Source organism: Vanellus vanellus, assembly GCF_965231255.1.
Source record: "Vanellus vanellus genome assembly, chromosome: 12".
Taxonomy (NCBI): Eukaryota; Metazoa; Chordata; class Aves; order Charadriiformes; family Charadriidae; genus Vanellus; species Vanellus vanellus.
The window spans coordinates 13,878,024-14,021,065 of NC_138917.1; the positions used below are offsets into that span (position 1 = coordinate 13,878,024).

The window sequence follows — 143,042 nt, forward strand, 5'->3', positions numbered from 1 at the left end:
GTTTAGGTGACAGACAGGCGTAGCACAGTGCCCTCGAAGTTCAGCAGTCAGCCACAGGCCACGAGCTACCGCACCGGAGCCTCTGCTAAGATTTAAGGGGGAAGGAAAATATTGCTGCTTATGGGCCTAAAACCAGAAATACAAGGGTAAAATTGAAGTGATTAACCACTTTTCTGCAAAATGTGTAAAATATCATTGTGAGAATAAAATCTGCAGTTGGCTGGAATATAAATAACAAAAGTCTCGCAAATACACCAAGGCCTTCAGTGTTGCAGCTAGACCAAAGAGGAGCAGTACATTGGAAAAAATTCTTTCAAATCCAGTTCAGAGAAGCTGATTTCTGATGTTCTTCAACTCAGAGCTTAGAATATTTTTTTTTTCTCCTGTAGGAACTTACACAAAAATGACAAAGAAGGAAAAATATATAAAAAGCCAAGAAATAATGACTTTTTAATCTTTGATGATATCTACTCAGAGGGTAACTATCTGTGAGGATTGCAAAATTTAACCTATCATTTTCATAGTGACAACAGAATTTATAGATTAAAGATTTATAGATCTTAAACATTTGGAACGAAACCATCTGGCTGCGCGATAGCCAGCCCCAGACTCAGTGCTTCAATAGCTAGAGCTCTTCTCACTGAACTAAAGCCAAACCTCAAGTCATCAACAGCATCTGGCTATGATAAAGCCTTGCTCCAACACCAGCGATTCAGAGCTGCACTGCTAAATGAGCGGGGTGCGCCCGAGACGTTGAACTGCACGAAGGAGCGGTGGAGAGGCCGTAAGTGTCCCGAGAAGGCTGGGTAAGGTATCGAGAATGTGCCTCGCTGGGTTGAGAAGAGGACAACTAAAGCTGGGTCAACACAGTTTTTCAAGTCTGCTGTCACAGGGGTCAAACGCTGTCTGGGTGCTTACAGATGCTTGCAGCTGGGGAGGAGGCAGCTCCCGGGAGCAGCCGGTGGGATGGTGCCCTGCCAGGGAAGGGTACCAATGCAGCACTAGGCTCCAGGGAAACCACCTCCGCTCTGCGTCCCCATCCTGGGGTTGGAGACCCCAAACACCCCCTTGCCCAAGCCTCAGCAGGGAAATGGGGTCTCCAGGGCCAGAGTGGCCAGAGGCTCGCTGCCCGGCCACCCACCAGCCCATCACACCACCCCGTTTGAAGCCACTTCTGTTCCTCAACAGTAAGGTAGAAATAAAAAGCTTGAGACAAATCTCTGACATTTTATAACTGCATTTGCACTAACAAATGTAGACGACACATTTATTGACATTGTAACAACTCCTCCAGGACAACAACATTTTTAAAAAAATGGGAGAGCAAAGATAAATCTCCCATAGATATTGCAATGAATCTTACACTGACATCCTAACAGCTCTGATTCAATCCTTGAATAGGGAAGAGCTCATTAAAAATATCTTCCCCGGTCGCTGCATGGGGCCGATGGCTCCTTCAGCCCAGCCCCAGCGACTCCCGCGTGCAGCTGGTGATGCCAGACAGGAACAATTTATGGTTTCATGAATTTGATGAAGTGACATATACACTCAGATTAGTATGTTCTTAAGAATTGTAAAGGTTTCGGGCTCAGATTTTGTGAACTACAAGTTTAATTGGCCCACGATTACTATGGCTGTGTATGCAAATTAGATCAGAGCAATTTCACATGCAAATGGCCATAAATTGGGCACGCCGAGCCTGCTGCGGACTCTCTGCCGCTCTGCCCGCAGGGCACACGAGCCAGACCCCGAACTCCCTACACCTGCATCGCGCGGGTGCTGCCCTCGGGATCCCATCTACGCAGCCACTGCTTCATGTCACAATCGATATTGCACGGCCGAGAAGACGGGAGGCGAGAGGAGACCTTGCAACCCGGAGGGTGAGCCAGCGCCTCTCTGCCAAGGAGGCTGCATCTCCCGCCATGTGAAATCCCAACCCAGGCCTCTGCCCAGGGGTCCCCTCTGCCGATAAGTCACCGGCAACTGGGAGTAAACTTTATCCTGAAGTTTTTCTTACAGACTTGGCTGCGCTTAAGAATTTTCACAAGTTTTCCAGACTTTAGTGCCTTTCCCCCCAGGACAGTCCCTCCCTCCTGGGTATCTCTTCAAGACAAGAAGTTCCTACAGTTGACGGGTACCCCGAGCCACAGACGTGAAACTTGAGGCTGAGCCCTCAAGTTTAAGGCCATCCAGCAGATTTGAACTTGGACTACTGCATTTCCACCCAGGGCCTGGAGCAGATGAGAGAGGAGCTTAAGGTCTGGCACACGCGTTCCTGTCCCAGCAAGCTCTAGTTACGTCATTAACACAAGTTTTGCTCTTGTCTATGGGACAAAACTGCACAAGGAAGAATGCCATCAATCAGTGTTGCAAATCCAGCAGTAATTCAGGCAAAAAAAAAAAAAAAAAAACACCCAACCCTTTGCTGTGGGTTCAAATTGTAGCTTTGGTGGCAAGAGGAGAGCAGCTGGGGCACGAGTGCACTGCGGGGCGGCACCTTGCCTTTCCGCAGGGCCGAGCGCCAGCCCAGGGCCACCCAGCCTCAGGGCCACCGGGGAGATGCTGCAGCAGCAGCAGCGCTTGGGGACACTGCGGAAGAGCCACCGGCTGCAGACACAGCAGCTTCTGCGCCGTTTCCCTAAATATCTCGTTTGCACACTGTATTTGTTGTTGTTCTTTTTAATGAAGAAAGACTTCAGATCTTCAGCTGTGGACTTGGAGCTCTTAAAAAAAAATTGAAAGGATAAAAGCCTAATATTAATGAAGAAAAACAGAGCTATGCAAGCCTGAGACAACTAATAACCTATGCAGAGCTATAAACTGATAAAGATTTGCTGGTCTCTAGTAAGAAGCCGAGCACCAAGAGTTTTCATATAATATGCTCTTAAGGAAGACTCCAGCATTCACTCTATCTGAACAAGATGCTCTAGGCTTAGTTTCCTGAAGACTTTTGTGCCATTTATGGACCATTTCTGCATGTAAAGCAGGAAATTAGTGCACTAAAAATGACTTATGCACCAAATTAGTCTGTTTTCATACCCCCAAAATCCCAAAGCAGCTGTATTTAACTCTGACCCAAGTATTCACCTCAGGGGTGAATTACCTAGAGAAGCTGGAGTCAGATGGAAAAGCATTTGCAGCTGTAGGAAGCTTACTTTACATATTCACCAATAACTTCATTTTGCAGAAACAAGTGCAGATTTGGTGCACATCACACCATGACCCAGCGTGGCGGGAGCCATTCCCATAGCACCAGATCCCCACAGTGCTGCCCCCGACTGATCATTTCTGGTATTCTCATGCCTTTCTGATTTAGGTGAGCCCTAAAAATATATTCCAACTTTAAAAACGAATCCAAGGTACCAAACCTCAATAAGTCGCATACATAGCGGTGCCACTCTTCCCGTGCCCTGCTGCTGCCGGGCTGCGAATCTCACCCAGGGATGGGCACATAGGACTTGGGACCCCACATCAGTCTCCTTCCGCATCATCCTGTGTGCAACAGTAGGAGCTGAAAGGCACTTGGGAAGGAAAGCTAAGCCTGGGCCATGTTGTACAACAGCCTCCCAAACTGCGAGACCTTTTCCCGCCTGTTTTCTGGGCATTTTCCAGAAAGGTAGAGATGCTCCCAGTTTCAGCAGGAGGCATCACTTAAAACCTCCCTGTAACTATTGCTCAGCCTCTGGGCACATGTTAGCCTTGGGGTCACAAGCAAGAGCTGGAGCAGGAATTTACTTCTTTTACTCCCTTTAACTCAATGCAATCGCCACCACTGTTTACATCTGCAAGCTAGGCTCAGCAAAAACATCCTGCACACATGAACTCTGCAGGTACATAATAAATAAATAATAACAATAACAGTTTGTGTTAATATAGCACCTCTAATCCAATTATCTGAGAGCTCTTTGCAAATACTAATTAATTTAGTCTTGCAACACCCCTGTGACATAGGTTATTATTATGCCCATTTTACATATGATAAACGGGAGTCACCAGAAAGCTGCTTCCCTCGAGCACGCGGTTAGCAGCACAGCCAGAGCAAGCCCCGGCCGGGCAGAGCCCGCGCTCCAACACCACACATCATGTCACTCCAAAAAAGAGAGAGGGGTTTGGGGTAAGACCATCATGCTCTTAACAGCGGAAGGGTGGGAAACTTCCCAGCCGTGATGACATAGCACCAGAGCCAGCCCTCACACGCAGTGAGCACCAGGCTCCCACTTGCTGCTTTCCTGCCCCAGAAGACCCCCGCGAGACTGCAGATCCACACAGGAGAAAGATGAGATCACACCTTACCTCGCCAGCCACCGGCACAGCATGAGGCAATAATCGCTTGCCTTGGGTCCGTGCCAAGGCAGGGGTTGCAAAACAAAGAGCAGTAGGGCAAGAGCTCAAGCCCCAAAAGGGCTTGTGAGAGCACAGGACTCTTTTATGGGTGGCTTTGGTTCCCTCCAGCTGCCATGAATTTAAGCATCCCCAGAAGAATCTGCAATTTATGACAAGTGGAGCCATTTGTGTTTCGTTAGGAAATGGCCCATCCCAAAAAGGCAGGTGGCTGGAGAGCACGGGTGTCTCCAAGGGCTCCCCACCAGTCTTGCCCACAGCAGCCGGTGGGGCTCAGGCTCAGCACCAGCTGCACAGGCGCTCGCGCAAGTCATCTGCCCCAACGCCTCTTACTTGTCTCAGCAATTTCAATACTCACTTTATTCACCCGTCCTTTAAAAGAGATTCTAACATCAAGAAAGCAAATAATTTTTTAACTTGTGTTTTATGAAAAATTAATCGTGAAAAAGAGAGAGAGTTGCTGCTCGCTTTCTGCTGAAAGCAGGTTGGGTTACTTTACGTATCGGGAAAGTCAAGGCAAAATACCTCTGAAAATGACCCTTTTCTGCTCTCTCCTGACAGGGAAACACATTTGAAGGGCTTTGCTTTTGTTATGACTATTTTACACTGACACTGGTTTTCAACTGCTGTTGGCTGGAAGAGCTGCCGCAGCTCCCCAGGCCGACCATCCAAGTCAGGGACACTTTGGGGCACTTTGGGCCAGAGCGTGGTTGGAGCCATCCCTCCCCTTGTTTCAACTTACCCCAGCGCCAACGAAATGGTGCGAAAAAGGAAATATTTCACGTTCCTGCTGTGCCTTTTCAGGAACATGGGGGTTTTCACCCCAGAAGAGCGTTGCTGTCAAACCCGTCCCCGCTGCGCGCTGAGCCCTGGGCTGCCGCGTAGCGACGGGAGGAACCGCCCTTTCGTCTGCAATGAAATCCATCCTCCCCATTTCAAACATCCAAGTAATAAAATTCACGCAGCTAAATGAAAGATGTTGTTAATTATTTTGCGGACTCGTTGCCAATTCGTTCTCTCCCGTGTTGTGCTGAGGTCAGTTAAGCGCCGCAGCTAGTCCCCTGCTTCCCCAGCAGCACCGCGCGTGCAGCGCGGGGGGAAATGGGCAAAAAGGTGTATTGCTTTAAGTCAAACAAGATAAGGCGTGTTTGCCAGTTGATTACTAAACCCAGGAAAGATCAAACGGCTCCAGTGGAGGAGAACTGGGTACAGCAGCTCGTAGCAAGTGCTGTGGCTAATTCCAGACCAAAGGGGAAGCAGGATAAGAGGAAATTTATGAGTAAGCTCTTGAAGTAATGAAACGAAAGTAATGCTGATTGGCCTCATTTACAGCAGTTCAAAAGCTGATCGTCATCGCTGAAGTAGGGAAGGATCAACTGACAATCATTTCCGCGGCAAGGAGCGGAGCTGACCTGCAGGACACAGCATGGGGGTGTCCAGGCACAGGGGGCCACAGCTGCCAGCCCCCACGTCCCCTCCCAGCACTGCCCGGCCATCCCGCTGGCCTTGCCAGGGCACCAGCCCGGCTTGCTTGGGAATGGGGCACACAGTGCCAAGTGATGACCAGAACAGCTCACCAGCTTGCGGTTTTTTTCACAGAATCACTGAATGATAGGGGTTGGAAGGGATCTCTGGAGATCATCCAGTCCAACCCCCCCCACCAGAGCAGGGTCACCTACAGCAGGTTGCACAGGATGGCGTCCAGGCGGGTTTTGAACGTCTCCAGTGGGGAAGACTCCACAACCTCTCTGGGCAGCCTGTGCCAGTGCTCTGCCACCCTCAAAGTAAATAAGTCCCTCCTCGTGTTTAGATGGAACTTCCTATGTTCAAGTTTGTTCCCCTTTACCTCTTGTCTTGTCACTGGGAACCACTGCAAAAAGACTGTTCCCATCTACCTGGCACCCTCCCTTTAAGTATTTATTAGTATTGATAAGATCCCCCCTCAGTCTTCTTTTTTCTAGACTAAAAAGACCCAAGTCCCTCAGCCTTTCCTCACAAGAAAGATGCTCCAATCCCCTCATCATCTTCATAGCCCTTTGCTGGACCCTCTCCAGCAGTTCCCTGTCCTTCTTGAACTGGGGAGCCCAGAACTGGACACAGTACTCCAGATGTGGCCTCACCAGGGCAGAGCAGAGGGGGAGGATGACCTCCCTCGACCTACTGGCCACACTCTTCTTGTTGCAGTCTTTGATTGCCTCTGTAAAATGAGGGGACAAAGCCAGAGAGCAGGTGAGTGCCCAGACATACCTGCCAGGAGACGAGCACCGTGCATGGAAACACTGTCAGGGTGTGAAGAGGACCCTGTGGCCAGCCGGGCCTCACAGGAGCAGGACGTTGGCTGAGATCCCACCAAGCACTCGCCCTGTCTGTAGAGCTCATGGGGCCGCCCGGGGCTGCAGCAGCCTGGGTGAGCACAGGCCCTGAGGCACAAGGTCCTCCCTGCTCGCCCAGCATGGCCGGGGCTGTGCTCAACCACAGCAGCCAGTAACCAACAAATCAAAATAAAAGCTGGTGGATCTTCAATTACTCCAAAGCCTATTTTTATGATTAAGGATGTTTCTCTCCGATGGTTCATAGCATGCTCACCCAGAAATGGGGCAGGGAGAAAGAGCGGCACATTTGTTACTAATATACCTTCAGTTCGAGACTGAGTTTGACCCATGTCTGGGTCAGGGTTGTATGGGAATACATTATCTGTGAACATGGAGCCATCTGGAAAACATGTGATTCTGCTGAATTTGGACAAAACCATCTGCCCATAGGTTGCACCGATGTGCTGATGGAACATGCAGTTTATGGAAATGTTTGTCTCTTCCTGGCTGATGTACTGTGTTATGACTAATTTTTGTAGGCCACATTGCATTAAGTCAGGATGTGCAGTGAAAACAACATGCCTGATAAAATCTTATGTGAGACAATGAAATGTAATATATACATTTTGGAACTGTGGAGAGAAAAATGGCCTTTTCCACCTACACGTTGATTCAAGGCCTTGTGTAAGCATAAAATCACTGTCCATAAACCCATATGGCCAAAACCATGGTGTTTCCAGTAGCATTTCACATACCTGGGGGAGGGGGGGGGAAACAAACCCCAAACGAGTGAACTGTTTATAAGCTTTGTATTTTGATACTAAACAGAGAGAGCTCGTTCAGTTTAGTCTCTGTAGTGCAGAGAATCCTAATCCACAGCTGTACCATCTGCTTTACAGGACACATTGGTTGTGCCTCTCTGCGTCGCTCCCACTCCGTGAGGATCATAGAATCATAGAAGGGTTTAGGTTGGAAGGGACCTTGAAGATCATCTAGTTCCAACCTCCCCGCCATGGACAGGGAAACCTCCCACTAGACCAGGTGGCTCAAAGCTCCATCCAACCTGGCTTTGAACACTTCCAGGGATGGGGCACCCACAACTTCCCTGGGCAACCTGTGCCAGTGTCTCACCACCCTCACAGTAAAGAATTACTTCCTAATACCTAATCTAAATCTCCCCTCTTTCAGTTTAAAACCATTATCCCTCATCCTATCACTACACTCCCTGATAAAGAGTCCCTCCCCATCTTTCCTGTACGCCCCCATACTGGAAGGCTGCTATAAGGTCTCCCTGGAGCCTTCTCTCTCCAGGCTGAACAACCCCAGCTCTCTCATCCTCTCCTCATAGGAGAGGTGCTCCAGCCCTCGGATCATCCTCGTGGCCCACCTCTGGACGTGCTCCAACAGGTCCATGTCCTTATGTTGGGTGCCCCAGAGCTGGATGGAGTACTCCAGGTGGGGTCTCACCAGAGTGGAGTAGAGGGGCAGAATCCCCTCCCTCGACCTGCTGGCCACTCTTGATGCAGCCCAGGATACATTTGGCTTTCTGGGCTGTGAGGGCACATTGCCGGCTCATGTCGCGCTTCTCATAAACCAACACCCCCAGGTCCTTCTCCTCAGGGCTGCTCTCAATCCGTTCTCTGCCCAGCCTGTATTTGTGCTTGGGATTGCCCCAGCCCACATGCAGGACCTTGCACTTGGCCTTGGTGAACTTCATGAGGTTTGTACAGGCCCACCTCAAGCCTGTCCAGGTCCCTCTGGATGGCATCCCTCCCCTCCAGCATGTCAACCACACAGCTTGATGTTGTAGGCAAACTTGCTGAGGGTGCACTCGATCCCATTGTCACCAACAAAGATGTTAAACAGCACTGACCCCTGAGGAATGCCAGTCATCACTGGTCTCCACTTGGACATGTAACAGCTGACTGCAACTCTTTGAGTGCGACCATTCCTCATCCACTGAGTGGCCCATCTGTCAAATCCATGTCTCTCCAGTTTAGAGACCAGGATGTTGTGGGGGACAGTGTCAAATGCTTTGCACAAGTCCAGCTAGATGATGTCAGTTGCTCTTCCCTCATCCATCAACACTGTAACCCTGTTGTAGAAGGCCACCAAATTTGTCAGGCACAATTTGCCTTTAGTGAAGCCATGTTGGCTGTCACCAGTCACCTCCTTATTTTCCGTGAGCCTGAGCGTAGTTTCCAGGAAGATCTGCTCCATGATCTTGCCAAACTCTCCATGATCAAAACCTAAACTTTATTCACATGGAAAACAAAATCCCGTAAGAGAACAAGAATTTCCCGGTGTCTCTGTGGAGGCACGGTGGGACCGGGTGGCTTGCTCAGAGGCAGGTGAGGCTCTTCGGGGTGAGGCTGCTCGGCGAGGAATTTCCCGCAAGGGAAACTTGTTATTTTTTGTGGGGGGTGGCGTGGGTGCAGGCGTGGGTCTGCGGGCGCGGAGGGGGAGGATGCGGATACGGCGGGAGGATGCAGATGCGGCGGGAGGATGCAGATGCGGCGGGGAGGGTGCAGGCGCGGCGGGAGGATGCTGGGGCGACGGGAGGATGCTGGGGCGGTCGCCCCGCGGCGGGGCTCGGCGGGGCTCGGCGCGGCGCGGCCCACGAGGTGGCAGCAGACCCTTTGCAATGCGGCGGGCGGGCTCTGCCGGGACAGCCCGGCCCCGCGCTGCGCCGCCGCCGCCCGCAGCCGCGCCGGGCGGGAGAGCGGGGGGCGGGGGGGGGGGGGGGCGCGGCGGGGTTAACGGCCTGCCCGGGGGTTTCACACTGCGGCAGGGCAGGCCTGCCACGGCAACGGCGCCTGGCAGGGCTCGGGCGGCAGAGGGGAGTGTTTCCAGGCAGCCACTCGGGTCCCCTCCGAGGTGTGTGATGCTCGGCCGTGAAAAGCGCTGCCCCGTGAGAAGCCCACCTCTGCCATCCACCCGTCCGGCAGCGCTCGCTCTTTTCTGCCGCACGCAGCACAGCTTGCTGGCGTGCTGCTGGTACGGTAAGAAACTTCACCACGTTGAGGTCTTTTAAACTCAACAACAGGAGAAAATTGTATCTCGAGTATCTTTACTGCCTGGGAACTGGTCCCAGGAGGGAGGCGGGCGGGGGTAGGAGCCACCTGCGAGGCCCTCAGCCCAAGTGCTGAGTGGGGCGGTGATGCACTGCCGAGGCGGTGACACTGCTGGAGCACGGAAGGTCCCTCATCCATCTCCCGTGCCACAGACAGAAAGAGGTCCTTCACCTGCTGGGGGAAAGTTAAGGCATTTCCCACGAGGTGTGTGCGGTGACTAACGAGTCCTGTGTTACCCGTCCTTCTCTGGGAGCCGTGGCCTTGGATGTCACAGACATGGCCAGAGCGGGCAGGAGGACCCCGCAGCAGGGGGGCACAAGTGGGGCTGGTTTTAGCTAGAGCTACAAGGCACGATCAGCCATGCAAACCCAGCCAGGGCACCATCAACATTCCGCGGCTGGTAGTGGTGTCTGGGGACCTGCGGGGTGATGGCAGATGGCTGAAGGAGTTTTTCTTTATAAACTGAAAATGCAAACGTGGAATCGCTGTCCGCACTGATTTTTCCCCCAAATAGCTCACGCACTAATAGAGACTGCTACACATCTCCGCAATTAAGCAGTCAAGACATGCTGAATAATAAATGAGCACAGAAAGGCCTCGGCTGCAGCTGGGACCGAGTCCCTGGGTAACCGCGGCGAGTGCAGCGGGTGCATGCCATGCCGGCAGAGCGCTCCCAGCCCCTGGCTTTGCCAGGGAAGCTCGTGTCTGCAGAGCCTAGCTCTCTTGCTTTGGCCAGCACCTTCTCCCTCTCCTGTCCCACCCATCCCCTGGGAGCCTACAGCGCTGGCGGGGAGGACCAAGCCCAAAAACCCAAGCATCCCACCGTCCCCATCCTTCACGTCTCTGCTCTCGGCTGCCAGTTCCCTGCCACCTTCGCATCTTCAATACATAGACCGCTGCCCGCTTTGAATGAGTTACAGGGGTTATACTTACACATATGAGAATAAAGTAAAAGTTAATTAAAAGATATTACCTACATCAAGTAAGACCATCGAGTGTCTGTTACATTAAATGAGGTGGGTGAGTCCTCCATCCTGCTCAGTTTTAGCATTTATTTTTGGGCAAAGCGTGGGCACGGTGGTGTTTTACTCCCACCTTGGGTGGCAATATACCTTTGTTTAAAAGACTGTAAGGAGCAGAGAAGTGAAAGGAATGAATATAGTTTGAGGTTACTGCTTGGGTGGGCAGGACAACATGAAAATGCAAAACATCCCAGCAGCCTATAGATGTAGGCAAACTCCTGGCTGTTCAGGCAACTGATTGTTCAGTAAATGCAAACGGACAAAGCGAAGCATCACTGAACTTGAGAGATAAAGGTCCTAACAATAGAGGCTTTTTACAGTGTGAGTCCAATTTTTTTTTTACTGTTTATATAAGTAAAACCCAATTTGAGCAACTGGAGCATCAGCTCTTTACAGTGAAAGACAATTTGGCCGGAGCAGCCAATAAGATCGTATAACATCCTCTAAAGAAAGCCCAAAATATGTATCCTCGTTTCATTAATAAATGGCTTGAATCCAAGGATAAAAACGATGTGACTTTAATGGTTTCTCCAATGGGTAGCCACATTCCTTGTTAGCGAGAGATCCCATGTGGGAACATTAAAATAAGACGTCCCCACACAGGCTGGGAGTGATGAAACACGACCTAGCAGCTTCAGCACGCATCAGAGGATGGAGCTGGGTAATAAAATATTCAAATAAGCAATTCAGCCCTAAACGTTTCTGTACCTGCTGGGTGTCCAGATTTTGAAACTGGGATTTAAAGATCTTTATATTTCTAAGTGCCAAGTTTCCATAAGTAAATATGAAATCGAATGTCAAAAGCTGCTATTTATGACCCAGTTTGCGGCTGGAAGTCTAACTGGATAATTTAAACCTGTATTTTGGCTTAGTCCAGGAAAACCATCAAAATCTAGCATCTCTTCGTGAATAAATCTTTGTGAAGTTGGCATGCCACAGGTAGGAGAGGGACCACGTGATACAGTAGGTTCTCATTTTTTGCTTCAGTAGACTCATTTTTTATTGAATAGCAGAGTAAATATTTAAGCAAAACTAGTGTAAACTGCTGGCAGGTATGCCATGCTAAGTAGCAGTCATTTACTTTTAAATAATTAAAAGTCAATATACAAGCATAGCATTCTTGTTGCAGTGCGGCATACGGTACCACTGCTCTGCCTACGTGTCACTTCAGAGCCTGATTTACTGGCAAAACGTTTAGCTCAGCTCATTTTAGGAAAAAGAAAAAAAAAAAGAAGTTTTTTTAAAACCACCCCTCTCTATTGTGTAGGAGTGCAGGTATTTTGGCTACACAGACCCCGGCTATTTCTGGGTAGGGCTGAATCTGCATTACTTGTGGGCCTGATAAGGAAAGCCCTGATTTCCTTTGCATTATGCATAGTGGAAGTGTCAGGATGGCTCTGATGGCGTTTAATTAAATATTTGGCAGTGTTTAATTAATTAAATATTTAAACATTAAATACTAAATAGGATGTGATATCTGCTTAGTGGACATTATGTCTCAATAGCCATTAGTCATTAAATAGGACTCAAATTGGCCCTAGAAGACTCCCCTTAGCTAAGCAAGGTCTTAAGTACATGCACTTTTGGATCTTCATTAATAAGTAATAGAGGCCAATTCAGACTATGTAGCAACACAGAGATCCCTATTAACGGAAATGTTAATGTCTCTGTTTGAGACCAAGCTCTCCAGTCCAGACAGCAGATGAGATGCTCAGAGCGGAGGGGTGGGATGCGGCCCCTCGGGTGTTGTAGGGGGCAGCGGCCGGAGCGGGAAGACAGCGAGCGGGGAGACCCCCGCCACGGCCCTGGGATGCCTCCGCCACCTTCGCAGGGAGGGACAAGGGCACGGCGCTCAGATGCCTGTGGTCTACCAATGTCTGTATGGGACTATTTTGGGTTAACTTCAGGGGATTTTAAATTAATTACATGGTTTAGCGTTCGCACACACTTACGCTCGCTGCAAGAGCCCCGCTCGCCCGGGGAGCCGCGTACAGCCGCCTCGGCCTAAATGAGAATCAGGCTCCGCACACCCACCCTCTGCCAGATTCCCACAGGCGTTCGCCGCGGTCTGATCCAGCCAAACGTTACCACGTGCCAGCGCTCTGAGCCCGGGCTCTGCCCAGAGCACCCGCAGAACGGCTCACACGCGGGAAGCTAAGCACGTGCATAAGCACTTGCGTGAAGCGAGGTCTATAAAAAAGAGGGGGACTGATGCTTTAAAGATTTTTTCCGTAAGATATTTTTAGCGGGAAAACAACGTTTTACAGGCCCTTGTGGTTTTGAATTTGCTATTTCATTATTCTCTATTCCCTAGATGACTACTAGTGGCAAACACTTCATACTTTTCATCTCTGTGATATTTTTTGTAAGATTTATCATTTTTACCATTAAAACCGAATACAGCACTCAAGTGTGCGTTGGCCGTTCCTTTCAGCGCCGAGTGGCTCAGCAGCGGTTTCGCAGCCCGCACAGCGGTGCCCAAGGGACTCCGGCTCCCCGGGGAGGGCAGGCGATGCCGGACCCACCTTGCCAGTGACCCGGGGCTCTTCAGGGGGTGGTAAACTGGTTGGAATTCAAAGCAACTCTGAGATCATTTTAAATGATGCTAAAGTCAAATTAATACCCAGCAAGGGGATCCCTAATCAGCTCAAGATTCCTTTTCTTTGGGGATCTGCTGTAACATGCCACGTGCCTTCAGTGGGACTTCTGGAGGGGCAGCGGTGGCCAGGCAGCAGGACCGCGGCGTGGGGCTCAGCCTGCTCCTGCCCCGTGCTTCTCCCCGGCTTCAGCATTCATAGATCTTCCGTGCCTCCCAGGCTACATACACGCCGATAATCAGATTGCGCTTCTGCCTAGTAGTTTTTACTTGAAATATCATTGAGTTAGCTCTTGAGGGATTTGTGTCTGGTGACATATATATTGGTATTGGAGTCAGAGGTCACCTATTGCAAAGATCATCTTGATAGGATGATTATGAAAAAAGCCATGCTGGTTAGAAGACCCTCTAACTAGATTTGGTCTTCTTCCTTCAGCCTCACATTAGCGACTCCTGGTTTCTCTCTCGGTTTTAGTGATCCAATCTTTCTTCTTCTGAATTTCTCCCTTGGGAGCTTTCTACACAGACATTTTAATATATCACACTATTCTCTGCAGAAATCATTTGCTCAATAAAGAGACTGGATTTTTTTTTTTTTTAATTCTAACATTAGCAGTGTTCAATAGCCGCCACCATGCCCGCACCTATGCCTGGCCCAGGCTGGGAAGGGCTGGTGCTGGATCAAAGCCATCTTAGGATTGGGTCAGTCCTTTCGCCTTCTCGTTTCCAGCGTGTGCAGCTCCCAGCGCAGCTGTGACCGGCTCTGGAGGGGACGGCGCAGCTGCCGGCAGCAGCGCTCCGCAGAAGACATTCCTCCATCATTTTGCTCCTTGCAAACTCCAGCTGTACCTTGTGTGTGTTTTAAGAAATTGTCAGTGATGGGATAGGCACTATAAAGCAAGCGGCCTATCAAATATTAAGCAGCACAGCGAGTCGCTGAATTACCAGCTAACTGCCAAACCGGGGTTTATTTTTCAGTTTTAATGCTTCTTGTTGCGCAATGTCAACTTGTCAGAAGACACCGTCTGCAGAACACAAAACAAATATCGGTGCCACGCATCCTAATAATTCAGACAACCTGCTCAGCATCCTCTGCCCACACCGCCTTCCCCGGCGAAGCCAGGTGAGCCCGCCCGAGCCGCAGGCGGGCTGCTCTGCTCCCCGCGCTCCCGGTTATTCCTCCTGCTAGCTTTGCATGCTTGTTGCGTGCTGTTAAAAGGCTTTTCATTTCCTGACAATTTATAAATATGTATTGGGCCTGAAGGATGAGGGTAAAGCAACTGCTGTTTCTTTTTTTAAAGAAAATTAAACATGACAAACTTAGTTATTCATGCAAACCATCCGCCTGTTATCTCTGATTATGCAGGATCCAAATGGTGAAGCTGAGTGAATGAGTGCATTCATCAAAGTAAACTGTCAGAGGCAGGAACACCGGTTTTAACCTACCCCTACCTACTCTCTTTTATACTTACGTTTCATCATCTTCAACAGGCAGTGCAGTTGCTTGGTACCAAGAGCACCTATTTCACTATTCTCTCTATTTTAAGGGGATTAATTAGCCTCCAGAGAAGAAACCCTGCGTGTAGCGCTCTCATGCTTTAAAACATCGCTTCATCAGGATATTTTAAGCTCGCGGGCCAGAACATATGGTATTTCAGGAACAGAAGCTGGAGGCGCAGTGCACGTGTATCCCTTCGCATGCCCAGCGCGGAAGGAGGCGGAGTGTTTCGTTAAGCCTCGGCACGCGTGCATATGTACGTATGCGTGGGAGAAATAAGCAGAAATAAACTACACACACCGAAAAGTCACAGATTTATTTTCACCCACCCACCAACCAGCCCCGCAGCAACAGGGAAAACCTGGGATACGTAAACTTGAGGAAACAAGGAAGATTGTATCATACTGTCTGAAATTTGGGGCGAGCGCCACAGTTTGCTTGTCTTTTAATCCAGAGAAGCTGCCTCAGACATCAGTTCTTATATCCAGGAACAGCTCTGATGCATCTTCTGAGGAAGCTGCCTTTTACCTGGCCCGGGGAGGAGGGTCCCCTGCTTGGGGCCAGGTCCCTCCCACCCCCCGAGGCAGCGGTGGCCACCGGACCAGGGCAGCCTGTGGCACAGCCCCAGCCCCGGGCTGTTCTCCCCGCAGCCACCACAGGAGCCAAGGAGAACCACTGCGCTGCCCCTCCAGGCATGGCCTTGCGTCTCCTCTCCTTCAAATGGGGTGTCACACCAAAACACTCTTCCTCTTACCCACGTTAACCTGTCTGTCCAGCAGCTTGCTGGCTGCTTTTGCAGACGGAGACGCAGGTGAAGATAAAATAATTTTGAGCACACCTCCCTAAAGTAGCTGACAGGGTAAAGACAGCATTCAGGCAATGCGTTGTGACACTGTCTACCGCAACTACGTGCCCTGCCATCCCTGCCTGAGTTGCCACAGCTGGCAGCAGAAACCAGGCTCCGGCTCCGACACCCGCTCAGATGGAGAGGCCACGCTACCCCGGGTGGGTAACTCACAGTAATGTTCTTTAATACCTTTTTATTCATCTCAGAGTGCACATATGCACTGGGAAGGGCCAATTGCTGTTTAATGTGGCACGCATGGATCATCTGTGAAAAATTTGCGAGTTAATTAATTGGTTACACTTCTTCTTTTCTTCTCCCCCCCCCAAAAAATATTAACAGTGTGTTGAACGGTACTTCCTGCCGGGCTGATGCTCAGGAGACCGTGGAGGGCCCCCTGCCCACGCCCCGCACCCCTCACCACCAATCCCACTATGTTGGAGCAAGCCAAGGACAAGAATTTTAAGCTTTTGGCAGCACTGACCACAGCCACCAGCCCTGTGGTGCTGTGCCATGCCAGGGGGGCCACACTGGCCGGGGATTTTCAGGGTGGGCTGGAGGGCAAGGAGGACTTCTTGCAACTTGCAGTCCCTCCTGTGGCACAATGTGATGCTTTAGCACCAGGAAAAAGCCACAGCACTCTCTCCACCATGATTTACACTTTGGCTGAGTCAGTGTGACAGCAGGACTACTTAACGCTACCCTCCACCCCCACTGTTACAGAGTTACGACTTTAAACGCCGAATATGAATCAAGAATTTCTTTTCCATTCAAATCCTCCTTCTGCCCTTCTTATCTGACTCATTTCCAAGCTGCCCACTGACCTTCATGCTAATTGATCATTACTAATAGATAAGGGTAATGCAGCTTTTGAACTGTACTTACCGCGTGCTCTATACTTCTTGATTGGCACAGACTGCATTTTTTTTTGCCTGGACTAAGATCATCTGAAATTAAATCAGAAGCCAGTGGACAGTACTTTGAGAATACCACTGCACACTGGAGTGAGCTGCCATGCTGCTACATGCACTACCCAAAACGAATGGAAAAGCCCAATCGCATCAGCGGTGGGGATTTGCAGGAGGATGGGTGAGGATGCTCTTCTCTAACACCCCCACAGAGCACGGTTGGTGTCACCGAGCCCTCTTACACCACCACCGCATCTCCTGGGAAGGTGCCTGGAGTCACGGCTTGGCATGTAAGCGCCTACCGGTTGCGCTTCCCAGAAGGCTGGGGTGCTTCACAGGTGCACCCTCAGGACACCACACAGCACCCCGCGCATCCAGCGAGTGGAGCGATGTCTGCCTTTGGATACGGGGAACTGCAAAGAATTTAAGTGACTCATCAGGAGTTATCGGGAGAGCCCAAGGCGCAGCTCGGAACACGGTTGCTGCCCATAGCCTCCTCTGCAGCTATCAGATAATGCCAACCCTCTGTGATGCACTAATGCTGAAGAGCACATTTCATACACAAATGGATTATTACTGAAATCTTATAGATAAAGCCATTCATCTTCTGAGAACCTTGGGAGACTGAGTAGTTAATACATATCGCAGCAGAAAGATATATAAAGCACGCGATACAAAGGCACAGTGAGAAGCACGTGTAGAAGTGTTGGAAGGGAGAGAAGAACCGGAGCAGGAAAGCAAATCTGCCCGAGATACACAGTTCAGCAGATGCACGTGCAAGTTGACCAAATAAACCAGATCTTCAAGCACTTTCAGGTGAGGTCTTCAAAAGTATCAACGTGAGCTAAAAACTTCAAACTCCGATTGTTCAGTCACCGATTTTCTTAGAAACGCTGTCAATGATAGGGCAATGATCAGCCCTTATTATCAGTTTTGCGCATGTGCGGGAGCAGCCACAGGTGGAAAGTAGGTGCTGGTGACTCAGAACACCCAGCCCGCCCAGAACACCTCGCCCAGGTGTTTGCACATCTGCCCCTTTATCCAACCCCAGCGATAAAGACAAGGGCAGAAACCCTGATGCCCCATTTTCACCAGCCCTCGTACCCTGGTGACGAGCACTCTAAGAACCCATTTCAGGCAGAATAGAAAATTAATGAGGGAATAAAAGAGGTTGAGTCACACATCTTACATCTCAAATATGCCTTGCACAAATCGGCCGTGATGAATTGTTGTATGAAGTCTGGGTAAGGCTCCTCGCTGGTCAGAATACAGATAAAGCATGTGTGGGCTTCTCACATGTTAAACAGAGCTCGTTAAGGGAAAGATGCTGTTTTATCCTTTTAATTCTGACCACACTCGTCATCTTATTTAGCCCCTGTTTTTCCCCAGACTGGCAGGTGATATGATTGCATTGGCCTCAGTACAATCACAGCTCACACTCTGCTCCACAATCCGGCAGCAGTGACCAGAGCTTTTGTGCCGGTGCAGCTGGGAGAGCCGAGTGCCTGCGCACGGAGATCCCACCCCACCGAAACTGCACGGCCGGCATAAAAACAAAACCAGGCAACTTTCAGTCCATGAATATACATCTCATTCAAAGCAAAAAGGAGGCTCTCCAGCAGCAATGCCAAACACGCAGATTAATGACAATGCTTTGCCTGTGAAAGTGGCCTTGCTGAGTCCAAACACGTCCTCCTGCGATGCCAGATTTTGTAAGTTAGCAAAAATGTTGAGCTGTCTGTTTGCTTTAAACAATTATATCAGCTCGGCAAGTAAAATATGTTCCCTCGCCTGACCTCCCCATGCTGCTAGGTAGGGCAGCGTTTGCCTGTCTCTTGCTTTAACACAGATGTCGGGGGACAGCTGGAGAGTTTCCTTGGGAAAAGCAGGGCACAACCAGCGAGGGGAGAGGTGGAGGGACCAGGAGCACCGAGGGGCTCTTGCGGCAATGTGCTTTACCACCCGCTGCATCACTGCGGAGCCCCAATACTCCAACTTAGGTGCAAGCCCTGGTCAGGTGTGGTTTATGTCTTAGGTGCCGAGTAAAAAACGAGCTGTTTTGGGAAAGCAGCGCTTTAGATAGAAGATGGCTGGTGCCACGCTTTATTAAAAATATAGCCCTAAAGCAGACAAGACGAAGGAGGCTATTATTGCTGCTCCCACCTCCCTTCCCAAAAGGGGAGTTGCTGCAGAAAGAGAGAGTAAATGATTTATCTCGGGTCACAGTAGAAGTTTGTGGCAGAACTGGGAATTGCAGCGGCTCCCCTGGGCGCCCGCCCAGTACATTAAGCACAAATTCAACCTTCTTCTGCACGGCACCGGGTCAGGGGCCGGGGCCGGCAGCCTCCGTATGGGAACAGCCTGTCAACTCCGGGCACTGGGCTGCCGGGCAGAAAAACACTCGCTGTCGATAGCGAGGGCAGAGCAGCAATATTTATATCGGAGCTAATGGAGGCAAACGCCGATCGCTTTCTTGTGATTTACACCGAACACGCCATGGCCGAGCTCAGCCGGAGGAGCCAGTGTCACGCCAGCCCGCCAGGATTTTTTCTTATGCCAGCAAGCGCTCATTTGAATCTTTCCCCCATTCAGTAAAGTGAAGCACACAAATGTAGTTTACCCTCGGGCTGACGCTCGCTGTGAGACCACTCAGCTCCCAGCCTGGAAGGCGCACGGGAGCACTGCCAGGACAAACCTGGGCTAGAGGGCAGCAGCCTTGGGCGAACTGCAGTGGAAATAAAACTAGAGGGCAATCTAGTGCCAGAGTTAGCACGTACGCATATCCCAAATATTTCATTGCCATTATCTCCAGAGCCCATCTAGGCAGCCTCCTGGCATGTGGAAGATCAGGTTTGGGAAACCCAGAAATGTACTGGGGGTTGTGCTGAAACGGTCGATTACAGCCCAAGCTGATTTTGAACAAATAAGGGGAAAAAAAAGAAGAAAAAGAAGGGGGGTGTGGGGTGTCTTCAGTTTTGCCACTGCGATGGAGGGACTGTGAGACGGCCCGCCTGGGAAAGCCCAGGCCACGCAGCCCCCGGGCCCAGCGGTGCCTCACGCCGCGAACATGCAGCCCGCTCTGCGGGGCTCCCTTCACCCCAGCTCTCTGTCCCGTGGCAGAACCTCCCGCACCTTTCGGCTCCTAGCCCATAAAGGCAGCTTCTCAGGATGCAACTGCAGATAAAGCCAATAGCCACCTTGGCCTAAACACAGCAAAAAAACACGTGCATGAGAATACACAGTGGGTATAGAAGGTATTTCACACGTTATAATCACGTGAAGAGAGAACATTACTGTGTAACAAATCCAAAAGCTATTACACTTCTGTCTCCGATGTTTCCACTTTCAAGGTAGCAGCAGGCGAGAGGACAACACGGCTTGCTCTTTCCAATATTCAGATACAGTTTAGCGTCAAAAAATCTTTCAGAATGATCACAGTCCAGGAGAACACATCTAATTCCCTCTAAAATAATTTGGAGCTTCACTGGGTAGAAAATTGCTGTTTCTGCTCCAATGCCAGAGAATTCCATTTTTAATTATAGAAATTTCTGTTATGCACAATTATAATATTCTTTCATATTCTCTCTCACTCTTAGTTCAAACATACTATTAGCTTTTTAAACTACTGCTATGCATGGAGCAGACACAGGTCACTCCTGCTGCAGAGGAATGCCGACGTTCATGCCTCCTGAATCAGCTCAGACCCAGTAAGAGAGAATGAAGCACCTGTCTTGTATGTTGCAGGGCAAATGGAATAACTGTTTGGATGCAACCTTCACTCAGACGAAATTAGAACAGAAAAATGTTAAATACCTTCTCCAGAGCATGGATATAAAGATGGATATGTGGACTAATAATGCCTTGTGGAGCCACGGTGAGCTAAGGACCAAATTCAGTGAGTGGGCTGAGAAATGCCACATGAAAATCCACAGCAGAAGTCAGTGAAAAACAGTAATGCTTCACTACTGTCTGTGTGTTTGCAGGATCGGGAAATAAAGGGATAAAGTCTCACGTCCCAAACCAATAAACACAAAATTATCTTTACACAATAATTAATCATCCTGTAGAATTAATCAGCTGAAGCAAAAAATCAACCTGTTTCTGAGGAGATAGCTATTCAAGGGCAACAGTTGGAGATTCACAGTTCAAATCTGTACCAGTCAGACGAAATGAGAAGACTCCAAACACACAGGAGCTGGTCCAGACCCACATCCTGAGGATTAGTGTTTGTAAAGATACAAAGATGATAAATCAGTTGCTTTAATCCGCGGCTGCATTGAACAGATTGTCTCCGTAAGTTTAGTACCTGCTTTTTCAGTTCCGACTGGAATTTAGTACCTTTGCTGATCAGAATCGATAACTTTAATTGGTAGTTTAGAGTTAGGTGCCAGGCGCGTTGACACTAATGAAAATTAGTTGCTTAATTCACCGGCCACGCAGGGGAGCGTGCCAGGGAAGGTGGTGGGAAAGCAGAGGACGGCTGCTGCTCTCTGCACCCCGTTCCCTGGGGCAGGGAGGGATGGGATGGGATGGGAGCCGACACAGATGGGCAGCAGCAGGAGGGCATGCAAGCAGCTGGCTGTGCATGTCCAGAAGCACGGGTGATGGCCACATCCCTGCAGGAGCGGCCAGCGGGGCACGGGGAATTTACTCCCATACAGGCGCAGGGCAAGCGGTGTCCCTGCTTGCTGCCCGGGACGGTGAGAGCACGCAGCACAGCCGGGCCGCTCTGACAGCGCCGGGACGGTCAATGCACCCAGCCGCTCTCTTGTTCCTCGAGGGGGAAGCTTTTCCTCCATACCGACCAAACACAAACCACGGCTCCACGGGCAGGGGAGGAGGCAGGGCTGCGCAGGCCGGCAGCAGGGGAGCCTGGCAGTGAGGTCCCTGCTGCCAGGACACCCACCTCCTCACACCACAGACCACCTTTGGTGTCCGCTCTAACGGCGGCCTCTGCTCACTGCATTGAAGAGGCTGCACGCATCAAAACCCCCAGTGTCTTCCAATTAGGCTCTTTTGATATGGATCAAAATTAAAACACAGTCCCCGTGCAGGCGCCGTTGAAGCCCTCATGAGCCAGCAACTAAAGGGTCCAGGCTGGCCCTCTTTCCTTTGAAGCGTGCCTGCTGGCTCGAGGTTTCTATAGTGCTCACTTGCAATTACAGCTCTTTTCAACTTCTCTTTCTCTCTTTTTTTTTTAATTTAAAGAGATTGAGAGGAATTAAAAAAACATCATCAATCAGATTTATCAAATAAAACTGTAGAGGTAGGGCCAGCTGCAGCTACACGTGTCAAACTCAGCTGCAGATATGAAAGGAAAGGCTGCAATTCATAGTTCGGGTGCTCAGCTTTTTGAGGGTTTAGCAGCGAAGATAATCCCATTGCTATATTCCTAAACCTACAGAGACGCCTGACTCTGAGCGAGGTGAGGGCACCCCAGGATCGGTCCCTGTGTACGCAGGTCAGGACTCTGCGCCCTGTGAAAGGGGTATCTGCGCTGCAGTTGCCGCCTGGGCACACTCCTTCGCATCCTGCTTCAATGTCCCCAGTCTCAGGACTCGTGAAGGGCTCAAGAGTGCTTCTCCGTGTACAACACGTGTGGCTGAGCAGCGTGGATACAGCATTTATCTAAGAGAGTATGCGCAGGTTACTCTGGTCATCAGAGTTCAAACGAAAGACAATAATAATGGCAAAACTTCTCATTGATTTACATGGGTCGGTATTTTATCAGCCTTATCAAGTTTTACCTCACCAACGTCCACTGTCTTTGAACGCTGTTAGCTGAGTGACAATGCATCCAAAACAGTTCAAAAGGCAGTAACGCTTCCAGCTGCTCACACAAGGATCTGCAGGCGTGGATGAGAGGTGCCTGGAGGGGGCAGGACCTGAAAATGATGATGAGGAATAGATGTCATGGGAACGAATAAACTCAGAGGTGGAGCAGTCTTCCCTCTTCTGCCTATAATTACTGCTGTTACAACGTAACCCCTCAAGTGCTGCAGTTCTGGGACACAAGCGATGCCCATGATTCTCCTGCAGACCCTGCTGGCTGTTGCTTTTGGCAAAGTCCCTGATCACAACCCTCCTTCTGCTATGGCAAAGCATCAGGGGAGCACTCAGAAACCACAGGTATCCACTCCTCTCCCTCTGCTTTGCCACACTGCTGTCCGAGTGGCTGACTCCAGGCAAAAAGCATCCCAGCAAGCACTGACACTTGCAAATAGCAGTCCTCTTCCTGTTAAAAACCCCAGGAAATTCAGGGACGAAGACATATATTTGAGCATAATGAGAGACACTCAGGAGAGGAAAAGTGTGGAGGTGCTTCATGATTTTTCTCATAATTATTTTAACCAAAAAGTTGTAAAAACTAGGAGGAGAAGGGATAAGCAGCTTTCCCGCCCCACCTGACCACACACACAAGCCTTGCACATGGGCTCTGCCCTGGCCTCACCTGCGTCCGAGCTTCCAGAGATGCTCTCCAACAGAAAACGTCCCAGCCTGCCTTTAGACAGGTGTTATAGCGCTGAGCAGCATCTTGTGTGGAAAGATAAGACCCTGACATTCATTCTCCCTCCAGACCACCGCAGCAGGTTGGCCTTGCAGCACGGCTGTGCTGTGGGGCAGCTCCCGGCACCCCAAACCACTGCCCCGCTCCACCAGGCTGGCGGTGCTCGCCCCATAAGGCTTTGGCTTCTGCAGGGCATGGGACAGCTGCCGCCTGGGAGCATCCCTGCCTGCACCCCACCAGACATCCTCCCTCCTGTACTTCTGGGCAGTTGAATGCCAAGCCGCTAATGCTGAAAAATACCAGTTGGCTGTGCTGAAACCAAAGCCTGTTGGTTTTTCCACCATCCAGCAGAAAGCGGCAGCGATGGTACAAGCCGTCTTTGACCACTCCTGGCCAAATCCCTTCTACCAGGGGCACAGGATCCTGTACCGGCTCACCTGGGTTCTCAGCAAAGCTGCTCTCTACAAATGCAGATGCTCCAGCCTTGACCAACTCCTTTAGCAGAGGTTTCCAAACTGCATCTCACATGGCAAAGGTTTTCAGGCACCGCTCGCTTACAAAATCGAGCTGGTTTCTTAGGCTACTGCCAGACTCTCGTGTCTTCCAACAGACTCCATCTGCTGGTTTTTCAGCTGAGCAACCTCTGCAAGGATAAAATATTGAGTTAAACACTATATACTTCATCTTTCGTTTCTCTCAGCAAAACTGTGCAATTTTCGAGATATTTTGTAAATTCAGAGTTATGATGATTATTTTTCATACTATGGCTACCACAGTGACCATAGAGAATTTATTGAGGTAATAATGTATTTAAATAGCCAGTTTTCAAAAAATGGAATCGTTGCAATGGATTAACATTTAAACCATTAATATTCAAACATATTAAGTCACTTAAAGGGTTTTTTTTGTGCGTACACACATTTTGGGGTATATTCTCCTCATAATATGTGAAGAGAAGATATGCTTTACTGTTGACATTTAGCACATTTTCTTTATTGCTTTTCATTTCATTATGAGTAAAAGTGTTATTTGTCCACCCAGCTTTCCCTAGGACGAATGCCATTATTTCTGTTTGCAGAGGCCACCAAAAATTAAAGGAAATATTTTAGATGTCAACATTAAATGTCAAAACCCGATTTTAAGTAATTACTAATACCTTGGCACGTATGCATTTTATTCAGAAAATCCCTGTTAAAAATATTCTTCTGGGGATATTCAAATTTATTATGTAGAACAACACAGCGTTAACGCGCAAGCTTCTATTTACTGCTTTGGTTCATAGCAACAAAGATACCAATGGGAAATCATTAAACAAATATGCGATTTTTGCAGCATAATGGGTCTATGTTTGGTATCATCTAAAAAAAAAAAAACTCACCGAGCTCAAACCGACAGAAAAAAATGCAATAATCAGGCAAAGTACAACAATGCTATAAATGTTAACAGATTTCAGAAAGTGATTTTATGTTAATTCAAATGTTAATGCTGTCCGAGGCTGCTGAAAGGAGCGCGGGGCTGCGGGAGGAGATAGACGTTGCCGGCAGGGGAAAGCACGGGGAACACAAAGGGCCGCCTATCGGTGTGGGTGGGGGAGTTTTATTAATTATATTTCCTTTAGAGCCCTAACAATAACATGTCAGTAATCTACACATTCTGTACTTAATTGACGTTAATGATTTGGCCGGTTCCCGGTCGTTGCCGGCGAGCCTCCCCACGCCGTGAGAATCCCGGCCATCTTGCGTTCCTCCAGCCCCGCCGCGCAGCGCCAATTAAGTCAATGAGCGCGGGGGCTGCTGAGCTGCTCCCACTATCTTCGCAGCCCCTCTCCCAGCCAGGTCCCACCCGGGCATCTTCCAACCCGCTCTCCGCATCCCTGAAGGAGTGCACGACCCCCAGTGCAGCCCCGCACAAAGGGATGCATTCATGCTCCCCCCACGCCCCGGAGAGATGAACGCCCAGCACACACGGCTGTCCCGGCCGCGCTGGGCAGAAGGAGGTGGAGGAGGTCCGGCCGGTTCCCCTCGGACACTGGCAGCTGGGGGAGAGCCAGGGATTTCTCTTGTGCTTGTGAGCAACAGGTGCCGGAACACACACCGCCATCCCAAACCCGGTGTCCGACCGGCCTGCAGCTGCCCTCAAGGTGATGTCGCAGCCAAGTCAGATACACAATTGTAAGAGGTGAATTGATGCTTCTCAAAACCACCCCCCGCCTAGGCTGCTTTTGTACCTCTACCCTTGGTGCCAGCCAGCAGCATGTCCCAGACTCCCACCATTTACCTTCTCCAGAGTTGAACCCTTCCATTGCGTCGGTGCCAGGAATCGGGGCTTCTGTTCAGGCTGTCTGCTGGGCAGCAAAGTCCGCTCGCAGCAGCAGGAGGATCCAAACCCACTGCCAGCGTGCCCCAGCCCTGTTGCCACCGGCAGGCAGTCCTCAGAAACCGCAGGAGACAGCCGTCACCTTACCATAGTGCAAGAGCATGTGTGAGTTACAGCAATGACAAAACCAGGTTGCTCTGGGTAGACACGTGATGGCTTCTCGGTACGTTCAACCAAGGCATTTCTTGCATCATCCCAGTGCATACGTACAGAAGACAAGCAGATTCCTCCATGAGCACCAGACTAACAGACCTGCTCTGGTGCGTGGCACTTCTTCCCTCCTTGGAACTACTCTTAGCCTCCACGCAGCCACCTTCAATGCCACGTGTACATGACAGCTGCCAGCGCTACACCCTGATTCATTCTTCCCCTCTTCCTTCTTGCTTCCCACCATTTGTCCCGCCAGCACAGAGTCGCTGCTGCTGCTCATCCAGGGATCTGGCCAAGCACAGAGCACGGTGGCCGAGCCTGTGCCTCTCCTTCACACGGAGGACCAGCAGCCTGTCAGACTCCTTTTTCCTCTTACCCGTATTAGAAGTAGTCAGGTCTTCTTGAAGTTGTCCAATGGAAGAAGCCAACAGACAGGGACGGGGGTTTAAAAATAAGAAAACACATGCAAAACCACCCCATGAGTCCACTTTTGATAGGAAATCGGGCTAAAAAATAAAAAAAATAGCACACTGTCACTGCAAGAAAATACCATCCTCTATTTGGAGGTTTCAGGACCAGGCATCCTGCAGGAGCACCTCTCCCACCACCAGCAGAACGGGGTGGCCCAGGCAGCGACACATTCAACAAATTGTTCTGTTGCCACTTCTCAGGGGAAAACATTTGTTTAAAAACAGATGAATTTGGAGTGATCTATAGGGCACTTTGTTATGTTAATGACTGTTACCAACTGTCTCTTCTTTATATTAAAGTGTTGACTCATTGTCAGTCGGGGCGAGACAAGACAGCTTGCTTGTGCCTTGCAGTCCTTTTGCACTCACCCAAACTACTCATGTGAAGACACTTTAATATGAGGAGACACTGTCTGTGGCCGTTATTAATCTCCTGACTGAAGCCCAGAATACTAATAAAACCATGCAGGATCAGCTAACCTTTACTGGGCACATTCTTCATTCTGCAAGATTTTGGCCAAAATTAAAACATTTTTCTTTGATCTTGAGAGCCTGTGGCTGACAACCAGACTTCCCAAACCAAGATGGAAAAAGGTTTTCACTCGCCCTCTACTGTGCCCAAATATCATCATCATTCTGGCATAGGTAGGAGGGGATGCCTCCTGTGAACCCAGAAACATCAGCTTTATGGACATCAGAAAGCAACGTTTTGCAGATGTGGCTGAGATGAGAGAGCAACTTGTTTATTTTCAGACCCACCTTAAACCAAAGCGTAACAACCAAACCTCACGGTGAGCTGTACGGTCCAAATATTACATTGACATCTGGTAAGAACTTGGAAGATGAACCTTGGGGTGGGGGGAAAAAAAAATAATAAAGTTTTCTTTTCATTCTTGTCATGGTCAATAATTCTGTATCATACAGAAAAACTGGGCTGAGGTGCTGAGCCGCAAAGGCTGGCATCTAGGTAGAGTACCCGCCGCACCCCGCCCCCCAAAAAAACCCAACGAAACACCTTACACAGAATTACAAAATAAAGCACCACATTACTCTTTTCTGTCTGATGTTGTTACTCTGGGATTCAATCCAAGAATGCTCAAACGATTTATCCTGGTTACACGCAGGGCACGCAATAGGTAAACTCATGTAACTGGAGTCTGAACACGATAACCTGGCAAATCACAGCTGTCCCCGCTTCTTTTGCCTTGGGGGCGGAGGGGGGAACTTTCCTACACAGCTTTATTAGACCTTTCCTGTCATTGCAGCAAATGCCTAATTTCCAGCCAAGCCACTTATTTTCAGTTCTACGTGAGGACTCTTCCACCCATATTTAAGAAAGAAAGTGAGGAGCCCCGATCCCGAGCGTAGCGGAGTGCTGCCTGCTCACCCCAACCCAGCGGCAGCCTCACCCTCACCCTCTCAGCTTGAGGGGATTTTGCATCCTCACGCCACCAACATGTATAGCGGTTTCTTTCTGAAAGCTCACGTCTGCACGAGTTACTTTGGATCCCTGACCCTACTGAAAATAAAAGAATCTGCCTCCGATGGAAGAAAACACGACATACCCAGATATGCTTTTAGTAGCAGAGAAAAAATCATGTCTGTGGTGTGGCCTTTAGCTCCATAATTTTCCAGAAAATGTTTAAGCTTGTTGCTTTTCTCTGTCAGGAATATTGTTTAGGTCATGATTAGAACCAGTATCAATTTCAGTTTCAAGGAACTTTGTTGTATACAGTTCGCAAAAAAAAAACCAAAAAAAAAAAAACAACAAAAAAAAAAAAAACAAAACCAAGAAGTTTGATCATTCGATTTTGCCCTTACAGCTTAAAAATCGTGTAACATATGTAGCTGAATACTTTTTTTTTTTTCTAACCAAAGTGAAGACCAACTGAAATATTGCCAGAAAGACACTAAAGGCATTTACATTGAGAAGCGTTTCCCCCCCAAAGCCACTGGCTGTAAACACCCTACCTCCTCCTCTTTCCAATGCTGATGGAAATTTAAGAAAGCAACTGAACCCTTTTGTCTCTAGCCAAGCCCAAGTCAGAAATGTAACACTTCAGACTCATAATACGTCACAGGGAAGCGTGCTGGTAGAGGAAATCCTTCCCCCTGGAACAAAGAGAAGGCCTGGCTGGGCGGCCGCAGGCTCTCCTGCGGCCCAGGAGCAGAGGCTGGCGCGCGGGCCCGGCCTACGGGCACCTTCGCCTCGCACCCAGGAGCGGGGGATTTTCACACCCCTTACCTGCGGGTGGCAGTCTCTTCGGTTCAAACAAGCATATACCTAACTGAAATGCCTGGGAAGAGGAAGAAGAGGTCTGGCTGGCCAGGGTCCGCTGGCAGGAGGAAGGTTAGGGTGAGGCTCTGCGCATCAATTTTCCTTTCATCCCAGGAGATCACATGTCCTCAGCCAAACAGAAACAGGCCTTTCATATTTTTCCTCCTTGAACATTATTGTAGCCCTGCTGAAATATCAAAAATCAGTACATTACAAAATACATTTGCTTTCTTACTATACTAGTTACATGAGACCGCGGTCAGCTTGGTAAAACAAAACCAGTTTGCAAACAGATATGCGGCTCCAATAGACAGTCCGCTCCTCAAAATTGCCAGCAGCTGTAGGACCAAACCAGAAAGGTTTTCCTTCCTTCCTTGATAGCCATTTGATCTAATTTGCCCTCAAAAATGCCAGTCTGCAGAGTTTTGAAAACGCTGCTTTTATTCAGTTTACAAAGAATGCCTTATTTCTTTTCATAATCTCAAATTCACCATAAACAGAAATAAAAAGCTTCATATACAAACACCCTTTTGAGACTGGCGTGAACTGATTATTTCAAGATACCAAATGACAACAGGTTATGTAGTATTGCAATATTCTGCAGTCTTAAATGTTTGATTCAGTTGTGTCAATAGTGGACAATTTAAAACTTAAGAGAAACAGGTTTTGTACTTTAAAGGTAAGACATAACGTGACTTGTTTGCAGGTGGCACGGCTGAGAGAGCCCATCACCAGAACACCTCCTGTTCCTCAACCCAGGCCAAGCGACTGCTTTGCTGGGGCCTTAACTTCAAAGCACAGAAGTGTCACACATCGGCTAGAAATCGAGTGCTGTAAGAGCAAGAATGGGCATTAAAGTCTTCTTGCATTTATATGTAGTCATCACCTCCTGCCATTCCACAAGACACACATGAAAAATAAATTAAGTAAAGATCCAGACCTCTCGGTGACTCCCCCCGGCGTGCCCCTGCAGCACTGGGGACGCTGGCCGGGGCAAGGACAGGAGGAGCAGGAGAGGGAGGAAGAGCGGTGCTGCCTCCTGCCACGGGCACCGCAGGGCAGGGCTGCACCCCGCTTCGCGTGCCAAGTCTGGGCGGGAGGTCTCTGGGAGATCACAAGAGCCCAGGTCAAGGCAATCTCTAACCTTGCCAGCAAGGAGGAGCTGTGCTTAACCCCCAACAAATTCGAGGCAAGGCAAAGCCTGGGTTAACCCGTACTCTTTCACAGTACGTGCTAGGAGGTAACAAAGCCCTCGTGCTGGAATTCCCGAGAACCAAGAGGAGATGCTGATCAGAGACCTACGAACTGACAGCCACCGGCAGACCATCTAACTGCTTCATGGGAGACAAGCTATGCAGGACTATTTCTATGAACTGCTGTTGGATTATTACAGCAATTTCAATAATTTAGCATCAGGCAGACTCACAGCACAGACCTCATCCTTTCTGCTCACCGGCGCTCCTCCTCCCTGACCCCGGCACGCACCCACAGCCTCAGCTCATCCACTGGGGGCTATCACCTTCAACACAGTCACAGCTACCACCAACTTCCAATTCTCTCGTAGCAGTAATAGAAAATTAGCATGGGATTCATTTCTCTCGCTCAAAGATTCCGCGGTGCCCCCAGCTTTCAGACCAAGGTGAGGTTGTGATGCATAGTTATGACAAACCTTTCAAGAGGAGGAAGATAATCACACGCCACCTGGGTTACTGCAGAATTCAATTTACTTTGCAGCATGCTTTATGCTGGGTCTAAAGCTATTAAAGGGAGAGACAGTTCCCAGTTGAGGAGTGGGCAGCACCGCGGGGCTGAATTGCTTTCGGGGCATTCCCCAGCGCCTGCGAGCCCCAGAAGAGCAGCCCCAGGCAGTGCCCTGGGCTGTCCTCCCCAGCAGCCCTCTCCCCACCTCTCAGGCGTGTAAAGACAGGGTCAGCTTGCAGGGATGTAGTTTTTGATACTAGTTCATCTCTGTTGCACAAACTCCAGCTCACTTGTAAACATGCTAAACCTTCCTCTCCGCTCGTCAGGCAGAACTGCCCATCTGCTTCTCCCCGCCTGCCCCGAATCTGTCTCCAGACTGATCCAGGACAGGAGAGATTTTAGGAGAATAGGAGCCTCAGGCAAAGAAATAGGGAGGAAACTCCCACACAGTTTTTTAAATCACGACAACCGTCTTCCTTAAAATCAGCTGCACCATTGCTCCATAAAATGGTTTTCAACCTGTGACAACCAGTGCATAAATTTTTTCAAGCCACCCTAGAAAGACAGCACACTCAGACAGACATAAGTATCCACATGTGCTGCAAGACAACCAGAAACAAAGATGCTTAGAGCATGAGATAAAGACGAGAAAGTAAAGAAATAGCTTTTAAGGTAAGTCACTCCTGCTGGGAAGTCCCACGTCTGTGGCTGGTGATGGCATTCTCACCTGGGAAGCTGCAAAGCTGTGATCTCCCTGCCCTGAACAGGCGGCTGCTCCCCGTCACAATAAAGCAGGCTGACCTTTCCAGGGCTGGGGGGAAAGTTATAAAATTAGCAGGATTACCATCTACAGCAGAGATCCAATCTAGAAAGAGGCCTGTTATCTGAACAGTTTCATTCACAGATAAATATATATCTCAGATAGCAGTTTCCCACACCACAGCCAAGAGCATATGGAACACCTGCATTTGCTCTTGAATAGATATTAACCAGAAAGTTATATTTAGCCTAAACTGAAAATTGGAGTTCATCATATCTGTAATGTTATTACAGAATATGTTCTTGAACAGTTAAAAGTCAAAGAAAAGGTAATCCCCATTTATAAGGGGCCAGTTACAGTTTAAATATGACTTTTAAAATTATTTTTAAGTTTTTTTGTTTTTTTTTTTGTTTGTTTGTTTTTTTTTTTTTTTTTTTTTTAGAAACAGATGAAATACTAACACATATTAAACACTCTAAAGTGACAGCAAAAAGACTATCACTGAAGCTTAATTTCTACATCGCCAACAAAACCTGGAGACTACTTTCCAGAAGTTATTGTTCCCTCCCCACCCCAGTTTTGTGTTTAAATTTAAAGACAAAGTCGAAAAATGTGTCTTGACAATTCCTCCAGTGTTACAAACTTTTTCTATAATAGGTAAATATAACATTCCATTATGTAGGACATGTAGTTCTCTGAGAATTTAAAACCTCTCTGAACTGGCACCAGCAAACTTGTTCAGCCAACATTTACACTTGTTTTAGCACAGAACTTATAACCATTCATTGCAAGGGGAAAAAAACAAAGCCAGCAACACCAAATAATTTGCTTACCATTAGTTACCATAGGCATTTTTATTACATTAAAGCTTTAACATTTATCAGAATATTGGGTCAGGGAAAAGCAAAAGGGAGAATAACTTAAAAAAAATAATAAAAAGCAGCCTTACTGGGAACTAATGTTTAGAAAAATTAACCAACAGCAGAGTAGGAGCTTCCTGAAGTAAGTGTTGTAGCATTTAAGTTGTCTACAGGACATGACAAATCCTGGTAGTCTTACAAAAGTTTTCAGTGTTGTTGAACAGTCCTTCAAATTGAACATCACGAGAAAAACAAGCAACCATTTCTTACATTTATTTCTCCATTTCCCTCTTCTCCAGAACCATGACTTTACAGAAAACATCTTACTATGACTTACTATGACTTCTCAGATTCTCAAACCTTGCAAAGGGCAAGGACAACTCTTCCTGTAAAAAGGCACACACCATTCCAGAATTCAGTTTTGCACAGAAGATGATCAGTTGTCAAAGACTATGCCAAAATCCCAAAGTTTAAATGATTATGTTTCAAAAAAAGGTAGGTGTTTCCTACTGATTACTTCTTGCTATCAAGCATAACAACCCAGACAATCTTATTCAAGAATTACCCAATAGACCGATCATTAGAAAGAGTGTTGTGGAGAGATTCCCCACATCCTTGTCATGTTTATTATCCCCTCCCTAGCCACCGGCATCTGGCCAAGGGACATCCAAGTAGCCCAACATGACAATTTTATCTTAGCATCCAAAAAGGAAGTTTTAATTGATAAAGCAGTAGTGGTAAATAAATAAAGCCACAGTTACTATATTATTCATCCCCAACTCCCACGCTACTAGTGGTCACAGTCTTAAAAACCTTTACTGACCATAATTAAAAGAAAAATAGGAATATACATAGAACCAGCTGTCTTAGACAGCATTTTTATTAAAAATGGATACACAGAGATATAGCAGCATTTACAATAAAGAGTTTTAAACAGGCATCAAATTGTAAGCCAACCATTTGAAAAAGAGGCTTTGAAATGTTGTCTTCCACGGCACTTTTTGCCCATTTCTCCACAGGGGACAGCGTGACTGCAGATTATCCAAAGGACAAACAGGCACAGAACTAATCTAAACTTCAAGCCCTTTTTCTGAACAGTTGGTCACATCAAGCATCACCCTCCGTAGCAGCATTTGGAGCACTCTTCGGTGTTCTTTTAAGTGGCTGGTGTACTTGATCAATTTCTTTAAAATATTTTAAGGTTCAATAAAAATATTTCAAATAGAAAATTTTTTCTGTCATGAAAAAAGTAAGGTTTCCTTTTCAGACTCCATAAAAGCTTATGAACTTCACTGGCAGCATTTCCATAACGGAGCAGGAGTTAGAACCAGCAGAACAGGCACTTCAGCAAAATTGTCTGTCAACAGTTTCTAAAGTCATATTGGCTTCACTCCAGAAGACTGTTTCTTACTACTTTGTGGTGGTGTAAGGACACCAGTGGGGAAAGGTGAAGTCCTATTTTGCTCAGCCAATATGGCTTGTTTTGCTTGAGCTTTGTCCTGAAAGCACAGAAAAGGAGGGAAAAAAAATAATCTTTACTTTGGTATATCTATGCAGTAGATCAATATTATTCAGTGTTTTATAACTTGATAGTTTGCTAATCTGGAAATGCATATCTGTATCCAACCCCTCCTAATAGTAACTGATAAATCATGCAATAGTTAGCAAATACAAACCCCAAGAGATCAGTATTAACTTTTGGAATCTGATGATCAGCACTGTGGTACTTGTATCTTCAAGAAAGCAAAATTCAGAAGCAACTGAACAGGAAGAGCTTTAACTTCTACTACAACTAAATAACCTCAATAGGGGGAAAAAAAAAAAAAAAAAAAAACAAACAACACACACAAACACAAACTCCAATAGCTTAGATTAACTACAATTTGTTGGACAACATTTTGATCCTCTTCAAGTTTCTCATGCTAAAAACCACTCTTGCTCAACTTCTTGTCAACCACTGTGATATAACAGTCCCATAAGATCACTCCTAAGTGATCAGTCTTTATTTTCTCTTTTTCATCAGACAAGGTTGTATAACCTGTATTTCCTATAGAGAAAGGTCTAACATACAATATTTGAAGCATCCCAAAGGACAGAAATATGCTTCCAGTTTCTTGAGCGATTATTTGCCATTTGAGATGAGAGGCTTAAGTTACAATCACTTTTTTAAACTAAATACTGAACAGGTCTCTGTCCCAAGACTTTTGCAACTGGAGTACAACCTTATGCCTTTTATCACCTGCATACACTCAGTCTAAATCTGATAATGCATCAGTTAAGTTTACTGTTTGTTCTAACCAAAGAAGAAACAAGATGTAGGAGATTTTAAAGACAGCTTGTGTCTTCAGTATCCATATACATACCAGCAAATCCAAGCTGTTTATGTGTGTCTGTATATTGTGCAAGTCTTCAGGAGCTATACCTCTAAAGTGTTTGAGTTTGGAGCTTCCTACTTCCCTTATTGCCATCGCAAATGGAACCATCCATTTTACACATTCCTCTATCTCGCACCATTTGTAACCTGGAAGACAAGACATAGGCTTTTCTGCCTGAATGAAGGCTTAATGTTTATAAACTCATTAGACTTAGTTTATAAATGCCAATACCTGAAACTTTCTGCATCAACTCAGATGAGGAGAAGTGATACAAAGCAGAAGCTGCAAGCACTCCATATGTATATTCCAGGCAGCCAATATCCAGCACACAGAGATCTAAAAGCTACAACACAGATGTTCGATAAGTCTATCGCAAGAACACTTTTTCCCCCCAGGTAAAACAGCATTTGAAGGAAGAAATCAGTCTTACCTCTGCTATTTGTACAAATATTTGCTGTGGATATTGTGGCAGCAATACCTCATAAAGCTCATTTAAATACGCAACTTGCATGTAAATGTTTAGCCATGATACAACTGTCAGGGGATTTAAGTTCCAGTTAAGAGCCTGAAAGAGTAGACATGCACAAGACTTTAGTATTAATAAAGAGTTCCTAACTTACACCATGCAACTTTATTTACTCCAGATCAAAAACTGTAATTCCAGTTCATCAAGGCATCTTTGAAACACACAAATCTAATTCCCTTCTGTACCTCCTCCTGCTGACAGGGTGGGGGAATGATTAATTTTGTTAATATGCACATACTGGTGGATGCTTTAAATCATGCGTTACCTAAAGAACACTGTTTTCTAACTAGAAAAAGAAATTGCCTCTTAGGAGCACATAACATTGAGGCTCTCTGCTTTTATTCTGATTATGCTACACATTTTTAGAAACTAAATTAGAACTAAATCCACTTTGAAATATTACCTTCATAATGATCAATTCCATACTGAGGATTTCATCTTCTGTACAAGCTCCATCTGTAACATAGGCAAACTGGTGCAACTTTGGTGGATAGATTTCCTGAAAGATAGGAGATCAAGTACTAATTTGTGGAATAGGTTGTAACTAGCCTCATGTGCTTAAGGAAAAAAAAAAAAAAAAGAAAAAAGAAAACACCTCACCACTACTTCAGCATTTCAAATCAGAGGGAAAGAAAGAACCAAACCCCATCCTAACTCGTGGTGTTCTACTCTGCCTTTAATATACACAGATTTCTTGTTCAGCCTTCCTGCTGATAGCCTTCACCTTTCACTTCTGATGGATCAGTACAACATGCATTATGTTAGACTACAGCACCACTGAGATTCTATCATAATTGACATCAAGATCTTTTTATACATGCTAAAGAAAAAGCCTTTTATCCCTTGCTTGAGAAGAACAGAATGAAGAATAATAGACCTCTTAAAAGACAAACAGGAAGAACTTAAAAAGCTATGTATTTTAATAGTTCAATTTGTTCCATTAACTATAGAATAACTCAGACTATCATCCAGTAGGTACTCCACTGACAGGACTGCAACAAATGGTCTCTGTATACAACAGCCAGCCAAAAACTTATTTAGCATCTGCAATTAAAAACTTCAGATTTATTCTAATGCTGAAAAGATAATCCTTTTAAGATTAGAAAGACATACTATGATGTTAGTCTTAATTTCAGCAACTTCAAAAACAAAAGAGAGGAATTTTGAAATTGAAGAAAAGGATTTTTTTTTTGTCTCACAGCTGAAGTCATAGCAACAAACTCCATAAAGCCTGCCAGAATGCATCTAGTGTACAATAAGTGTGCTGTCTGTCCATTCACATTTTTATGTTTAAGTAAAGCTGGAGATACTTACCTCAAGCTTTGCTGCTATGAATAAAGAAGATATACCGATAAGCTGCAATAGTGTTTTTACAACATCCTGTTGTGTTGCCATAAACCGATCAAAGAAATCTTGTGCTAAATAAAAAGTTTCTCTATGAAGCTTGTAGACTTCACAAACCTGGAGAGACATCAGAGATTACAAAGGTCAAGAACAGTGTTATAGAGTCAAAAACAGATGCTACAGATGTATTAGAATACCCCAAGAGCTAGACATAAAATTCACATTGGCTTTCTGCTTCACTGATATTGTGAAGTAACATGTTAACTAAGAGCATGAGTTAAAGTTTCCTTTGACACAAGATGACTGTCACTACAGTTAACTCTCCCCCCACTCCCCTCCCCCAAAAAAAAAAAAAAAAAAGAGATCAGAGTGAAATCCCTTTTAGGAAATGCAAGCACATGTTCTAACAATGGCAGAACATCAGTTCCTCATTTTTGCAAAGACGCATCATTGCAACACGTCAAAAGAGAAAATTCTCACAGATACTTTAGAATTAAGAACAGAGACTATGCCACCAAGTCATCTAAATAGCAAAAAAGACTCACATACAGACAGAAGAGTTGTAGTACATTCTACGTGCCAATAACAGATAAAGAGGTTGAGAGATGCATGTGGTCTCTAAGCCACCACACCTTCTTTCTTAGAGTGACTTTCATAACCATTTGTACAGCTTTTATCTGTAGTGTGACCTTAAAAAGCTTACATCATGGAGCTTTAGGGACAAACTGATTTATTATCCACTATGAATCTAAATGAATATCAGAATATATTGTCACTTTGTACATCAACTCGATCCACTATATATTCTTTTTTAAAGTTTGGTGCCATTGACAAACTTTAAGATGAAGACAAGTGTCTAGGGCTAAATGGATTATGCAAAGATCGTGACAGTTATTAGTACACTTCAACAAAAGCACACTTGAAATACTCGCAAGCACAGAAAAGCTTACCTCCATGAGCCAGTCTAGAAGGATAGTTCTCATTTTAGGTTGCAGGAGAGGGTGCCTTTGCATATAAAATTTATCCCTCACATATGTCTCTTCTTTGTTTATCATGTTTTTCCATACGTCCTCTCTGTTTGCCCAGCTAAGAGAGATCAATATGTTTAGCCTCAAATCATAACACCAAAGGAAGGCAGGCAAGCAGCAGCAAAATGGCACACTTACCCTAGAACTGGTAATGGTGAAGCTCTAGTTGGAACCACACTTAGATGTATAAAGTGAGAGTAATCAACACCAACTGCATCATCATCTTTATCCGGAGTAGGAATCAACATATGGGCATTTTTGTGAACATTATTCCAGGATGGCTATTAAATAAAATAAGAGATTTTACACCGTGCCTTTTAAAATAATCATTTCAGATGTAAATAGAAGAACAGACATTGGCAAGAAACGATGACAGAGGCTATGATTACTTATTTGAACTGCACAGAATCATTGAGATGGAAAGGGACCTCTGTAGGTCATTTTGTCCAACGCTCTTGCTCAAGCACGGCCACCTATAGCCAGTGGCCAAGGACCATGTCCAGATTGCTTTTGAGTATCTCTCAGGATGGAGGCTCCACAACCTCTCTGAGTGATGTGTGCCAGTGCTTGGTCACCCTCACATTAAAAAAAAAAAAAAAAAAAAAAAAAACCACACACACCACAAAAAAAAACACACAAACAAACCCAACAAACATGTTTCCTGATGCTCAGAGGGAACCTCCTGTGCTTCAGTTTGCATCCATCTCCTTTTGTCCCATTACTGGGCACCACTGAAAAAAGCCTGGCCCCATCTTCTTTACATCCTCCCTTCAAGTATCTATATACATTGATACAATCTCCCTGAGCCTTCTTTTCTCCAGGCTAAACGGTCCCAGCTCCCTCAACATTTTCTTGTAGGATGATCTGGTCCCTTAATCATCGTAGTGGCTCTTTGCTGGACTCTTTCCAGTATGTTCAAATCTCTCTTTTACTGGAGAGCCCAGTACTGGACACAGTACTCCAGGTGTGGCCTCACCAGTGCTGAGAAGAGGGGTGTTGCTTATTTTCACTGTAGAAAAAGTTTGCAACTAAAGCTGAAGAACATTTACCCTGTTCTCCTTTTGAAGGACCACAACTGTTTCATGGAAGAGTATCCAAGTCAGAGCCTCCTATTGTAGTGTTGCATTTTGTTTTTACCACAAATACTTTGCATGAAAGCAAGATGTTTGCCTTCAGGTAAAGAATAAGCAGACTGAACTTTAAAACCCAATTTGTGATTATAATTATACAAATACAAGGTCATGATTTCTGGTAAGGAATATGTAGACACAACACCCAAAGTTGCAGTTCCATGCAAAGCAACCTTGACAATGAACACAGCAAAATAGTAGTTTATAAATTTTTTCTTACTCATTCATCTTGCAGTGCTAAGATGAAAAAACAAAGCACTTATGATCCAATTGTTTTCAGAAGTAAGTAAGTACATGTTAAGCAATTGCTACTAAAGTATCAAGTTAACCATTTAATATATAGAATTTTTCCAAGTTCTGCAAACATCAGCCATCCAACATTCCACCTGTCATATCCTGTTATTTGGACCTGAACTGAAGTTTAGGTTTACTTGTCTCCTGCCTAATTCTGTTAAACAAGATCTTGGTGTATGCATCACGTAATTCCCCAGGAAAATACTACTACTTTTATTTTGTGGTAGAATACAAAGCCAGACCCATGTCATCATGCCTAAGTAAATTAGAATTTAGCATTTCTGCCTAACAGTGAAGTCAGCCATCTTGCTGCAAATTGATCTGTTCTGCAGCACTAAGAGGACAGAACTCCCAAACAAGATTCCTAATGTGCTTCAAGAAAAAAAATAATTAAAAAAAAATAATCAGAAGAATCATTAGGTGCTAACAAGTAAAATGCTCTACATGAAATTTCGCCACTCGCAAAGAAGCTTCCATGCCTGATTTTTGCCCTGTCGTTGCTACAAGTGACATCACTTTCCAGCAAAATGGCTACCCTCTAGCACCAGCTTCAGAAACAGAAACCACTGACTCAGTGAAACCAAAACCACATTTCACAGTTCACTCACAGCTAAGACTGCTTTGTACTTTGAGCTACTGACACACAGATGGGTAGCCTTTCTTCTTGAAGTTCTACATGCAAATCTAGCATAGCTACATACCCAACCACGCCATGATTTAATTTGGGTGAGGGAAGGAACCAGTCATTTTTAAGATAAAGATTCCTAGATTCCCGGAGGGAATAATATCTTTATCTTAAAAATGAAAGATTGAATTCAAACTTTCAGTTTGTAAGGAAAGTGTTGCATCAGCATTGCTTTAAGTTAATTTTTGTCCTCCATCAAAACTAGACTTCAGTCACACTTTGTCCTCCAAACTGCACAGCAAGCTCAGCTGCCAACAGCTTTTGGAGAAGTGCTGCCTTATCAGTTAATCAGCAAACCAAAAGAAAAGCCATACATTATATAATATCTATTTAAAGGTGCCTACTACACCAGCAGCTTCTGAAGGACGAGGGATCTGCTCCACAAACTTCTCAACCAAAGTAGATACCCCACATACTACACTGCAGCTACAACGACAACTGATTTAAGAGATTTCACCACCTCCAATCTTCTATAAGGAAATCTAAATCAAGGTTCAAGAGCCTCTCAGGTGTTTTGAGAAGTGAAAACAGAGTTTTTGACTAGATAATATCACTCACCAAGACAAATGGGGAAAAGACGCAATCAACAGAGAAAGATATAGCTTAGACAGAGACAAGAAGGAAACAAATGTGCAGGGCCCTCCAAAGCAAGAAGCTACCAGCAAGGGAGACAGGCGACTGAATTAGCGTACGTGAGGGAACACTATAGCTCTGGCATGGATTTTGGTTGAGGGACAGAGCATATTAATCAGACTACAGCCTTTAAAACAGATTTAGCAAGACATTCAACCAAAACTAAGAAACAAGACCAAGAAACGGCATTATATTACACTGTAACTGTAAGGAAATGGGAGCCACCACTCAAAAAAACAGTTTAAGGTGGGGAGGGTGTGAGGAAACGCTGAAGAGCTTTCTTTGGGTTTGCGCAGAGCCAACCCAAAAGCAGGGAGCTGCGAAAAAGCGCCAGATGTTACAGAGAATCTGTGCAGCCTAACAGAGGAAATCCTATGGTCCTGGGCTTACTTCTGAGGCAAATAAGAGCCGAGCAGGATGGAAGCCAAAGATCAATGGGGAAAACTGCCTCTTCAAATCTGTATGGAGCCCAGCAAGAAAGCTTGGTAACACTCACGGCAATATTCCAGATACAGGAACAGAACAATTGACTGGAGATGCACATCTGTATTTCAGACGTGAGAACTAGATACAGATTGGAGAACTTGAACTGAGAAGGCTTGAATGGCAGAGGGTAGGTGACCAAAGGAGTCCTTTGGAGCAGGGAAGCCCATACAGCTCCAAAAAAAGAAAACCCAGGAATTGAGTGTTTTTTTTTAATTTTAAAGCTCAAACATTCCCCCACCTCAGTTTTCTGCATCACGTCATCATACACTGATATATCAAACATCCATTTAAACAGATCTTTCGGACACCCTTCAGGCATAGAGGCCAGACACAAAATGGAGCAGGTCGGGTTATTGGTTACAGGCAGAGCCTTCAGTGAAACCGCCACACATAGGAATACAAGCGGCTGAGACACTCATGCATCAAAACATGAGCTGGGAGCCACCACAACAAGCTTCCACAGACCAGGGCAAGAAGGGCAGCAGGAAAGCAGAGGAAGAGAACTGCATTCAAGCAGCAAGGTCAGAGGATTTTCAGCATGGAAATCAAAAGCAGAGGAACTGGAGGGGGACAGGCCTGTTTGTCTCGCCCTAAAAAGCGGCACCTCATAACAGAGAGACACTGATATCAACTACTAGACCGCAGCCTTAGTTTGCCTACCAAAAACAGTAAGACCTATAATTCTAGCCATTTTTCTCAGCAGATGCGTTAGTTTGATCCCTTTGCCATGAGAAAGGGATTCCAGGATTAATATACAGGAGAGAGAAGAGCAGCTCACGTTATTAAGTTGTTCCAATTCTTTCTGAATAGCATAGGAGCTTCTAGTACTTTTAATTTAAGAGTTTGAATATTTTCCTGCCCCAGATTTGGGTCAAGTCAGGCTTTCAACTCGGATGTAGTTTACATTCTTTATGCGTTTATCTGAAGACTTGTAAGTTGTTTTGTAGGGTTTTGTTTTTTAAATTGGATCTTCCAAAGACAACCTAGACCAGTTAAAGAAACTTTTTGGAGGATATTTTAAGTGGAACATTTTGACAACTGTAAGACCGGATTCTGGAAAAATGTCTAGCAAGAAATTGATCAGAACTATTTCCTGAGAGTTTACTCCATCTTTTTTTCACCTGAACACATTAGCTAGTTTCATCTAAACAAACTAACTTCTAGATTCAATTCTGCACTCTAGATGGAGGTGGCCATGTAATTTGTACCACAATTGCACAGGTGACTCTAATTAGATGAATTTTGTTTTACACAGAGCCTTGGAAGTGTATTTGTCCACAGAAAGCAGCCAGGATTAATATGAGAATTGCTAGCAGAATTACAACAGTGCCAGTTCTCTAAAATCAAACACAGAATTTATGCAATATTCTGCTGTCACAAACCTGATGATATAGCCACCCTTTCATCACATAAAGGGTAACGGCATCCTAATTAAGAACTCAGGCCTTATGTTCAACAGAAGCAAACTAATGAATTGACTATGAAGATGCCGTAAAGTGGGATGTGACTATGATATTTTGCCTTGTGCATAAACTAGTGTCAGTAAACAATTTATTTAATGTAGAAGTCATGTGGTATAGGCTGCAGTGGATTTATAGCTACTTGCATTTTAGAATTGTTGTGCCTCAACAGAATAACTATCTCACTGGCTATCATACAAGCCTGCTATACTGCTGCTGGAACCGTAAACATATTCTCATTAGTGGCCCATGGCAATTTATATCAGAGAATAGCTTGTGTCACACCATAGAGTGAAGAGCTGCTGCTGTGCAGCCAAATGTTAGCTTTTTTTAACAGATCTGTAACAATCTGGCTACTTTGTCACAACAAAAAACCTTCTCTATGTAGGGACGGATACACAGGTACCCATTTTATTTACGGTTTACAGAATCAAAGGGCCAAATCCTACCACTATCCTAAGCCTAACTTGAAAGAACCCCACGTAAATATTTTGAAGGCCTGCTACATAAGTCATCTAAATTTTAACTTACCTATCATACCTGAAGTAACACTGAATGGCTGTGAGGACAGGCACACAAATAAGAATCAAAAATTTGAAGTCTTTATCTACTTTCAAAGTTGAAAGCCAACATATGCAAAATACGTTCCAAGTTTCTTTCCACTGTCTTTCTAGAAAAAGATAAAATTGGGTCCCTGTTGAGGGTTTTTTTAATACAATACCTAACTATTATGCAATAAACATGCACAAGAAGCCCTTGCTCAGCTCAAACAGAATGAATCTTTTGGTGAAGGAGAGAGCTGCGGTGAAGGACAGGCAGCTCTTCCTTGTCAGAAGTGAGAAATTAGTTTAATATACTGCACAAAAGAAAGACAGAAGGGAAGGAGAGATCCCCTCATTAAATGCTCACCATTTGAGCCCTGCTTAATATGTTGACTGATAACTAGTATACGCAGTTGCAACAAGCAGAGGCCATTCCAAACAATGATGCCCATCTGTTATGGTAGCACTTTAGTCTTAGAACTTCCAGCTGCCACTTCTGGTTAGATGTGCCACATTATGCATAGCCCTGCGTACCAAATGAGTATGGTGTGTACTCCCTGATCGTGACTTTTGCAGCTTAAGTATCACCCTGCATGTGCATTAACAGGCTGAAGTCCCAGTGACAGTGACTGAGCAAGCATGTGTGTGTGTGCAGAAAAAATAGAAAAAAGAAAAAAGAGAGAGAAAACAGGCTACTCCCTGTCTTACTTAGAGCAGGCATCTTAATGTACAAAAGCATCATGCTTTCAATACTGTATACCAACATAGCATCCAATATAGATACCAATAGCATCTCGGGTTCAGAGATTATAGGAAGGGCACGAAGGGAGAAAGAAGACACTACTAAAGTTAATTTTGACTTCATCTCTCAGATCATTCTAGATCTTACTGAGAAAACTGGCAATGGTCACTACTAACCTCCACTGCATTTCCACAGCTAAGTGACTTTACAGAAGTGATCCCTTTGTTCTGCAGAAAAACAAAGCCTATTTTAGTACCACATTAGCATCTAGTATGAAGTTCAAAGCTCTAGTCAGGAACCTTGTTCTCTCTGCCAGTCTGATAGTGACACTTGTCAATAGGAATGGAGCTGATGGTGGAAGGAAAGGTGGACCTTTCCTCCCTCCCATGTGATACGTAAGTAGAAACAAGACTGCTAAGAGAATAATCTCAAAAGATGATCCTGTTTGTATGCTTAAGTGTCTTGTGCTTTGGCCTGCAAGGCATAGCGTGTAAGCACATGACTACTCTTGCAACTCTCTAGAGAGGTCAAAGCAGAGTTCCTCCATGTAGACCTAAAAGCATATTAAGGCTTTTGTGAGGTGCACCCTTGCAATCCCAGGACACTTGGATATACTGAAGTATTAACGTAATGTTTTAGACCAACACAGGCCTCATCTCTTGCAAAGACTCCAAAGCAACCTGTATGACCTGGGGCATTCTGCACTCTTCATCAGCCAGGGTTGACAGTCCCCCTCGCCCAGCGGTACGCGATAGCTGTACATCTGTCACACCACATTCGTAATAATAGTGACGTACTGCAAAACAATAATAGGGTTAAGTGAGATTACAGGAGTATGACCTAAAGTCAAATCGGTTACCTGGTTTTCGTATGGCTTTTTCCTCGTCATGTCCATTTTGGCAATTTCTTCATCAGGATCCTGTAAGAACTACAAAGAGGAATACATGATTTCAGGAATCCAAGCTGCGAGACCAGAGACTATTCCCCACCAGGGCAGACCCCGCCGGCCCAGCACCCAGAGCGCCGCATGGCCCCCGCCACCCAACAAAAGGCGGCGAGGGCCCGCAGGCCAAGCCCGGCGGCGGGGCGGGCACTGACCCGCGGGCACCAGGCCGGGCCCGGGCCCGCACTCACCGTGGCCACATCGGCTTTCCTCTTGCGGGCTCGCATGGCGCACTCCGCACCCCCATCCCCCCTGGCGGGAGCCTTCTCCTCCGCGCAGTCGCTGCCAAGAGAGAAGAAGCTGCGGGAGCCGCGGCCGCGAGGAGCCTCCTCGGGGCTGCCCGACGGAGACCTCGGCCTACAGGGCCCCGCGGACGGCGGACTCACCTCTCCCGGCGCATGGTGCCCGCCCGGGCCGGGTCGGGACGAGCGGAGCTCCCGCGCGAGGAGCGGCCGAGCAGGCCCGGGCCCCAGCCCCCACAAAGGGCCGCGGGCGCACGGTGCGGAAAGGGCGGCCGCAGCCCCGGGCCGGCCCCGCCGGCTCCCCCCGCCCCGCAGCCGGGCACCCCGGGAGGCGGCAGGGGCGCCCGCCGCCCCCTGCCCTCGCACTCACTCGCTCACTCACCGCCGCCGGCCCGGACCTTTCCGGGAGAGAGCGGTGGGTGCCCGCCCGGCGTTGGCGGGGCGCAGGGGCAGGGCGGGAGCGCGGCGCGGGCGGGCTCCGCTGGGCGCCTCCTGCCTCACGGCGCGGCCGCTCCCGTCCCTGCGCACAGCGCGGCCCGCGCCGAGCGGGACATTTAAACGCGGGGCGCGGGGCCGCCTCCCCGCCCGCCCGCCCGCACACGTGGCCCCGCGCACAGCGCCGGGGGCCGGCGGCGCCCGGCCGGGGCGGGGTCTGCGGGGGGCGGCGGCGGGGCGCCGCCGGCGGGCCCCGGAGGAGCGGGGCAGGGCGCCGCGGGGCGCGGGACGCCGTGCTGGGGCCGGCGGGGCGGGGCGGGGCGGGGAGGGGCCGGGGCCGGGGCCGGGGCCGGGGCCGGGCCGGGGGCGGGGCCGCCGACGCGGAAGCGGCGGTGGCAGCGCGCGCGCGGCCGCCGCAGGTGGACACCGGCGGGGCGGGGGCGGCGGCGGCGGGGTGAGCTGAGGTGAGCTGAGAGGAGGGGAGCGGAGCCGAGGGGAGGGGCCGCCCCGCCCCGCGCGTGAGCGGGAGCGGGAACGGGAACGGGAACGGGCCTGGCCCGCCGGCGGCGGGAGGCGGGTCGCCGCCATGGCCGGCCGCGGCCCTGCCCACCCCACCCCACTCCACCCCACTCACCCGCTCTCTCCCTTCTTCCCTCCCTCCCGCCCTCCCCGCAGGGCATGCGGCTGCCCGGGCCCTTCGGGCGGCTGAAGGCGGCGGTCGTCGGGGTGGTGCACGTGGGAGCGCTGCCAGGTAAGCGGCGGCCGGGCCCAGCCCTCGCGACCGGGCCGCGCCCCCCCCCCCCAGCCCCGCTCTCCCCTCAGCCCCGCTCCCCGGGAGGCCTCTCCCCTCGGCCGCCGCTGCCGGCCCCGCCTGAAGTGCTGCGGGTGTGGGCATCTCCCCTTCCCAGAGGTGAAGGAGGCGGGAGACACTTGCACGCAGGGAGCCGGGCTGAGAAACCCGGGGTTCGGTGTTGGTGAGCTCTCCGCTGGTGTGTTTCTAGAGGCAATGGTTAGGAAATGACACAAGTGGGCGTTGGGACGGGGCAGGTGTTGGATTGCGCTCTCGCAGGCCCTGGGAGGCAAGAGGAAGCTCAGACAGTGGGCAGGGGTTGGTCCACCCTGACCTCCCCATCCACCTTCCGAGGGGCCCGGGGTAAGCAGAGCTGATTACAGCAGCTGACCTTCCCCTTGACAGGCTGGTGCCCCGAGCTCTCCCTGCTCCACTTTTCCCCAGGAGCAGCCTCCAGGCACTGAGGCCAGCTTTCCCCACGCTGTGAAATCAGACTGTCTTAACAAAGTTGTCAGAGGACTCTTCACAGTCCCCGTTTCAGACTCTCGGTGCCTGGCTTGAAGAGCTCAAGTATCAGAAAAGACTTTGGAGTTGACCTTAAGGAAAACTCATTGAACTCCAACGAAATCCACGCATAAACTGAAGATCAGATACAGTCAGCTTTGCAGATTAGAGTTTAAGGTAGCTTTACCTAATTTTAAATTGACTGGCGTTGAGCATAGGTATTCTGCAGACCTAGAGGTCGGTCTTGCCAGAGGTTGTATTGCATGGAGCATCACTAATGCAGGATAAGCTGCAGTAAGTACAGGAATGACAAGCTAAGAGCAGACCTGGTACAATCAGAGATTATAGCGGATGTTCCTCAAGTTTGTGAATTAGATTTAGGAACTGAATGGTTACAGCAGATCCGTCAAGTTCAGCTAAGGAAAGAGATGGCACTAAGACATGTCACAAGGAGACGCAGCAGCCTTTTGGCAAGTTTACCCTGTTTCTCCCTATTTCAGTATGCCAGTGCCTGTAGTTATCCTACCTGAAAGCTGTTACTGTGTGTGGTTTTGGTTTGTGCGTGCCCTGGGGTAAGCAGCATTGTTCTTGCAGGGACACCAAGAAGTTCTCTTCCAATGACCCAGATCATTGATCAAGCTTGTCAAGAGGCAGCAGCTTACAAGGATGCTGGAGTTGTAAGTTTTGGGTTCCTTCTTCCTATGGCAGCATTTACACACAGCTGCTTCTGCATAGCCAATATTTTAAATTGTCTATAATTCATCAAAAGCATCTTAAACCACATGATCTAGGAAGATGTTTAAATCGACATCTTTTATGTCAACATAGTAAGTAGACCTTCTAGATCACAAAACCTGAAAGAAGTATCACATGCACCCAAAACAATTGAAAAAGCTTAGATTCAAATTGTGTAATTCAAGTTGTTTAAGTGGAATTACCATCACTTTCTAAGAATCAAGTTGATTTAAGGTGGGGAAAAAAAAAAAGGAAAGTTGACTGCAACATGAACAGTCGCTGGCATTCGAGGTATCTGGCTGTAGAATGCTTTGCCATCCAGCCTGACAAGCCACTGTATTTTTAGCTCTGTACAGCACTCTGGTTTCATGAAGTCATGGAGGAATGCCACGTGCGCAGCTGAGGCACTGCATGCATACCTCGGTCACTTGTGGGGTGCTGGATTGCCCCATGTTTATGTTTGTACCAAAACAGCACAGATTCAAGGACTAAAAAAAAAAAGGCTTATGCCTTTTTCTGCCCTCTTTAACCCTTCTGTCCTAGTCCCCTGGCAGCAAGCATGCCTGCTTTGCGCATCTAGAAGAGAAGGCCCAAAAGGCTAGTCTCAGCCAGAGGCAAGAAGAGGCAGGTACTACTGACTGAATTGCTGTTGGACCTAAAGTGGTGTAGTAATCTTCATAGGTCAGTGGATTTTAACAGGGTGTATGTCCTTTTGAAAGGTCAGATATGTTTTAAACATTTCATTGCACCTTGTCTTGGGGTGTTGATGTGCTTTTTCTTTGACCTGCCTACAGTATTATGTACATTTTCTCGCATGGTAAGAAGGTGTCCTAATGTCCGAGGTTTGAATGTCTTAAATGAACAAGTAGTCACTGCTTTGAGCAGCTGTTTTCTGCAAAACTTTAATAACAAGCCAGTTGAAACCTTTTTAATGCCATAAATTTGGATGATACTTTACAGACTGAACAAAATGGAATATAAGAGCTTAGTCTAAATTATAGAAGACCAAGGTCAAAATGCAAGACAAGTCACATGAAGTAAGTTAAGGGCAGAGCACTATTAAGGCTAAATTAGGAAAGAATTCTGAGAACAAGGAAAGGACAAACAGCAGTGCAGAAGAATGATGTTTACATAGGTGGGCTTCAGTGCCTATGAACCAGATATGCATGTGCAAGATGTCCACCCAGTTAGAGCAATCTCTAACTGCAGGTTGTACAGAATGAGTACATTATTTTCCTTTTCATGCCTTTTAAAAGACTAGGTGTGCAATAACTGTATTCTGTACTGTGGCTTTATATTTTGTCTTTACTGTTATAGTATCAACATGAGGTATAATGTGATTTGATCTACATAACAAGAGTGGCAAATACTAGTCTTCGTCTTCCTGTGTTAGAGGAAGTGGTTCCAAAAGTGATCTGTAACTCCTAAAGCCATTGCCCCACATTCCAGTGCTTGTTTACTTATTTTCCTTATGTACTAATTACACACTGAAACCTTTAGCAGCAGGAAAAAAACCACCAAGTATACCTAAAGGTGAGGGAGGGTACAGAGGCCGTTACTTTCACTGCTGACATGCACAAAGCTGGACCAGTTTTAAGACAAGCTTTACAATCAGTAGTAACACAAAATTTTAATTTGGGTTTTATAACTTATTGTCTTTTCAAAAGTTGTAATAAATTCTGCTATTCCAGGTCTAACTGGTTTACCTTTTCTCCTACTGCGCTGCTGTTTCTGAACTTGAATGTATTTTTAAACATACCTCTAAGGTAGGCAGATGAGGTTAATGTAGTCATTCCTCTCCACATTTGGACAAATTCAGGGCTTAAAGTTATGCTTAGTCTATTTCCTGTAGAAGTCACAAGAATATCAGTACACATTGCACACCAATCTTTATTCTAAAGGTCTGTACACAATAGCATTACAGCAATATGACAAACAAATCCTTCATTGATGCCATAAAGGTCAGAGATAATCAGGAGAGCTTCCATAAATATCAGTATGGTCGCTTAACACTTTCTGCAATTCACTTGTTTAATTTTTACTGATACTTACTGTGAAATGCAAGTTTTCATGATAGATACTTCAGGAGCTTCCTGGCTTTTGCACAGAGATCACTACTCTTCCAAACTAACTATCTTGCCTCTCTAATGGGAATATATTTGGGGTTCTCCCTCAGTGCTCCAAGTGAACTGTTAAGCTGTGTGTTTTTCTTGGAAAAAAAGAGGTAGAAACTTAAAGGTGTTTGTTTTCCAGATATTTTTATACTGACAGTATTTCCAAACACTGCCTACAGTAGCTTTTAAGAAGATGTATAACCATCTTGCTGCTACTAGATGTTTACACGTTGTCTCAAGTTGTTTGAATTGGTGTTAACATTTAAAAATAAAGTATATGGTCTTGCTCACTCCATATGCATTGCACTTGGAAGTAAATTTTAGTATATTCAGAAAAAGGTGACTTGTCTGGCACGTTAGCAGCCTAACATAGTAAATATGAAAGAGTTGTGATATTAGAGCACAGTAATGAAAACAAGTGAGTGCTCGGTTAGGAAGCCATCTGTGCTCAAAATGTATATGCTTTGTACTTGTGTGTTGCTAAACAATGAAATTCCCTAGGAAAGATTTTAGAAGCAGTAAGCTATGAGGCATTATGATCCCTCCAATTTGTATCTGCTTTAGCTGAAGAAAAATGTAAAGTATATATTCAAGTTAACTTTTATTCATTCTGTTCAGCCTGGCTGACGCTTACTTGGTAGCCAGAAAATAGAGCACAAGTTGCCTCTGATCTTATTGATATAGATCACTTTACTACTAGTTGCTGTTATTTAGCTGTAGCTACTTGAGTAGCTGACATTAAAGACAGTTAGAGGTATGTAAGTAAAATTAATTCTTAAAAAAAAAATCCCCAAATTATAAAGCTACATTGAGTTGCAAATATCATGGTGCTTCTTACCGCACAAAGTTTTAGGTTTGCTCCTTTTACCACTGCTGCCTCTGGAGATGCGTTCATTGCTATTCTGATTCTCCTAACCCTTCTTTTGGCTCCGTACCTGGAAGGGAAGTTGCTAGTACATGTTTTGCATTAATGTTTTTAAAAACCGAGAAGTTTCAAGCCTATTACTCTTATAACTACAATGATAGCTGGAGTTCAAATTACTTAAAGTTTAATAACAGTCAAGACAGAATAAACCGGTATTTCTGCATAGAAACACGTAGGTAGTTATCACTTGGATACTGAAGTTAACATTCCAAATTTTAGCTATATTACAGTAGAATAAAATAGCAGATAAACCTCCCCACAACGACCACCTATGGTATATGCAGGAGAACACAGGGTATCTACTGATCTATATTAAGGCCATAATCTCTTGCTCTGGAGGTAGAGTTCTTAAAGCAATTGCTAGGAAGCTGTGCCTAGGCACAGCAAATCAATGCTCTACAAAGGCACCCGATTTCCTTTATAAGGGGCACGTGACTGTCGTGGTGGGAAAGGCTGTAATTGTCCTGGTGTATACCTGAGCCTGTATAATAATGGGTATGGTACGAAAAAAACCCTTTCTTCCTGTAGGAAAGAGTAGTTCTTTTAAGCTTGTAAAGCTTTGTATTAGCATGTGTGTGTTTGTAGGTAAGGCCGTTCTGTTAGGGGAAACACTGGGATTAAAGTTGCCCAAGGTAAAAGTTACATTAGGTAGATGCTGAGTTAAAGCTTGTGTGATTGTTATACCTGTTGTGGTTTATAGTGTTGTGACTGTTTTTGATGCTTTTCTGCTGTGATATGTGTGTGTGCGGCTGAAGTGTTTTAAGAGGTCATTTCTATAAGTGGAATAAAGCGAAGAAAATTATTTTTCTATATAATCAGAGAGCTATTTAAATGACCTATTTTCCAGTAGCTAACTGTGATACAAGAGGCACTTTGCACATATGTAGCACTTCAGAAGTCATTCAAAGTAGAAAGGAAATGTATTGTTTGAGAATTACTTATAATAAGGCTATTATATAGAGGCAACACTTAAATCATCTTAACATTCAATGGAAAAGGAACACAAAAGGTATTTGCTAGAGTTTTATCTCGTACTAGCCAAATAAATTCTGCTTTGGAGTGTGTAATACAGTAGCTGTTCCCATAGACTTCTGAACTATAAGCTTAAGTTCCAAGAAGTTTAATTTAGCATAACTGTTTTCTTTCCACCATTTTAATTAGATGTCTGATAGTACTGAAGTCTGTTTTACATACATATCAATTCAGTAAACACAGAAATCTGTGGTGTTATATTTTTATATAAAATATGAAAGAAAGCTTTGAGTTAATGCATCTGTAATTCAGCTCTCTGTATTGCAGAACATATGTTGTTCTTTTTTAATTAAACAAAACATAATATGCAAAAGAATGTAGTCTATCGGATGGTACCAAAAGAATAACACATTATTGAAGTAATACCAAAAATATTCACTGTAACTGTGGACCTTGAGGCCATAGGAAGAGGCAACTGCTGAAAAGTGAATATAGTAAGTTTAAGGCAGAAAAGAGAAATGTTGGAATCCTCCCATATGCCGGCATTCTGAACTAGAATTCAATCAGATACTTTTTATGCACAGTAGTATGGCTAGGGTTTTTAATTAATTTTTAAATGAATTAATTCATTAATGTATCTACTGGAATAATTTGCTTTATGCAAATCCTGAGCTGTCAAAGTAGTAGCAACTCGGGGAAAGCTCAGTTTCACTGCAGAATTCCTGTGGAACTCTGCCAGCTTGTTCTCCTGCTTTTTCATCTACGAGCATGGGTCTTCAGGAGCTGAGCACCTGAAGCCCCGTTCCCAGACGCTTTTCTTCCTGGGTGTCCTGTTGACGTTGATTTCTTGACTGCCTGAAAGCCTGGGGCTTCTGGTTTGCACATCCTAGCTCCTTGCCCTTATGGTAAGCTTGGAGTTTGCCAGATATCCGGGTTTTGGTGAAGACCGCCAAGTAGAGCATTCTTGAGCCAAGGAACAAGGGCTTCCAGGTTTTGTATCCTCAAGGAATTACCTGGGTTTGAGGTTCATTGCAATTTTTGAGTTTGTTTTGTTTTGTTAAAATACTATGGTTCCACATTAATCCTTTTGCCACGTACTACTACTGACAAACTTTGCATTCTTGCGTAGACAGACCTAATGTAGTTATGTGTACAGAGGGCAAAAGACTAAGGGATTTCACTTTATGTTTGTACCACAAAGGATTTGGTAGTTGTGCCTGAGGTGCAAGACCATCTGGTCAGTTCAGGTTTGTTGGAACAGTCCTGATGTCGTTCCAGAGGAACTGACTGTAAGTTTGTGTTTTGTTTTGTTTTTTTCATTTCTGAAAATGCTGTTGGTTTTCTGAGGACTGGTTGTCATCTTTGTCATAGGTTAGCTCCCATCACAGGTAGAGAAGCATGGATGGTAATCTTCTTGTTTGAGGTAAAACAGGACCAATTTTCTTCAGTAACTTTACTTTTTAGCTAGGCCTCTTCTAACTACTGAAATTAGCAGCATATTACACAGAAACTGTCAGAGTGATAAGACCTGTGTTTATAGCTGATGCCCAGGCATGGTATGCAGAGAGGCTCTTGCTTATACTTATTGCTATAACACCCAAGGGCAGCTAACTTTGTTATGTGCCCCATTGGAGGGTCCCCTCTATAGGGGTCCCACGTGTGGGGAGGAGGGGACAGGACAGGTGACCCAAAAACTGACCAACATGGTATCTGCATATGTTCTGGTTAGTTGTCATATCCGGTTTTCCTTTGCCTAGTTGATGTTTTCTTGGACTGGAAATCTGAAATTAAATATGCTGATGAATGGCACCAAATAGTGCGTAGATTTAATGTTGGGTGCTCATAATATTAGTTCACTTGTTCCATTGATAGCTTGTGTCCTTTTTTTAAGGTAGCATGTATTTTGGGTGTTTAAATCCTCGGCTGTAAGTCATTTGGTAAAGGCAGCTGTACCCTGGCATACTGAACATATGTGGCTCGTGTGCTTGGACTGACCATATTGTTCCACCGGATTATTTCTATTCTCAGTTTTCCCCATCATCCATGTTAGGTGTTCATTTATGATGTCTGTGGCTTAGCCTGTAATTCAGCCATTAAATGCTGACTGCATTTTATATACTGTCTTATCTTTTACTGTCAAAAGGGCTTCTACACTACAACAAAGATTAAAGAAGCGTTACATGTGAAAGTTTTTAAAAATGGAAACCTTCCCCCCCCCCCCCCCGCCTGATTCTCTATGTTATTATTAACCAAACTTATTTGTTTAATCTCTAGTTGTATTTTTTTCCCCAAAAATGTTCTTCTTTCTATTCTGGTTCAGTTACTATACCTTTGAAACATAAAGCACTCATTTTAAAAGATTGAGATGTGTGATAAAACTCGAGAGAGAGTAGACTTTGTTTTTGATATATACAATTAATTTGTCTGTTAAACTTTTTGTATTTTTAGACTGAAGCAGGTGAGAAATTTCTACCTTTTTGTAACATTTTCACTGCAAATGCAGAACATCAGGCTTGAAACGTGTTTCAAGGCTATACATTTACTCTTGTTATTAGTCTTTGAAAAAATTATATATGATTTGCAGTTAAAAACTTTCTGGTATATACTATACAATGATCGGAATAGTACAAGGTAGCAGATAATGTACAAAGATTTTCAATAAACCGCATAATTATATCAGTAGGGTGTTTATCGTCACTCCATTGTTTGTTAAGAGTATGTCTGTGTGGAGTGAGAGGTACAGTAGATAATAAATAGCAATGTCTTCCTTCAAGTAATTCTGTATCCAGAATGGGAGAAATATCAATAGCTAATACTATGGTATTAGGCAAGCTGTGAATAGGCACAATAATAGTCAAACAAAAAATTCCTTTATTTATCCAAAATAACACTTATTTTCTGACATTAATTGAATTGAAAATTGCCTTGATTATCTCTAAATCCTCCGTTATCCAAACATACTCAATATCCTATATTCCTCTTGGATAATTGAAGTTTGACTTTACACTATTTTTAATGAGGTATAAGATTTAACTCCTTCGCTTATAATTCACATTTTAGGATGGATCAAAGGAAACCAAATTGATGAATGTATAGTTAAAATCGCATTTATTTCTCTTCATGATTTCCCTGCAAATACCATGCTGTTGATGAAAGCACTTTTGTAAGTGGTTGTATGCATCAACACTGTAGATAATCCTTCCTTTGAAGGAAAACCTTTAAACTCGTGCGTCTTTTAATACAAAGCAGCATAATGGCAAACTAGCCATGCTTTTTAAGATCCTTTTTCTTCCAGTTTAATCATATTTCTTTATAATAATCTCCGCAGGATGGCTTGATAGTAGAAAACATGCATGATGTCCCTTACACGGTGTGTCCTGGGCCTGAAGTCACGGCAGCAATGACAGTGATTAGTGCTGCAGTGAGACAAACCTGCCCCCGTCTCGCGCTGGGTGTCCAGATCCTGTGTGCTGCAAATCAACAGGCGATAGCCGTTGCTCTTGCTGCAGGTAATAGAAGTGACTCGTCAGTTATTACTGTTGTTTGCTATGGCATTTACTCTCTGCAAATTGTGCATTGTACTAACATAGATACTATGAAAAATGAGACATGAAAAGCTCACTGTACCCTGAAAAAGCAGAAATTAGATTTTGAGAAAGATGCCTGCTTGATTATAATAGATGATACTTGCGCACTGCTTCAGTTGGAGGCAGCTAAAAATCCCAAGGCCGCTGCTGCAGCTTTCTAGGTGAAACCTGTCTAAATGTAATGATTAGTTTAAACCTACTCATGTCTAGAAGCCACCTTTGGTGTAACTCTATTTACTTCAGTTAAATTATATTTGAGGATCAATTTAACCCACTGTGGTTAGGCATCCTGTTTCAGCATCTAATTATATGTTGTTGCTACTACTGTTATCCATTAAAACTAAGTTTTCATTGCCTTTTTTAAATGAATGGATGGAATGAAGCTTTTTATATAATAACAAAAAATTGAGTGTTCAGCTAGCCAAACTACTTAAAATTAAATTGCATTTGGGTGAATGAAATATAAATTAATCTATCTTTATTGCATGAATCCTAGACTTGCTAACCTTTCTGCTCCTACTGCTTGCTGAAGCAATTTTAGTTTTTCATATGTAACGTTCCATGATTTAAAGATGGAGGATGGTTTAATATGGAAGGCTTGTACTTCCTAAATACTTCATAAATTGAGGGTTAATGCCTGCTTTTGCCCAAATTGCATATGTGATTACAGTAAGGTTGCACGTTTTTGAATGTACAAATTTTATAGACAGGCAGAATTTTTTAAGAGTGCAACGCTAAAAGATGCTGGTGTTAATTGAAAATCACACTTCAGGTAAAATAATGTAGGCTAACTTATCTGCAGTGGCAGTTTTAATTATGTTGGATATATCTTAGAAGTCTTAAATTCCTTTTTTGGGGGGGAATTCTTGTTAGTAGATGTGTTTTGAGCTCAGATTTGTTTTGAGTGCTTTAAAATCAAAAGTTGCCATTTTCAAGGTGTCTAGCTACTTAAGAAACGGACAAAACCTAGTTTTTATCACTGCAGTAGAACCTAGATAAAAACCTAAAATAAAAATGCTACCATAATCCAGTTTTAGTTTTCAGGGATTGCATGTGTGAAGGATCCTTGAGGTACATAGGCATTTGCAAAAATATTTACACATCTTATTTTTAAAAGCAGTAGTCAAACTGTTACTGAGTTATCCTTTTAGGAGCAAAATTGATCGCTGAATAAGGGATATAGTGTGGGAACAATGTATTTCTCTTACTTCTTAGCAATTATTAATGAGGAACAGAATTCCTGGAGGGCTTGGGTTTTGCTCAGCTCTACTACTGTTCTGCACTATTTGCTCTGTAACTGGAGAACACCAGCTAGGAAGGGCCTGTGTTTAAAGCATTTCATTGCACTTCTCTAAAAATTATTGTCTCAAGTTCACTGAACAGGAAAGCAAAAAGAAAAGAAAATCACTTTAAGAAAAACCATAGTAAAATGAATGCTACTTTGTAGGCAGCAAATCTTTGAGTATTTTTTTCTGTAGCAACTGAGTAGTGACTTTATGTCAATACAATTTTAATAGGTGGCTATTAATGAAGCAAGGCCTGTGTGCTCTCGCTACAAAAAATACTTGCTGAAGGTGTTTTAGCTAAAAAGCATATGTAGCATCTCCTGCTACCGTGCACTCATTTCATTTTCCCTGTGGAGACGCCTATCTTTGGTAGAAATAACTGTTCTGAAGAGAACTGCACTGGGAAATCTTAAGTGTTCTTCAGGTGAAGGTAATGATTTCATTTTGTAAAGGGGGAAAAAAGTCAGCAGGTTTACGGTGTGACTAGAAGGAGCTCAACATCAGCAACATGTGGTTGTGCTAATAAACATGTTTTGGGTAGCCAAATAGTAGCAGGTGAAATTACTGAGTTTTCCTAGCGTGTTGACAAGGTATTGGATAAATCTGAAAATAACAGTAGTAAATCGGGGGATAAGGCATCTGAGAAGGTTGTGAATTTTTTTAAACTTCTTTTGGTTCTTTAGGAAACATTTATTTATTCAATTATGCACCTAAAGGAAGGAATGACAGCAAAAACGTGTTCATGCTGGGTGCTTCAGCAAAGGTATGGAGCAGTGGTAGGAGAATAGTGGGGGATCTTGAGGAAAAAGGGTACCGCTGTGTCTCCACTCTTCTGACAGAAACAAGCAGTTCCTCGTGTTCTCAAAAAACAGTTCTTGAGTCAAAACAGTTGTTGCCAACATCCTCCCAGCTCCAAAAGGTTACTGCAGACCATTGCAGCAGTGGTGAATGCTCTTGGTTCAAGGCACCCACAAGTCCACTGCAGGGGGCTGAAGGAGGCGGTTGCCCAAGGGCATCCATCCGGCAGGCCGTGGCATCCTCCTGCCGTGGGCCTCGCTGCAGGGCCCCTGTTCCTCCTCCATCTGCCCACAAACCAGCATCACCGCATCTGATCTTTGCTTTTGACTTCAGGAGGTTATGTTGAAAGCTGCCAGATTTCCCTCTGTTCCTAAGGGCAGATACGGCAATGTTAGCCCGCTCAAAAATCAGTGTAATTATATAGACAAATAGGGGGGATATTCACATCATGCTTTAATATTAAAGTGCTCTGCTGCTCAATTTTTATACTCTTCTACATACAGTAGACTCCATAAGAAGGTCCCTAAAGAACCATAGACCACAAAACACAGAGGCAGTACAGAATAGTACAGTTTTGTATTTATATTTTGGACTGGAAGCCATCTTAATATCAAATACTTATTCTCAGAAAAACAACCCTTCTTAATAGTTCATTTTAGCGACATCCTCCAAAGACTGTATTATCTTCCTTCTTTCCTGAAATGCTCTTTGTGGAGAAGGAAGTCAGAATTTGTTTGCTAGGGTAACTTTTCAATTGGTTCATTATTAACAGGTGTACCATGTGTTTTTTAGAGGTGTATAATTTCCTGTTTGTAGTTTCTGATTTAATTAACTACATCTGCTTGAGGTTGAAACAGAATGATGTCTATAAGCAGGTTCTACAAGCATTTGTAGAGCAGATAAAAATAGAAATGCTTCTTTATTTATTTTTGTTTAGCAAGTATTACTGCTTATCATTTCTCAGTGCTCAGGAATGTCTGCAATACGTTCACTAAGTCTGGGTCAGATTTAGGCATAGTGTTTGGTTTTCCTTACTTATTTATCAGTGTGTCTTGTTTCCTGAAATTAACCATTGTGTTAAATTTTGTGTGCGCGTTGTTTGTTGTTGATCTGTTTCCAACTTACACAGCTTTTCTTTTATTGAAAGTTTGCTAATTATGAAGCACTAATCATATTAGAGGGGACTGTTGTGTCTAAAGGAATTGCCCAAAAGCCCTCAGCTGCTATTTCTGTTTTTCCTTGCCTTAGTGAGATGTTCTGCTTGGCTCTAATCTGTCAGCGTAGGTCTTTGCAGAGGAGATGCAGGGCCTTTATAATGCAGGAGTGTATGCTGGTGACACTCCCTTTGTTTTGCACTTTCTGCGTGTTCTCCATTACCAACATGTAGCAGTGAGAAGAAATAAATAACTGGCCCATTGTTAAAATAATGGAGACAAAGTTAATGGTGAGAAGAAGGATTTCAAGAAATATTGCCATTGTGGAATATTGGCCTGGCCGTCTGCTGGTCTTCGAGGCATAAAACAGTCCCCATAGCTATATTTCTGTAGTGATGCACAGGAACGCTTCCAATATTCCAGGTACCCCTCCCTGCTGTACCTTGTCTCCACGGGATGGAAAACCCGAGCGTGTGGGCCAGAGGCAAGTTATGCTTTTCTGTTCTGGTCAGAGCTTCGGTCTGGGTGCCCAAGAGCAAGGACAGTAGGGTCTGCTGTAAAGTGCAGCTTCCCTATACCTGGGTGAGCCTGTGTTACACTCGTTATGATTCAGGGCTCGGTTTTCAAGTTTATCTTCTCTCATCTCATAAACTTAGAATAGTTCAGTTGGAAGGGACTTAGAATAATCATCTAGTCCAACTGCATCTCCACCTGACTGTGAAACTGCCCTTTTTCCCTTTAAGGATCATGGTACTGAAATCCCGTTTCTCAATTAGTCTTCATCAATGATAATGACACAGTTGGTAGCTGATTAAATGAGACTTCATATCAGAAGATATCCCAGGTACCCAGATATCTCCATGTCTTTTTATAAATACAGCTTCCCTGTCCGAGACTGTTCCTTTCCTTCACCCACCAGCAGAGATATCCTCTGCAGGAATTCACTTGCTGCAGCCCGTCATACTGTTTAAGGTGGGATAGAATTGGGCAGAACTGTATACTGCTTTTTTGTTTTTCTTTTTAACTGCCACCGTGTTAATGCTGTGGTGGGAGGAGGCAGCTGAGAACTGCAGCAGAGGTGTGCGTGCTTTAGGGAGCATTTGCAGGTGCTGTGGAACGAGGCAGTCAGTGCTGTGGGCTCTGCTGGAGACACTTCTCCCAGGCCTGCAACTCATGCTGAGTGTGGAAGGAGCTGCTGCATGACAATGCCCTGAGTGGTAAAAGGTCTTTGTAGCACGGAGACTGTATGCCTCTTGCATCAATAGCAGGCAAAGTCCGTGGTACTCTCAAGTTTTCATTTTCAGCACAAAATCAGTCTTTCAGATTCTTTTTGAATTAGGAAGACAAGAAGAGATGGGAGCCAGGATTTACTGCCCATATAAAACAAGATACCACCAGTAAAGTTACCTGCAGCGTCTTGCCTTTGCATAAAGGCAAAGATGTTTGTCTGAAGTCTAAAAATTCAGCAGCAACCAGGAGCTGCTGCCTTGCAGAGGCCAGATCCCATTTCTGCGAAAGCAGTAAATCCTAGCTCCCAGCTCCTTTTGACTTGATAACTCAAGGAAGGAACGTGCCTGAGAAAGGGCTTCTCAATGGTTGTGTCCACTTCACTATTTTGTGGTGTTACAATGCAGTGTTACGCACATTTGCAGCATTTAAGATGGCTGAAGTAAAAGTACTATTTCCTCCATCAATTCAGTCTTGAAATATTTTCTCGCCCAGCAGAAGTGTTTCAGTCTGTCATTGTTTTCCTTTTAATCATAAATTATCACGGGAGGAAAGAAAAAAAAATAAAGTTTTTCTCTACAGTTGATAGACCTCCACAGCTGTTTGGGAAAAGCTGTTTAAGTAGGATTAAAGTAAATGGAGTAACACTAACTTTTGAAAAAGATACAAGCTCTAGTTCCTTGAACATGCCCTGCAGTGGCTGGTTACTTGATTCGATGTTCTTAATGCAGTCTTGAAGTTCTGTTTATTAGGTTTCGTTGGAAATTTCCTGTTCTTATTTTCCAGTGAGATTCCAAAATTTTTTTGTTCCCATATAAATCAGGAATGGGGCTGCCTATTAACTATTCAACGGCTATTACTTTTCAACTACCCAAATGTGAAAGTAAGCAATAGTATCATTCTCACAATTTTATGAGCGTAAAAATGAATTCATTAGCAGAATCTGATTACAGCTTCATAAAACAGAAGGGTAATGATTTGGTGCCTGCACCTATTACAGTTGGTTAAAATTTGTATTTTCATAGCCCCCCAAAACCCAGATGGAGAGTGCAGCCTTGTTAAACTAAGCACAATCCTAGTGTTTAGCAGAAAATCTTAAATTACTAAATTAAGGCAACACAAATCAAGCACTAACAAACAACATATAAGCAGTGACTTCAATATGTGAAATTACTCAATGAATAGCCCCTGTCCTGAGTTAGACATCATGGTTACTGTGGAAATATACCCTATCTCTAGACTTATGATTAGAGGAGAAGTAATTTTTCTTATTTAACTCTGAACTGCACTGCAAACTTGGGTGCTTTAAACAGAACCTATAGCTTTTGTTCCTAGAGGCAGAAATCTCAATCTAGCTATTTGCACTGTGTTTATTACCCAATGTCTGCTAGCACCTGTAACTATACTGGTGGCACACTCAGGTCTGTGGATCCTGAGAATGCTCCCGGCTTTTCACCCGCTAATCTCAAGACACTGGACAGCTCGCGTTTGATTTCGCATCCATCTGTGATGTTTCTTGTTAGCTGGAGTCTGTGTTGCTAAGCAATACGGGCTCTTCTCTGTCAGGCATAAGCTTGTGTTTCTGCAACTTCAGGGCTTTTGGAATGAAACTGAAATTTTAAAATAAACAGACACATTGTCATTTGGTAAATACATTTTAAAGACTGTTTATGTTTATATATGAAATGCGCTAAGGTGAGGCCTCTGTTGCCTAAGCAGTTCTCTAGTGGGTGGATTGCATTCTTGATGGCTGCTTTCACAGGCATTGGTTTCCTTGGTATGATGTCGGCTCTAATTAAACGTGCAGCTGACTCCAGAGCTGGAGCAGCAGTGGAGCTTCAGAAGGGCTTGGAAGGGACCTCTAAAGCAAACTGGAAGAACAGCAAAAGCTTCCCAAGATGAGCGCAGAGCTTTTACACATATGTTAAGTGACAGGTGAAATAAACTATGCTAAATAGGCTCAAGTAAAGACTAAAATAGGCTATGAAAGACTGAGGAGAAGAGGGGAATACAGTAAGGGAGTCAGAATTCAGTCTTGTGCCTCAGCTGGGGGCGTATTACCCCATGGCCCAAGGCTTCAGAATTTCAGCACAGAGATATTTCGAGGCTGTGGAGGGGGTCCCTGAGAGTAGATGAATGGCCTGTGTGAAGTCATTGCTATTTGTAATCATCCACTTAAGTATCCATTCCACGAAACCTTCCTAGTGCAAAAAATGAATGAATATGGTGGAAACCATGTTGCTAAGATATGGTAGAGTTGATGGTCAGAATAAGTTTGGAATAGAGCAGAAAATGTTTCACTCTTCCCAAAGCTTATCTTTTTGTACCTTTGGCACAGCTCTAGAAGTAATTTGTTGATGTGGTGCTGGGTAGAAAATGCAAGCTCCATTCAGCTGGAGAGTCAAACAGATTGTATATAATGTGTTGCAGTCTGTGTTTTCTTGCCTAATTTCTTAAAGAAAGAAGCCTTAATGCTATTCCTCTGTCTGCGTCCATGTCCTTGATGCTTTATGACCTGATGGCCAACTTCAGGCACATTTAACAGGGGAACAGATGTTGGGAAAGAAGTAATACAATGAAAGAGTATCTGGAAAGAGGGGAGAGGCTGAAGTTAATGACCCTTTTTGGAGATAAGACACATTGTTAGGACAAAGGAGCTGTGTTCTGACCTACCTGCAACTCTGTCAGCACGTGCTCACTGGCATGTCATGGCAAGAGGCAGGGCAGGGTGTGCAGCCACCTGTTCAAGGCATACAGGAACAAACTGATAGGGGCTGAGAAAGAGAAAGGAACCAGGGGGATTGGGAGAAAACTGGTGGCCTCTATGGGAGAGATGGGAGTTGAAGGTAAGAAGATGGAAAGAAGGAGTCGGAAAGACTATGGGTGAAAATAAAGAACGTAAAACTTATGTGTGGAAAAGAAAGGTTGGTTAGTCCTAAAGCATATGGAACAACTTGTGTTGGGATCAAGTAAGGTGGGTGGTAAGGTGGGGATTTATTTGTTTTTAGTATTTCTGGTTTTTTTAGTCTTCGGTTTTAGCTAAGATATTGCTTTTTTTTTTTTTTCCAGGTCTTGATTTTATCCGGGCTGAAGGGTTTGTGTTTTCTCATGTTGCTGATGAAGGGATTATAAATGCCTGTGCAGGTAACCTTCTACGATACAGAAAACAAGTTGGAGCAGAGAACATTCAGATTTTTGCTGATATTAAAAAGAAACATAGGTAAATGCAAGCAATATTTTATGTAAATATGAATGTAATAATGATCTTATATTTTTCTCCATTTTATGATTTAGTTTTTTTTTTTTAATGCCTATTTAGTGTCAGGAAAGCTAATGATATAGGGAGGACTTTATTGTTCAAGCAAGGTCTTGCAATGCTGTTAGGGGATATGTTTAAAAATAAATTTGCACCTGTAAGCTCCACGTTGCTGCATCTGTGGACTTTGCAGTTGTTTAACCTTCAGGATTTATAAACGTAGGCTAGAAGTTTTGCGTCTGGTGTTAGGTGAGATTTTGTATACTTGTGTATATCATATTTTATTTAAAGAAATTTTGTTTCTGGAGGCTAGGCATCCAAGGTTATTTCTCATTATGCAAGCAGTTGCCATATAAAAGCATCCAAATCATAATATTTTGGCATTTTAAAAAGCTAGTTTCTTTTTTTCTCCTTCCTGCCAATAATACTGATTTCTTCTACTTAAATCAGCGCTGTCTATGTACAGATTATGTTCTATGATTATCAAACAGAAGGAACTTATGACAGATGAATCCAGTTTCTTTTCTGCTGATATTTTATCACAACTGTCACAAGGTACTTTCAGCTATTTAGATGTCAGTCTTTGTTTTTTTGTTGTTTTTTTTTTTTCTCCAGAAGAACTGCTCAAGTGTTATGCATTATACATGCTAAATAACCTAATTAAAATGTTTGTGTGTAGTATGTGGGTAATCATGAGAATAAGCAAGTCTGGAAGATCTTAAATACCTAATAAACAGGTGATAAATTTCAAAATAGAAAGGCAACAATGCAGCATAGTCAAATCAAGCTTTTAAGGTCCTTTCGGAGTGGTTTCTTTCTATATATGTATGTATGTACGTGCATGTAAATATATAAAAACATTGCATTACACATTTTTGTAAAAAAAAATAATTGATCGGTCATGTGATTTTTATTTTTCTTGCTTTGTCTTGACAACTGATGAATTGATATTTGGATTATACTTCCTGTTGTTCAAAGGGTTTGCTTTTTAAGAACAGAAAAGAGGTTTTTGTTTCGGGCAGATTCATAAGCTGAGAAGGAAATGTTAAAGGACTTGTTGGTTGAGTTTCTTAATGTAGAAAAATATGCCTGTCACTGAGAGCTCCTAGCTTCCTGTTCTTTAAATGGGGGAAAAACTATTTTTGTACTCTACTTGCTGTGTTACGGCTACCCTCCATGTGCTAGTTTTAGGGTGCCTACTACTCTTAAGCCCCGTTTCAACCTCATTGTATGTATTAGGTCCTTAGGCCTGCCTTTCTCCAGCTGCAGAAAGGGAGTTAGCATACTTCCTTTTGCATCCATTGCCGTGAGTGGAACACATTGCACACACATGCTGCATCTGAGTATGGCCAGAACATGGTCCCCCCCAAGAGCATTGTCCATCCAGGCTGATCCAGGAAAGAGGTTGGCTCCATCACCGCTCATCAGTGCAACAAGTTGGCCATAGCCATTGTTTTCTACTTAAATGGAAATGTAGAAGCAACAAAGTCAGGTGTTGAACCAGCAATGGTTGGAATTCTTTCAAAGTTTAGAACCGTTTGAATTAAAAGCTGCTATTGCTGCAGGTTTCAGACAAAGTGCAGCACCCGTGTATCAAAGACTGCTGTTGAAAAGCTAGGTTGCAGGTAATTGATGTTTGTAACTGCTGTGTAAGATGATTCCTGTGATTATATCATAGGTAATAACTATACTTTCTGTTAGTTGGACTTCGTGAAATGAAGTGGAGGGTATTCGTTCTGTTCTAGGCAACAGAATTTGATTTATGAATGACTGCACATCCACAACTCCCACTTGAAGTCAGAGCGCTGTGTGTGCTCAACATTTCTGAAATACAGGTGCTCGACATCTAAGCAGCTGTCTCAATTGACACTTGGTAGTTCACACTTAGCAATCGCTCTTTAGAGACAGGAGACCCAGAACAATAGACCGATCAATTATGGTTCCCTGATGGAAAAGGCTGGGTTTTTCCCTCCTGTTCGTATTGCAATTTTACTTCCCAATTTAAACCAGGACACTCGGCCTCCCTCACAAAGCCTGCCTTTGGTTGTTCTGACAGCAGGGAAGATGAAGAAATGCAGTCTAAACATTCAACAAGATGGATAACAAATGTGTGTGCCGACAGTAACCACAGGGTACGTTCCTGCTGTTGACAGTGCTCACGCTCTGACGGCAGATGTCAGCGTGGCCGAGACCGCTTCGGCTGCCGAGCTCTTCCTGGCTGATGGGGTTGTACTGACTGGCACGGCTACTGGATTGCCCGCAGATCCTCAGGAGCTGAAAGGTGAGAGCTGTCATAGGAAGGTCGGACAACAAGCAGTGAATCGGCTTCTGGATTAATGTGGAAAGAAATCTATATATCCGCTGTTCCTTAAGGAAAAGAAAGAGGGAAGAAAAGAAACTCGCTGTAGGGTTTGATTTGGTACAGCAGAACTAATGTGATTGCGGTGCTATTCAAATTGGCTGTCGTATGTTTCTAAACAACAATTTGGCAGGACAAAAATTAAAATTATTTTAAGCTTTTATAACACTGAATGATGCTGAAGCTTAAATGACAAAAAATGTTAAAAATGTATATAAAATTATGTAAAAAGCAGACTGTTCCATTTCTATAAAGTCTTAATATAAGAATAAGCTACTTTATAGCCTTATTAACTAACGATAAATCTTTGCATTGAAGAGTTAAGCAATTTTATCTTTCACAATGAAAATGGAAGTCCTGCAAGAAAAGGGGCATTTTGATAAGGCAACGTTCCAAACAGTAATACCAGGGAAAGTATTGCTTAGAAGATTTTTCCAAAAGAATACAAGTTCATTGATAGAAAGTTATTACATAAAAGTAATTTTGAAATGGTGTGGACTTTTTATCAAGGGAGAGTTATTTGACCTATGAGTTCGGATCTTTGTAAAAGTCTTATATGATTTTTTTTATATTTTTATACTGGCATAAGTTTGGGCTAGCTTCATGAAACTGGATTGCTCCCGTGCTAGAATTAAAGTTTTGTCATGGGACATTTAATTTTCATCACTAACTTTAATTTAGATTAATGGCTTGAATTTGAGCATCTCACTACATAGAACAGAATGTGTATTTTTTTAAGTTTTACTTTTGCTGACATGCTTTAACTTAGCATGTCTTGAAGTTCCAGTGCAGAGTGTATTGTATTGAACTTATGTTAACTGATCAGGGTGAAAAACGTAATTTACATGCTGTAGATACCTGGACCTCAAACATCTTTTGAAATAACATGAAATCATTTAGTGTTTTCAGGGTTTTCTCTATATCGTACGTGCTTAACAGCATTTAAAATGAATGTTGAACTTGTCAAAATGGGTTCTTATTTCATACATATTAAATTTTCTGTGAAATAATAGGTTATAAATTACAATGCTTTAATCACCAATGTTAAAAAGAAAATGATGGCTTGGTGTGAACACTGAGCTCTTGAATTAGTTGGGTCTTTTGGTATGGTAAACTAGAAATGATATGTGGAACAGGTGACCCTGAAACCTAGGTGTGTTTTGGAGACTGCAAAATTTCATTAATCTAGAAATCTATCCGTGCCTGCAATTAATGCCCCCATTGCTATTAATGCAGATTAAATAATTTTTAAAAAGGATTTCACAAATCTTAGGGCAAAATCCTAGGTTAAATTCTGCTTTCACAGGTGCACGTGCAACCTCCATGGATTTCCTGCACCAGAGAGCAAAACCTGACCTCTAGGCCCATAGGCTTTTTATCACAGGTCTCCAACCAGACGGCATCGTGGCTTCTGTTTTTCTTTCGTGTGAACAAACATGTCAGTCTCTGTCTTGTTCTCTTTCTGGATCCAAAGAACAAAATGAATCAGAGTTGGCAGCTGTAATGAAGTACGCACATTAATTTTGTGTTTGGATTTGTGCTATGAAAGCAAGAGTCTGCAGATCATGGGTTTATTTTACTTAGGTCACAGCATTTTGGGTGTTAGCAGGCCCTCTCGTGAGAACGATGTTGGCTTAAAACAGTTGGGAGAAGAACTTAAAAATCAATATTCCAGGGTACAAGGAAATGACAAATTAGGCATATCTATGTCAGCAGATTCTTAAAAGGAATCAGATCTGCAGTCACAAAGTTGGTGTTGATGTGAGTGAAATTTTGCATTTCACGAATTTATGCAGCCCTGGAAGTGCTGTATTACGATGATACACACAATTGGGCACCTTTCATCACAGTGCAAAGCATCTCTTGAAAGCAGAACCAAGAGACAGATGAGATTTTTGTCATGTCTTTTTTTCAGCTTTGTTGTGCAGTAATATAGAAGTGTTTTTGCCTTTGTGTCTTTGTGTTGAATTGACTGATTTGTGATGGGGTGTGGGAAATGAGTGTTTCCCTGTCAAGCCAGAGAACTGTGTTTAGTAGGGTTTTGTTTGTAGTTTGTGTCGCTGCCTTCTCATAGGCAACCATCAGCATTGCTCCTCGCAGAGGCTGGCAGGCTTTGCTCCTGGGCTCCCTGGGAATACCAGGGCACCAGTGGTCAATGGAGTACAAGGTCTAAAAATCGGACTTCAGGTTATCAAGGAGCAGGAATTACAGCTGAGCATTTTGAATTGCAATTGAATAACAAACCATATTTTCATTTAAGATTGTTCCAGTTTGCTACTTTGTGAAACGTTCTTAGGTTGGAGTGTGTGAATCAGGTTTTCTCTTTGGGTATAACTGCCAAAATACCTGCTTCACATCCAGTCTGTATTTTAAGTGACCAAAGCTTTGTGTAATGACTGCTTACTTATATCTTTGAGGAAAGCAAATGGCCTCAACTGAGTAACCAGTGGAAAACAGGGTACATCGTGAAACCCAACAGCTGGCTGTGACTGGCATCTCCTTAGTTATTGTCCATAAAAGGGGCATCAAGACTGATTCACCCCCTCACCGTTTGATGGTACATTTAGGTCAAAATAGAGGCTGCTGCCTTTGTGGTACCCTCAGAGATAAACGGCAGATGTGAGTCTGATCTGTCCTTTTTGTAAGCCCTAGATTTAATGACAGAGAAAAAGTCCTTTGAATTAAAAAAAAAAAACAACTAAAATGTGTTACAGTGAAGCATTACCATAAACATAGTGTTGTGTGCAGTACAGTGATTACTGCATATGAAAAAGCTGTTAAAGAAGAGTAGTCGAGCAAGTTATTGGCACAGTGGTGCTTATTTTTAAGCTGCTCTTTGCCATTGTTTTCAAGCTAGGAGCATTTGGCCTTTATTTCATGTAACTTGTGCATACCATAGTTCAAATGCTTTCATTGTGCTTTGCAACCAAGCACTATTTCATTTGATTTTATTAAAGACATGTCTGCAGATGTACTGTCACAAGAAAGAGCACAGTGCCCTCTAGTTACACTTTATTGAAATAGAGAAATGTGCAAGTTGTGTAAACTTTAGGGTCTTGTTACTGTAACATCACAAAATTGTCTCCTTTTTTCTTTGTGTCAAAAAAAAAAATATAATCAGAAAAAGAAAGCCAAGAAAGCTGAGAAATTTAAAGCAAAGCTCTATGTTTATAGACATCTTGACAGTGACTGAACATTGCCACTCAAAAACCTATTTCACTGCTGTTGCTTTATTTTCTTTTACAAGTTAAAATTTGTATTAACACAGCCGATAGACACGTCACCTTCTACTAATCAAATTTAGGCCTTGATGTGCTTGGAAATGACTTAAAAGTAGCATCTGTAGCATACTTAATTAGGTAACCCAGTCTCAGTGCAGTCTTGAGCACTCCCATTGCCATTCTTCGCATTGTCAATCTGAATAAGTCTCCAGCGCCAGAGATGTGAGTGGACTCCATGTGTCCTGTATGGATCACAGCAGGAGTTGGATACCTTGCTACTTTGGAAAGCTCTGAGGTTTTCTATAGTGTCACAGCAGTCTCAGGTATCGCTGGTTTTTACTCTTTGCCTAGTAGGGCTAAGCTATTGTCTTACACCCATGCGATCATGCTCTGTTTAATTATTTGGTTCTTCTTTTTTCCTGCTGATGTGAAATAATTATAAACAACTACCTGCTAATGTGCCTTACGCACTTGTCATAAAAACAAATATTGACTTGGAACGCAGTTCCTCTGGGAATACAGTAAAGTACTGTCACACAAATCTATGGTCAGTTGTAGCACCTTAATTATGCATTGGTATCTATGTAAAGCAGATATGATATTTCTAAGAGCACATAGATACTATATAAATAAAATTCTGAATTTTCGAGAACAGGATTTCAGTAACAATGCTATAAATAACTAAAAATTAATTATTTTGTTGCTGTAAGCAGGATGACTATAAGAATATAAAATATGCATAGAAATAACTAAAGTGTTAATCATATATGCATGATCCAGGTGATTTGTTTAAAGTTTTCCGTAAGGACTGTGTGGAGTGGTTTTATTTTTGTGTTAAAATCTTTGTAAGAAGGAGTTATTGTTCCTAGCTGGAAAAATGGTAGGGCATGTGACCCAAAAAGAGATTCAAGAGCTTTTTAATTGATCCCCTTTCTTTGGTGAAGTAGGAAGGCAATAAATAATTAGTCTTCCCTGAAGCATAATTAATAAGTTAGGATTCTGATGAAACTTCATTTCAACAGTGTTTTGAAGCAATGTTTTGTATGTTGCATGTATGCTTTCCCTGGTTAGCTCAAGCTCCAACCATCTTGTACCAGCTTATCACCAACTAAGGCAATTTATATGTTTTTAAAGATCAGAAATAGAAAAACATTTCTCTAAGTATGGGATGAAGCATCCATTTCTGCAAGTGGGTCTTAGGGTGGTTGGTTTGAAATGAAAGGATGAGAAGGATGCTTAGTAATTCTTGAACAGGGGTTTTTCATTTTTTCATTTTTGTTTTTTTTTCCTTTTCCAGAGCTAGTACTGACCCAAGTTCTGCAGAAAATACTCTAATAACCTCTTATTTATCTGTGGGGAACCTTTCCATGATGGAAACAGCAATCCCCTTTTGTTTTTGTTCTAAAAAATGTGACCTGTGGTAACTGAGCAATAGATCAGTTTCTGCACAATCAGGTCTGTCAGAATGCGTGCATTTCACAGTGACCATGATCACCTGTACCAGGAACTGAAATCCACCCCTGTGTGTGAGGGATTAAGTGGATCTGTAATATTTTGAGCCCTGGGTTGATATTTTGTCTATTTCTCCTTTTGGAGCCAGGTAAAGGGTCAGACAATTAAGTAATACATAGTGTATATAGAAAAATAATTGGCTTTTTTGTTACATTGCCATTTATGGAAGGAGAAGTAATCTTTATCAGTACTATCTCTTGCTTTCTGGTAAACTAGCTGGAGATATCAATGTAGTCTTTATGACCACTGCTTGCTTTCCTACTTCCACATCCCTGAAACTTAGCACAAAGTGGAGAGCATGTTCCTTTTCCATTCCCTGTCAATAAGGCCCTTCTTGTTTCTTCACTGAAGATCTTCTACTAGTTGTCAACATAGCACAAATTCAGCAAGGAGACCTGGCAGAAATACACACCAGTCCAACTACCATTATTGTGATTTAAACTGATGACTGAAGAATTACAATGAGCACAGCTCTGCTGAATACTTCTGCCAATGTAATGATCTCACCGGACTTGCAAAAAAGAATCTGAACTGATACAATGAATGGAAACAAGAATGGCATCTTATACTTGTAGCTGTATTTTGATTACTTCATGGAAAGATTGGGGGAGGTGATTATTCACATCTTAAGGCAAGGGAAATTGAGAACATGTTTAAGACCCCACATGGGGCATGGCAGCCCACATGGTCACTCCAGCATCGGCCAAGGCAATGGACCTGGTTTGCCTGGAATCTGTACTGTGTGCTACTGCAACACAGTAGTAAACGATAGCTCCTTCCCCTGTTTGTGTAGTACCACAAGTACAACAGAGCCTCTAAGCATGATGATAACAGTCACAGTAAGTAAAAGGGTCTGGTCCTGCTGTGCAAAAACTTCCTGCATCTAGCATCTCTTCTTACCAGGGGTGTGGAATAGAAATGAATTTGTGAGGGAATGTAGTAAAATGCGGTACATTCTCTGCCAGTCAGTTCAACTTAATCTTAAATCTTGTTCCTTGAGAAGAAAAAGGGGGTACAGGTATGGTATCAAGACCCAACTTTCATATCTTCCAGTGCTGAAGCCATCCTCTGATGGTTTCTTACGAATATTCTTCTGCAGTGTCATACAGCAACAGAATGCAAAATGAAAAAAGTGAGATTTTTCTTAACAGCTGTTCAGAGCTAAAGGTGTTTTTATTCCAGAGAAGTTCTTCATTCTATAGTAGAAGTAAGAAATATCATGAGTTTCTTGATATTTACCTTTCTTTATTGTTGAAAATCTAAGCAAATTGGAGTCTTGATAGAGTTTTAAAGATAGGACTTCACCCTAATTCTGGTTTTCTTCTTTTCAGAGGTTAAACATGCTGTGAAGATTCCTGTGCTGATTGGGTCTGGAGTGACTCTGGAGAATGTGAGGAATTATTTGGATGCAAACGCTCTAATAATTGGTTCGTATTTCAAGAAAGAAGGTTATTGGGCAAATGGTGTTGACCCTGACCGAGTAAAGAAATTTATGGAACACATAAGTAAACTGAGAGAATGAGTTTGTCAGTAAACGGTATCTTTGTGTGTGTGTGTATAAGTGCTGTATGATACATCGTACAGAATCAAAGCACAAATGTGTACTTGAATGGCTAATAAAATTAAATGAAAACGCACATCATCTCCATAACTAGCTGGGAAACATGATGACACTTTACAATAAACTGGTGTGCTGATGTTTGTAGGCAGCACATTTCTGTGGCACTCAAAGCCATTGTCAATGCAAAACCAAGTCTCCGAAGGTTTGTGTAATACATTCTCTCCTATAAGTAAAATGCTTACAGAGTTTAAGAATTTGTAGTAAATATTCATCACAGGTGAGCTGAGTTTTGTTTTGCCTGTGAGTACAATAGGATGTCCTAAGTTTACAGCTAAGAGTATTGTAAATTGGCCAAGTTAATTAGCCTTTCAGTTTCCCCATCTGTAAAATGATAATAGTACCAACATCACACGGGGGTTGTAAGACATAATAAATGAACGAATGTACAGCACTTTCATCTCCTCAAATGAAGGGCTCTATTAAAGTTCAAGATCATTATTTTTTCATTAGAACTGTGCATTTATTACAAAAAATGTAGTAATTGTATACTGTACAAAAATTTAAGATAATTTGGAAATTGATTTACTTACAATACTTATTAGAGAATAAATGTAAATATTTAATTACATTTTAAGTAGAGCTGGAATTTAGTCAAAATGGTTTTGCAAAAATTGGAAATTTTAATAAAGGTTTATTGTTGTTTTTCAGCAAGCTCCCACAGCTTTGTACCTCTCCAGACTAGTATTAGTAATGTTAACAACTGCCAGGTTCCTTCCAATACACAAGGTGTAATTATGATGGAAACCTTTCAACCAAAGCTGACAGGTAAACACAGATTTTCATTATTCCTGTAAAATGTAGGAGGAAAAATATGAAAGTCTCGCTGTGTATGTTGTGAGAGTTTCCCCTTGAATTTGATCATTTAGCTCTAAGGAAGTTTAAAAGAACCCAAAGAATACCTGTTATGTCATGGCTGTATAAAAAGTGGGCATATGTTTTCATTCCTTGGGACTGGGAGCCAAGTTTGTCCTCTGGGATCTCTCTGTCTCTTTTCTTGATATCTATGCATCAGGCTTCTGCTGATGCTACTGGAAGTTATATTATAGACATCAAAGCAAGTATACAAACACATTTTTTGTGTCAGCTGGCAGAGTGCCTGTGCTTCTCTGAACAAAAGGTACATCCTCCCTCCAAAGGCAAAAAGATTTTAAAGAAATTTAGTTTCATTAACATAATGGTGATTTGAGGATGTTACAGTATGAGATTAAGTCTTCTCAGGTTTCTTTTTTTTTGGACTAGTGTGTCTCCCACATGGCTCCCATCAAAAGCAGTGAAATGTCTTTGGTGTGCTGATCTCCTGCAAAAGAGATTCTTTAGAGCCTATGACAATGTTGGCATTCTTTGCTTTTCTCCCTTTTCCTCCTAAACATGCTGACAAAATTTCAATGCATAGAAATAATTTCAGGTGCCTGTTTATTGTAGCTGGCACTACTTTGTGTAAATGTGGACTTCGACAGATATTTTAATCTGCTGTGTGTTTGGACTTCCATCAAAACCGACAGTTCTGTCCCAACCATTTGTCCCCACCATTTCTCTTTTGCCAGCATGAACGTTCATGTGGCCTCATAGGGATCAGGAAGCTGATTCCAGCTGAAAGCTAACCCAGTCTTCTACCAGCCATGCTCAGGGTGTGTAGGGGAGAAATTTAAGTCATCTTCCTCATTCTTTGCATCTGCAGCTCTAACTCCAAGCTGCTGGTATAGGCAGGGCAGAATTATTTGAGGATCATGAAGATGCTTTCTAAATCTGTCTTCCACACACTCATTCACCCTAAGCATATTTACCAGGTAAAGCATTGATCTGGTTTAGTCTTTTAAGTTTTTAGCCTGAGTAATGAGTGCCATCTTATGTACTCTTTAGTGTGAAAAACACCACATTAAATAAAAAGGAATGAATTTAGATATCAGTAATGTCAGTGTGCTTGAATCAGTACGTATTTTTCACTTTTGTGTATTTAGGTCTGTTTTCAGACCTATCAAAAGTTGCATGTATTTCCATACACCATTGCACAGAAGACTTAATGATGGTTGTCCCAACATGTATTTTCTAGTACTATTGTTACCAACTTTGAAAGTTATTTTCAGTAAACCTGTAAGCTAGAAAGGCTGACACATAAGCAGTGAGCACTAGCCAGTGCTCTAGTGCCATAAGAAGAGTAAACATCTTCAAGTAGTCAGCTGAAAATGACAACTGATACACTGATAAGGATTGTTGAATGATGATAATTATTCTTAAAGAAACTGATTACAAACTGATTACAGTTGCCTAAAGTCACATTCACCACTGTGAGTGTGCAAATATAATGTGCTACCAGCATGGTTCTTGAATTGGTTTCTACTCATTCACATCCTAAAAACTCAAAGGGGTGGTGAGAACTACTTCAGTGCTATATGCAAGGTTTAAATAAAGTAATGTCATATGCAGTAGTCTTTGAAAGACAAAAACCCTAATGAGTTGGCATGCTACTCATAACATGCAATGAATACTGTAGAGAACACTTTCACTGTCAGGACTACATTTAACACACCACTGTGTAACACTTACGGAAGGAACAAGCCATAATGTGGGTCTGTATTGATACATATGAATGGTAAGTGCAGAATTTAGGGAACAGAAGTAAAGGAAAGCTGATTTTAAAGCCTGGAAGTGTGACTGATCGCCAACTCTTTATCATTCTTTGTGCTGAAAGTATTTGTCTAGCAGCATTAAGCATCTGCTTGCCTGTTTCACACAGATGCTGTAAGTAGAATTTGACCTTTTGTTCAGAAAGTGTTTGAATATTTAATGTAAAAATATTAAGTTATCAGAAAGGGTGTCTCTTTTGGGAAGACTGTTCAATTTTTATACAGCCGAAGTTGTTAAAGTACTTTGGAGCATGAACGACTTCAGAGCAGAACAAAGCAGGCAGTGCTAATGTGTAGAAACTCCAGAAGTAAATAACAGCTGTTCAAGAAGACTTCTATTAAATATGTATTAATTAATTTGAAGTGCATCACTTAAATATGTGAAGAGATTATCTTGTGTTAATTTACATTAAAACACACAGCACTTGTTAGCCTCATTACAGTATCCTAAGTATATCCTAAGCTATCACCTCGTCCTACATTGAGCATTTGGTTGAGTGTTGATTGCTTTCGATTTGCCCTTTTAAAATGTCAGATAGTGGCCTCCCTTTCTTGTTGGATCTCTTCTTCCTCTCAGGTTTTGCTCTTGCATAGTTACTGTACTTACTTGTGTCCATTCTGTGCTGAGCAGAAAAAAAATAAAAATAGATTGTGAAAATATGACAGTAATTGCCCACAGCTCAGTTCCCTAATGTGCCCATCCCAACTTCACGTGTGGTTCTTGCTGATAACTTATGAATGAGCAGAGAGAATGTAAGTGTCCATTTGTGTAGCAAAATGACTTTACGCGAAGATTCAGTATCACCTTTAGGAAAGGAAATATACCTAGTAAAATGGGGGTCTCTAGTGAAATGATAGATAAATAACACTCACTGGTAATAATAGACTTTGTGGTCTAAATCAATGTATAAATCTTAATAAACCCTCATTCCATTCATAAAACTTAAGTATTTTTATCGAACCTAACAAGACAAATATTTTTTTTACCTATTTCAGTGCTGAAATTTTCAGATATTTTCTTCCCTGTGTGGTTTAGGCAGCTGATCCAGCTGCTAAGCTGTTCTTTCATCCCATTATTTTGATTCTGCAGACTCCCTAATGACAAGTTGGAGTTCAGTTCTTGTTTCCTGCACCTATTCCAACAAACTCTGCAAGGGGGGAGAACTGAGGAACATAAAGGACTTGCAGGCAACTCCTGGCAGAGCAGGAAGGGGGAAGGAAACCGAAATATGTGGCTTTAGCAAAATCTTGAAGTCCATGACAAATTGCTACATTGGGTGGTTCTCTGAGAGAAGTGAATGGGGATGTTTGCGGTAGTTTCAGGTTGTTTGCAGCCTCTTCAGTTAAGACTTTGTGAGTTCACACCTAGGTTGTGGTTTCCGAGATCATCTCTGCTGGTACGTGTGCTTAGGGAGACATTTTTTCCTAAATGGTAGCTGAAATTTTGCAGGATAATTATGGCAATAAGGGGTGATATCTGTAGCAGAAGCCAGGCTTGAAGTTTACAGCTCTGATTTAAGAGCAGATTTATATGTATGTATCTTCAAAAAGAAGTCATTAAAGGTTTCACTTACTTTGCTTAAAACTTCAATTACTTCCTGCGCCTTAGCCCTAACATCCAGTCAGTGTTTGCTGTGCTGAGGAACTTAGAAGTTGAGTTTAGGAACAGAACTATCTGTGGAACTTTCTTGCTCATTTGCAGTGCTTATCTATGCAACCTAAATGATATATTTTTCAGAAATGGTGGAGGATTGGGCTGAGATATTCTTTTTGTGGGTTAAAATGCCATGGTGTGTAGTAGAATTGACCCTCCCCTCCACTTTATGGTCCCCACTGCAGAAATACCCTCAGAATTTAAAATCCTTCAGAGAGAGACAGAGCTGGATTCCTGCCTTAGCGGTGTCAGGGCAACCTGCCCAATTAGCTCCTTGCTTTTATAAGAACCAGTGCTTGTACTGGGGCTTGCAAGAAATTGTTCATGTTGAGGCATTATGGAACTCTTCTCCATTTTTTTTTTTCCCTATTCTCAACCATTGTTTGACTGCTAGTGACAAGGATTATTTGATCCCTTGAACACTTGTTTTGGGGATAAAAAGCTTATTTCCCTTAGGATGTCTGTTAAAGAGCTGTGTTAGGACTAAGAACTTCACTCACATTGTTCTCATATGGTGACTGGTTAGGAGTCTTCTGTTGAAAAGTCCATACTTGGTCAATATTTAAATTGAAAATGGTGCATAGTTTTCTGACTGCATTCATATTCCTAACCTCATCTGTCAAAAAGACTCTTGGCACTCACTCACTCACTCACTCAGGTCTAGACAGACCTATTAAATACTTTCCTTGGATTATTCTTAATCTGGCAAAGTCACCAGTTGCCTATGCACTATCTCAGGCTGATGCCTTTGGGGCAGTGAAGTATTCCAGCTTTCATTGATAACTCTGTTTCTCACAGTCAGAGAACCATCGCTCCTTCCTGTCAGCCTCTGTAGGTCTGCAGCAAAGAGAGGGAACAGAGACAGCAGCTGAAATAAAAGTAAGGCCAGATGGTTTCTGGTGAAATGTTGAGAGTAATAGATGCTTTTTTACCCCAATCTTTAAATGCACAGATAATTTGGGGGAGAAAAAAGCCTTTCTGCAATGCAAATAGGAAAGCCTATTTGCAAACGTAAGGCAAAAGGGTTGCTATTCGCAACACAGTCTTGTTTCTTTGCTTACAGTTTGAAGCTTTAGAAGTAGTAAAGGTAAGGAGAACCTAAGATGTTTCTTGTTAAACACTTAAGGATAGGAAAAGGTAAGGAGAACCTAAGATGTTTCTTGTTAAACACTTAAGGATAGGAAAAGATGTGTGAGAGTAATTATCTTGATTAAAAATCTGTTGATCTTATTAACAGGTAGGTTTCTTTCAAGATGTCAAAAAGGGCTTTTGCTCATTTGGGCTGAAATTACTACTCTGGCTATGGTTAACTTCCCTCTTTCCTGTCACTGTTGAATTTTCATTGTTTCACAAAGTAAATTCAGTGTCACACAGCAAATGTTAGTGTTTCATAATTTCTTTTTCCAAAGGACATCACTCTCCTTGAAATGAATGGGACAAAAATGCTGTTTAGTTGTGTGGATCACTGGGTTATTGGGTGTTATGTATATTAAAATGCAACTTCTACTTTTGTCCTACTGCCTGTGCAAAGGGAGATGGAATATCCAGTGTAGGGGGTAGCAGCTGATGGGTATTTAGGACCTTTTTATTACTTAGTGAACAGTATTAGGTATACAAGTGTAAGTTAAGTGTACAAAAAATTTTAAATATCTAAATTTGCCAAATCTGATATGAAATTAAATGTTCAAGACAGTAGTTAAACTCAGAATTGTTTGACTTTGTGCCGCAGTCACTGTGTTAGCTGTGCCATATCATACTGCTGCCAGAATGAGGTCACGAAACAGAGGACATTGAAATCATGTTTCATACAAATGTAGAAGAAATCCCAAATTCAACAGTAAACAAGGATGAAAAGGAAGACAGCACAGTAAGGGCAAGAAAAGATGCTTAAGCTTCCTGCAGTTCCTGCCTCATTGTTTATTCCAGCTTCCTGCTTTTTCAGTTTGCCTCTCAAGCCTTTCTTGTGCATATACATAGATTATAGTATGCAGAAGACTAAGAATAAGCTGAAGGCAGAAACTGACTTAATGAAGACATTCTTGTGATAGAGAAAAGATTTTGTTGTCCACAGATGCGCAAAGAAAAATAGAAAAGCAGCTGCCCTTAGAAATGGAGTAAAAGTAGAGATGAGTGCCACGTCATGATGCTTTAGTCAAAATCTGATGTGTTGAAAGTCTTTGAGAGGATCTGTACTGTTGTACAAGGATATAACCAAGAGGAAAAACAATAAGCTTCTGCTGGAAAAATACTGCAAGTCTCATGTCTTAGATACTGTCCTGAATAGTGTTGACTTTTTGTCAACTATCAGCTGGAGAATAAGGATAAAAGGAAAGAGCTTTCAACTATTCTGTTATGGATGACAATATTAATAATCAGTTTGGGGTCAAAAACTGCTGTTTCCTTAAGACCAAGCTATAGAGGTATAATCGTGCACTGTCATCTTCCAGTGGAAGACTCTGAAGGGCAGAGGTCCTCATCTCATTAGTTTCCATTTCTTCTCTCCGGGTAGTTAGTTCGTCTTTTCTGAAAGCCTTTGTGGGCAGAGACAGCATAAAGGTGACAGACGAAATTTATGTGGCAAGTGAGATGAAGTAGACTTGAGATACAGCAATCAAGTGAAGGCTTCCTGGGTCACCTGGCCTGCAGAACTAGGAACTAGGGATGTAGTTGGTCAGCAGCAAGTTATTAAATTTACAGAGTATCTGCACTACACCCATGAGGTGGTGAGCACTGCAGTTTGAGTGAACTGGGATGGCTTATTTCACTCCTTGCACTGTCTGTTTATAGCATCAAGTGAAGCATTCATGAGAGCAAATGCAGCTGGTGGCATTTGGGCTGTGGAAAGTATAGTTTGTAATACTTCTCCAATAGTCATTTGAGAGCTTAAAGAATTATATGACTAATATTTCAGTCGGACACTGAAAACCTTCAAGTTTCAGGAAAGATTTTTTTTTTTTTTTACACTGCCTTGATCAAATAGCCAAAAATATTAGAGGATTCCTCTGAAGCACTAGCCATGGCTGCAGCAATGTACCTGGTGAAATAGATCAGTGGTCCAATCTGCTTTGACAACTTCTCTGTAACTAAAAATAGGAGAAATAGAAGAGAAAATTTGTAGGGCTGGTAGTGGCTTGTATTTTTCAATAATTTATCAAGATTCGAGAGCACAGATTTCCTTTGGGAAATATTAGTTCTTAGGTTTACAAAGTGCCTCAGTTGTAAATACCCATAAAAATGACAATTTGGTAGGTCGTATTTATTCTTAAGCGGGTCAAAGGACATTAGCGTATTCCTACTATATAAATCTGTCAAGTCCAGAATTTCTTTATGCTCCCAAATCACAAAAGCGCCTCTTACAGTCAAGGAGAAAATGTCGCATTATTGCCAATCAAGGACAACAAGCAAGCATATCGATCTCTACCCAGTAACTTTTGCCCTGCTCACTAAGTTTTTATCACTGAAACTAGACACGCGAAGGGATTGGATTTAATATATACATATAGTGCTGATTTATTACAGGAGGAGAAATACAGTCTGGCCTTACTTTTAGCTCAGTATTTTAGCACTTATTTCATTCCTTGCATGGAAGCTTGCAATGACTTTTTCTACAGGGTGTATACCTCTCAGATATCCCTGGATGTGCACAAATCTTCAGCTTGCATGGGTACATTGACTGTTATAGGTGTACATGCATCCTGCATTTGGTGGTCGTACAGTCCTGAGTCTTGATTTTAAGAGTTTATGTATGTGGAAGCCTGTAGCAGGGTTGTTGTTTCAGAGAGACATAACTAAAGATAAGCTTGGGGAGGAGAGATTGGAGGGCATATGGGCACAAAGGGTCTGGGTTCTCCTTGCTGAGCCTGGTATGAAGATGTGTTGGATTTCATCTCATCTGTGGAGCTTGTGCCTGTAGGGCCTTATGTGTAAGGGCTGTTTAACCAGTCACAGATACTGCAATGCAGCAGAGGACTAGCATCATCCTCCTTGGTCTCTTTTGTTGGTAAAACTTCATATATTTTGGTCATTTCTTGTTGGTCACTGCAGAGGATTTGGGCCACTCCACAAACGCAGCATCTTTGAATGCTTTGTATACAGTGATAACCATGGCTTATGGTAGAGGTATGATCACTTAATTACTTCTTGGAAGGCAAGTGCATCTACAAAACTGAAGGGGCAGATCTTCACCACAGAATTACAGAACAGTGGAGGTTGGTAAGAGCATCATCTAGTCCAACCCCGTGGCTCAGAGCACAGTCGACTAGAGTAGGTTGCTCAGGATCTTGTCCAGACAGGTTTTGAATATCTGCAAGGAAGGAGTTTCCACAACCTCTCTGGGTAGCCTGTTTCAGTATTTCATTGGTCAAGGATAAGCTACTGAGTTAAAAATACAGGCCATGTAAGTCAGCAGGAGCAGATATCTGCTAATTTTGTTACGATAAACGTATGAAACAAGTATCCTAGAGAGCAGGCAGCTCTTTATTATTGAGTAATTATAAGTCTGGCTGCCTTTTTCACCTGTCTGGGCAAAAGACAAGAGTTTTGATTGACCTTTGGCCTCTTAAGAACTGGGCAACCCTTCCATAGAATAAATGGATGCAGAAGTAGCTGATAGATTTGCTGCTTACGTTCATAGTGATGTGAAGAGAGCTGGAAAGGCCATACTCTCCTCTACGCTATTTCCTGATGGAGCGGGCAGAGAGATGTATGTTGAATTTCTCCAGACATGCCCTTCCCCAGCCAGATATTTTGTTGAGAGGTTATATTCAAGGATTATTTATGTTTGTCAAGATTTCCAGATGTTTAGTAGTCCCGGCCTTTTCTCAGCACGTGAGCAAATCCTTTTCACCATGCATGTATAGCAAATCTGACACTTGCTGGAAATGCCCACTGCACATGGCATGCACACTTGCAGTAAACCTGATGTGGCTGGGGCTCTTGTGCGTGTGCCCTCCTGTGGATTTTCACAAGCACAACAAATTGGATGTGTCCCAGACATTTTGGATTAACTGTGCATGTTCAGACCATCTGTGCAACACATGTACCACAGGTCTAGTGATACTTTGTTGGACACAACCCATACACTACACAGCTCCTGGTGATGTGCTTCAGTATAGGAGGAGTTCAGAACAGGATCACAGCATGCTTGGAAACCACACTTTTCACTGGGAACCTCTAGGAAGAATTCTGCCATGGGAAGAAAATGATTTTTTGGTTCTTCAGTCTCCAGATTTGTCCAGTAAGCCTTACCCTACCTCTGGTGCGCTTTCCTATTGCACAGATTTCAGAAGGATCTGAGAAGGCAGTGGATTTTGATTTTGGGGGGGTGTTTGTCTTGACTGGAATATAGTTTCTTCACCAATGTGGATTCAAGCCAGAAAAGGAGAGAAAAAGAGAGTGAGTAATGGCATTGAGAGGAAAATGTGACCCAGGGTACATTACCCATTTCCAGTGTCAGGTGGAAATATTGAGCGTTGCCAGCCGCCTTCAAATCACCTCTCAGAATCAGGCCCAGAATAAGAAAGTTAAAACTACTTCCGTGCAATTCTCACCTTTCCAGGTAAATGCAGAAAGCTGTAGTTGCCAGAGCAGTGATGAATCGTGACTTCCTTCCATCCAGAGAGCCTTGGGCTTTTTCGCCCTCCAAACATTTAACTTACTTGCAGGGCTGACAGAAAAGCAGTAGATTTTTTTCCAAATATCCATTTGCCTTTCCATTTATCTACTTTGATCTAAAATATAGAACCTGATGGATGCCCTAGGTAAATCAAACATTTTCCATCTGCCAGAACGGTTTTGCAAATGCTTATTTCATGCCATTACCATTTTTCTGTTTCTAGCAGTAAATCAAAAAGTATCAGCCATTCATCCACTTTAAAAGTAATGCCTTTCCTTTGCATAATTACACATACCCAGTGGAGATCTGTATGCACAGTAAATCTATTCCTTTAAAAGGTTTCGCCTTAAGTACCACAGTGACATAAATTGGTGTAGTGCAAATTTATTTATTTAAAAGGTTTATTCTTTTAACTGATCAGGTAACTGTTATCTTTCCATTATTTGATTTGGGTGGGGAGGGCTTTTGTTAATGTATCAGAGTTAATTCTGCAGCAGATGTTTATGTAGAAAGGTCTCACTCCTTACAGGACTTGTAGCAATTGATATGTGTGTGTAATTTATTCTCATTACAGGTTTATTTTTAACTGGTGTTCAGGGGGTCTTCACTGTATCTCCAGTAGATCCTTGAGAATTAAATAGTTTAATGAATATAATGAGCAAACCTGAAAGAAGAACACATAGGTAAGCATATGTATTTGGACATTACCTCTCCAAATTTGCAAATAACTTAAGTATGGTATTAAAAGTGAGTGAGAAATTGCCAAAAATATATATTTTTTTTCCCAGTAAGTGCCCCGGACAGTATTTTGGCAAAGATTAAAAAAATTGATCTCTTCATCGTTCTCATGTAAACTTGCTCATCTTTATAAGACGTGCTTGTAGCTCTCAGGGGTGTCAAACCTAAAGCAGACAAGCCCAGCTGGTGGAAGCCTGGGAGTGAAATGATGAATTTTTTTAGCAGATCCAAGTTTATTTTTAGGCTTTATAGAATTATCTTTCATTTCCCTGTGAGTGAAATTGTAGGAAGTATTTAAAAAAAAAAAAAATGGAGAAAATTTACCAGAACAACAAAAAGTAGCAAAACACTGGAACCTAACTACAGTTGAGCACATAAGCACATAAACGTATCCCGATTGCATTTGAAATTGTGGCTACAGTATAATCCTGCAAATATTTACATACATGTTCAGTTTAACACATGTGAGAATTCTTGAGACATGCACCAAGCATGAAGATACACCAGATTGCAGGTTAGGTTGCGATGTAAGCGATGTCATGGAGAACTGAACAAAATTCCAAGTGAGAATGTGTTTTCTGTGGATATATTTTCCGTGGTACTGGATGTGAAAGTGAAACTCAAGGTGGCTGTATTTCATTAGGTTATGCAATAAAAACATGCAGAAACATTTTGGGGAGAGAATGGTTCCTAGGAAAGTTTGGAGTCTTGAATCTCATTTGGTTAATGAAGGTAATTTCATTAACACAATCAAAATATTCAACCCTATAATTTCACACTGTCCATTTCAAAATGTTATCTTTTTTTGCTGGCATTATAGAGCTGTCGACACTCTTTACTACAGTAGGAAAGGAAAAAATGCTTTAGTATCCAAGGTAAACCTGGGAGAATGCCGTGGCCTGGGATGAGAAGATGCATATGATAATTACAGATCTAGCAAGGGCTGTATATTGGAGGTAGGAAGTTTATTACATGCAGCTCCGTATCCCATGTCCTTTAAGGTCACACTTTTGAGATTTCATTTAAAGTGGATCTGGCTTTTTGGGTCTTCTTCTAATACATTTAGTAGATCAGAAGTTGCCAACTGTCCTTTTTGATCAGAATTGATGGTGGTGGTTGCAGTCATACAGCTTCACAACGGTATTGGGGCAGAGTAACAAATGCTGAGCAGAGGGACTTGGGGAAAACAGTCCAGACTTCAGGGAGCAGGTTTGGTACTGGTGTTTTGACTAACGTAGATTTACATACTCTGAAAGTCTGACTCTGATTCTCATTTTACATCAATTCGAGCCATTCCATTTCAGACTAATACTGATCTATGACCAGTCTAGTATTTAGTTTGATGCATAAAGATATACAGTATAGTCCAACTGTTTCAGCCAATCTGAGTAACATGTATGGAGATGTATGCCCTGGGTAGGAAGAAAAAGTATTCTTAACTGGTTTGTAACAGTTTCTTATAATTTTAAGGGCAGGATTGTGTGATGTAGTTGCCTGTGATAGAGACTGGATTAGTAAGTGACAAAGATGCCTCTTTGAATCCTGTGTCCTAGAATGTGCTCATGGGAGCTGCTAACTGGGAGCACTGGAGACTGCAGCCTTCCCCACTGAAACAGCCTCCCCTCTGTTCTGCAGTTGGGAACCAGAGGAGCCACCTTAAAGGGTGAGAGAGTACCTCAGCTCCCAAACCGGCTCAATCTTTGTCTTCCCATGCTGTTTGCATCGATGCTAATCAATGTTAATTATGGTAGTGGGGCTTGTGATGTACTCATTATAAAAGCTATCCTATTTTTCTGTGCTTGTACAGTCTGTAACACAATAGAGCCCTGATTGGGGTTCCCTAGATGCTACAAATAGTAATACAAATTGTTATAATAATGGTTCATAGTGTAAGACTACCAAACGCAGTTCATACAGCCTGCTGAAGCATCACTTGATAATTCTGTTTGCTGTTACCACTGACTATGGTGTGTACTGGATACGTCTTGACAGTTGGGGCCTCAGCAAGCTTTTGTTTGTGTTTAAATAGGTGCTTCTTTTTAAATTTGCATTTGAGTCTGTGGTTGTTAGTGTGAATGTATGCTTAAAGTTAAGTGTGTTCTTAAACTCTTCTGATTCATCATCCTTATTGTGCTGGGTTCATTGTCCCGCTGCCACTCCATGGCTATACTGGGAGTTGATGGGCACTGAAGGACAGGGTGCCATCACATATGTGTCTTTCCTAGGCTGAAGGTTATAGGTGCAAGAGCGCAAAGATGCTTCCTCCCAAGTGCCGAGCAGCTGGTTGGGTGTTGGTTGTAGCAAGGGGTTCCACCTGCTGCAGGGGCTGGAAGTGGGTGGAAGCCCAGAGCTGGGAGCTGATGTTCTCCTTCCTCCAGAGGCTGCGGTCCCCTTCCCAGCGTCACTCCGTGCTGGGCACCCTTGTACTAAGAGCTGGTACCTGACAGGTGCAGTCTCCCGCGATGAATTTGGTTCAGTTCTACTGTTATCCTCACTGGGAATTTCAGCACCATTGTTTATATGCATTAATTGGTATAAATAATTACTATTCGGCCCCTGCCTCTGCATGCCCAGCCCTTACACTTATGAGTTCCAATGACTTAAATAGTCTCATAACTTGTTTTCAAAGAAAGTTTTCCACAAAGAGTCCCTTATTGCTTGTTACCTGGTTTGTTATGGATATTGATTCTAGTCCTATTTTTTCGATCCCCACCAGACTGCATGCCTGAATTTCAGTTATCTATGTGCAGTTTAGGCGTCTGATTATCTGCCTGACTGTAGTTAGTTTTCTGTTGTGTACCACACTGTGCTTACCAAGCCTGCATAACAAAAATGTTTTAAATCATTAAGATGTTATATTACCTTTCTTGAGTGTGTATGTATTTTTAAAAGGAATTTGAGTCATTGTTGAGTTGCTTCTATGTTTGTAATTAATTTAAAATATTTAGGATAGCAGCTAGATTTTTCGCTGTTAACTGTGCTTTACTGAAATTTCATGATCTACAGCACACCCTAGTGATAACTGGAAATCATTAAATTAGACCCAGTCAATTTTACTTCTTTTGTGGTGAAGCAAAACTTAAGACTCCACTGAGCAAAGTCCAGGAAAGTAAATGCTTTTGTATCCAAGATGGGAATCAGGTTGAATCCCTTGGTTTATAAAACAAAAAGCAGCCTGAGAAATTGAGACTACAGGATATTCTTCTGTGAAAAGAGCATCTATATAATGAGTTCATCTGGTTTGCAATCTGTGATGTTAGATGTATTTTACAACAGACCGTGGGGAAAAGCAGCCCAGGGTTGTGTAAGAAGAGGAGCATATTTGTTGGGTTCCCCTTTAGACTGGAGAGAGCAACCAGATCTAAATACAAGCATTGTAGAGGAAACCTGCAGGCAGTCTTCATAGGTCAGAAGCCCAAATAATTGTTTAGTGTCTTTCTTACAGCTAGAACATTAAAATCTATGCTAGATATTCCATTCCTCCTTTTGTAGATGGCTAGGTTACTTGTTTTTCAGGTGATGGTACCTATATTTAGTTTTCAGTGGCCAACAGGCCCCATATGATCCTGCAGAGGGATGTACACCTTCCTAACTTTTTAGGCTACCATGCAGTCACCCCTTTCTGGATTTCTGTATTTCAGTAATTTGATTTCTTTTTAATTGTCTGAATGCACAGAATGTCAAGGGTTCCAGATTGGCTGCTGTTGACCCCCCGATGGGGTGAGAGGAGAAAGCAGGTTTGAGAAGGACTCTGAGAAAGAAGTGTAATTAAATAGTCAAGAAGGAAGACAAATACTTATCAGAGGCGAAATCAAATTGTTAACATGTGTGTAACACTGAATGGAAGTGAAAACAATATAAGCATCAGAGAAGAGTGTCGGCCTTGTAAGTTACGGTGGTTGAAGTTAACCCTCATAGGAGTTCTCGATGAGAAACAGAATTCATCAGAGAAATGCAAATTAACAGTGTCCTAACCTCCCAGTGTGTGAAAGCTCTACCGAGTACCTGTTGCAGACACTGTTGAGCACTCGGGTGGCTTGTGCAAGTTCAGTATGCCTGTAGAGTTGTTGTTCGTGTGTGCTTTAGCTGCAAAGAACTAAGCTATCCCAGAAAAAGCAGGTTTGGCCAGCAGACAAGCAGTGGTGAGGCTGTTGTTATTTTCATGAAGGGCCATGAAACCCTGACGAGTGCAAGGCAGCCTATACCGGTGCCCTCGACCAGCTTGCAGCTCCAGCTTGGCTCAACTGGAAGATGTGATCCTCTATCTCTGTTTCCTGTACAGAGCGTTACTGGCCTATGTAAGGCAAAGCTAAAGGTGGGGTCCTGCTTTCTGGCATACTCACGCAGGAGAAACCTATAATATTTTGGGGAGAGACAAGCTTCCTCTCAGACCTCTGCATTTCACTCTTGTCAGGTAATCCGGACAATAATGGAAATGAGCATTTTGTTTTATGTAAATAAAAACAAAAAGTTTGCAATAATTTATGGTATTTATTTAAATGACATGCAAATTACTTTGTGAAACTTAGGGGGGAAAGCAGCACAACTGAAACAGCACAATTGTTTCCAAGAACATTCATTTCAAATCCACATACAATATTTCATTCATGCTTAATTATTTCCCCAATGCTAGTCTAAGCATTACTAGTTTCCTTTGTCTCTTTGCTTTTGCATGCAGTGTGATTAGCAAAACTGCTTGTGCTCTACCAACTCCTGCACATATGGGGTTTAGCCTCATTGTTCAAGGGGTGGAGCAACAAGCAATATGAACACTCAGGCTGCCAAATTTGGCACACGTGAGCCCTCCAAAGTATACAGATATCACCCGTTTCATTTAAATCCCTGTCCATATTTTGCATTGCTACCATAATGGCAACTCCATTGTCTGGGTGTATTATTTGAAGCAGCTTTTCTCCCATTGTTTGTGCACTGTAATCCTTGAGGTTTCTGTAGTCATCGTGAGCAGCTTACTTGAAAGAAATCACTTAGCTCTCACAGATCACTCTCTCTGAACCTGCTGGCAAAGGAACGAGCCATGACTAAAGCATGAGACCTGTGATCTTTCTGAAGAAAATCTCTTCAGTAGAGTTTATAATTTGTTGCTTTCATGGGGCTCTGTTCTCAGGGTTTGGACTCAGTGTTATCTTTCGTCCCCCATGGATTTTTCTACGAGGCATGATGGGAACGTAGGCTGAAAAAAAGAGTAATAATGCTGGCTGTGGATGTGTACCCTAACAACATTTTACACACGTTTCAAATACTAGCAAAGGGACACATCTACTGTTTGACAGAAATTAAGGACAGTTGTTTATTCTAATTGCAGCAAAATCTTAGCCTTTTATTCTTCCGTGGTATGGATTGGCACATCCTGCTGTGAGTCTTTTCAACAGACTTTTGAGAACTTAATGCTTGTCTACTTAGAGCAGAATGAAAGATCCCCTGGAACTTATCATAGAGAAGGGGCTGCCCAGCTCTTTCCCTTTCTAGCATTCAGTCATCTGCTTGGTCAGGGCCCTCTGCTCCAGTGGCACTTGCCTCTCGTGACTGTGTATATGCACGCTGTTGTAGGCAAAGCCATTTGGCATTAGCTGTTCTTTGTAAGTTATGCCCGCTACCGGTTTTGAATGCACATAATTTTACTCCTGAAACAGTCATTTATGACATCTTTAAGGCAGTAGTTCCCAGACTGAGGTCTGCAGAAAGCCAGCAAAGGGCCTCTGTGTAGTTCACAAAGATTCTCCAGTTCTTTTTGTTCCCAAAGTCTAGATCACATTATAGGACAACCATAAATATGGTATAAACAGTGCCCTGCTCTTCATTTAGCTTAGCAATAGCTCTTTAGAGAACCCTGTGGTAGCCACATAGGCATGATGTGATCCCAAATGGTGACACCCTTGTGATTGCAAGTGAAGCAGTGAGGTAGCCCAGGAGGAAGTATTAAATTATAACACGCTTAACTGTGTAAGTCTGAAAATCCCACTGTAACACATTTGAGTATTTGCAGAGACTTTTGGAAGCTTTGAATATGGTCCATCATTCTAGAGTGATTCAAATTCACCTTTCCATCTTCTTACCTCCAACCTCTCACACGAGAAAAGAAAATAGGGCAACGCAATCTGTACAAGCTGGCCTCTTCCTTTCCACCCTACTGCCTCGCTGGCTGCGAGCTCCCCTCTTGGCTGCCACATTATCAGAAGTCAGACCCAAGAAGGCTGGAGAGAATTGTCCTGTGTTCCCAGAGCAACAGGAAACTTAGACTAACAGCTTTGTAAAATTTGGGCTCTTGTTCAGCACCCATGAAGTCAGTGTAAGGTTGGAAGCGAAGTCAGCCAACGACCCTTGACTCTGGTGGGACTTAGGTCAGCTTCTTTGTGCTTATTCTTTGCGTCTCCAAAGTACTGTATGTTTGGGACCAGAATTATATGTAGCTGAACGTTTACTATTCTCAGGCTCCACAAGCACCAGGTTATGGTACAGATTTCTCACACCGCTGAATAATATCAAGCATGAAAATATATCGCTGATGTTATTCCAGACGCCTTCAAATGTCATTCTTCCGTCCTTGATACTAGAATACTTTGTTTCTTAACTGAATTTACGATATGCATTTTAGATCTGATTTTAAACTTCATCTATTTTATGTATGCCCTTTAATTAGAGGTTTGAAGAAACCTCAGATGCACTTTTTTTAGATACTTTCTGCAAAAGAGTGATGAATGGAGGAAGTGGTTGTAGGAAATGGTCTCTTTTTTTAGCTCTTCTCTGGAAAACTTGCAGGTATTTTGTGTAGATATTTTTTTAACCAGGATTTTATTTCCACCTCAGTGTTCATACATGCTATAACATATAAACATGTGAGCTATTTTCAGGACACAGACTTTTACATTCAGATTTGCTGTAGCTTTTTTCTGAAAAGGTCACAAAATGGCTACTCTGTACCAGTAAACACAATTACTGAGTTAGGCTGGCAAGGAAGTTAAAAAAAAAACAAAAAACACAGCATAAATGACTACTGTAATATGAGTCTAAATGAGCAGAAGATAGGTATACTGTTTGCCGTTAAGGTTATGCCTTAAATATCTTTAACAGCTTGCTTGGATAGTGCTAGCTAGCAATGTGTGCTTTATTCCAAAGCACCAGCCTATATTTTTGGATCATCTTTCAAGACTGAGATGATATAAGGCAATTAATAGTGTTTTGTGACCTTCTGCACCAGTAGTCCATCTTTTTGGCATTGAAACTGATTTTGCCCAACTTGGCATTTTATCACCTAGGAGTGCACGGGGAGATCAAAGAAGCACCTTTTACAGCAGCAGTGGAATGATTTAGTTCAGTCACACTGTTCTTCAAATTCACCGTTTCCTACAAGCTGATGAGGCAAACCTCTTCTTTGCTTAATGTCACATAAGGTACATTGAAAGGCTGTGAAGAGACAGATGTTCTATATCTTCACTTCATATGCAAAAACCTGTTATATTCTTTATTTGCATTCAATTAGAAGTCAGACCCTGATGAATATCTGATGTAGGAAATAGGGAAAAGATTTGCCATCAAGCATATGCTTGGCTCTTAGTGGATCTCTGTACAATGCTATTGTGTCTTCCTGTAGCAATTTGGTCATTTTTACTGTATTATTTACACCTGCATGTACAGAGGTGAAGAGTGTTAATAGGTGAAAATTGGAGTTACGTTCCTGGTTTTAGAAATGTTGCCTTTTCTCATTGCACAGAGTTCTGGAGAAAGTGCCGTTCCTTTTAAACAGCCATTCTGCAGTTGCAGAATTTTCCTTACTAAGTGGCTCTGTTTAAGGATATAAATACTGTAGCATTACTCTTATATTCATTTTCTCTTTCGGTGTAGGTTTTGCCTTTTTTGATCTTGTGAAGCTCACCATTTTCTTGCCAATCCAGAGTATAATATGAGGAACTCAGAAGTTATAAAACTGTAGTTGTCAAGAAGGGAAGGTTCAAATTAATATAATATGAAGCAGAAGTGGCAGACTCTTCCAGAACAGATGCTGTTACTGCTGTGACCCTGTAAGAGTGTGCATACTGGGGTATTACAGTAGCAAGGGAGAGCTATAGGTTATCTAGAGCCCTAGACATTAAGGATAAGCAGAGCAGCTTTTCTTCACTGCAGCATAGGATTTCAGAGACTTCTGGGGGAACTGATGGAAATTCTTACTCTCCTAAATTTGGATATGATTAGAAACCCGCTTTGTTACATCTTCCGTCCCCTTTTTTCTCTGTGGACCACTTCCATCACATGTTCTGGGGAACACATGACATTTCTTCCTTTTTCTTCTTGCTTTGATGTAACATTGTAAATTAAACAGCCTCACCCATATCCAAGTTAATACATTGACACGAAAGGGAAATCTCAAGAGTATTCTTAGGTGCTTTGCAAGCTTAGGCAAGTGGATCTATATTACTTGCACATTCTTCAAGTTTTGAATGTTTTGGGTTTTTTTCCTGCCATTGTGATAGTAAGACATTATAATATTTTAGGGGGGGGGGAATTAAAGTCCAACTAGGTGAAACGATAAAACTAAGTCTGTCACATACAGTTGCCTAATTGTCATGTTTTCTCCCGGAATCTCTGGCACAGAAGAAAACTTAGAGAAATAACTTTTCTCCTGTCCAACAAGATTCAGTGCTTCCTCATGTTAAAAAAATCTGTCATGTTTCCTGTGAAGGTAATAGGTATTTCATATAATTGCATCAGGTATTTCTGGACAGTTCCTCCAAACTGAGCCTGCTCCTGTTGGGCGTTTTCTCGAGACTCTGTAAGGAGCAAGCTGAAAGCCAGAATGAATCATTCTGTTGGTAGCAACAGACCATCTCCAGCTGAAATTGTTCCTGGCGCCCCTTGGCCAGTCTCCTAGTGTGTCAAAAGCTGTGAAAATACGCAGTGAACCCAGCACACTGAGGACATGCTGAACTGGCTTGTAGTTATTTTGGGTTCTGCTGTATGTTAGGAAAGGTCTTGACAGAAATCTGCCAAGTGACTCATCAAACCAGAATGCCAATACACCATTGCTATGGTTGATTTCTGATGCTTGCTTTTGACAGATGACTGGAGGATTTTGGAGAGTGAAAGGGAATTTTTTTTTCCCTCTTGATTATAGAGTTCCTAGTAACCTGAAGAGGAAAAAGATGTAAAACATCCTGATAAAAGAAAGTAAATAGTGGATCAATGCTGATAAAAGAGTGAAGGGAACTATGATATAGGAATAGCAACAACATTAGTGCTTATGAGAGCCCAGCATACTGCAGTGGATACAGTGAGGTTATTGACAGGATGCGATTTGCAGCAGGACCACCTCGAACTGCTCTCACTCCACCAGCTCCTAGAATTTAAAAAGCATGTAAACGTTTATCTCAGGTACTAATTATTTGTAAAGAGTGGATGTTGAAATGCATAAATGCAGGCGAGAATTACAGTGACAGATCCAGCCAGAACACACAACCCTGTACAAGAGAACACAGCCGGCAGAGCTGTCCCTTCTCCCATGTCGGATGCCTTTTGCCCCGCCGGCAGGCGTGCAGCCCAAGCCCTGCCACGGCGAGGTGCGGGGAGCCACCAGATGGAGCCCGCCGGGCAGCAAACCTGGTCGGGAGAGAATCTTACCGCGGGTCTCGCTGCTTCAGTAAGACGGAAAACGGGACTTCTGCGCTGTTATTGAGCCCAAACTCACAGAATGCTTGGTGGGCGGATTCATGTGCATCGGTTAACGCTCACCAAGGAGAATGACAGGCATGCTGTCAGATGCTGGCTGGTGACCGCATACGGAATCAAATCTTAATCCAGCTGATAACAATAACCAGATTCCCGTTGACTTCAGCAGAATTAGAATTTCTCTAAGTGTGGTATGATTTACAGCAGCACGTACATCCTTAAAGGATACACTCTGTGCTGTTACCTGGCATTTTCAGCTTCTACCATAGAAAAAAATAGACCTAATAAATACCTGCTGATGTAGCCCTAATAATCTGTGTTTATTTTTAACCAGAGAAGTGAAGTAGTGATTCAGTTTGGGATAAAGTGATAAAATTTCCCTCCTTCGATGGTTGGCAGACTTCATTGCTTTTAATTTTGCTCCTTGGAAAGCTGCTTACAGCTGGAATTTGGGGTGTTACTTTTTAAAATGTACATGGCATTCTGGTTCTTCGCTCATTTTAGGAATTACATTTGCTTTTTACATCCAAATCATAAAAATCAAGAGCACCAGTAGACCTGTAACATTTCGAGTTGTTACACAGAGAGTTATTTTATGTGATCGTATAAAGCACGGGCAGGCTAAGAAGCCCCCAGTGCAGCCACAGGAAAGGGACAAAAATGGTGAGTTATGGTCCTCCTGCTTTTCCTCATCCTTTTTCATCTTCTCAACGAGGAACTGAGGGGAGGTGGCTTACCTTAAATCAAAAAATGAAATCATAATGAAGGTTTAGTTGGCAAAAACAAAACCCTCTGTTGATAATCCCTTCTCGGGAAGCAGCAGAACGTGCACCATTAGGCAGTAATTGTCAAAGACTGTGGTGGCGTTGAGAACCGGCGCGGTATTTCACACGCTGCTCTGACATTTCCCACCCTCTGCCCGGGGGCCGCAGCTGCTCCCCGGGGCGGGTTGTGCCGTTCCCAGACGGGCACCGCGCCGCACCCCCGGGCCGCTCTCGGTGGGGCGGCGGGAGGAGGCGGCACATCCCCGGGCCCGGCCGCCTCTCGCCGTTGCGGGCTGCGCGCCTTCCCCATGGAGCAAGCGCGGGAGCTGCCGTAGAGCCCGGCCGTAGCGGAGGGAGCCGGGCCCGCGCCCCGAGGCCTGCCGCTGCCGCCGCCGCCGCCGCCCGGAGGTGAGGGCGGGTTGCCGCGGGCTCGGCGCTCCCCGGGGCGGGCCGGGCCGGGCCGGAGGCCGGGCTGCGCGGGCGTCGCCCCGTTGGGCCGCGCTCCTCCCCGCCCCCGGCGGCGCCGCAGCCCGTTCCTGCGCGGCCTGCGGTGAGGCGGGCGCCGCCGGCTGAGGTAGGCGGGCGGGGGAAAGGGCGAGGGCAGGGCCGCAGCGGTGCGGGTACCCCGGCCGTGAGGGCCCCGCTCTCCTCGCCGCTTCCCGGGGAGCTCCCTCCCGGGGCTCGGCTTTGCGGCGGCCGGGAAGGTTCCAGCAGAGGCCGCTGGGGAGCGGGGCCGGGGGGCCGCCCCGGGGAGGGTGGGCCGGGAGCGGCGCGGGGAGCCCGTGGGGGGCCCTCGGCCGGGGGTGGGGGGGGGTCCGGGCCGCGTCCCGGCGCCGCTGGGGCCGCCCTTGGGTTTGGGAGCGGCGGGGGGATACGGCGAGAGGGGCCCTAAAAATGGTGAGATGGGACCGAACCGTGCTTCAGCCGCCGGTGTCCCTTTGCCCCAGGTTACACTGCGGCTGTGTCGCCGCTTCGGCCACGGGAACCCCCAAATTGGCGTTGTAGGAAGATAAAAAGAAACACATCTGGAGCGTAGTTCAATTTCAGCTGTTTGAAAGAGTTTATAATGACATTCTATGCTCGGCCTGTTTTAGTCATAAAGATTTTAATAAATATTGACATTCAGAACATGCACATTGAGATTAATCAGCATGTTTTTGTGGTGGTGAGTCAGGGGAAGCACCTTTAATTTTCAGGCTTTGTTCAGATTTGGAAGGTACCACTGCGGTGTTCTGTACCAAGCATCTCTACAGGGGAACAAGCTCTGCTATTCATGTGTCTTCCGAGTGTCAGCTCTTCTTTCTTAACTGAAAGTCTGATTGTGTTGGCTTCAGTGTCAGCGAGCTGATGCAAGCGACTGGTAACTCTTTTTCTAATACTGACTTCAAAATGGAGAAGCTGGCTAGGAAATGAAAAAAATAAATAAATAATCCATCCTTAACTTATAAGTTAAAAAGATGTTGAGTAGGTCTAAAAAAATTAAGGGCTGAAGGAGTTATGGCCAGTCTTTCACAGATACTTTGTAATTTAGTAATCCAGGTAAGCAGGATGTCCTTAGTATCTAGACAGGTTAGGCCTCAAATTTCCTTTAATCTTTAGTGGAAGGAGATAATTCCCACTGAACATTTACCTGCATTTTTAGGTACCCGAGAGCCATGTAAAATCAGCTCCTAAGTTCCTAAAAGTTATTTGTTCATACGAGTAGATTCGTTGCCTCTTTTGTTAAAAAAAAAAAACAGTTAAATGCTTTGATAAATACAGAAAAGAAGAAAGCGCTCTTAAGGTTGCAGTTCTTACAAAGCAATATTAAAATGCTTTTGTATGCATTTCAATTGAATTTTCAGATTGTCTAGCAAATAAATGAGTTTCTTACCATCTCCTAATATAATTGAAACTCAAAAAATTGAGCGTCTGAATATAGGTATAGTCAGCAACATAATTATATTATTACAATAAATATTTGTAGATGTAGTGAATCTTCATGGTTGGGAAAGAAAAGTACCAAATACTGAGATAGGAATGGCAAACAACATGTTTTAATCTTTATGCCAGTAAGTAGGAATGAACCCTGTCTCAGCAAAATAACTGAAAATTGCAAATGCAGAGCAGGGTTAAAACTGGTATATTTAAACCAAGTTTTACTGGCTGCTGATGCCAGTCATGATTTCAATCAGACAGACCACCTGCTCTGCAGATTTTAAACACTAGGCTGGGCTCTAAAGGTCGGATTTTCAGAAAGTGATGATTTAGGAGCACAAATGCTACTCAAGACAACAGTATGCATATGGACCAGTGATGAGACAGTCCTCTGTTGCAGACAGGAATATCTTGATTCCCTGCACATCCACCAGCTGTTATGGTAATAGTATTAACTATTGGCCACTAACTATTTAATCATTAAGTCAGATCTTTGTGCGCGCTGTTGTTTGTGAAGTTGTCTTCTTTAGTCTGCCTCAGTTGCTGAGTACTTGGCATTCGGTTTTGCTGTAGTGCCGATCTCATATTTATTATAAAAAGTTGCAGTACAGATAGAGCTGTTGCTGTACAGTCGAGACAACCCAGGACAATTTCTTCTATCTCCTGGGCATCTGTGTTTGCATGAATATTTGCTGTTGTCTTGAAGTTTGTTTGAAGTTCTGTACAGATCACATGGAAGCTTTCCAGCAATTGTATGGAGATTTTCACCCCACGTTTTTGCTTACCACCATATGGTGTCCACCAAGATAAAGTTAGCTCCTGGTGAGAGGATTTAGACCTATGTATTCATTGCTTGGTAGGTTTGGAATTTGTCCTGTAGGTGATTTTTGTTATATGTACATGCACATTGCAGAGATGTTTACTGAAGAGTATACTCCCTTAACCAGGAGGTTGTAAGGAGCAGTGAGGACAGCTCAGCGGTGGGCCAGGTTGTGTACTGGTTAGAGTATCTCTTGTGTGGACATTTGGGAGGGTGTTCATTTTTCTGTAAGTGGGACAGTGAACCCAGGGGATAAAATGGCTTTTGCCGCTCTAAAGTCATCCCTCAAAGAGGGAAGTAGGGTAATGAGATGGGAATGTTAAACAGGAAAGAAATGAAATGAGGTTCACACCATAGATTAATCTGGGGACGTTCTTTGGTTGTTTGCATTAATAGGACTTTCAGTGAGTTGGGTGTGGTGTGATCCTTTTGTTATTTTAATTCTTTTAATGACATTTTTCTTCTTAAGAAATTACTTTTTAGTAGAACCCACTGGTTGTAGGCTCAAAGATGAGGTACAAACACATGATGTTATCGTTGTCTTTGGATAGATAGAGCAGGATCATTGCTCACTTTTCTCGCCAGTCTCTGGGGTGAAAGAGAGAGCATCATCTAATTTAGTCAGAAGTACAGAGTCTAACATTCCAGATGAGTATTTGGGGAGACCACAAAGAGAAGAGGAACACAGCTACTGATTGCAGTAGAACAAAAAAGGAAGGTCTGTTATAAAACGAAGCTTGATTTCTCAGTGACTTCATTTTCCAAAACTCTTGGTATTTTTTTTCATGAAGTGCTGAATATTCACAACGCCACGTGAAGTCAATAGGAGCTGTGGGGACTCAACACCTCTGAAAGCCGGGCTAAATTTTATGGATGTCATTGGCATTTCCATCCATCCATTAGTGCACATCCAGTGTTTTACATTCCTAGTGTTTCTTAATGTCTGGGTAGATTTTGTAGAAAATAATTTGGTGCTAGGATCAAATTGCATTTTGTTTACTAGTCAGTTACACAATCAAAGTTTATAAATATTTTTGGCTGCCTTCTGGTTCTGCCTCTGACACATAAAACTTACAGCTCCTTTTAATCTTGGGTAGGATTCTTGCTCCCTTGTAGTTTGCTGGTATTTTCAAATATGCTTATCTTCCTTTTCTGCTCTCCCAGTGATTCTGATCATTAGGTTGATGTCAACCGCAACTTTGTGCCCCACATTCTTGCAGTTGGCTTCTTACAGACCTTACTAGCCCGTGAGGTGTTTGAGGTTTGCAGATGCAGGGCTTTATAAGCCTTTGTTTGATTTCCTCAGCTTAAAGCTAGCTGGCTGTGTGTGGATTTTTTAATTTTATTTTTTTTTTTTTTGTGTCTAGTTAAACTTTTTTGTGGAGTCTCTGCTGCAACTTGTTAAAAGATCCTGCTTTCATGGCCTGTATTGTATGGTTAAAAAAAAAACAAACATGCTCACTGAAAATTGTCTGATTGAGCACCTCGATTCTTCATCAGAACCTGAAATTTTCAAAGAAATTCGTAATGATGTGACTTCATAAAAGATCTCTGCAACATTGGTCCACTCATCTGTGTCTTTGCACTAAATGTAGGAATCTCTGGGATTACTTTGTGTGTGTTGTAGTATGTGGTTTATGTTTTAATGTCTCCCACTGATGCTCTTTATGTTCACTTTAAAAAAAACCCAAACTTGCGTGTGCTGTGCATCAGCTACTGCATTCACTACAATTCACTACAGGACTTAAAATACAGTGAATATGCTAAGAGGTTACAGAAATACTTCTAAGGCCTGAGTGAAAATGAGTGCTCCATGTAATGCCTTTGAGAATTTTGAGTGTGATGCTCACATTAGGCATTAAGCAGGAACAGCTCTGCTGTGCCAAGGACCTTCTTCAATCAAGTCAAAAAAACCCAGATAAGTGTTAATTTTGCGAGTGGAAGTTCCCTTCAGGGAAGCTGTGAAGGGAGTAAAGCAGTAAAATAATATACTATGGAAAATATATTCACACTTGCTTGAGTTCCAGTCTCTTTTTTCCCTCCTCTGCCTCTCTCTTTGAAGAGGGGTAGGGGGGAGCATCTATCGCTCGCCCGATGGCTGGTTCAGCCTAAACCACGACATTCTACTTTACCTTGAGACTAATACAGTATTGTGAATTTGTGTGTTTGCCACACTGTACTCCACCAGATAGCACTGTGATTCCTGTTTTCATTTTGGTCTTTTTTTTTTTTTTTCACTCTTAAGCCAATTGCACTTTGACTCTAGTCATGAAAGAGTTTTTTATTTATTCAGAGAAACCTCAGAATGGCTGATCACCTTTGCGCTGCCTGAGATGCCACGTCACCGTGAGGAAACTTCCTAGTATTGGCGGTGTGCTGGATAGAGTGCCTGTCGGTGGATAGCCAGCTTCTGCGCACTGCAGGACCCTGATGCTTCAGCTTTGGGTTTCTTTGCTCACAAAACATCATTTCATGTATATTACAATTAGATAGGTTTAGGAAGTTGTGGAAGTCAGTTGGTTTGATTGGGGGAAAGCAGATGCTATTTCTCTGTGAGAGCTGTGTTGTGCTGTCAGCTCTCTCTCTGACTTGTGTAGTCCTGTTGGTGCCGCAGAGCCTTCTTACTGAAGAGCTTGCATGAGATGTTCACTGTATTTAGTGCAGAAAGAAGCAGCAAATTCAATTCAGCACTCAGGCAACCAGGTTAGTCCATGGTAATGCTAAGGAGGTGCAGGACAAGCAGGAATCAGTTCCTGTCTCGCTGAGGGGAGAGACTGAACCCTGCAGCACTTAGGGCTTCTCGGTGCTGGTGTGAGTGTTAGTCCGAGTGTCAATCTGCTCACCTTTTGTTCAGAATGTAAAAACAAATACTTAATCTTCTCATTTTCTAACATTACCAGGCTTGGCAGTATGAGCTGTACCAGTTGTGTATTTTGGGTGGGTTTTTTTTCCTGCTGCTCTAGGACGAACAGACCAGCCATTTGTTTATTACTTTGAGTTTGAATCATATTGAATGAGATGATATATAACTGTGGAAGCAGCGTGTGTCACTCTGCTGTCACTAACCATCGTGCACTGCCGTTCTGATACACTGCTGTGTCATAAGCCTGCCAAAACCCCAAAAGCAACAGTGGTAAAATGAAGAATTTTGATGTTTTCCTTAGACTGGCATGAAGATGAATGAAGCTGTGAGAGAAATGCAACTATTTGATGAATTTCCTGCTGTGCCTCTCTGCAGCTATGGAGCTTATGTGGTCTTTTCCCCAAAAAAATGAATTTTTGTTTAGTGTCAGCAGTGCTTGGATACTGCAGTGACACAGATGATTTGGAATCAGCCATTTTAGTGCAAAAGAAAGCTTTCACTTTCACAGTAGTTAATTTTTAATATGAAAAATGGTGTGATACCGCTCCACTTTCACTTTGCACTGAGGAGATCTGTACAAGAAAGCCTTGAAGACAAGTTGGCTTGGGCCGACAAAGTATTACACATGCACTGGGATAAAAAGCGTTCTAGAGGGTGGAAAACCAAACACTCACCTGTTCGATAGTGCTAGCGTTACACGTACAACAATAAATCTGCATTCTCTGTATCTGGGATTATATTTTTAATCCTATTGAATACTTATTTTTGTTTTTCCCTGCAAACCCTTTCCTCAATTGGTGTGCAGAAGGTATCTGCTTCATGAGCAAGCTTTTTGTTGTTGTTCAGTGCTAAGTCCTTGGGCCTTATTCACTGAACACTCTTCCAACTATGCTATGGGGATGGAGTTTCTTAATTTCATTTTATGGGTTTTCCTCTGATCTCATTGGTCTGAATCAGTGCCTTTCATTAGTATTGAACCTACTTTTACAACATGAGATGAGGATATTTTTTAGTATATCTGTTCTCCTATCGTTAAAATAGTTGTTAAAGTCAAAAGTATCCACTTGCTATGCCAAACTGAAAGCCAAAGATGGATTTTTCAGTCCTTGGCATTGTGTAACACTGTACTCAAGCGGAGCTGTGTTTGAATTCAGTTGTTATTTCGAGGGGTCAGCAGTTTGGTGAATACCTCTCTGAGATTGCAGGATGGGTGCGTGGAAAAGTTAAGAGCGTAGTTACCATTTCTAAAAAGTTTGATTGTAGTGACTCACTTAACAGCAAGCAAACAGTAGGTATAAAATAAAGGCTAAATTCTTTTTCTTGAGGTAGAATCTTTTCTTTTTTTTTAAAGCAGAGAAACCATACTGTCTTTTCATAAAGACTCTTTCCTTCCTACAACTCTGAGGCGTGTGTTTGCTTCTGTTATGCCTCCTGATTTACCTGCTGTGACAAGGCAAGCAACCTGGGGAAAAGAATATTTAGTATGCAGAAATTCCAAAAAGGTGCCCTGTATTAGTGTGTTTTTTTAAAACTAGGTCATGTTTGCGTGCCCATTCTCAGGGTTGCGTTCAGTGCAAAAGCATGGCTTCCTGTGCGTGCACGGACGGGGCTGGAACCCTCGCCCGAGCATGCTCCCCTGCCCTTTCTGTCAGCCGTGGCTGCGGCAGCAGCAATGGATAGCCACGCTCTCTGCGGGCCTCTACGGAAATGAGTGTGCCTGGATAGCAGCAGCAAGTGAACGAGGTGGGAAAGGTTCAGTCTCGGAGGGATCATTCTCAGGGCCAGGCATCTGCCCCATGCTGGGGAATTGTCACTGCGTGTGAGGGGGCAGAGGTCCCATCTCTCTGCCTCCCCGTACACATGAGAGTCATCCTGCATGTCTGCTCTGAGTTCTGACCACCATACGCATATACCCCTGCATTTCTGATGCCCTGTCTCTAGAGCTCCCCATTTATTCCTAGTCCCAGGTCTCTCCTCCAACTCCTGAAATCTGTTCCCTTCCTCAGGCTCTTCTTGCTTGCAATAGACAGACTCCCGCCTTCAGAAATCAGCACAGGAGTGTTTAAGCATGTAACAAACCGGGGAGAACTGATATGTGAAAACAACCAACTGATTTATGGCAAGAATTAGGACAAGGAGAAAATACCTGGCAGATTTGTCAATTATAATCTGCTAGTTACAGCAGAGTGAGGCTCTGCTTCGTCTTTTTCCCGGAGCTGTGCGTGATGCTGAACACACGTGGCAATTGCTCAAAGCAAAGGCAACGTACTGTAGAACTAGAAACTTTCTTAAGTCTTTAATTGCTGGTACTTGTCCTTGTTTGGTCTTCTGAATTTGTCATAAAACCATATTTTTCTGGTCTGCTCTGTGGTTTCAATTGCAGTTTCAGTAACCTTTAGCTGTTTACAAATAGGTTTGGTTTTCCTATAAATGAAAGAGAAAGCAATTTTTTTTTTCCCTGTAATCAATGTGCTTCAGTTGTTTTAGTCTCACAGACTCCTGAACTGTTTTCTCCTAAAACTCGTTTAGCAACATTATTCCCTGTTGCAGCAATCAAAAGATAACTTAAAGCGTCTTTTCCAGGATCTTAACTCGCCAAGATGCCCATCAGTGTTGATGATGTGATGCAACTGTTCTGCCATCTCTCCCAGGAGAAGGGGATGAAAGCTGCTGTCAAACACTCTGGTCGAGGAGCGCTGCTGGCAGGTGCAACAGCATTTCTTGGGGGTCTGGTAGGAGGTCCACCTGGAATTGCTGTGGGTAAGTGTGTTTTGCTTTAGGAACAAGAAGTGCGGTTAACTCCTTGAGTGGAGAAACTAGGAAGTCTGTGTGGTAGGTATGGGTTAAAGGAAAGGCACTTGTAGCACTGAGATTTCATGGGCTTTAACAAGATGCCATTTTACATGTCAGCTTTTTAGAAAAAAGGTGTGCATCAGGAAGGCATGTGTCAGTGTTTCCTTCTGGGGTGATAGTGACCTTGCTGACTTTGACTCCTGTGTGGCAAATGGGAAGCCATCCAGAGGTCTGAGGTTGAGATTGTGGCACCTTTGAAACCCTTTGAATAAGCTGTTGACAAACCATTTGCTTTTGGTGGGTAGAGCCCTGGTTCGTGTCTGCTGAGGTACACCAGTGCCTGGGGTGTGGGACGAAACAGAGAGCAAACTGAGAGGCTCTGAGCTTGTTAGTGCGGGCTCTGCTCCAGCGCTGCCGTGGGGGAGTGAAGAGTAGAGGGGTGAGGCAGTGGTGAAGGAGCACAAGAGGCGATGGGAGCAATCGGGGGGGGATGTTGGTACCTGGTGGCACAGAAGAAAGGAAATCGAGGTGTAAAGCGAGGGTGAGTAAGTATTCTTAGACTTAGCAAGGGACAGGATCATCTTCCTAATGATCTTACTGAAAGTGATGTTTATTTCTGTATTTTAAAAGTACCTGCTATCTACTTCTCGGTGAACTTGTGTTTTTTTTTTTTTTTTTCCTCTGGAATTCATTATTCCCTGTCACTTTGCTTTTTTTTCCTTGTGTGGAAAATTACAGGAGGGTCAGAGTCTAATAGTAGAGTCCTGTCTCCTCTGTATCTTTTGAATTAAGAGTTGTCCAGTTTGAAAGCTGCCTTGTCACTGAAGTCGTGGGCCTTAGTCCTTTAATGCTCCTTACTCCTGCAAGCAGCTCCAGCAATTTCACAGGCTTACTGGTATTGGAGTGATGTGCAGTATGCCTGCGTGAGGGTTAGCAAGGTTGAGTTACAAAAAATAAGCAAATAATATGTGAGGAGTGGTAACAGAAACTGCAAAATCAAGCTGTGTATTTACTCCTGTTACAAGTACAGAGCTTAATTAATAGCCAAAAATACTATTTTGACAAATGTATGACTGAAGTTTTCAAGAACAAAGAAGTGAAATTAAGCTTTTGTAAGGAATTTGTGAGCTGTAAATCAGAAGTAAAAGTAAAAAAGTAAGTGGCCTCTTGAGTGAGATGATGAGAAACACTGAAGTTATTCTTGGATGTGTTTTCTCATTTTGCTTAAATGTTTGGTTAAGTTTTCATAATGTCTCCCAGTCAAGCTCAGTGTTCTTCAGCCACTGATGAAGGCACTGGAACCAAAAGTATACAATAATAAGTATATATAATAATAAGTACTAAATATACCAAAAGCCATGTCTCCGATTACAGTGCAACTAAATCAGAAGGCTCTCATTTAACTTTTAAAATTGCAAAGGTAAATGGCCCTGGGTCTTTAGTGGGTTTTAGGACAGTACAGGGACGTTTGTAATCAAGTGCACTTTAACTTAGACAAACGGCCTGGATAGGTGTGGGACTGGGTAGCAGGGATTGTCCTTATTGCTGCCTTGCACCAAGAGTTAGAGGATGAGTTACCTTCCATCTGCAGCAGTCACTGGAGAAACTTGCAGCGTATTGTGCTTTTTAAGGATTGCTTGCTCTGGGAAGAATGCGTTGTGGATGTGTTGCTTGGGGGGGGGAGGGAAGTGAAATCATGTAACAAATCTTGTCTCAATAGACAAGGAACTTGGGCATCAATACTTCTAGTGGCTTTTGCATTAAGTGCCCCTAAATCAGGTATTGATGTTCTCGTAAAAGTTCCTTGAAGATGAATTCAGCCATCGTAGGCTTTCAAGTATTTCTGTGGTGTCATGGGAAAAATTGTCAACAGAGTAAAAGCTGCAAATGACAGAATTTTTGTCTAATGAAAACTGCATCCGTGTGAGCGCATAAATGACTTTTTAGGAGCAGTCACTGGGATGGGAATTTTGGAGGCAGGGTCAGTTCTGACACCCCTCCATTGCGAGGGTTCTTCCTTCCACCAGGACGTCTGTGTCTCTGGGCAGCAGCGTCAGTTGTGTGAATTCCTGTCGGAGAGCGCTGTGCTGCAAGTTAGACTGGTAACTCTTTGAAAGAGAACAACTGTGTAGGGGTGTAAGGCTGGTTTCTCAGCAGCAGTCACAATCTTGTCAGCTGTAGGGGATCCCTCTGCTGTTATCTTTATGACCTGGAACCACTCTACTTACCAGAGCATTTCTTGGCCAGTTAGGGTGGGTGGTGCTGGTGGGGTGTTGATTTGGTAGATGAAAGCATGAATATGTCTAACCCCACGAAGCTGATGGGTTTGGTCTCTTGAGCATCTTCTGAGGGGTGGACTTCAGAAGCAGAAAGCTTGGATCCTTCTGGGAATCTCTAATAAGAGATTATTTGTTAATGGCACGGGTAAGGCAATTGTTGGTCAGATGTTTTCCTTGGGTGTGGTTTTATTTAGTAGTACAGTTTATCCTAAAGAGACCAGTGCCGTAAGGAGTGTTGTTTTGTTTCTGATTTCTAGCTTGAAGCTATTAGCTTTGATTGTGTAAAGAGTTCCTTTGTGATTGCTGTGGATGTAAAAAGCTTTAAAAGTCCTTCTTAGTGCTTTGAACATCATGTATAAACCTAGTTAAGGTAGACACATACACAACGCTGCATTGATTTCTAATAAAGGTGGGAACATTGTTGATGTAGGCTGTGGATAGAATTTCAGATTTTAACATTAACTGGTAAAGATTAACATCTCTGTCTTTTCTAGGAGGCGCATTTGGTGGATTGCTTGGTGCCTGGATGACTACTGGACAGTTCAGGCCGGTTCCGCAGATTTTATTGGAATTGCCTCCTGCTGAGCAACAGAAACTCTATGATGAAGCCGTTGTTATTCTCAGGAGACTGGACTGGACTGATGTTGCTCAGCTGACTGCTCTTGTAATGGGAAATGCTGGTCTCCAGCAGAAGTTGACAGCGGTGCTGATAAATTACCTCTCCAAAGAGCTAAGAGCAGAGATACAGTATGGAGAATAAACCTTTCCAGAACAAGCTTTTTACAGTGTAATGAATTTTACTCTGACAATTGTCATTCTTCAATATAGCAATTATTACTTATGGGTACTAATTATGAGTATAGGCAGATCTAAGTATTATTTTGGGTCGGGTTTTGGTGTTTGTTGTTTTTTGGGTTGGTTTTCTTTTTTGTAAGGATAGTATTAGATTACCGCATTATCCTGACACTGACTGCCTATGTAATTTTGAAATACTCTGCACTAGGAGTGAATTCAAAGTCTCTTGAAGGGAAATACGCTTCTCTTACAATGATGTATCACTAGTTAAAAATTTCAAAGTCATTGTGTTTTATTTAGGAGATTTAATCCTGTTTGTGTAAGTGCTTTAAATTTCTTCTGTGAATGACATATAGGTGCCAAAGTAGCTAGGGCACTTCGAAGAATTTTACCTACTTTCTGTTTCAGTTCTGCAAAGGAAAGCTGTAAGAAAGTATGTTATTCTACTGTGAACTCAAAGATCTCAATCCTTACTTTATTCTTTGTTGCATTTTTATTGTAATTCTTGAGTTATTTATTCCTTTCTGTAATAAGTGAAGCCAATGCCTAAACAAGATTTAAAACAACAGGTAAACAAACTGCACAATTAGTAGTTCCTAGGATGGGAAGGCATTGCAAGAATATACTTTTAAAAAAATGAGAGCTGAATCTGCCATTTTTGTACTGTCCCCAAGATTAAGGTTGTCATTGCAGCATTGGTTTCTTGACTGAACCTGAACAGCTGGTCCTCTGTTTTCATTAAAATATTCGTAAGAAGCATCATAGTGGTCTGGGTTTTGCTTTAAAGTAAATGAACTCTTTAAGAAATGGGTACTGAAATTTGAGGAAGAAGCCAGCCTTGCACTGGACAGCCAGTGGTTGGCGGCGGTGGTGGTGGTGTGGGGTGACATGCCAGCTGCAGTTAACGCTGTAAGCTCCAAATGCAACGTTGCTGAATGTCCCAGCCAGTTGTTCGCTGATTCAAGGCACTTGTAAGACAAGTTCGTAAGTAGAAAAATATGCAGGTGTGCCGCCTTTTGTATGTAATAACAAGCGAAACTGCTCTGATAATTTCATTTTCCCCCTAAAATAAAGGTGTATCTTTGTGTGTGTGATGAGGTTTCTAAAAGCTGAGTTTTAAATGGTGAAGCTTAAAACTCAGAAGTTGCTATTGTATACATTTGATTAATTTACTTCTGCAGGTGCCATTTGCTGTTAATAAATTCAGTGTACTTTCCTGCCTCGAGTTCAGGGCAGTGATTATTCTTATCACCTGAAAACACTTTTTCAGTGATGTGAAAGACGGAAGTGAATGCTAAGTGGGTACTCCTTACCCTGTCAGAGTTTCATAATGTCAAGCCCCAAATCAATGTTTTTTCAGTTTCGTTGACAGATTACACAAACTGCAGCTGGCTTTTTAAGACTTTATATGCTCCGCATATCCATTTTAAAATACTATTTTTATTAATTCAGTTACTTTTATTTGCAGTTTTCTGGTTATTTCACAAATAGAATTCACTCTTTCCAAAATAACACACTGCTTACAGCAGCTGATGATTGAATGACACACTAGGATTGAACCCGCCGTCTTATAATCAGCTGGTCAAACCCAGACATGAAAGAAGTTGACATCTGATTGTAAAGCAGGCCGTATTAAAGGTGTTGGTTTCAGTTAACTTGTAGTGATCTGTTTATTACAGATTTCAGAGTGGTTTCAGACATCAGTATTATGACTCCCATTTTACAGGTATTCATAAGTTTGGGCCCAAATGTTGGTACTGATTGATTTTTATCACTTGTATCAGCGTAATAGACATGAACACGGCTTAGATTACGCGAGTCCCATCCTGTGCTCTCCTATGTTACTTTATTTCTTGGAGTATTCTTTCAAATGCTTTTTATTATACCCTTAGAAATTATAAACCTGTTAGAACTACGATCTTTTAGCCCTCGCTGCGGTGTCAGGGGAGCATGTGTCATGGATACCAACAGAAATCAGATCGAAGTAGTTTGTAGTTCTGTGTGGACCGGTCTAGCTTATGTTAAACCCCACTGCTGCTGAGCTCCCTAGAAGCTTTATACTCTGTGCCTCAGAGTAGCATGCTCTTAGTAATTATAATAAATTTAACTTCCCTAGGTTTTCAGGTGACTGAAGTAGAACCAGGAAGAAATGAATTGGGTTCTGTTTGTTCCCTGTATCTGTATTTAACAGGTTTGACGCTTGTGCAACTTCTTGGAAGGTGGCAGGTACCTGTTTTCAAAGTAGTGCCAATACGTTTGCAGTTTGGTCTGAAACACATTTCACTGCTGATAATAGAAGAACAGAATCCAGCCCAAGCGTTCATCTGAAGTGAGTTTGGACATTACAGAATTAGGAAATAATCCCTTCTGATTGTGCAGACCCTGGTATGTAACTTGAGGGTGAATAAGCGTGGCACCCCACAATGGTTTTGTTTGTATTTTAGTAGTTTATGGCAGTTCATACTGTTGAATGCTGCAAAAAGATCAAATTCTACCTTTATTACTCTGACTACAGGCCTATGCTACCGTATCGAGGCCACTCTGATATTTGGTATGTAGCCTTAATGCAGGGATTTGGGCAAGTTAAAAGAACTCTTTGGCAGATTTGATCGTCTGAGGAAAAGACCAGCTGCACGAGAATGTATTAATATTCATCTGTTGCTGTTGTTGGGCAGAGACATGGCTGTCCACCGCTGCGTGCCTTGTTGGTATTGGAAACGGCCACAGGCAGGCGATGGCATCTTCTGAAATCCATTCCAGCTGCAGAAGGTCCAGGCTGAGTGTAAGGCACAGCTGTCGCCTAGGAAACGAGGTAACGCAGTGCCAGCAGTTTCGGGAAGCAGCTGAAGGAGTCACTATGGGGAGATGTACATATTTATATAAAGAAACCATCTGTGATGCTGGTTATTAACCTGGTTTGGTTGTAGATCAAGCTAGGTTTTCACTGACAGATGGTGTATTTTTAGTTAAAAATTCCCTTTTTTTCTATGTGTTTTTTTTTAAGCTGTCTGATTTCAAAATAGAAAGCAAGCATGGTTATAAAGTGTTATGTTAGCAAAGAGGAAATACAGGAAATATTTTTTTTTTTTTTTTTAAAAAGGCAATCCTGAATTCAAAGATAGATTAGTAATTGAGATGTGCCATCTAGTGGCAATTAGATTATTTCTTAAATTCAGCCTATCAAGGCTGCCTCAGTATATGTATAACGCTCTTACCTTTTTCCATGAAAAGTAGGGTTAACTTTTTTTTTCTCTTACTCTGTTAAATGCCTTGCTTTAATGAATTTGTGTTATATTACAAATATCAGCCCAGCTACAGACTAGACTAGAATTCATATACATTCCCTGCTGAAGTTGGGATTTTTTGGTGATTATCAAACATGAGCTATGACTGCACAAATATTTACTGCAGCTGCATGTCACATCTAATTACAGTGAGAAAATACACAATCAGATGGAGGAGGGCGGTTTCACCCTCATCATTACTGAAGGATGAGTGGGTTTTGTGAGCTGAGCTGAGCAGCAGCCAGTTTGCAAAGACCAATTGCCCACAGTTGAATTGGGAAGCCAGTCAAGAGTCATTGCTTGTTTCCTGGAGGGCTGCATTTTGCTGTGCAGTTTTGTCACCTTCAAGCCTGTACCTGCAGCGGCTCTACCTGGGCCCGCACAGCCTTTGGAGCGGTGTTCCCCTCTTGCGTACGACCGCCCCGCGTGTAACAGCTGCTCGCTGCAGGACCGAGGAGTATTTGGCTGTGAAAATTCTGTCTTTTGCTAGTCACTGTCACAGGGCAGGCTTCCTAAAGGTCCCGTTCCCAGCGGCATCGCAGAGGCTCCCAGGCTCGGTCCTCTGGAGGAGCACGAGAACTGTGACAGAGGGTTCTGCAACAGTTGAACTAAGGGTGGGGAAGAGGGTGCTAGAGTGGTGCACCGCGGTGGCACACCACAGTGCCCGTGATACTGCTTAATTGGTTGCTGTAGTTCTCACTAACTGGAGGTTTTCCAGCGTTTTGGTGAGATCCTTCTGCTGTGGAAGAGGGTTCCCTGTATGGACCCTCTGACTCCAGAGTGCACAAAGAGCTGTGAAAGCAGAACAATCCTGCGATCCCATTAACTGACAGATGTTGAGTTTACAGCGGGCAGCGAGAACCTTGCCAGCAGCAGTGATCTGCCCAGAAGGTGATCAGGCAGAGAGCTGCTTTGAACCTCAGAGCTGAGGTTCTCCAGAGTAAGTATGTGCCCCCACGAAGGAAGGTCTGGTGGCCCTTGGCTCAGCCCATTTACATCGTCTTTGTTACATCATCTCTCACTACTTATTCCAGTGCGAAAAGTTAACACGGATTAGCATTAATTAAACTCGTGCTGCAAAGGAGTCGGGTGGGCCAGGAGAGCTCCTCTTCTGAGGCAAAATTCTGTGTAGCTCACACAGCATAAAGCTACCGAGACCCGGTGTGTCCACGTTTCTTTCAGGTGACACCTCTTTGATGATTGCAACCCCATGGTGATTAGCGTGCCTTTTCTTACTTTCGGCCGGTTAATAGGAAATTAGTATTACAAAACTCACTGAAAGATCTTATGGAAGGGGAAGGGGATTGCATTATTCAAAGTAATTAAGCGAATTGATTTCACACAGTGTACTCTCATGGCATACCCGCTCATATGGTCTGAGCAGGATTGCTTGCGCACAACATGGAGGACGACTCAAATCCACGCTTCATCTCCTGGGTTCTTCTTGATTGTCAATGATGAGCTAAGTTTTTGGGCAAATCCTTTATACCCTTCGGGATATCTTTTCTATTGCCATTATCTTCCTGTTAGCCCGCTGGGCTGTCGGAAGGAGGACTGGCATATGTGGTTTGCTGCAACCTCCGCCACTGCCGTGCTGTCCGTGCGGGGTCTCCTGCTCAGGAGCCGCCTGTGCCGTCATCTCACCAGCGTGGGGCCTCCGGGGCTCCACAGCAGCCACACGCTCCTCCGCTTGACGAAATGGCATCCCTCGCTAGCCATATAGGCCTCTCTTAATTGTTCACGCACACGTATTTCCAGTCATACAGCGTTTATACCAATCTTAATATTTCTGCTAAAAGCTATGCAGATTCACGTGGAAATTATTTTTTTTCCGTTTTTTCCTCACAGTGTTGCAGCAGCTCCGGTGGTGCTCACTAGTGAAGTACGGGCAGACTCAGGGGTTCAATCCTGCATAGCTGCAGTGGTAGGACCTGCTGAGCTCAGTCTCCACCTGCAGTTTAGCAGCACCGGTGCAGCCAGAGGATGTAAAAGTAATGCATTTTTTTTCCCCCAGAGTTAAAGCTCTTGCGGAGAGAGCACTAGCTTCTTAGAAAGGCTGTCATTGCTTGGCCAGCTGATGTATAACTCCAGACTAATTGAATAGCAGACTTTCAGCTGAGTTGGAAAGCTTTTAAAAACCCAAAAGCCTTTGCATTGGAGTGAACTAAAGCTATTAGCCCCTAATTAAAACACGAGGTTTCATCTTTACCTTTCTAGAGATCACAGAAATCTATGTATTTTTCAGGCTGTAAGCCAGAAATCAAACATTCATCACGTAATTGCAGTAAGTGTGTGCTAATACTTCTCATTAAGTGTGATTTATGAATTCCAGAAGAGCCTAAGAGGTAAATATATAAAATTATTCTGAAGTCTGCAAAAATTAAGGCATTCATTTCTTTGGATGACTGTTCAGCAGGAAGGATTTAGACAAACATGAACATTACGGCTTTCAACGTTCAGTAAAGACACTGCGTTTGAACATCTGTACCTTTGCAATTGCCTCAAAATGGTGTGGTTTAATCTAGTGTCACTGCTGATCTTCCAACAGACAACGCTTCAGCTGTCAGCAGGTACAGCAGTGTGGCTTGGTGGAAAATCTTTTCTGCTGGGCCTCGGAGGAAAATCATAGAATCGATAGAATCGTTTTGGTTGGAAGAGACCTTTAAGATCATCAAGTCCAACTGATAACCTAGCACTGCCAGGTTATCACTAAACCATGTCCCTAAGTGTCACATCTACATGTCTTTTAAATACCTCCGGGGATGGTGATTCCACTACTTCCCTGGGCAGCCTGTTCCAATGCTTGATAACACTTTCAGTGAATTTATTTTTTTTCCTAATATCGCATCTAAACCTCCCCGGCGCAACTTGAGGCCATTTCCTCTTGTCCTCTCACTTGTTCCTTGGGAGAAGAGACCAACCCCTAGCTGGCTACACCCTCCTTTCGGGGAGCTGTAGAGAGCGATAAGGTCTCCCCTCAGCCCCCTTTTCTCCAGGCTGACCAACCCCAGTTCCCTCAGCCGCTCTTCACAGGACTTGTCCTCCAGACCCCTCACCAGCTTCACTGCCTTTCTCTGGACACGCTCCAGCGCCTCACCGTCCCTCCTGCAGCGAGGGACACCTTCTCTGGCTCTTCTGCTTGTTCGCTGGGTGACCTTGAGTAACTTCCCAGCTCGTTCCTGAATGCGTTTTTTGTTAAACGCTTTGCAATCCATCCATAGGAAATGGTGTGTTACCAAAATGAAATAGTGCTATTATGCAGGTACCCGCTCTCCGGTCCCGCAGTCAGGACGTGAGCACCGAAGAAGGAGGAGTGTAATAAATGTTGGTAGTGGCTCATAGCAATGGGGATGGAGAGGAAACTGCTAGGCGGGGAAATGTAGCTACTTTCTTTGTTGCAGGGGAATGAAAGATTTACACTGCTGTTTGACCTTAACTAATTATACCCCACATAGGAATGTCTAACAGGATGCAAATGTTTTGTATTCCTGATTTCCTGCTCAGCCTCAGTGGGCAGCAGTGATTTAGGGTGAAATTAAACCTTTCCTGTGCTCTGGCATGCTGCTTTGGAGTAGAGCCCTCTCAGATACTCCCTTGTACGTGTAATCTGGAGGCAGCATGAAGGGTTTGCTGTCTCCGTATCAGTCAATAAGATATGGTGGCTAATCTGTGTAATTTGGGGTCAAAACTGATCTAACAAAACAAAAGCTTTGAAGGTCTTATTTGTACCTCGCCCTGCTGCAGCTCCCTGAGCAGCTCCATGTGTTGAGTCGTTATTACAAATTAATTGGAGAATCACCCAGCTGAGTCAGAGCCGGCCCCTGAACACTCACAGAGACAGCAGGGTTCCCGACGAGAGAGCTCATGGAGCCGGGGCAGGGGTGTGTGCAGCCCTGACCGTACCTCCCGGGGCACCGGCGTTCCCGTGGAGCTGGAGGAGATCCGCGTCTCCTGCTGCAGCGCGTGAGCCAGTGGCCAAAGCCTATCCTGGGTGCAGAACTGCAGGTAAGCACGTTCTCCTTATGTGCGTGTGCATTTCCAATGTGATGTTTTGTTCTCGCCCAGCTAGCTGTGCCCACGGAGGGCTTTCTGCCCTCCCCCCGGCAGGCAGTTCTGTCTGATAGCAAGTGCCCGGAGAAAGGCAGGCCAGGGCAGCTCTGAGCTTTAGCTGCCGTCTGCAGTTTACTCAAACCTCTCTGGCTGTAAGAATCCCGCTCTTTCAGGCCAAAGTGAGAGGAGCATCTAGCTTCTCTGCCTTGCCCTTCCAGCTTGATTTTAAGCTCTACGTAACCAGATTTTCCAAAATCCCGAGTTAGACTCGCTCCCTTTAGAGCAGCAAAGGATACAAAAGGTGCAGCATCTGGGCTTGGGAGAGACGGGGCGCAAGAGCAAATGCTTCGCATAGCTCAAGAGGGCAGGGGACAGGGCAAAACGGTTTAGCAAATACTGCGTTAAAGCGGAGTGCTTGCCAGAGTATCGGTAGGAATCAGCTGCCTGCTCCGTGCCTGTCCGCCAGCTAAAGTTCAGGCAGCAGACTTTTGACCAAACTGCACTTTATTAATTTCTTATGCAGGAACAAAGTCGGCAATAAAATGCTAAACAGGGCGCTGGCGAGGCAAGCTCTTGGATGTGATTTGGTTGGTTTCCATAAAAGGGGCTCGCTTGCTTTTTCCCAGCCGTTCTCTCCAGGAATCTGTGTATAAAAATATTTGTTCCATAACCGCAGCAAACAGCCTCCCGTCGCCTGGCAGCCGCCTGCATACTTGAGGCTCTCTGCCGTCTCTGAAGTTTAACTCTGCAGGAGCCTGTGCTGCCACTGAGTCTAATCCTAATTTCGGGCTTTCATGTCCCCAGCCCGGCCCCGTGGGACTGGGGCTGCTGACAATGGCAGCAGCACATCCCCCGTGAGTACGGGACCAAGATTAGCCTTCACATTGTGCCGCTAATGATAAGTAGCAATGAGGATAATAAGGAGCACTCTTGTAGTGCTTTACGTCTTCAAAGTGCTCTGCTGATATTAACTAATTAAGCTGCCACGCAGCCTTGCGACAAAGGTATGGATTTCTACTGCGCATAATTTAACTGTACTGTATTGTTATGCAATAAACCAAAATCGGATGGTGTCTGCAGAGCGCAATCAGGAAATCAATTAACTAACCGCTTACACCCCAACAGCTCAGCCAGCTTCAAAGCTGCCCCGTGTCTTCTGGTTAGCCGTGGCGCGTCTTCGGGAACCTCAAACATTCACCCAAAGCAGCACGATGCCAAGTGTTTAACAAAGCGGCTCCGGTGTTTTGCAGTACCTCAGTTTCCATCCGCGCATACGGTGTCCACCATCTCCTCACCCTGCCCAGAGGATGCCGTCCCGGTGCCACCGAGTCAAACCCGGGCACTGCTGTGCTTAACGGAAGAGCCCCGGTTTCTGTGCTGCTGGCGCTGCCTTGTACTGACAGTGCCGTGCTGGTGTGTGCTGGTGGCAAAGGCAAACAAGGTCACACCGCACGCGCGTGCTGTGCTGACACGTCGAGGAACAGAGCGGACGCTCTACGTTAACGGCAAGGTTTCCAAGCCTTTCCGGGCAGCCGCGCCGCCTGCCCGCAGCGCTGCAGCGCCCGCCATCAGCTGCGAGCAGCGACCTGTTACGGCGGGTACTGGTTAGTATTGGTAAGCGCCCCCAGAAGAAAGATAACCCTGGTGATATGGTCACAGTGCTGGGCTCTGAGTGACCTGTTTTCTCTCAGGAAAGAGCTTGAGGTCACTGTGGACGGACTTCCGACAATACGAGCTCGGTGCTCAGCAGCGGGTCAGAAGGCGATGAGAAAGGACGGACGGACGGGGAAGGAAACCGAGAAGGCGGCAGTAAACGTTGCTGCGTCACTGAACGAATCCAGGTCACAGCCACGTGTTGAATAGTCTGTGCAGTCTGCTCAGTCCATTCTGGTTAGTCCTTTTTGGGCCCAAAAGGGCATTGTGGAGCCAGGAAGGATACACAGAAGGATAACGCACTATGGGAGAGCATCTGTGTAAAGAGAGATGGGATAGCTTAAAACTGTTCAACCTGGAAAAGACACTAATGGGGGGAGCTTTGGTGGCGGCTGTGAAGAGGAGGAACAACACCGGGGCACAGAGGCAGCGTGCACCCACCGAACTGGCGGGGGTGAAGGGGAGTGCCCCTTCACACGGTGTAACGGGGAATTGCGGTGCTAATTGGCGCAGGATGCTCTAGGTGCCAAGACAAAAATGTGTGCAGAAAGCAATTAGGCAGGTTTATGGCAGCCAGGGCTATTAAACACACCGGTCCGGAATCAACCACTGCCTCGAGAAGGTTCTCACCACGGGCTGACAAGAGACTAAACTAGTGGAAGTATCGCTCTGTACAGGTGCCTCTGACATGCCGGCCCTCATGATTTTGGGGTAGGTGAACTCTGGCTCCGTTCTTTTAAGACTGCTTTCATATGTCATCCCGAACACGTGCGGCACACCGTTTCTGCAGTGTTGTGCCAACATATGTGCTGCTGCAAGTGAAATATGACTTCTGTGCTGCCAAAGCAATCATGCTCTGAAAAGAGTGTGGCACACTTTGTAGTGTACAAACGGGTTTTCCTGTGACAGGGGCAGACCTGCCCCTTTGCCTTTGTGCCTCTTACCCGGCTCAGGCGTGCAGCCCGCCCCCCTGAACACTTTCCTGGGTACGAACAAGCAATTAAGCAGAGGTAGGAAACCCTAACCGCTCTCGGTCCGTCAGCTGCAATCTGTTATTTCATATTCTTGAAATTGCAGTATCAGCTTAAAAATTAAACCAAATATCTTTACTGCTTGCACCAAGCAGAAAATGTCTCCGTGCCACCAGAATCCAAAGGAAGGAAAGCCCCTTTATTCACACCCACGTACAGTGGAAGTTGTATTAAGATATGGTCATGCTATTGCTTTGTTTTGCAGTCGTTGTTTTGCAGAGAGAGATTGCGTGGGTCCTACGCTGATTGAGAAGTTCTTCACATTTTCTTTTTTGCATGTTTAAGTGTTCTCACAGAACTAATTTCAAGTTTATACCTGAAAAAAGCTCCTTCTCTTGCCTTATCTTGCTGTTCCTCCCGCACCTGCAGCCGGCCCACCCCCAGCTCGCAGAGGTCCCTGCTGTGCCGGGCTGGTTCAGCGCGTGTGTGTGAGGGGGGGACACCCCGACCACAGTGCATCGGGCGGCTCCGGCATCCCACGTAGCTGGGCCCAGGAAAACTCAGCCTCCGAAACACAGGAGACAAATTCCGGTGGGGGCGGATGGGCAGGGAGGAGAAAGTTCAAGCGCTGCGGGGTGGGCGGCAGAGCGGGGTCAGCCTGCTGTGTGTTCCAAACACCACATCTGGATCTGGAGCTGACTGTGCCGCGTTGTGCGCAGGGAGCTGCGTCGCTGGTGCTTGGTGAACGACCAGCTCCTCTGCCCGCGTCCAGCGCTGCACCCTTCCCCGCCCGCCCAGGGGAAGAGGAGCTGCGATCCTGGGGGCTCCCCCCGTGCTTCGTGGGTTGCCCAGAGGATTCTCCTGAGCGGTGGGAGTGCCGAAACAGGGGGAAGCTGTGGGGGGGAATAACCTGATTTTTACCAGTCTGTCTCTAACTTGTAAGGTCTAAACCGCCAAACGTATCCTTTAGACTCCCTCCTGCGAGACTGCCGTGTGCTGGGCTTTGGCTATCGCGTGTCCCTGCGGAGAGGAAGAGAACCCCAGCCGGCGGGGGGGATGCTCTCCTGGTGATGGCCGGGATCGCAGAGCACCGCTCCGGGAAGGACCGTCTTTGGGTTCCAGCAGCGTGCTGCCAGGGGCTGCCCTCGCGCGGGGGCTACACCAGCTGCGTTACAGACCCCGCTTTTATGACGGTAACGTACCTCTAACTGCTGTGTTATAGGGATAGCAGTGGTACTGCGCAAGTCTTGAAATAGCAAAGCGTGACAGTCTCCATTCGTCATCCTCTCCTGAGTAACACTGTAGCTCTTCACCAGTGGATTTGGTAGACCCTCTCATGGTCAGGGCTGTTTCCTTGCAAACAGATGGCTGCAGTATGTGACGTCCCCAGCGCCTGTTGGGGCCCAGCACAGACATAGGGGCTTGTCAGCCTGCTGGGCTGCGGGTGCCACGTCTGCCTCGAACCTGGCACTAGTAGAACGAACAAATGGGGCTGCAGCCCGGCACCCTGTGGGACAAGTCCTCCCCTGGCCAGGGGATGGCTGTGACTGACACCAGCCTGTCTCTGTTGAGGTTTGGGGGGAGGTAAGGTGTCTCCCTGCCATGAACCGCAGCAGAAAGCTCTGTTGTAGGGGCCGTTGCAGGGTTAATGCTCAGCGTCTCTCCTCCCTCTGCTCTGCTGGGGTGATGCAGTAACATCAGCTGTGTTAGGATTGTGTCGGGGAGAGCAACTGGATCCTGCCAAGCTGGTGAGAAACAGCCTCTCCCGGGAGAGGAGCCACCCCTGCAAGCGCTGCGAGGCTCCCTCCTGCCGCCGGAGCTGTGCGGGGGAAGATGCTCGGGCAGCTCCCGGCTTCTGCGGCCGCAGCCGCAGCGGCTGGACCAGCGTGCGCGCGCCGGTACCAGGGTGGGATGCAAAGGGCGTGCAAAGTTTTACAGGAGAGTAGGAAAGACCTTTGGACTAAGCAAGCCGTGCACAGTGAAACCTTGCTGGGCCGGTCAGTGAACAAGTGTGCTCAAGGCCGTTTTTTGGAAGGAGCTAGAAACTCGGTTTGGTTTGCTGCTGAATCAAGTCAGGGGCTTTGATGGAAACCAGACAGTTGTGACCTGGGTGCTGGTGGCTCTGGTTTGTGGGTTTGGTTTGCCGGCTCACGCCGTGGTATCTGAGCCGTTCCAGCCGTTTGAGGACGGCCGTGTGGGGCGCTCCCGTACGCACCGCTCTCCTGCGCGCCCTCCCGGGCACGGGGCTCGTGCTGCAGCTCTGGCACCGAGCAGAGCCGGCGTCCCGCACACGGAGCCGTGCCGCTGGGGCAGGCTGCCCAGGGCTTCCCCCGGCACACGCGCTCGCCCTTGCTGCCTTCTCGCAGCCGGGCCATGCTCTGTAAGGGGTCATCACAGGCTACGGGGGGTGCGATGTGCGTTAGGGGACATGCTTCCTCCTGCGGGCGTCAGTGGGAGGGGGAACAAATCCGTGGAGAGGCCTCGGTGCCACACTTGCTTTTCCCTCTGGTGTCTCTGCCAGATCCTTTGTATATAGAAACCACTAAGGGTCTGGTTTTACCTTACGTGTAACTCTCCTGATAAAACCCACGCGTGACTTTTTTTTTCTTGTCACTGTCTGTTAGAGGAAAAGATGCCTGTCTGGCCTTGAGTTGATGCTTTTCCCTTCTCAAATCCATTTCTTTCTCAGGTTCTCGCCAAAACACATTGTGTTTAGGACAAAAAAAAGAGAGGCTAAATAAAGCTCAAACAGGGGCGCAGCATTGCCTTGTGGCGTGGGGCAGCCGGGGCAGCAGGATCAGTGCCGGGCAGCAGGATCAGGGGCAGCAGGATCACTGCCAGCAGCGGATGCTCTGCCTCAGGGTGGTTTGACTGTGCAAGAGAGGGCACTGCACAGCAGTGCTCTGTTGAAGCAAAACCTCCTAGCTAGATCCCCCCCTCCTTTTTCCTGCCCTTCCTACAACAGCAAACTGAGGAGGTTGTGTAACTCGCTCCTGGCCATGAACCTCTCGATAAGAGGTTTACAGAAAACCTGCTTATGGTTTATTTGCATTTCTGAGCCTTACTGGAAATGAAGTCAAATGCCAACTTCCAGGGAGCCGCTCGGTGTTCCTCAGTACTCCATACCACCTCCCCGACCGCCTCATCTCCAGCTGCCGTCTCGGGAACGCAGCACCAACTGCTCTGTCTGTTTGGAGGTTTTATGAACAAGTGCACGGGCAGGAGAGGTTCCTTCCCATACACACGTGCAGCACTGGGGTTTCTCCTGCCTGTGACACGCAACATAAAGCAGACCTGGCTGTGTGTTGTCCCCGCAGCGCTTTACACCATGGTGTGCAGCCTGTGCTTCCCTGGAGCACAGCGCTCCTCCCCAGGTGCTCCGGAGAGCATCTCCAGCGCTTAGGTCTTGGGCAAGGGTTTCTTGGGGCTGTTGTGCTGTGTGTGTGTCCACCATGGAAGTGACAGTAGCGTAACATCGTCCTGCCAACACCTTTCTTAAAGATCCATGGCCTGGAGCCGAAAGAGTCAGGAACAGAAGCCTGTATTTTTCATTGGAGACACATTGATTTAAAGCTCAGCAGTAGTTGGGACCATCTGCGCTCCTCGGTTCCTCCTGCTAACCAAAAATCCCGGGCAGAGGAACACGAGAAACTGCCTTGCAGCAGTAGTGAGTGGGAAGAGGCCGTGGGCTGTGGCAGAGCCAGAACTCCTGCTTGGATAAAAACTGAGTGTCTGAGTAGCTGGGAGCAAGAATCTGACTGCGGAGCTGGCTCGCTTCGCCCTGCTGCCTCCCAAGGCTTGTGAACCGCTGAGTCAGCGCCGCGCTCGGGAGTGGGTGGCGTGCCTTGGCTGCGCCGCGGGATGGCGGAGCACACGTGCTTCACTGAACCTCTTTGATCCTTGCTTTTCAGTTTATTCACAGGGCAAATCTCCCCGTTACCTTTCCTTCGGGTTTTGTGACTGGCTGCTACAGAGGATTAAACGCATTAATCCTCTTCCTCACCTTCCTACCGGCTTCAGGCAGCAGAAGAGGAATGCCTCACTGCGTGGCCCTTCACTCTCTTTGCCTGGCTCTTGGCTGCAGAATCCCCAGCAGTTTCAGCAGGTCTGATGCTAACATTCAAGTTTTGCTTTCTGTTTTCGCTGCACTGGTGTTGCTCTTGCTCCTGACAGGTACAGGGACTGTCCTCTGGCTCTCGTGTGCCCAGCTGAAAAGGAACCATTTTGCTGAGGGCCAAAAAACTCTTGCATTTTTCTAAAAGTGCCTGGAGTCCAGTTTCTGCGCGAGGGAGCAGAAGGAGCGTTTTTCAGGCAATCGTTGGGGTCAGGCAGTGCCCAGGCCGGCATCCAGCGGGGACGGCTCCACGGTGCTGTGCCCTTTGGGCCCTGACACCCTCAGGCAGGGGCTGAGCGAGGAACCCCTTCTGGCAACTGATCCCCGCGCATGGTGTTTGGGAGCCCTTCGGGAGGAGGATGTGACCCCACAAAACCCCCAGCCTGCAGATGGTTTTCCAAAGTGAGCATTCAAGCTACTGCTCTTCCCAGTCGCATGGATTTGCAACCTTTAATGAATCCCTGGTAAGGCATTTATTTAGCTCAAAAAAAGAAAAAAAAAAAAAAAACATCAGGAAATGCCCCATTAATGCACTGGAGATGATAGACTCAGGCTGGAAAACTCCAGGCTGGACTGTACAGCACAGCCCATGATGTAAACCCCTCGTGTTCGGCAGGCGAGAAGCGCCGGGCTCTAATCCCAGTGCTGAGCAACCCGGCTTGGCTAATCAAACTACAGGAAGGGGGGGGAGAGGCTTTGTTTAAATTTCCCCGTTTTCCTGGGCGGGCTCCTTTCACCGTATGCATGAACAGTTCAGGAGTCGCTAGGTTACTTGGGGCTTCCATGTGAAACGTCTTCTGGAACCTGTGGCCTCCCCAGCCTTCCCGGGTCTCCTTACATTCCTGTAAGGAACGGGGACGTACCAGCTGCTGGAAGGCGTCTGCGTTTCCAGAGAGGGCATCAACTACAGCACGCACAGAAAAAAGGGGGCTGGGTGGTTTTGGTGGAGCTTGCTTGTTTGGTTTTTGTGGGATTTCTTTTCCTGCTGTGATTAGGAGAAGGTCTTGCTCAACAAGAAGGCATTTGTTAGAGGCATGCCTGTCCTTCGGCAGTGATAAAAACAGTTCATAGCTCTTTCGGGGCTGATAATAGCGAGACCTTTGGACACGTAAGATAACGAAAAGCTGATCTCTAAGACAACTTAAGGAGTAGGTTCAAAACTGGAATACATTTCTGGAGCCAGTTACTAGGAAGAAAATGGGAGTTTCGCCTCAGGAGCAGGGAACTGGAACGCCAGCCATGGACACGGATTCAGCGGCTGGGCTATTTTTGGCTTGTGAACCATTCTAACAGCTGTTTATTTTTAAGGTCATTTTCTGTTTGCATAGCATGTACACCCTTCTGGTGGGTGGGAGGCATTATAAAAACAATCACTGCTGCGCAGAGTTATGAACTAAGCTTGGAGAGGGATGGAAAAAACAGAACGCGGTGTACTGATTGCTTTAAAACCCAAAAACATCTGCTTAGGTCATAAGGTTTGTTGACCCACTCCGAGCTGCGCCCCCACCGGAAAAATACCGTTTCAATTAATACAGACTACTGCAGGGGCTCGCAAAAGACTTGGGAAAACTCGGTCAGATGATAACATGGTGTAAACAGAAAGGAAGCATGGGATTTGGCAATTTTTTTTCACTCGTGCTTACCTTCAAGCGGTAAGTAGAAGCCCAGAGCATTCACCCCCCGGCTGAGGAGTCGGAACTCGTGCTGGCCAGCCGGGCCTGAATCCCAGCTCCTGTTTAAGACTCTTGTTAAATAACAACACGCTTTATTGTCATATTTTCCTGGCTTCTTCCTGTTGGCCATATCTTTATTCACACACAGTCAAGTGATACAAATTCACTGGAACAGTGGCAGTTTACAAAAGACAGTAAGAATGATTACTTTGAACTGAAATTTAAGAAACCCTAAGTCTGGCCATCCGGCAGACAATGCACTGTTTGGAACAGGTCCTGGTAAGGAAACAGTTTATAACATTGGCAGTGTACTCCCAGCCATGTTCCTTTTCCAGAGCATAAAATGCACAATACAAAAATATACTAAAAGTAATAACGGAGTTTGTAGAAATGTCTGCTGCAAAACAATTGCTGTTGTCTGACTTTCAGTATATTTACTCCCACGCTATATTATGGTAGAATACTTGAATAAACATGGTTTATTTCTAACTTAATTTGAACTTTAAAGTTGATCACAAGTTAACTGTAATGTCTTGGGCTCCAGTCCTGGAAGTACATACGGAACCTTAACTTTGGACTCCTGAGACTGATAGACATGAGGTGAGCCCACAAGTGAGCATTCAATGCTTTGGGCTCCTGTTTGGAAGGCAAGTGGAAGATGAAATGCTGTGCTTTGTAGGATCTTAATTTGGGGCAGTTTCCTGGATTTTTCAAGACTTTTAACAAGTCCTCCCTGGGCTATCCTTTTACCTGACAGGCCTGAGTTCATAAATTGCTGGTAATCTGGTGGAAGTGCCTGGTTTTGAGATGTGGGGCTCTGCACTTAGTTGAGTCACTGCGGTAAGCGTCTCCCTCCTTATGTCACTCCTCTCTGTAATTCTACCTGTGCCTTTCCCCTCTCTTTCCTCCCTCCCGGCCTGCTACCACTGAAATGGCCTCTTCCCAGGTGAGGGAGCTGGATGCTCCAGTGCTTCGCTAAGGCTGCTCACACCGAGCCGCCCATGAGATCCCTGCAATCGGAGCACCGTTTCCGTAGTGTTTCCAAGGTTGAGAGACCCGGGTGCAGAAATGGAAGCCCGTGCCAGCCTTACCGTGCAGGGATGCGTGGCTGTCCCCTCGGGCTGGCATGCCTGCAGTGAGAATCTCTGATGTAGATGCAATGCTCATGGGAAACGCCACCCGGAGAGCCCCTCGCCATGACAGAGGAACGCACCGGTAGCAGGCGAGCGTGTTTAAGTCCAGGATTTCTTGCTCCTTTTTCTCCTAAGAGCCAATCTCAAAGCATTTGAGAAAAGAAGTCAGTATTGCTCTGTTTTTGCAGACGGGAAGCCGAAAGCACTGAAGGGTGAGCTCGTTTGGCCAAGGCTGATCCGCAGGTCTCTGCCCCAGTCCGTGCTCCCCACTGAGCTGTTGCTCTCTGTGCTCCCGTCACAAGAGACACAGTCCCAGAGGGGCAACCCCATCTCTGCTCCTCACGCAGACACCACACACAGGGGCCAGGTTCCACCTTCCCAGGCACGGCCTCCAGAGAACGCATCAAGAAGGACATGCACTGGAGGCCAGAAGTCGGCTTCCCAATGTCTAAATGCCACCGACTCCCAAGGAGGTCAGCTATGGAAAGATGACCAGGATACTTCTGAGGTATAAAACTCTGTGTCTGCTGGCCACTGGTCAGCTTTGTCGTCGTCAGACTTGTCGCTGTCGTCGCCGCTGGAGGGTTCGTAGCCCGGGACGGCAGAATGGATCGGCTCCGGCTGCCTGCGATCTGCCTCCGCCTCCTTCTTCTTTTCTGCCAGCAGCTGCCTGTAGCAGAGGTTGCAGACCCTCAGGGGCTTGGGGGACAGCCGGGGCATCAGGAACCTCTGCCTGGAGCAGTCTGCGCAGACGACAAAGCCGCACTTGCGGCAGTGGTGCCTTCGGGTGAGCGTGGAGAACTTGGTCTGCGTGCAGCGCATGCAGATGTCCGTCGCCTTGTCTGGGATCCAGGGGGCCGCGTGCTCTGTAGAGGGCTGCCGGCCCGTCTTCGTCAGCAGGTGCCTGATGCACTCCTCCAGATGGCTGATCCACTCCTTCCTCTCCGTGAGGGAGGCTGCGGAAACCACAAAGGACTTCTTGGAGGTTTTAATCATCCAACGGTTCTTCATCTGCAAGGTGTCTGGCAGCATCTCCAAAGTGACATCTTCAAGGGGAATGATGTGCTGGGAATTGTACTTCCTTTTGTTGATGACTATGCTGCCGTAGACGAGGATGTCGTTGAAAAGGAAGAATATGCGAGGCTTTGGTTTCTTGCGGCATTCTTTGGTTAAAATCCCTTCTCCTAGAAGGACCCTTCCCGGCACGGCTAAGGGCTGTCCGGAAGCCCCAAAGCAGTTTTCCACAGCAGCAATGCGCTGGCTGTTGATCTCAGTGTTTGCAAGATGGTCCACCATCTCCAGCTCGCTCTGAAGGGAGGAAAATAAAGAGTGAAGTGGTGAAGCTGCAAATGTCTGCACCGGGCCGAGGCCCAGTATCAAACGCAGGCACAGGTGAGACTCTGCTAATGCAACCTGAGGTTACGAGCAATCTCCTGACTACTCTTCGCTTTAGCTTGTTACCTTTTTAAATTTAAATTTCAAACTTTCTGATCCCACTTTGCAACAGACCTGTCTATACCAGGATAGTTCAGTTTGCAGCAATGGAAGCCCCGGAAGGCAGAACCAGCTCTTCCATTACAGTTGTGCTTTCTACCAGTACAACTGCGTGCCCATAGGAAAGGAAGCCAGTTGGTCTGAACCTGCTCTTACGCAGGTAAAAGTGCTTGCTCAGGAGTTACCGTACTGTGACAGCTGAAGGTGACAAGGATTCCCCCTCACCACCACTTTCTATCCCTCTTGGTGCTGGGAGCTAACTGGTGCTGGGCTGGACACGGGCTGCGGGAGGACATCCATGGCCTTGGGAGCAAGACTCCCGTTCCTGAGCGCACGCCTGCTTTCTCGAGGATTAGTTACAGACACACACACCCCACCACCACCATTTTGAGCCAGAGCTGAAGCAGAAGCAAAGCAGGGCGGTATCACTCGTTCCTGCTGGTCCTCCCTGCGTGACAAAAAGGGAAATAAAAAAAAAAAAACCAAGAAAAAAGCACCTGCTACATGAATAAACCCACACATGCTAAGCCCTTCCTCCGTTACCCCAGTTAAGCCAGGGCTGCTGGTGCTTCCAGTTACAAGACACATCATTCTGAAAACAGTCTGATCTGTGCTGAAGGGGAAGTGGAAGGCAGCACGCTCATCCCTTCCCACACCTCCGCACCCTCCTTCTCAGTTTCAATAGGTTTAATAGAAAAACCTAGATAAGGGTGACTCTGAAGCAAAAGCAAATGTTTTGCTATTTGTAGTTTGCAGTAAGGAAAGCGCTCCACGCTGTAAGTGCAACGTTTCGCTGCACCTAGCCTGCCCTGGGCTGGCGGGTGCTGCCCGAGGCCGGCTGGCCATGGGAACGTGAGTCACTTCCTCCTCCAGCGAGGTACCTCAGCCATCACGAGGCAGCTCCGAGACCACAGGGATGCGTGGCGCCCTGGCTGCTGTTAGCGGTTCACCAAATCACTATTACGGAGCCGCCCTCCACCATCTTTCCCGTCATCCTTGTCCAGAGTCCCTGCAGCCATGGAGGCTGGAGGGGAAAGGGAAGAGGAGGACAACACGCTTGGTCCTGTGTGTTTAGGACTATGATGATTACCATTCTTCCTTTGCCCTTCATCCCAAATCACCCCTTCGGTATGCCAGGAGGGAAACCACAGCGCCACCACTCAAAACTGCTGCCTGCTGTTTATGTCTCGCCTGAGCTATTTGACAAAAACTGGTCAATTCCTCTGAGTCCCCAGAATTTTCTCCTCTAGAGCAGGTTGGGGTGGCCTGCACAAAGCTAGGGTGCTAGTTTAGCTCTGGGGGACCTCAACGAAGCGACCTACCCAGCAGAAATAGCTTTCTCTGAGAAGTGTTGTGTGGCCAGTGCTCCCGAAGAGCTGGCTTCTTCGGGGTCTCCCTCAAATTAGAGGGAGGGCACCAAGGCCTCCTGCTTCCTTCTGGAAGGACGTGTATCTTCAGCACCTCAAAGCAACAGAATGGATTTGCGGGAGTTGGGACAGTGTCGAGCATATCCACTCGTGTGTGTGTTCTCCAATGTGGAGGGCAATTTATAATTAACTGCAATGCTCTGAGCAGGGGCCGTGGTGCAGCCAGATGGGGTGCGATGCCGTGAGCAGTGGCTGAAGGAATGCCCCGACCAACCTGCCGTTTCAGTACGGACACGCAGAAGTTGTGTGAAGGGATTTATTACTTACTGTCAGGAGAGGAGAAAGGCTTCGTTCCCCTGCTTGACCTGTCAGCCCATGTGGACCTGAGCACCGAAGGAGCTGCTGTGCTGCAGGACATGCATTCAAATCTATTCTGAATTACAACAATGCAGAATGTGTTTTTTTCTCCCTCTTAAATACACAAATTAGGCTGAAGAACAAACAGGCAGGGAAAACTACGGTCCATGACTGAACAGCAAACTCCCTGTCTTTGAATACCTGTCGTGTTGCCTGCTCTGGGATGTGGTCTCGTGGGTTTCTTACAAACAAATCCTTGGATGAGGAGCTCTTGAGTGAAAGAGCAAGATGAGCACAGGGGATAACAGAGGAAACAGAAAAACTGAAATTACAGCTTGGGAAGCTTGGTGTGGAAAGACTGCAAAAGCAACAAAATACTGTAAAGAATTTTTGGCACCAGCAACACCAAGTGGGATAAACCAAGCAGCTAATCCTGCTCCCACCAGTCTCCCTTCCCCACGTTTCCAGGTGATGGAGCCCCAGCTCTCAGCCTGCGTCCCTTTGTTTTTATGTATTTTAGAAGCATGGTCCAATCCCTCCAGCGAGTCTGATACTTGAGACAACTCTGTTTCTAGGGATCCCAGGGTTTCCCAGTGGAAATGAAAACATTTTGTCAGATATAAAGACCGTGCCTGCAAAGAGCCAGGAAACATAAGCTCATTTTCAAAGAAGGACCAGCGCGAGCCCCGCTGCCATGAAAGCTTTAGCTGTTGTATTGATTTGGGCCCTTACATAAGCCAGAGAGGCCCTGGACTTGCTGTGTGGAGCTGTGAGAAGGGGCTGGACAGAATCCTGCAACGCGAAAGAAATGAAAGTGAGCTCTCATCACACGTAACACTTCCACCTGCAGGGTATGTCCTTATTCCTCCAGCCTTTGGTTTGTTACCTACTTAAAGTGCCACGAGTTAACCAAAGCAAAGCTAACTGTTCTAGGAAAATCTTCTCTGCTAAGACTAAAAGAGTCAGCTGCTGCTCTAGCCCAGGGTATTTCCCAAAGGAGTTTTCCCAAGGAAGCAAAAGCAGAACTTTTTTCTTCCATGTCTCTCCCCTCAGGCATAAATGACTGGAGAGGAGCACATACATGAACTGAGCGGTAAAGAACAGGAGGGGTGGGATTCACATCACCTACCTTTAGACTTGGACAACTAACTCTATCCCTCTACACGCTCCCTTTTCAGTGAGTGGGCAGAAACAGCCATCTGCAGAGCATGACTCGCCTCGTCCCACCACATGCGAGACCAATCCTGCCCTGAGTTCTCAATAGCACCCAGCCCGAGGAACTGCATACAGACCGATTTCACGTTAGTATTGTGACTCACTGCAAATAATGCTCAGTTTGACTTTGGAATGGAAGTACTAGGTGAATTTGCTAAATAAAGATAGCTGCTGAGTGCTATTATGGTCTCCTTTACTGGGAGGCGAAAGCCGCTCCCTTTGGAACAACAACGATGAGATATAAAAATGAGGATATAAATCCTAATTTATTTGATTCGTTTTGATAAATATTTTTTTCCTGTTTGTTCAAGCTTGTCCTGTGGGAAGATGCACTTTACTGGCGTGCTCCTTTTCACAGGAGTTTTTGGCATGGCAAAGTTTGGGGTTGTTTTTGTTGTCAAGATCTGTTCATTCTGCACGTGATCAAATATTATGCAGCAAATATACAACTCGGTGAATATGACTGATATTCGAAGGGAAAAAAAATACAATTTGGCACTCTACTCCAGAAGTAAGCAAACCATGTCTTTTAACAATAAGTGCTTGTTCACTTGTGATTATAAACAGCCATGTCGATGCACGCCAGGCAGAGTATTTCAACTTAAGCTCCCGGGTCAGTGAGCCTGGGGTATGTTTTTCAAGTCTGTACGTATGGAAGGCTTAGGAGTAGCAATGCGGTGAGCTGTTCTACCTGATTCTTCAGTTCTCACTGTCAAACAGAACGGACAGTCTGGGTATCCACTGCGTACCTCACGCATACTGCATGGAAGGGATGGTCCATGCTGAGAGCACATCTGACTGCTGGGCTCTGCCAGCAGAAAATGCCCTGAGCCTCACCTCTCTGCAGCTCTCCCTTACTCATTATTTCTGCTTTGCCCAGCTGAGAAGTCTCTCCTGGAGTTAGGGCTGGCATAAGCTCTTCCTCGCCAAGCATGGTAAGCAGGACGCAGCCACCTTTTATCCAGAGCAGTCATTTAGAGCGAGAAAAACATAGTTCCTCTCCTTTTCCTGCCTGAAGGGATTTCAGCTTGCCTCTCCCTCTTTCCCAGCATGCGGTAACTGCTGGCCACTGGGGCAAGGGGGGCAGGCTCTGGCAACCCCCTTCCAGACATGCTCGTGAGGAACCTGATCCAGTGCACGCACGTTCTGGGAACGACGGCCACATTGGGCCTTTGACTGAGAAATGGCACCAGTCCCTGTGGGACATGGACTAGCTAAGTTACTGAGCTGCTTGCTGCTGTTGCTTAGCATGCTCGGGACTTCTGCCATGTAGGGACAGAGCAAGGGGACAGCTGAGCGGTGGCTTTTGAGGAGCTCAGACTGATGCTACCAAAACCAGCAGTTGGTAGCCCGAGCTCAGTTGTGGCTCTTGCACGTGCCACCCAGGCTGAGATGTCCAAGCAGCTTTGTACGGGAGGAATTAAGGAAAACCTGAAACTCAAGGAAGAGCCTCCCCCCCTCCCTCTGCCCAGGCACACATCCTCAGGTAGTGCAGCAAGGTAGAACTCCACGTGCACCTCCTGCTCCCCACTCTGCTGCCCACCAGCACCAACCTGGTGACCGGCCACTCTCCAGAGACCTCCATAAGGAACTCTCAGGTGCTGGAGCTGGAGGCAATGGGACTAACATGTCAGCATTTGGTCAAGCCACCGGTTACAGGCTGAGGCTGGACAAGTGCTCGTGACAAAGAACTCACTGGTGAGGGCGGGTGATCACCAAGGGAAGACATGAATTCTCCGTCTCTCCCAGTGCGTGAAAGCCCACGTGCCTTTTAGAAGAGATGTATGGCCAAAAGTGGGGATTCCTCTTACAACTCCCCAACGGGACCAATTTCTGTGATTTCAGTACTTGGTCAAACTTTGCAATGTAAGACTCCCTTCTAAAGAAAATCAGCAAATCATCGCTCTCACCGGCGTTCAGGCCGCGCAGAGAGATCAGGGTGCTGCAGAGCAGCAGGCGGTGACTCGGCGCCGACCGGCTCCCCCGTGGGCACCGCACCGCACCGCACCCGCGGGACGGGAGCCCCGTGGGTGGGCGCAGGTCCCAGGCGGGCAGGGCACACCGCGGGCCCCGCAGGGCCGAGCCCTCTCAGCGGCGACCACGGCACACGCCTCCCCCTAAAGCGGGCGGAGCAGCAGACCGCAGCCGCCGGACCGCTCCCCTCCCGCCGGCACCTCCCGCCGCACCGGCCCGGCGGCGGAAAACCTCGATTCTCCCCAAACTCTCCCCCTCCACATAAGCTGCTCGCCCAGCCACCGCGCCGGGCCGACACCCCCCCACACCCCCGCTCGGCCCCGTACCTCCGTGGAAGTGCCCCGGCCGCCTCCGGCGAGTGCTCCCCGGCCGCCCCGCACCGGGCGGCTCCGCTCCGCCGCCGGGCCGGGCTGCGCTCCAGCGGCCCCGCCCACCCCGCGCCTCTCGGCCAATGGGCGCCGCTCGGGCTCAGGGCGTCGCGGTGGGCCGCGCCCCCTCGCTGGGCGGAGCGGGGCAGGCGGCGAAGGGCGGGGCGGGGCGCCGCCAGGGGGCGCCCGATCACCGCCTCCCCGCCGTGGGGCGGGGCGGGGCGGGGCGGGGCGGCTGCGTTGAAGAAGGGCGGGAGCGGGCGCCAGCGCGGGATGTTACTGCTCCTCGCGCCGGGAGCCGTTAGTCGTTAGCCGTTTCCCGGGGCTGTCTCGCGGCGCCCACGGCCTTCAGCGCTTGTGAGTGGGCCGGGCCGGGCGGCCCTTCAGGCGCCTTTGGGCCTTTCCTGCCGCCTCTCCTCAGCCGATGCCCCTTCAGCGCTGGGGCTGGTGGCCGGAGATACTCGAGGGACGGCTCTTGCTGGGGCTGTGCCTCCCCGGCAGCTGCGTGTGCCGCGGGCCACCGAACGCCCGTCCCGCCTGTCGGTGTCGGGAGGGTGGTGGGGCTGGTGAGCGCAGGCCACGGGTGTCCCTCGGCACCTGCTGCAGGCAGCCCAGGCCAGAGGTGTGGGTGAGCCGAGCTCTGGTCCTCGCCTGGTGCTGTTGAAACAACTCCTGGTGACCGGGACCTGCATTGATGTATAATTCAGGTGCCTGCTCACTTTCTTTAATAGCTTTTCTATTTTTAATGGGAACTGATGGACCTGTCAAGCTTTAGAAATGTTTTTTGTTTTTTTTCCAAAGGTTTTCATTTTCTTTGGAAATGAAAAAAATATACAAAGGGCTGAAAATACAAAATATACAAAGGGCTGAAATAAATATGTCGGTTTGTCTTAGCTGCCATTCAGGTATAACCAGCCATAGATTATTACTCCTAAACCTTTTTTTCCCCTATGTGTTAAAATTATTCTGAATTTGCTCTCATGTTATCTTAAACATAGTCTTTATCACTGAGATATAGTACTTCGATTTATTTTTCTTCTTGTTTCTCAATACGCTCAGCTGGGCAGTAATCATTACGTGTTGGCCAAACAGCCTGGGATTTGAAGGTTGTTGCTACTTCCTCTTCAGACAGAAGTGGCGGTGTGTTCAGGCAACTGCTGCACAAGGCGAGGGAAGCGTCAAGGTACACGCTGGGTGTACAGTCAATATTAACCAGTTGCACTTGAGAGCTGACTTCCTGTTGGTTGATTGGTTTGGAAGCTGTTACATCCTTGATTGAATGCTGTATTGAGATACAAACTCAGAGTGTAACCAGTATTCTTAAGAGCTATTTGATAGGCAGGCTTAGGAGCTCTTTTTTCCTGGCTGTAAAAGCGAAGCATTTGTGGGACCACTTGGAAAAGCTGCAGCCCAAATTACCAGCTTTTAAAGTCTCTTTACCTTGCTCCAGTTGGATTATCTGATGTATTGCCTCTGGCATTTTCTCCAAAACCACTTGTTTCTCAGTAGCAGAAATATCTTGCCCAACTGGGATGCAATAATTTCAAAGCAAGTAAAGGAAACTGCAGCTGCTCAGCTGAGTCAGCCAAAGGTAAGCTCTGCAGGGGAGAAAATGGCTTTTTATTATCTTCTAGTGGCAAAATTACTACAACAGCCTGCAGGAAAAGATTAGATTATAATAGTAACAAAAACATCTGTTAAATTCTGAGCTCAGTGTATGTTTAGTGCATGTTTTTAAAAAAACAACAGGCATTTCATAAAATTATTTTGAATAAAACTCAATATTGAGATTCAGTTTGGGATGTTAGGATCCCACTGCGATCATAGGATAGACAGCGGTTTTAACTAATCGACTACATGGGGTATTTCATCAGTGGACAAGACAGCTTTTAACTATGGCGATTTTATTGAACTGAGCTTGGAATACTTCTGTTACTTAGTGAGTGAATAAGTCAAAGTGTGTTCATTTTACGGGTTACTTGTGAGCATGAATAACCTCTGTCCTGTGCTCTGTGAGAGTGTGGTGTGCATGGCAGGATGAATGTTTGTCTGATCTGGCTTCTGGATTCAGCTAATCAGCCTATTGATTGATTTGTGTCTCTGAAGTCCTACAAGCATAATTTGCGTGCTTTAGAAATTAGGTGCTTCCAAGTCTTACAGTGCAGAAATCAGAGCCCTACTTGGCTCCGTCAGTAAAAACTGAAACTTCAGAACATTAGTTTCCAAAATATCACTAGTCCACATGTGTTGGAACCGCTGCCAGACAAACTCGTTTCAGAGGGTCATTGTGTCCTCAGGGCTTCTCTCAGCCCACGGGCAGGAAGTTACCCACTTTTTGAGTTGTTCCTGGGAGACTGGCTGCAAAATGACTGTCAGAGTGGTGAAAGTATTCCTGAAAGCAACCCCGAAACCTGCTTGCTCCTCTGCCTTTTGCACAAGGAAGCAATACATGATCGATGTGCTTTTGTTTTTACAATGGCACTGCTATGCTTTGCATGTGTGCAGCACTTCATTCTAATGATCTTGAAGTGCAGCATAGATTCTGGTAACTGTGTGAGGGTTTGTACCCTCCTCACAATGAAACTTGGAGAGTTACATGTGGTCATATGCAGCTTGATCACTGAAATAGGAATAGTGTGTTGTTTGCTATTGTTTTCAGCAGCAACAGGCTGTGGCTCAGAGTGAATCACTTGGGAGGCTGAGGAACATCCCCCAGAGCTCCTGACTCATGGCCCCATGTGCCTCACCACAACAGGGTCGTGTCCCAGCTCAGAAAACGCAATGACCATTGCAAAAGTTGTCCTGTGCAAGGAGCACAAAACCATTCATGCTTGCAGATTCTAAAGGTGCAAGTTTGCATCATAAGAGCCTTTGTGTTTGCTGTTTCTCGCCCTTCCCTGCTCATACCTTGAGCCCTGTTCTCCTGATTATGTGTGCAGTGCTGTGCATGGCCTTTAGGTAGAGTTGGAACTGAAGTCTTGAATAACCAATAATGATCAAGCAGGTAAACAGCACAGACTAAATTTAAGTAAGTGTTGTGTATAAATACATAATAATTATTTGCTCTTGGTTGTGTTCTAGGAAAAAGAAAGAGGGGTCTGTGTTTTCTCCAGTAAAAAATGTGTGGTTGTCAGCACTAGAAGGGTTTCAAACCCATGTTATCTTCAGGCTGTATGATGGTGTTAGTGTTAAGCTTTGCAGTTGCATGTGAATTTCAGTGCTGCAAAGGTTTAAGGTATTTTGCTTGTTCCTTCTTAATTTTCATCGATAAATAGCAGTGGTGAAACATACAATGGGAGAGAGGAATGCTAGGGGTTTCCCTGCTAAGCCAATTTTGGTTTTAATAACTTGTTCTCTTCACGGTGATCTGTAACTGTAATCACAGAAGTGGTTAGAAGATCTGATCCAAAACTTGGCAAGAGTTCCAATTTCTGTTTTGGATAAGGATGTAATATGTAGTTCCATTTATATCCCCCTTCTTAACTGTAAAATACTCAGGGTATTTTGTCACTGAAATGTTCTTTATATGATGTCATCATTGTGTAACTGTTCTGCATGATAGAGTATACAGTGAGCAGAAGACATGATAAAACTTGAAACTTAAAACCATAAGCAAACCAAATACACTGATTTACACTTGTGGGGTCAAGCAGAGAGTGTGCTGGAGCATGGTGGATGTCAGGAGGGCATGCTGGACCTCTGGTGTTGGGTGCATGAAGTGGGGAGCGGGGAAGCTGCTGCTGCTGGGACTGGATGAGCCTTGCCTTGCGATGCAGAAACACCCCTACCGTCCCACACTGGAAGCCCTTTCCCTGCCTCCCGGAGAACCAATGCCACGTACCTTGTGACAATTCTGTGGCTTCTCCCATGTGGCTGTTGGGTTGAAGGTAGCAAGGGCATTTTGTAGCTGAAAAGTGAGCAGGTCCAAGCAAGGAAGGAGTTGCATTGTTTCAGTGGAAGAGTTGTTGGTTTGTGGTTTTTTTTTGTTTGTTTGTTTTTTTTAATGCAGGTTACCTTGTCTCAGTTTTTTCAGGTTGTGTCACTAACCCATGCTTTCTTTCATCCTTAACAGCATGAGCTTTGACTTAATTTTCTGAGTGGATTGATCAAGTGGGCGTCAGTCACTGTGAGTCTCCAGGTTGCCCCCAAGAGCTGCTCAGTACAGGGACATACAACAGGGAAAGCTCAGAAGTTTGTTCTCTTCAGGGGAGCAGGACAGGTGAGTACACATTGACAAATGAGCAGTAGGTTTGGCATGCTGCCAGACCACTATTTCTCAGTAGAGTTCCCCTGTAATGGGAGCAGGTTCTAGTCGAAATATGAAAGAGGAAGGTGAGAAAGAAGTGAGGTAAGAGAGTATGAAACGCCAGAACTGTGAGAAGGTGTAACATTAGAGGAAAAACTTATGAAATTATGTGGGGAAAAGAGATGTGTCTAAAAATGCTGCTGAAAGCATTTTGCGGCATGCTGTGAGAGAGTACTGCGTCTTTTGGGCTCAGCCTTCTTTCCAGAACAGCATCATTCTGTGCATGTTCTTCATCTGAACTCTTTTCCTACTGTTGCTATTCTATTTAAACAGTGATCTCATATTCAGAGTGTGCTTTTATTGCACAAGATAAGTCATGGTGAACAATTAGGTATTTCAAACACTAAACTTAGGTAGATTAGGCATTTCAAATATTAAAGTGGGGAAAAAGCACAGGGAACAAAAGTGTGATAATCATCAGTTAATTTAAAAAGATGTAAATGTGTTCACCTATGATTGACTGATTAGTCAAAGACACATAAGAGTTTCATTCATAAACCCAGTTTTGCCCATGGAAATACCTTCTATTTAGGTGAAGAACATGCTTTCGTCTCTTTCCTTTGGGACTGCTGCCCAGGCTCTGTGTGTGTGTGTTGCTCAGAAAGGAAAAATAATCTCTTTGTAAGGGACCCACGCTTTGCCCCACACCAATGCCTTTTGTGCAGGAAGGCATCTACTGCAATTGCCTGGGGAAGTTTTATGCATTGAGTGCATATTACAGAGAACTCTGTGAAAGGGTGGTGGGGGGAGAGAAATCCTTGTTTCCTTTTGTGTTCTTAAAATAGAAGGGAAAACAAAGGTGGTGTGTTTTTTTCAAGGTGTTCTGCTGACATCCTGTAAACCAAGAGAGCAAACCTCAGCTTGGCTGGGATCCCCATCCATTGGCATACTAGATTCTTAAATGCAGAGGTGCTGAGCTGAAGGAGGAATCATGGAGATTTCTTACCAGGTGGAAGATGTTTATTGGCTTCTAGAGAGTGTATTGCTGCCTGGGCTGTGCAGGGTATGAGATGTGACGTAGGCCTAGGTGCAGAGGATGTGTGAAGGATCACACCTTAATTTGTGAAGTGTAGAAATTGTTGCCTGCTTGAGAAACCAGAGGGATTATGTGTAATAGGAAGTATGGGATGGGCTGTTGAGGGACATCCGAAAGAGGAGTTGAGGATTCTGCTCTGTACTTCAGCTAAAGCTGTGCAAATATTGTCAATGTGTGTGTGCTGCTATCCTGCCTTTTTGGGAGTGGAAGGAATCTGCAAGAGTTAATGTTTTCCTGAGATTTCTCTCTTATGGGTATACTGAAATATGCGGGAAGCTTTGTTTTTTGTTTTCTGGTTGGGGTTTTTTGTGTGTGTGTGTGTTTTCTCAGAAAGCAATATTTCTTCTCTAACCTCAACCCTGAAGAGCAGCTGGGGGGAGGCAGGGGAGGGTACCGTAGTTTGGTTCTGTACCGTTTGGACTCTTTGAATTCATTAGCTTGGGAGCCCCCACAAATGCCTCAGGCCGTGTACCTACTCGTGCACCCAACTTGGGAGAATCTTTTACTGCTACTGCATGCATTAGCCTTCATTAATACAATTAGCATAATAGCGATTAGGATTCATTATTCCCTACAAAAAGATAAAGCCAGTAATACATATCTCAGAATCAAATTCCTCAGCGCCTTGTCTTGGGATTACTTTATTTTGGAGTTGTTTGCTCTTTATATCCTTCCATCTCCTAGAAAAAAGAAAGCCACTTAATTGTAAAACTGTTTGGGTCAAAGAAATGTGCTGAGATGATCTTTCACGCATGCTAAATAGGTGAATTGATCTATGGGACCCACACAGCTCAGCCAGCCACTCAACAGTCAAAACTGCAAACTTCATCTTCTTCAAGCACAAAAGCTACTTAGTTTCCCCACGTTGAAGACTTTTTATAATAGCAATAAGACAACTCTAGAGAGAACCATCTAATATTAACTCCAGGGAGTAATCATCTAATCACAATCTGGGGGTGATTTGAAGCACTCATCTGGACCAAATGCCTCACAACACCCCAGGAGTGGTTTTATTGCATGATAGCAGTACCCCATTGAGCCTTATTGCTTAATTAAAAACAAATTCCCAAGTAATTTTTTTGCCTTTCCATAAAAACACAGTAGTACATAGCATGTATAAAACATCCATTAAATGATGGTAGATGCAAATTTACATTGTGAGATACAATCCGTTTCTTTACCACTTGGGGTTGAAGTTAAATGTAAAACCATTTCCTATAATCTGTGCACTGCTGTGTTTAGAGAGGAATAAATATGAGAAAGAGAGGTTCATTGTAGGATGCCTTGTTTTTATTAAGGGATATGTTTGGTCTCCTTACAGAGGAGTTCAAATTCTCGTCCATCTTGCAGATACAATAGCCAATCAACAGGGTGGCCTTTTCTGCTTCCTCCTGGAGATTTCCTCACCTTGCTGTCATTTCAGTGCAGGCCTTCAATAGGAACCCTGTATTTCTATCTGGGATTTCCATTTCTGTCTGAGCAGAGAGAGCATGAACAGTGCAGGTGATGTATTTGGGGTACATCTAGCATATAAAACAAGCGTTGCCCAGGTGTCCTTTGTGGGTTTTGTAGTCTAATGTGGATTAAGCCTGGTGGATGCACAGTACAGCTGCTTTTGGTGGTTTTGCCACAGAGCTGACCTCTGTCTGCACTGGCTGCATGGCTGAGATGAATCCATCTCCTGCAGTTTGACTGGGACCACTGCTACAGCTGTGGCTGCTCTGCAAGGGACTGAGATTGCGGATGGGAAGAATATGAAAGTCCTTTTTGTTCATGTTGAGGCATGCCTCAGCATCCCAATCCACAGCTCCCTTTCACCTTTACACAGAGTGCTTTCATAGCTCCAAAGTGATTCCCAGATGTAGTGCTCCCCTGAGGACTTTGAGTATTGTTCCTATATTACAGGCAAAGGAAGTAAATCCAAGTTTTTAAGTGATTGTCCAAAAATCATACAGGGAGTGCCAGAAACACTACTCAGAAATCCTGGCAGCCAAAGCTGTAATTGGGCTTTTGGCCACAGCACAGAAGGAAATGGAGGGGGTCTGACATTTTCTTCAGATTAGTTGCTTGGGGTGCCTTAAATTAGTTGGTGGAGATAAGCTTGCAAGTACAACTTTTTTTACATAAAAGCTGAGAGTTAGTAGTAACTATTACCCTAGTTGTTCCACATGCCTTCTTGTGGTACCTACAAGCTCTGGATAGAGGGTGTCACTTGCGCCAATCTCACCCGCTGTGGACTGCATTCAGTGTTGCACACACCCTTCTGTTTTTCCCCATCAAGAGATGGTTCCCCAAGGACTGGCAGGACCTGAAGCCCCATGTGAATATCTACTGCTGATAGCAGGCTGCAGCATTCAGGGTTATAGAGGCAGCACACTTTGTCCCATATTTAGATTTTGTAGAAAGTAAATGATTTTTTGTTTGGTGAACCACTTTGAATGCTTTGCTGACTTTATTTTTCATGTCCTGTTAGAGATGTCTTAAGTGTTGTGGTGGAGGATTTGTTATAAAGAGGTTACAGTACTGTACTAAGGAAATGAATGAGAGTAAAACTAGTCACCTCGTGCTGCTGCCTGAGATCAGCCTGAAAGAGTGGCAAAAAGAATAATTAAGTCTGTGTATTTAAAACAGTTCTGTAGTAACTTGAGGCATTGCCAGGTCAGGAAAGGACATGAAAGGACCTGACAGTGTTCTTGAACAATAAACATTTTTACCTGAAAGATCTTTGCTGGCTTTATTAGGAATGTCATTATCTTGCTTTGATCTGACTCTCTAGGACTGGCTGCTCATATAGCTGACACAGAGCAAGTAGCCAACAAAGGAAAGCCCTAATAGGCTTTAATGCCTTTAGTGAAGAGTATCTCTTCCCCTCAGATGTATGTCATTTTATAAAGGCTCTTTTCATCTTAATGTATCATGGAGATGGCTGTATGCAGTGGGACAAGCACACACTCTGTTGGCTAAGGGGCAGGGTTTAACAGACTTGCTGTCAGACTTGACCAGCCCTGTCCCACCACTCAGCGTGGAGCTTTGGGAAGGGGGGTGGGGGCAGCTATGCTCCTTGCCTGCCCTGCCTGTAAGAGCAGCTGCCACTGGCACTGCTGCAGCCTGGATGAATCTGTGGGGCAGTGAGTGAGAGCTGCCCCAGAACAGGGCCTGAGGGAGCAGCCATGGTATGGGTGTTGTGTTTGGGTTTGTTGTGTGTTTGTTTTTTTTTTTTTTTTTTTTTTGGCCAGTAGGTTTTGAAGCAGAACAGGGGGTTTATTGGCCTTCAACTGAGTGAGAAAAAATGGCTGTGCCCTACCTTGTGGCAACTGGTTGTGCTGGGCAGCAGTGTACTGCTGGGGTGAGCAAAGGCATCCCTCAGCCATATCAAATGTGTGGCTTACTCTGAGGGACTGCAGCAGTGCTAAGGGTATAAAGAGTATAAACCTAGCCTATTCTCTCATCAGAGCACATATTTTTAAGCTTTAGGACACAGTAAACATGATATATCTACATTTATTAGGCCTTTTAACAAGATGAAGTAAGAGTCTTATGTTGATAGTTCTGGGACATAAATTACTTTAAGAGTATATCCTTTCATGAAGGAAATGAAAAGTGTTATATTTCAGTAGTTGGAAATGCCTGGCTTAGTTTGGTTCTGTTTCCTGATTTCGTTTTGACATGGTAGGCAATTTACAAAACATTTGCAGTAAGGAAGACTCAGTTGTTATGGAAACATTTGAGAAAGGCAACTGACATAGGGTAAGGCATGCACTGAATTAGCAGAACACATAGATGCAGTAAAAAGGCAAGTTCATGTAAGGTAAGGGAGCGGTTTCTCGGCACTGTCTGCTTCACGGGTGTTTTTTCTGTTAGAACGGGAAAAAAAAAAAAAAAACAACAAACAAACCAAACCACCCAGCTTTAAAACTGTGAGCGTGTGGCTCCATCTTCTGGTACTAAAGCAAAATGTGTTGCTCTGGGCATAGAAGGAGGTGAGATTTCTATAGCATTTTTATGTTAGTTGCAGCAAAAGCAACAACAAAGGCAACAGCAACAATAATAAATTAAAATACCTGTGCCTCAGACCCAAGCCACAAGTTATTAATGTGGTTTTCCTGAAGCTACAAACCATTCTGTTGCATGGGAAGAAAACTGTCTTTTAAAACATTCTCGTAAGTGTGTAGCCCAAAAGTGGCTTGTCTTCCAAAGCACAACACTGCTCTCCTACATGAAAATAATGTTTGACCAGAACATGGACTGTACCAGCAAAGCCTGATGCCTGTGTAGGTGCTAATACTGTCTCCTGCTTGTAGCTGTAGGATGTTTTTCTTTGTTTCCCCCTCCCCAACAATATCTTTGGCAAAGTAGCTAAAATTCATGATTCGTCTTCACGGAAACACTAGCTGGGTAGAAATAGGAATGAACAGTCCTTTCAGGTAGACTGCCAGAAGTCAAAAGAAAATAAAGCTGTTTTATCACTTCACCAAACAGTGAATGTTGTTACATTGCATATTGCGCATGCTTAATTGAGCTTGATTACTCAATCTGTTCACCTTAGTAACTCATTTTGTTTTAAATAGAAGTAATTGTTCAAAACCAGAAGATGTTATCATTCTCTAGGTAAGCCTTCGGTTTTCTAAGTAATTTTAAGGAATTGCCCCAACTTTGTTGTTTTAAAAAACAACACCACAACAAACCAGAAACAAAGGTAATTATCTTAATGCAGTGCTGCCCTAAAGCTGTTCTCGTGAGTCATTGCAAAAAGGAGGTATTGTGCTGCAAATGCAAAATTAAAAATATGGATCATGTGTTTTACTTATTTTTACTTCCATGTAGGCATTTAAGTAGTCTCTTTTTTCCCTGGATATCAGCCTAGGATATAAGGGACCCTGTATTCTTTGTATGAAGCATTAGTTTTCAGTTGAAACTACTGCATGACAGAACTGTGAGAATGAAGGTGAGGGAACATAAATTTAATGGCCCCACTGCTTCTGCCTGTACTTGTGCCACTCTAACACACGTGGTGAGTTATTTGCATGCAGCACTTACCTGTGGGGAGGGTTGTGGGAGACCTGTTTGGAAAGAGTGCATTTGTGTCAATCCAGCTCCTGTATGGCAGGAAATCACTTCACAAAAATCATCCCTCAACTAAGCAGGAGCCGGGGTTTCTCATCATGGCCTCAGCAGCAAGGCTGTGGATCAAAACCAGAGGTAAAACGAGCCTTTACTCTTCTGTGTGGGGGCCCCACACAGAGGGGAGCATTTTAAATGGCCACAGGCTATGTTGATATAATAAGATCACATTCTCTATGGCTTGTATTTAGCATTTCTAACCTGTCCCTCAGCCAGAGTGTATTGGACTTCCCCTTGGCACTACCTGAGGTTTTCTCTTGAGGCTGCCTCCAATTCCTATGATCCTCCCCTCCCCATATTTAACCTTCAGCTTCATCCTGTTTCACTTCATTGGCAATTCCAAGCTTTGATTTTTAGTGTCTGTGGTGCTCTCCATATCCTGTGGATTATTCTAAAGGGATCTACTCACCTTTCTGAAAGATGTCACAAGGGTAGCACCTTTCACCAACACTAACGGTAAATAAATACTACAGACCTCTTTTATTATGAAGTACAGACCCACAGCAAATCCTGCCCGGAGTGTGTTTGATAAATCAGATCTTTTGCAGACATCTGGAGATTGTGTTTGCAAATCCCCAGCCAGCTTGTTTTGTAGTCATTGTTACCATAATTCAGGTTAATGTTGTTGCCACTTTTTACTTGCTAAAACACATGTGCTGCTTTATTGCTGAAAAAAGTGGCTGCCTTGGAACAGAAGTTCTTTTAAAACCCTTCTTGGAAATTTGCTGCTTGGAGAAACAAATGTCAAATCAATTGTCCTAGCTCCAAACCGCCATTCTGAAAATGCAGCTGTGAAAAGTGATTACTTGGGTACTGTGATGGGGGGAGCACGTAAGAATCTGCATTGAGAATTATGTAGCAATAGAGACCTAAAATAAAAAGTGGCACAAGTAAACTTTTAGCTTTTCCTGCAAAGATTTGGTTAAAAAATACTAGATCCCAAGTGAGAATGCTCATGCTAAGTTTTAAATCTCATTTGAATTTTTATAGCTGTTATAATCTCTGATATATAACCTTGGAAATAGGGTCTTGTAACAGAAATGCCGAGTCCCTTGACTATTGCCTTGCAAAAAAGAGTTGCTGTAATAGGCTACAAGTCTGAGACAAGTTTGCAAGGCTGGCTTATGTCTGCATATCGTCACTCAAATGGGTCTAAGCTGGGCTCTTCATATTATTTGAGGGTATTTGTGTGGATGTGATCAGCCATATGCAGCTGTTCCATTAATGTCAGCCTTCTAAGTATAACAGGCACAATCCAATATATACTTATCCACTGAAATGTTGCCACAGGGAGAAGCTTGGAGCTTGGACATGCTGTCAGGAAAAGTAAAGAAGAGCTTATTTTCTTTTTTTTCTGTCCTTATTCTTCTATATTTCTGTGCAGAAGAAATGGAAGCTCCCAAGGAGCCTGGGCTGCAGAAGGATTCCACGTGCCAGTGCTCTTTTCCCTCTCATTATCATACGCTTGCAATCAAACTCTAATTTTTGAAATAAAAAACCGGCAGGATTCTTTATTGGGACTATTAAACCTTCAATCTTCATTATTTAGAATGGCTACTTACCTTTTACTCAATGAAGCCATAATGCAACTGCTCCTATAAAAACTATCGAAATGGCTACTGTGGCAGTGAGTAGATTTTCCTCCGTGTAAAATAATCCTCTGTGAGTGTGACATAACTATCATTTACATTAATTAGGCAGCCATATAATGGGGTGTTCAATAGCTATTACATCATTTAAATTCTTCAATGAGCACCTCAGCCGCCCAAGAACTATCCAGCCGAACATTTCCAAGTCCATAATTTTGAAATAATCCTTTAGAGGAAGAATATGCATGGCAGAGTGTTGCAGACAATTTCACTGAAAAAAAAGAATCATTTTATTCAGATTTATGGGATTATTTTAACACTTACAGAAGTGCACAATCCTATTTTTCCTGTCCCTCCCAGAATAACGGTGCCATTAAGTGGAGTCCGTTTTGGGGCTGATGCTGTGTGCACACTAGAGGATGGCCAAGGAGCTTGCAGCTGGAGGTCTCTGTTGGCCACTGGAATCACATACACAGCAAGCATGTTTCCCTAAACATTCTGTTACAAGCCTGGGGCCCCAGAGCCATGTGGCTCAGCTGAGAAGCCCTGACTTACAGACAAGTGAGTGCAGTCATGTTTGAGGTTTTGTTTTTGAAATCTTAACTTTTGCTTTTAACAAATATATGAGGACTTTAGCATTTATATTCAATTTTGGTTATTGATTTAGAATTTGTGAGGTCAAGCCAAAGCCCTTTGGTATTACTGGTAATATCATACTTCCCAGAAACTATTATATGAACATTATAATTAATGTTCTAACTATATTATTATATATTTTTGTATATTTTAAGATTAGTGTCTCAGTCAAAAGTATGAGCGTATGTCACAAGGCTAGGAGCTCATTCTGAGAACTGAAAGAAATAAGGCTGAATTTATTAACTCATACACCAGGAAGAGATTTCTATTAACAGGCCTGTACTGCAAATCTTCAACATGCTGTTCAGCTGCCTATAAAAGGTGATGGTTACTAGAAGATTGGTCAGTGCCTGAAAGGATATGAAAATAACATGTTTTAAATCAGTGTTATTTGGCAATACTTAGGTGCTATGGGAATAATTCCCAGCAGAATGAAAAAAAGTAATAGCCTACAAATAGGCTGGGGAGCAGGGCAGGATAGACTGTAAAGTTTAGGTTGTTCGTTTTCCTTCAGCGTCCTGGTTTGAAGCTATCAGTTATGTTACTTTAGTCAATTGTATACTCATTTTTTTTTTCTTAATGGTATGATACTGTACCTTATCTGACTAATACAATAATAGAAAGCACCAGAGAGCTCTCTTAATAGGGAGAGCTCTTAATTCAGTATTAAATGTTGCTGGGTTCTGTATTTTTCTGTAATCCCTATCCAACAGGCAGAGTGTGCAGAGGTAGGTGTCAAAACCTGTCTGTAGGTAGAGCGCCAGGTACTGTTTGTTCTGCAGCCCAGGAGGGTTGTTTGCCAGATATAACTGCTCCTCTCAGTAGCAGTGGATGCTTGATCCTCTATTTTTCATATTTGCTTGTTAATTTGATTAAACCAGTACACTGAGGGAGATTTCTGCCTTACCAAAAGAATACATTTTCATCACACGCTGTAGGGAAGGTGACTCAGAACTGGAGTTAGTTACCATAGGAATGACAACATTAAGGAATGGGAGTGCAAGACAAAGGTGTGTCAAACCTCTGTGAAGTTCCATGGAATTGGCAATTGTTGATGTATAATTTGACCTGGTATGTAGGACCATGGTCTGGTGAATGTTGTAGCATGAAAAGCTTTGTAAATCCAGTTTTTGTTTGTCTAACAAGATGAACAAAGGTAAGCATTTGTTATATAGGTCAACTAATGGACTTTACTCACCAAGGCCCTACATGCTAACAAGCTCATCTTGGGTGCAAGAAGGCAGTACAGCTGGGTTAAGAGGCACAGCTGACAACAGTTAGTCTTTCAAAGTACCCAGGTGTTTTCTATATCAAGAGAGCTTGTTTGGAGTTTTGGTGTTGCCAGAGAGGCCAGCTGGGCATTTGCCTCAGCTGTGATGGTGCAGGAGACTGGCTGGATATATCTGTTCTGGCTATTGGGGACCTTCTATCCTGCTGCTACTGCTCAAAACACACATAGTGTGTAGGCTGAAGAAGACAGAGCTGTTGGAGCCAGAAAGGAGAGCTCATGGATTGCTGAAGCCTTGTACTTGCATCATCTATGGTAAGGTCACTGCAGAGGCAAAGGGAGATTAATTAGGAAATTAATTGTAGTGTGTGCTGAGGGAGGAGTATGGACTATGGACAGTAGGAGCTAGAAATTAGCCACCCAGTGGTCTTCAGTGTGAAGGTGTCACTGTAGCAGGAATGATAAGGTGACCAGAACTTTTTGTTGGTGAGAAAACCTGTCTGTGTGTGGTCTGGGGACTTGTAACTGGGGAATAGGCTTCTGTGACTGCTCTGGTAAGGGGCTGGGGAATTGTCCTATTTAGATAAAAGCTGCCATCGTGGTTTTGAGAAGACACTGCTGCTGTTCCCTGAAAATATGCTGCTGATGCAGAGGAGCAAGATGGTGCCTCGGGTTTAATGCAGTACAGTGGGTCCTGCCTGACATCACAGCTGTGTTTTAAGTGAATTTTAAAAGGACTAGAAGGAAGTGTAGAAAAAAAATAAGCGAACTGTTCTGGTTATATGAGACAGAGGATGCTATTTAAGAAAGGAGTTATAAGTAAAGATGTAAGTTATTTGGTGGCAAACTTGTCAGTAGCTCTGCGGTGTGTGCTGGTTCTTTGGCACATGCACACCAACAGAAACACTGGGCAGAATGTGGGCCTGGGCTGCTGTAAGAGCTCTGTCACAAGCTCAGCATTTCCCAGTCATGCTGTTGAATACCCAAGGACAGCATTTTCCTTGGAAAGTGAAAAATGGTGATAATTTTTAGATCGTATGCTGTGGCTTTTGTTCAGTTTTCAAGGGCTGTTTCATATTTATTTGTAGAATGTTAAAGGTTACCTCTGAATCTTTTCTAAAAGCTTTATAACTCTGAGAATTAAAGAAAAAGTGCCGATGTGGGGAAGGACCAATAGCCCGCAGGGGGTTAGTGTGTGACACATGCAGTCTGTAGCAAAATTGGAGGAACTTTTTCCCTAGAATAGTGGAAGCCTGCAGATGATGCACAGAATTACTAGTGTCATGCCGGTGAATACCTGCAGCTTTTCTCTGCAAGATTTGTTTCCCCTATCAAACTGATTCTCCTTCCCTTTGTTATTCAGTCTGAACTCCCAACTCACTCTGTTTTTTCTTCTGTACTTTTTCTCACCCCGTGCCATTTGTTGGGTCTCTTTCTATTAGGAAACACCACAAATGTTTCTAGTCAAGGTTTCTAAACCTAGGATTTGCAAATTATAGTGAAAATAGCTAAGCCAAGCCAGGTTTGCCTACCTTTTATGTACACACCTTAGAACAAGAAGCTTCCTTTTCCAGATCATAGCAGCCTGGCATAGCCATATCCTGTCCTTTTCTTTTGCAGTTCAATAGGGGCGTTGTTCTAGTAAGAAGTACTAGTCGCCCTTGTGGGGACTTCTCCTTTGTGAAATGCAGCTGCTTATTAAAGACTATGTGTTACTGTTCCAAATTATTTTAAGGTTTGTTTAACAAGAGTTCCTTGGTCAAAGGTTGCAAAAGGCTTAGAAATTATTTCAAACCTCTTGCATTGACACACGTCCTCCCAGATCTGAAATACTAAAGTGGACAAAGAGAGTCTGCCAGATGGATGAACTTGTCCAAGGCTTCAGAATTCATTAAGAAAAGGCTCTGGTCCAGACCAGAATTTTATGCTCTTTCTTATGCTTCTCTAAAGCATTGGGTGGCTTGAATATGTGGAGTTGAAGTCAGCTACGTGATGCTGTGATTTCATTGATTTAATATGAATTTCCCAGGAGGGTTTTGGGGGTTTCCATTGTATTGCTGTATAATCCATCTTTCAGACGAAGTATGAAAAAAGCCTCAAATAGAAAATTCTGTGTGCTTTCTTGGATGTGATTTGGCTTTAATTTAAAACATTTCCTACAATGAATTATTCTGAGGTTTCAAAAAATTATGGGGGTGTTTTGTTTGTTTTCCCATTCTTGCTTAAATGTTCAAAATTCAGTAACTGTATTTTTACAATTGTTTCTGTTCAAAATGGTTATAAATATATGTGTCTGTACATATTATATAT

At 44.5% G+C, this 143,042-nt stretch overlaps 4 protein-coding genes across 6 annotated transcripts; 2 read left to right on the forward strand and 2 right to left on the reverse strand.

Moving 5' to 3' along the window:
* Positions 1-31,672: 31,672 nt before the first annotated feature.
* CCNE1 (cyclin E1) lies at positions 31,673-44,384 on the reverse strand. The gene is made up of 11 exons (XM_082489603.1): positions 44,273-44,384; positions 44,078-44,168; positions 43,803-43,871; positions 37,110-37,252; positions 36,894-37,029; positions 35,914-36,060; positions 35,003-35,098; positions 34,504-34,638; positions 34,305-34,416; positions 34,062-34,219; positions 31,673-33,197 (listed from the first exon to the last, which is right to left on the reverse strand). The coding sequence occupies exons 1-11, from the start codon at positions 44,284-44,286 to the stop codon at positions 33,075-33,077; spliced, it is 1,224 nt and encodes a 407-aa protein (XP_082345729.1). The 5' UTR covers positions 44,287-44,384; the 3' UTR covers positions 31,673-33,074.
* Positions 44,385-44,959: 575 nt separating this feature from the next.
* On the forward strand, positions 44,960-100,006 carry LOC309676567 (uncharacterized protein F13E9.13, mitochondrial-like). The gene is made up of 9 exons (XM_082489133.1): positions 44,960-45,027; positions 45,239-45,314; positions 46,452-46,534; positions 53,932-54,112; positions 61,725-61,875; positions 64,065-64,192; positions 70,335-70,430; positions 71,273-71,389; positions 99,880-100,006. The coding sequence occupies exons 2-9, from the start codon at positions 45,242-45,244 to the stop codon at positions 99,885-99,887; spliced, it is 837 nt and encodes a 278-aa protein (XP_082345259.1). The 5' UTR covers positions 44,960-45,027; positions 45,239-45,241; the 3' UTR covers positions 99,888-100,006.
* On the forward strand, positions 91,906-103,922 carry LOC309676568 (protein C19orf12 homolog). Of its 3 annotated transcripts, none has more exons than XM_082489135.1 (3): positions 91,906-92,104; positions 99,880-100,056; positions 102,863-103,922. In XM_082489135.1, the coding sequence occupies exons 2-3, from the start codon at positions 99,897-99,899 to the stop codon at positions 103,126-103,128; spliced, it is 426 nt and encodes a 141-aa protein (XP_082345261.1). In that variant the 5' UTR covers positions 91,906-92,104; positions 99,880-99,896; the 3' UTR covers positions 103,129-103,922. The 3 variants fall into 3 exon arrangements, with proteins under 3 accessions (XP_082345261.1, XP_082345260.1, XP_082345262.1); XM_082489134.1 differs by lacking the exon at positions 91,906-92,104 and adding an exon at positions 92,150-92,270; XM_082489136.1 differs by lacking the exon at positions 91,906-92,104 and adding an exon at positions 95,936-96,024.
* A 15,080-nt stretch (positions 103,923-119,002) lies between these two features.
* On the reverse strand, positions 119,003-126,870 carry PLEKHF1 (pleckstrin homology and FYVE domain containing 1). The gene is made up of 2 exons (XM_082489604.1): positions 126,775-126,870; positions 119,003-121,349 (listed from the first exon to the last, which is right to left on the reverse strand). The coding sequence occupies exon 2, from the start codon at positions 121,335-121,337 to the stop codon at positions 120,516-120,518; it is 822 nt and encodes a 273-aa protein (XP_082345730.1). The 5' UTR covers positions 121,338-121,349; positions 126,775-126,870; the 3' UTR covers positions 119,003-120,515.
* Positions 126,871-143,042: the final 16,172 nt, after the last annotated feature.

Excerpts from the sequence above, each read along its gene's own strand:
- CCNE1 (XM_082489603.1), bottom strand. Across the intron at positions 37,030-37,109 it reads TCACCATTACCAGTTCTAGG|CTGGGCAAACAGAGAGGACG; the intron begins GTAAGTGTGCCA and ends GATCTCTCTTAG. Across the intron at positions 35,099-35,913 it reads TCATAGCAGCAAAGCTTGAG|GAAATCTATCCACCAAAGTT; the intron begins GTAAGTATCTCC and ends CCTATCTTTCAG.
- LOC309676568 (XM_082489135.1), top strand. The coding sequence starts at position 99,897 with ATGCCCATCAGTGTTGATGATGTGATGCAACTGTTCTGCCATCTCTCC. Across the intron at positions 100,057-102,862 it reads TCCACCTGGAATTGCTGTGG|GAGGCGCATTTGGTGGATTG; the intron begins GTAAGTGTGTTT and ends TGTCTTTTCTAG.
- LOC309676567 (XM_082489133.1), top strand. The coding sequence starts at position 45,242 with ATGCGGCTGCCCGGGCCCTTCGGGCGGCTGAAGGCGGCGGTCGTCGGG. Across the intron at positions 54,113-61,724 it reads AGCCGTTGCTCTTGCTGCAG|GTCTTGATTTTATCCGGGCT; the intron begins GTAATAGAAGTG and ends TTTTTTTTCCAG. Across the intron at positions 61,876-64,064 it reads GATATTAAAAAGAAACATAG|TGCTCACGCTCTGACGGCAG; the intron begins GTAAATGCAAGC and ends TGCTGTTGACAG.
- PLEKHF1 (XM_082489604.1), bottom strand. The coding sequence starts at position 121,337 with ATGGTGGACCATCTTGCAAACACTGAGATCAACAGCCAGCGCATTGCT.